This window comes from Mesoplodon mirus (genome assembly GCF_964341445.2).
Source record: "Mesoplodon mirus genome assembly, chromosome: 19".
NCBI classification, from domain to species: domain Eukaryota; kingdom Metazoa; phylum Chordata; class Mammalia; order Artiodactyla; family Ziphiidae; genus Mesoplodon; species Mesoplodon mirus.
The window spans coordinates 50,872,975-50,984,377 of NC_138995.1; the positions used below are offsets into that span (position 1 = coordinate 50,872,975).

Sequence of the window (111,403 nt, forward strand, 5' to 3'; positions counted from 1 at the left end):
AAACTACAAAACATTGCTGAACAAAATAAAAGACATTATTAAATGGAAGGATGTTCCATTTTCATCAATTGGAAAATGTAATAGTGTTGTATTACTCTACGAGGTCTGCCTAGTACCACAGACTGGATGGCTTAAACAACAGAAATTTATTTCTCACAGTTCTGGAGGCTGGGTATTCAAGATTAAGCTGTTTGCAGATTTGACGTCTCCTGAGGCCTCTCTCCTTGACCTGCAGATGGCCTTTTCTCTGTACATGCACATTCCTGGTATTTCTTCCTCTTCTTAAAGAACAAAATTCGTAATGGATTAGGGGCCCACTCTTATGGCATCATTTAACCTTAATTGGCTCCTTAAAGGCCCTATCTCCAAATATAGTCCCATTGTGGGTTAGGGCTTCAACATAGGAATTTGGGGACACAATTCAGTCCATAACAACTAGTAAGATGGCAGTAATCCTCGAAGCAACTTACAGATTCAGTGCAATCCCTATCAAACTTCTAATACTTTTTTTTTCAGATTGGAAAAGCTGATCCTCCAATTTATATGAAATTTCAAGGGTCCCCAAATAGTCAAAACAACACTGAAAAAGGAAATCAAAATTGGAAGACTCACACTTTCCAATTTCGAAAACTACTTCAAAGCTAGAGTAATCAAAACAATGTGGTACTTACATAAGGTCAGACATATAGATCAATGGGATAGAGTTGAGTCTAGAAATAAACCCAAATGTCCATAGCTGATTGATTTTTGGCAAGGGTGCCAAGAAAATTCAATGGAGTACAAATAGTTTCTTTAAGAAATCTGCTGGGACTACTGGTTAACTACATGCACAAGAATCAAGGTGAACTCCTGCCTCACTCCATTTACAAAAATTAACTTGAAATTGAACAATGACCTAAACTTAAGAGTTCAATTATCAGATTCTTAGAAGGAACATAGGGGTAGATCTTAATGATCTTGAATTTGACAACTGATTTTTAGATTTGACATAAAAAACACAGGAAGCAAAAGAAAAGATAAATTGAAATTCACAAAAACTATAAACTTTTTCTACAAAAAGACCTTATCAAGAAAGTGAAAAGACAACATATAGAAGAAAATGTTTGTAAATCATGTACCTGTTGGCCATTTGTATCTTCTCTTGAAGAGACAGAAATCCTAACACAACTCTGCTTGCTTGTGGTCTATTTCAATTAAATGTGTGTGTGCATGTACACACACTACCACTCTATTAGACTGTCAGATTTTTCTTGGAATTCCATATGTTCTTTTCATACTCTAGATTAGACCTAAAACTGATTCCTACCATATCCCCGACTGCCTCAATTCCTGTTTCTCTGCATACTCGATGGGTTAGACCAGCAAAAATCACAAGGCTGATTTCAATGGTCAGTTTGGATATGTGCCTTAGTATCCCTAATAATGGTGAGACCTTTATGAGCAAGGGACACCTTCGATGGTGCACATGGTTCATGAGAAAATAGCTAGAACTGATAGGGATCTTCATTACTTGGTCTCATCCTGTTCAACAGTTTTTCAACTGTGGTTCCAGGAAGGAAGCTCTAGTTAGATCCCACAGTATTTATCAAGACTCTTCCTGCTGGTAGGAGCAAAGCTCCATCTAAATTACCTTCTCAATTAGGTTATTTGAAACTCAAGTCACTTCAAGGAAAAGAATAGTGGAATTTTCTCTGTAAAGGTGACAATTACTCTAGTAATAGGCCAGTCTCTTGTCTCTTAAATATTACCTCTGCATCTTTTTTTGTTGCCTTTTGTATTTTGGCCTTTGTTGATCACTTCACTTTTTCCAGTATTCACCTTTAAAATCCCATTCCAAAAGTTAACTGGCCATTTATCCCAGAGAAAAATGGAAAACATCCTAAGATTAGGAAAAAGGCAAGGATGTCTTCTCTCACCAGCGTATCTGGAAGGCCCAGCCAGTGAAATAAGACCAGAAAAGTAAATAGAAGGCATACAGATTGGAAAGAACAGCAGCAACAACAACAAAATTGTCTCTATTTTCAGATGACGTTGTTTTCTATATAAAGAATGAAAAGGAATCTACAAAACAAAAATATCCCTCTCCTGCCAATGAAACAGTTAAGTTTCTATCTAACAATATATGTACAGGAGCTGAAAACCAGAAGACACTGATGAAAAAAATCAAAGACCTAAATAAGTGAAGAGACATATTGTGCTCATGGATTGGAAGTCTCAACACAGTAAAAATTTCAATTTTCTCCCATGTAATATAAAGGTGTACTACAATTCTTATCAAAATCTAAGCAGCATTTTTGAAAAAAAAGGTGGATCTAAAGTTATAATGAAAAGCAAAGGAATTAGGATAAAGCAGTTTTGAAAAAGAAGGATAAAGGGAGAAGAATCACTATTTAGCTACAGTAATCAAGACAGTGTGGTGTTGGTAGGATGACAGATTACATAAATCAATGGAACAGAAAAGAGTTCAGAAATAGACTCACATGAGTAGGCCACCTGATCTTTTACAAAAGTGCAAAACAATTGAACAGACAAAGGATAATCTTTTTCAACAAATAGTGTTGGAACAGTTAGACATCATAGGCAAAAAAAAAGAACCTTGACCTAAATCCTATACCTTATACAAATTAACTTAAAATATATCATAGACTAGGTAATATCCACATTAAACTTAAAAATTTTTGTGCATCCAAAAAACCAATATTTTAATAATGAAAATATTTTACAAATGGTTTATATACAGAATATAACACTAAAAATAAAAAATTAATTACCCATTAGGGCCACACCCAGTGGCCGTGAGGTAAGTTTGCCTCTGCTTCACCAAAAGGGTAGTATCAAGCAGGATGAACTTCCATGGTGGCCCAAAAGCACTGAGGTTGAACTAGGTGGTTCCAAGCAGTGCTGCTCAATAATCAGCTTCTCACCCTCCTCAGTGTTATCAGGGCCCAATGGTGAGCTGAACTTTCATCCCCACTTAACAAACTCTAGCAACAAAGATGGTGCTAGCCAACACCCTTTCCCCACTTTCATCTTCCCCAACTGTTCTAGCTGGGCTGAATGGAGAGCTTAACTTCCACCCCCATCCACTGAAAATGAGGCGGGTGGTCGTGTTCCACTTTTGCTGGGGTGGAGTCTGTGGGGCCTAGTAGGGTGCTGAACACCTACCCCAACCTGGACTTCTAAGCTACACCTAAATAGAGTAACTGCCTGCATAAAGGAAGGATCTAGAGTCTAACAACACAACACCCAAAATGTCCAGAATAGAACTGAAAATCATTAATTGTATCAAAAAACAGGAAAATCTCAAACTGAATGAAAAAAAAGACAAATCAAGAGACATCAACACCAAGATAATTTAATCTGACAAGAAATTTAAAACAGCAATCATAGAAATGCTTCAATGAACAAATTATGTACACATTTGAAACAAATAAAAAAATAGAAAATCTTAGTAAAGAAAGGGAGAATATAAAAAACAAAATGGAATTTTTTTGGGGGGGGCTCTGTTGGGTCTTTGTTGCTGCATGTGGGCTTTCTCTAGTTGCAGCGAGCAGGGGCTACTCTTCATTGTGGTGCGTAAGCTTCTCATTGTGGTGGCTTGTTGTGGTGCATGGGCTCTAGGGCACACAGGCTTCAGTAGTTGTGGTGCACATGGGCTCAGTGGGCTCTAGAGTGCAGGCTCAGTAGTTGTGGTGCACAGGCTTAGTTGCTCTGTGGCACGTGGGATCTTCCCAGACCAGGGATCGAACCTGTGTCCCCTGCATTGGCAGGTGGATTCTTAACCACTGCGCCACCAGGGAAGTCCCCAAATTGGAATAATTTTAACTGAAAAATACAGTAGCCAAAGTAAAAGACTCAATGGATGTGCTCAAGAACAGAATGGAGGGGAGAGAGGAAAGTATCAGTGAACTTACAGAACAAGAGAAATTACCCAATATGAACAACAGAGAGGGAAAATATGCTGAATCCTAGAAGGAAAGGGGAAAGTCAGGCTGAAAAGGCATTCAAAGAAATGGCAGAAAATTCCTCAATTTTGGCAATAAACATAAGCCTACAGATTCAAGAAACTGAGCAAACCCCAAACAGGATAAACCCAAAGAAATCCATGCCAAGACACATCATAATCAAAATTCAGAAAACTAAAAACGAGAAAAAAAATGAAAGCAGCATGAGTAATGATACATTACCTGCAGAAGAACAATGATTTAAATGACAGATTTCTGATCAGAAAACGGCCAGAAGGAAGTAGCACAGTTTTCAAGTGCTGAAAGAACTGTCAATCCAGAACTCTATACCAGCAAAAAATATTCTTCATGAATGAAGGTGAAATGAAGACATGCTCAGATGAAGGAAAACTAAGAATCTGTCAGGAGATCTAAGGAAGTTCTTCAAGCAGAAGAGAAATGAAGGAAATGTGGAATATCAGGAGTGAGGAAAGAACATAAAGTAAAAATATGGGTACATTTAATAGATTATCTTTCTCCCGTTGAGTTTCCAAAATTATGTTAGATGGTTGAATCAAAAATGGCTACATTATCTCATGTAGTTCTTAAGGTATATAGAGGAAATATTTAAGATAACTATGCAGTAAAGTGGGGTAAATTAAAGGAGCTCAGTTGAGATAAGGTTTTGAACTGGTTCAATGTTAACAAAAGTAGACTGTGATGAGTTACATATGTATAATGTAATACCTAGGGCAACTACTAAAATATTATACAAAGAAATGTACTTAAGAACTCTATAGATAAGTCAAAGTAGAATTCTAAAAAAATGCTCAAATAACCCACAGCAAGACATGAAAAGTGAAACAGAGGAACAAAAAAACAGAAAACAACAAATAAAGTGGCAGAGAATGTTCGTAGCAGATTTGTAATAACCTCAAATTGGAAACAACTCAAATGTCTTTCAATGGCTGAATGTTTAGAGAAACCATGGTATATCGATACTATAAAAAACTACTCAGAAATTACCCAAAAAAGAACAAATTATTGTACCTGCAACAAGTGGAATTGATCTCAGGAGAATTATGTTGAGTGAAAAAAGCCAATCTTAAAAGGTTATATAGTGATTACATTTATAGAGCGCTCCTATATGAAGAAATTATGGAGAATAGATTAGTGGTTGGAAGGGATTAGGAGTGGGGAACAGGGGGAGGAAAGAAGGATGCTTGTGACTACAGAGGGATAGAACAAGGGATCTTTGTGGTGTTTCAAGTTCTATATCTTGATTGTGGTGGTAGTTACACAAATTTACACTAGATAAAATGGTATAGAACTAGAGATACACATACAGAAGTGCATGTAAAATCAGTGAAATCTGATAAGGCCTGTGAATCACACTAGTGTCAAATGTGATATATAACTATAATTACATAAAACATTACCATTAGGGGAAAGCGGATATAGGGTACACAGAGTACTCTAGGTTATTATTTCTTCAACTTCTATAAATCTGTAATTATTTCTAAATAAAAACATTTTTTGAAAGTCCCAGTAGAAAAAACAGGCAAAATACGTGAATGGGCTATTCACAGAAAAGGAAATGAGTTCTATAAATATTTGAAAGGCCTGAATATAAAACAGCTGTGGTATAGGAAGAAGTGAACTTTCACATACACTGAGCTCTTACCTGACACATAAAAATCACCAGCATTTGAATTCCCATGTAAGGACCTAGAAACCAAAGAAAGATTTGTTGAAATACATTGAAACTGCTTCTGCTCTGATACAGGTAACTATCCTTGGCTTGATATTTTACATTAACATTTTACAGTATGCATGAATGGTCTTTCTCCCTCAGTTTGAACCAACCCAAATGCAGGTGATTTTTTTTTCCAAATGGAGAGTCAGTTACCCCAACAACTGAATATTGCTTTTGTTTCTTCACTGCTTTCAAATAGGGAAGAACTTGTGTTTAAAATAAAAATGAAAAATTTAAAAATTGGTCTCAAAGGCTACTGTATACTTCTGATGTGTGTATCCTAATTAACATTATGAGGAGAGGTTAAGCAAAATATTATCTTAATTCAGGTTTGGTTTGTGTATTATTAAAGATATTTTCTATAAATGTTAGTATCTGATCAAAAATAAGAATCCATTTTAAAATTGTTTCTACAGGTCCAGGTATTCTCTATCCATTTGATTTTTTAAAAAATAAATGTATTTATTTTTTTGGCTGTGTTGGGTCTTCATTGCTGCATGCGGGCTTTCTCTAGTTGTGAGCAGGGGCTACTTTTTGTTGCAGTGCACGGGCTTCTCATTGAGGTGGCTTCTCTTGTTGCGGAGCACAGGCTCTAGGTACATGGGCTTCAGTAGTTGTGGCGCACAGGCTTAGTTGCTCCATGGCATGTGGGATCTTCCCAGATCAGGGATCGAACCCATGTCCCCTGTATTGGCAGGCAGATTCTTAGCCACTGCACCACCAGGGAAGTCCCTATCCATTTGATTCTTATTTTAGAGAAACAATAAAGACAGGCAAGAGAGAATAAAAAAACAAAACCCACAACATAATTTTGACAACCAGATTTGTTACTACTGTCATATTTGCTTTCATTCTTTTATTAAAGAAATATTACAGATAAATATAACAAGTGCCTTCACTTCTTAAAAGGTAACCAATGTCATATATGTATCCATGATCAATACACAGTACTGTTCTTTGCATTGTTTTATTAAATTTATAGAAATGTTATACCATGTTTCATTGTACATTTTGCTTTTTTCTGTCAATATTATGTGATCTATCCATGTAATGATATATCAAATTTGTATCTTTAAATATTGTGTTCTATCATACAAATAATCACATTGTATCAATCTATTCCTCTACTAATGGAAATGTATGGTCTTTTCAATTTAGAGTAATACAAACCATAATGCAGTGAGCATAAAGAGATGCATGAACTACATGCATCTCTGTGCATCTCTGTGCATATATGTGGGTGCCTCTGAAGCCAATACACCAAAGTAGAATTGAATATTCCACATTTATGTGTTTTTAAAGAAATCCTGTTACTCTAAAGTAGTAACTATAGTCTATTTTTTCATTACATAGAGTTTTGCTTTTTATATTCTAGTCTTCAATCTGGGTTTTAGTTTTGTATATGGTATAAAGAACTAACATTTTTTGTTCATATGAATCTTCCATTTATTGAATAGGCCATCCTTTTTCCAATGATTTCAATAGCACTATAATACACAAAATTCCCATGTCTTTCCTCCAGTCTTCAATTTGTTTCCACTGATTTATTCACTCATAAAGAACACACTGTTTAAATGCTACAAGCTTTGAATAAATAGCAATGATATCTAGTAGTCTATCTTCTCTTTTTTCATGTTTGTTTCAGCTATTTGTGGCCCTTTATATTCCCATATAAAATATTGAATCAGTTCATGAAATTCTTAAAATATAACTAACTGGTAAAAACTTTGAGTGGAAGTACTTTAAACTTAGTGATTTGTGAGAAAATTTATGTATTTTTTTACCATGTCAAGTCTTTTCAGAAAATGTTATTTTCTCAAAATTTCAAGTGTGACCTTTTGTGACCTTCAAAATGTTTTATAACTTTATATATATGTGTCTTGTAATTCATTATTGGTTATTCTCAGATATTTTATATCAAGATATTTTCTAATTAACTATTCTAGTATGAGAGGTTATTTTAAGAGTTTTTTTCTCCAATCTTCTTTTTCTTGGTTAAGAGATTGGCTAGGAGCTCAAGTATCATGCTGACATGCTGAAGAAAATATCTTATTTCAGGTTTTAAAGAGAATGCTGGATAAATATTATCATTAGATAAGATGTCTGCTGAAGATTTTTGACGATCAGCTTTCTCATTATACAATTTGTCACCTTGGTAAGAACTGTGTCACAAATGTGACTTCTTCAAACGGCTTTCCCACATTCAAGTTTTCTACTCTAGATCCAATAGTGTAATGTGCAAGGAGGTGCTAATTCCTTCCGAAGGCTTTTCCATATTCACAAGATTCATAGAGTTTCTATTCCTAATGAGTATGAATTCTCTGGTGTCTAACAAGGTGTGACTTTTGGCTGAAAGCCTTACCACACTCATTACAATGATAAGGCTTCTCACCTGTATGTTTTCTCATATGAAGTGTAAGAGATGAGATTTGAGAAAAGGCTTTTCCACATTTACTACAGTCGAAGGGTTTCTCACCTGTATGACCTCGTATATGTATAGTAAGGGAGGAACTTTGGGAGAAGGCTTTTCCACATTTATTACATTCATAAGGTTTCTCACCTGTATGACCTCTCATATGTACAATAAGGGAAGTTCTTTGAGAGAAAGCTTTTCCACATTCATTACATACATAGGGTTTCTCACCTGTATGACTTCTTATATGTAAATTAAGCAGTGAGCACTGAGAGAAAGCTTTCCCACACTTATCACATTCATAAGGCTTTTCCCCTGTGTGACTTCTCAGATGAAGAGTAAGGGAAGCAATTTGAGAGAAGGCTTTGCCACATTCATTACAATCATAAGGTTTCTCTCCAGTGTGAACTTTCTGATGTGTAATAAAGTTTTGCTTTTGGCTGAAGGCTTTACCACATTCATTACATTCATAGGGTTTCTCTCCAGAATGAATTTTTTCATGAGCAATGAGATTTGATTTCTGGCTAAAGGCTTTGCCACATTCCTTACATATATATGGTTTTTCTCCAGTGTGAATTCTCTGGTGTCTAACAAGATTTGACATCTGAATGAAAGCTTTCCCACATTCATTACATTCATAAGGTTTCTCTCTAGTATGAATCTTCTGGTGTGTAATGAAGTTCTTTTTGTGGCTGAAGGCTTTTCTACATTCCTTACATTCATAAGGTTTCTCACCAGTATGACTCCTCATATGTACAGTAAGGGCTGAGCTTTGAGAGAAGGATTTTCCACATTCATTACATTCATAAGGTTTCTCACCTGTATGAATTCTCACATGTATAATAAGCATGGAAAACTGAGAGAAGGCTTTTCCACATTTATCACATTTATAAGGTTTCTCTCCTGTATGACTTCTCATATGAAGAGCAAGAGATGCTATTCGAGGGAAGGCTTTACCACATTCATTGCATGCATAAGGTTTCTCCCCAGTATGAACTTTCTGATGTGCAATGAGGCTTTGCTTCTGGCTGAATGCTTTTCCACACTCATTACATTCATAAGGTTTCTCTCCAGTATGAATTTTTTCATGATCAATGAGATTTGATTTCTGGCTGAAGGATTTCCCACACTCCTTACATGCATAGGGTTTCTCTCCAGTATGGATTCTCTGATGTCTAATGAGATTTGACATTTTAATGAAAGCTTTCCCACATTCATTACATTCATAAGACTGCTCCCTACTGTGGATTTTATGATGTTTAATGAGTTTTTCCTTTTGGCTGAAGGCTTTTCTACATTTTTTACATTCATAGGGTTTCTCTCCAGTATGAATTCTCAGGTGTCTGATGAGGTCCAAAGTTTGATCAAAACCTTTTCCACAATGATTACACTTAAAGGGGGTTACTACAAGATGGTATAAGCTATTGCCAAATGATTTCATAGGTTCGTTATATTCACAATGTCCTTTTCTTATGAGGATTCTCTCATTATTATAATAGTTGAAATTATTATGTTCTAAACACTTTCCAAATAAGTCGTATTTATAGAGATTGTGACTGGAAGGAAAAAAGTCTGAGTTTGGAGAAAATGCATTTGCAAATTTCTTATGACATTCATTCACTTTTTCTTCAGTCAGTTTTTTTGTGAATTTATCTTCAAGTTGTGTCAAAAGTCTGTCCTGGATTTTCTGATGCTCATCCATCCCCCATATTTCTCCTAAAACAAATTTCAAATAAATATCACTTGTAAATTTTTCCAATATTATATCAAAAAAAATTTTTTTAATATACTAGTATGGGATTGATTCTTAGCTTATAGCCTAGTGTCCTATTAAGCAAATTCCAGGTACATATATCTCCTATTTCCTAAGCTTTAGGAAATTCCAGGAAAGGAAATATGAGTAGAGACAGATATTTATGAATATGAATAGCTTTGACTGCTTTTAAATGGGATCTGAAAAAAAAAGGTAAACTGTTGGATAAATAAGAGGGAGAATTCAGAATGTACAAATAAAGTAAGAAGAAATAGTGATAGAGAAAAAGACAAAAACAGGAAGCTAAAAAATCATAAAAGTACTTTACAGGACTCCATTTAAATAAACTTTTATAAACTGTTTGACATAATTTTCTGGAAAATATAAATTACTAAAACTGACTCTATAAGATGTAGAAAACAAATACCAATTTCCACAAAATAAACAGAAAAATATGAAAAGAAATAACCCAAAACAAAATAAATAGAAAAGGCCCAGAGATATTATCATGGGAATTTAAACAAACATCTAAGGGATAGCTGTCATGCTGTACAAAATATTATGAAAGAAAAAAGAATTCCCATTTTTTTGTGTGTGAGACAAACATAGTATTAACACCAACACCTGATAAAGATGACAACCAAAAAAGCAAACTATACACCAATTTCATTTTTGAATATCAATGCAAAAACTCTACATATCAAAATGACCCAGAAGAAAAAAAATGGGACCCAAAAGCACATTAAATACAAGACATATATATGTTGTTTTTTTCCAGGAATATAAGTATGTTTCAATATTAGAAAATCTATTACTATAAGTAAATACATTAATAGGTCAAAAGTGAAAAATCAAGTAATCGTCCCAAAGATATTAAAAAGATGATAAAATTCAACACCTATTTTCCATAAAAATCACTTTATAAAATGGGAACAGACAGACACTTATTTAACTTGAGAAAAAGCACAGTACAACTTAAACCCTGGCACTGTTCTTAATGGGAAAAATCCCAAAGCATTCACATTAAAGTCAGGAATAAGAAAAAGATAAGTACTATCACAACTATTATTACAGTACAGGGCAGTGTATTAAATAAGAGAAAGAAATGAGGTATAAAAACTTGGAAAGGAAAGGTAAAGTTAACATTATTTGTCAATACTAAAATTGTTAACTTGCAAAATCAATTCACCTGAAAAATTATAAAATGTAAAAAATTAAATTCACTATATATAGTAAATTAATATTCAGTTTCAGTAACCTTCATATATATGAACAACTATTTAGAAAATATAACAAAAGACTACACTTACAATGACAACAAAAATGAAAAATCTGGGAATAAATTTAATAAGAAATGTCTAAAAATTATAAGAAAACTTTAAAATGCACACACAGATTTGAACAAATGAAAGTGTTAGAGGTTGAATTGTGTGTTCCCCCTTTAAAAATATGTTTAAGCCCTAACCCCCAGTACCTCAGAACGTGAAGTTATTTGAAAATAAGGCCATTGCAGATGTAGTTAGTTAAGATGAGGTCATACTGGAGTAAGGTAAGCCCCTAATCTAATATGACTGGTGTTCTTATGAAAAGAATGCCACATGAAGAGACAGAACCCAGGGAGAACACTATGTGAAGATAAAGACACAAATTGGAGTTATGCTGCCACAAGCCAAAGAATGTCTGGGGATACCAGAAGCTGAAAGACACAAGGAATCTTCTCTTGTAGGTTTCAGAAGGAACATTGCCCTACTTACACCTTGATTGTGTATTTCTAGACTCTACTTCATTATGGCAGTTCTAGGAAACTAAGACAAAAGGTATATCACATTCCTGAAAAGAATATTCGATAGAAAAAATGGTAATTATTTGCAAGTTAACCTATCAACTTAAAGTGGCTTCAATAAAAATGTTTGAAAATGCAAGTAAATAATAGCTCAAGGGAAAATGATACTAGGGGTTGCCAGCAGAGAGGAAGACATGGGTAAGAGAAGAAAAATTACTTTTCAATATATATCTTATTATACTTTTAAAAATTTGTACTACAAGTATGTATTATATATTTTAAAAAGTGAATAAATAAAATTGTTCTGAACAATACAGTAATTAATAAAATGAGAACAAACAATAGGAAGGTAAAAATTGGATAAAAGAATCAGAATAGGGACTTCCCTGGTGGTCCAATGGGTAAGACTCCGCGCTCCCAATGCTGGGGGCCTGGGTTCGATCCCTGGTTGGGGAACTAGATCCTGCATGCATGTCACAATTAAGAGTCTGCATGTCACAACTAAGAAGTCCGTATGCTGCAACTAAGAGTCCATGTGCTGCAACGAAGATCCTGCATGCCGCAACTAAGACCCAGCGCAGCCAAAGTAAATAAATAAATAAATATTTTTAAAAAGAAGAATCGGAATATAAAACTGGAAGAGCCTGTGTAGCATGACTGAAAGGGAAAACAAAGAATGGAAAATTATGCTTAAATATGGCCTCATAAATACATGAATTTATCTCTGATCCTACACAAAACCACACTAAAATGAGATAAGGAAAGAAAAAGATATAAACTAACAAAGACAAAGACCACTCTTCCACCCTAGAGAAGATGGGAGATTACTCTCTTGAGAAATATAAGCAGAAAGGCTCTAGAGTCAAGGACACCAGGCAGAGAAATTCAGAGATAAGGAAGTGGCTCAAACGTAGAATAAATGAAAGTCTACATACCCAAAGGTGAGACATTCAGTCCCCAGTGGCTGCTTAGCTCTAAGATAGGAAAATGGAGATTTTTCTCCCTCTCTGCCAGACTGAGAATAAAGTAAAGGAAAAATTCTTGTGAAACTATAATGCAGGTAAAGTTAGAGATGTGGTTGCAGATTATAAATGTAGAAAAGAAGGCAGAATACTAAGCTTAAGCTATTGAGTCCCCTCAGTTCAGGGAAACAGAAAAGCTCAATTAAGCAACAGGTGTTGAGGGAGAAGGTAAGATCAGGTCTTTAAGTTACCATCCAAGCAGAAGTGTAAAAGAGTTCCAAGGGCAAGATCAAAATATCAAATGTGACAGAAAAGACTCCATGTTTTAAGATGGTGGAATGAAAAAGTATCTGATCTCTTTTCCTCTATACAAACAGGAATGAAAAGTCATTGATTCTTCAATGATTCTAGGTGGTGGCTGTAACCCCAATTATAATAAATGAGTTAGCATTGACAAATACAGTGAAGGGTGGAATAGGGAAAAAGGATTCTAAGAGAAGACAGCTCTTCATGCTGATCTTGGGCACGGCAAGCAGCTGACATTGTCAAAATGGATATCACACCTTGAAGAGCAGAATTAATTAACCCATGATTACAACGTGGAAATTTGGGAGTAGAGACTGATTACAGGAGACTTGACATCCCAAGGTATGTCAAGGAAGCCAGGACTGAATGAGGAAACACTGTGAAATACTGTCTTTTTAGGAAGCAGTCTGTTAGGGTGAGAGTGTAAGATTCAGAGTTATGAGAAGACTTGCAGCTGCAGTTCCTTTTTGGATGAGAAGAAATAAAACCTAAATATATTCACACAACCATGTAGAATAAAAGGCTTTAGTATGAAGAACAGATGCATTCCTATACATCAAGAGTTGGCAAACTTTTTCTTAAAGGTCAGATAGTAAATATTTTAGGCTTCGTGGGTCATATAGTCTTTGACACAACTATTCAACTTTGCCTCTGCAATGTGAAAGTATTAATAGTCAAGATGTAAATGAGTCATTGTGGCTATATTCCAGTAAAAGTTTATTTACAGAAACAAGTGGCTGGCCTACAGGTCATAGTTTGCAGATTCCTGCTCTAGATCAGAGAACTTTCCTTCCTTCCCTAACAATATCCTTCTTTAAAAATCAGGTCAAGGAGGAACTATCCTCACTCATAAATGAGAAGGTACTGGAATCAGATCTCTAGAAAAGTATAAGAGAAAAAAGAAAAGAAAAATGAGATAAAGAAAGCAGACAAAAAATTCAAGCTAAAACAACTGACACATAGTAAATGAAAATCTTGATTAAATGTATTGCCATGAATGAAAAACCTTAATGAAAATACCAACTATAAATGAGCTCAAAATAGAAATATAAATTCATGAGGAAGAAACAATGAGAAAACAAAAAGGGCTAAAAAAAATTAACTAGCAGAACCAAGAAAGAAAGAAAAGAGAAAAATAAAAACATCCAAAATAATGAACACCATGCAAGTGGGGGGGAAAAAGAGAGACAGATAGGCTACATAAAGACTTTTAGGGACTCCCCTGGTGGTCTAGTGGTTAAGACTTCGCCTTCCAGTGCAGGGGGTGTGGGTTTGATCCCTGTTCAGGGAGCTAAGATCCCTCATGCCTCAGGGCCAAAAAACCAAAAAACATAAAACAGAAGCAATACTGTAACAAATTCAATAAAGACTTTAAAAATGGTCATCAAAAAAAAACTTTAGGGCTTCCCTGGTGGCGCAGTGGCTGAGAATCTGCCTGCCAATGCAAGGTACATGGGTTCGAGCCCTGGTCTGGGAAGATCCCACATGCCGTGGAGCAACTAGGCCCGTGAGCCACAACTACTGAGCCTGCGCGTCTGGAGCCTGTGCTCCGCAACAAGAGAGGCCGCGACAGTGAGAGGCCTGCGCACCGTGATGAAGAGTGGCCCCCGCTCGCCGCAACTAGAGAAAGCCCTCGCACAGAAACAAAGACCCAACACAGCCAAAAATAAAAATAAATAAATAATTAATTAAGACCACATATTAAAAAATAAATAAATAATAAAATCTTTAAAAAAAAAACTTAAAAAAAATTTAAAGACTTTAAGTATTGAAATTACAGTAGGGTAACCTCATATTGCAAAATAAGATAGTGGATAAAGCAGAAATTCTGAAGCATCACTGGGCTTATAGGAAGTAGCATAAATCTCCAAGAACACTGCAATCCTCTCCAACAACCATGCCTGAGCACCACACACACAAAAAGTGAACAAAATAAAAACAAGTATTAGCCAAAACCAGAGAGAGAGCAGACCTGAAAGCAACCTGCAAGACAGATCTGTTTTGAGTACCTATGCAAAGCCTTGTTAACTAAAGTATAAGGCTCTTGGGCCATCAATAAAGAAGAGAAGCTCAACTAAGATTCCTACAAAAAGCCAGGACCTTCAAAGAATGTTCAACTGATCCTCACTTGGTAACGTCTCTTGGCACCCACCAGAAGCACATGCAAATCATCTTCAGAGGAAAGCAACCCCAATTTAGGACAACAGAATTAGCACAAATTAAGATTTTAAAAATTTAAATTTAGAATCAGCAATCATCAAGTATGTGAAGAACCAAAATACACTGAGTCCTCAAAAACAAGATATTTAAACCTGAGAACTTAAAATACTGGAACTGTCAGATACCGAATACAAAAGAGCTATGTACAGTATTTTTAAAGAAGCAAACGATAAAAACACAAAGCTGAAGAAACCACAGAAATTACTAGGAAGAATCAGGAAGATGTGGGAAGAGAAAAACACAGCAAAAACAAAAAACAAAAAGAAGAGGAATTTAAAAAAATACAAAATACTACTACTAAAATTTTTTTTCAAAGGTGGATGAGTTAAAAAGATGAATAAACATGATTGAAGAGAGAATTAGCAAACTGGAAGATATATCTGAAGTAATTACTGAGAAGGCGACACAGAGATACAAAGGAAGAAAATAGCAAAGGAAATTTAAAAATATGGAGAAAAAAAAGGTCTAGCATCTATCTAATATGAGTCTCAGTGGTAGAGTGTTAAGGCAATGAATGAGAGCCAATATTTGATGATGCTAGCTGAGAATGTTGCAATATTTACCGAAGACATAAATAAGAAGACAACACTATGAATAATTTTATACAAACAGATTTGAAAACACAGATGAAACAAATTGTTAAATATAACAGATGGCCCTGGAACATCAATATATGGTAACCTTCTTAAAATACAGAGGAAATTTAAATATTTATGACAATTACTTTGTTCAACTCTGTGAAAATTAATTTGAAAACCAGGATTAAAATGGATATCTTTCTGGAAAATTACAGCCTATTATCAAAAACTATTGCCAAGAGAGACAAAAACATCTATATAGAACAGTTATAAAAGGAACAATAGAGAAAAGCTGTCAAAGAAACTTCCCTCAAAAATCTGCAAGGTCCAAATAGTTCAACAGGTAAGATAAATAAAAATTTTACGGGAGTTTTATGCCAATGCTATATAAATGTTCTAGAACGTGAAGAAAAGCTTCTAAATTTTATTTATGAAACCAGTGTAACATTGACTTCAAAGCTTGACAGAGTTAGGATATTTAAATTCATAGCAAAAATGTAAGTATGATTCATTATTAAGAAATATGTAAATAATATTCACCCATACACACAAAAGGAAAAAGAATCATATGATAAATCTCCTGTAAGAAGAGGTTGTTATTTTAACTATGTGAACTTTAATGGTGGCAAAAAGTACTTTAAAGAGCAATGAGTGACCGGAAAAAAATACTAGAAAAACAAGAGAAACAGCTAATCACCTTAATATGTTAAGAATTCATATAAATTAAGAACTCAACAGAAAAAAGGGGACATAAAACACAAACTTCATAAAAAAGAAATATAGATAGATTTTAAACATATGATAAGATGCTTGCCTTCATTTATTTTTTTATTTTTTATTTTTTTTAAATGTACTTGGGATTTTTAGAGACCATTATTATTATTATTATTATTATTATTAATTATTTATTTATTATTTATTTTTGGCTGTGTTCGGTCTTCGTTTCTGTGCGAGGGCCTTCTCTAGTTGCGGCGAGCGGGGGCCACTCTTCATCACGATGCGCGGGCCTCTCACTATCGCGCCCTCTCGCTGCGGAGCACAGGCTCCAGATGCGCAGGCTCAGTAGCTGTGGCTCACGGGCCCAGTTGCTCCGCGGCATGTGGGATCCTCCCAGACCAGGGCCCGGACCCGTGTCCCCTGCATTGGCAGGCAGACTCTCAACCACTGCGCCACCAGGGAAGCCCCTTGCCTTCATTTATAATAAAGGAAATGCAAATTCAAACTATAGTAAGTTATTTTTCACTTATCAAACTGGCAAAGATTTAAGGAATGCTAATAGACTAAGTTGCAGAAATTGTCAGTAGAAGTATAAATTGTTATCTCCTTGAAGAGCAAAAAAAGACATCACAATATCTTTCAAATTAAAAATATATGTATGTATATGTATATATGTGTATGCATTATACATATGTATACACATGTATCACAAACACACAAGCACATGCATATATACATGACAAATGTAGCAGAAAATGGGAGATAACAGAAAAGCAGCACTGACTTTAAAACTTTTATTGAAGTAAAAGGATTGTAGCCATTACTGAAGTATGAGAGCAAAAGCTAAATTACAGTGGGAACTGTGACTACAGGTACAAAATATGATGCTAAAGCATTTACAATGGAAGGAAAAAGAGAAAATAGTAAAGGACTCTAAATGTCAACAAGTGTATTTAAACAACTTCAATTCTGTAAATATCTGAACATAAAAGGAAAGAAGCCTATGTAAAATGGTGGGCAGAAAGACTAAAATGATTACCAAAGCAAAGTTGGGAATGAATTAGGAAATGTTGCTGTCTAGCACACAGGTAAGAAAGCTAACTGGTCTTTTAGGTTCTGAGGAAAGAAGTTAAGAATATTATCTAGAAATGACATCTTACATATATAAAAATTTCACACCAATTGTCACTACAAAGTTCTATGGCCTTAAAAAAATAACTTTGAAGAACATTTCAGATGGATCAAAAACTTACAGATTAACAATTAAAGGGCCCTGGCCCCTCCTCACCTGTATGGCTCCTTCCCACTAACCTGGACAATGTCTCTTTGACACTTCTTCCTCCACCACCCATGGTTCTTCTTGCTCCAACTTGAAAATCACATCAGGTTTGGTGAATGGACATCCTGTCAAAGGGAAGTGACATAAGATTTGGGCATAAATACTAGGAACAATCATTCAAGAACTGAGGCTGGCCCAGGGAAACCAGGCTTTCTGAAGGACAAGAAAACTATGTTTTCTAGGGATACTGCCCCTTGAAACATAACCAAGGATGACATTTTGCTTTGAAAGCTGCAGCATGCACATGAATGTGAGCAAAGGCACCTAAAGGCCAAACTCAGGCTAACATTTAAAGCTTCCACACATTTCAGAAACACTGGGGGAAAAAAAGGTAATTTACTCCCAGAGTTTGAGTTATATAGGAAACTACTCTTACCCACAGTGATTAAGTTGTTATAGTTTTCTAGCATCACATTCCGGTACAGGTTCCTTTGAGCAGGATCCAACTGCTGCCACTCTTCCTCAGTGAAGTCAATAGCCACATCTTTGAATGTCACTGTTTCCTGTAACAACATATTCCCACTCAATCTGGAGTCATCCATCTTAGATGTAGTGGACAAAACATATTGAAACTTGTTCTGATAGTACACAAAGATAAGAGATTATAAAATAAATTTTACCTGTTTTTGTTATTGTCTGAAAGAAAAATATCATTTTAGCAACATCCTGTCAGTTTATGTTCATTCATTGACTTAGCAAGCACACATCTTTAATAACTACTGTGAGTTAAAGAGATCGTGGGTACTAATTTATACTGAGTGTAAAAACTGGGGGAATACAAAACTTTACTCACGTTCATTGGTCTGGGAACTCACTAGATCCCTGTGATCCGTTGGTACATGAAAAAATGAAAATAGGATTTGGATGGAAGCAGAAATGGGGAGAGAATGACTTTGAAGTATAGTAGGAACATCCAAACAGAGATATTCATTGATTTAGCAGTTGCACATATTGTTCATGAGATCAGAAGAAATCTAAATCGAAAATGAGGATTTATTGTTCATAAGCCTATAACAGGTGTCTGCAGCCACGAAAACTGGATATATTTTTGTTCAGAGTTCACATATACTGAAAAAAGAGTGCCACAAATAGAATCTTACAAACACCAACAGATATAGAAAAAAGATTAGTTAATGAAGTTTTTTTTAAATGGTCTGAACTTGAATTACAACCAGAACTGTGAGAAAACAGTACCAAGAAAGATTAAAGTGTCAGAAATGAGGGACTGGTAACAAATTTCTTCAAAGAAGTGTGATTTGAACATAGAAATCAAATGCACTTTTTCTAGTTAAAAACCAAAATGCCCCGAAAATATAAACATAAGAAAAAAATCTTCAACAGCACTGGAACAAAGGTAGCTGTCCATATTTCCTATACTTTGAGGAATTTCTATGAGAGATGGGGTAAGATAAAAGGAAACCACCAGGAGCTAACTCATAAAAAATGTTTCTGATAATTTATTTCTAGGTCCTAAAAGGACCCCATGACCATGAACATCCACTAAAGTTGAGAGTATGCTGTGGGAATAATGGAAACTCCTCTTTTGGAGCCCTTTTCTGCTGAAGATCAAGGACTTGTAAACAATCAGGCTTAAGAAACCAAAAGCAATCATGGCAAAATAAGACATCCCTCTGCAGTGGCCCCATGGCAAAAACAGTAATTTGGCATCCATCCATGGACAAAAGTGCCTTTGTGGGAACTGTGGGGTCCAGCACCATACCCTAAGGGACTCAGAAGGAGTCTTGCCTACCCACATGTTAAGTTATAAGCATAGAGACCTCAGTCCTGGCTATAGACCCTGAGAGGCATGTGAACTGACTCTAGCCTCTCTTGGCCATGGTCCAGGAGCCCCCAGAAAATGACTGTCTTAGATAAGCACCCAGTAGAAGACAGAGCTTTTGTGAAAGTACACGTCTCCAGCCAAGAAGTTCCAGTACATCAGTGGAGCAAAAAATACAAGTTTGGACTCATCAGAGAGGGTAAGAGGAGCAGTTTGACTTTACCTACTTCACCCCTCCACCAAGGCAACACAGCTTAGGGCCAAGAGAAATCTTGGCCCATGATTTCATTCATGAAGGAAATAAGAATGTGTGAGTACCCTGCTTTCCCAGCTATGTGGGGTGGTGCCAAAGAGTGTCATTTTTCTCTCATCACATCCAAAGTACTGAACTGTGAGCTGTGTCACTGAAAAGTCTGAGAGAGCATCAGATAACATTGTCAGAGGACGTTACAGAGAAGCGGATCTTACTAACTGTGCTAAGGACACCATCAAGAAGAGAAAAAGAGAGGAGTCAAATAAATAAAATAAAAACTGAAAGAGGAGACATTATGACTGATATCACAGATACAATGACCATGAGAGACTGCTATGAACAATTATATGGTAACAAAGTGGATAACCTAGAAGAAACATAGAAACATACAACCTACCAAGACTGAATCATGAAGAAATAAAAAATCAGAACAGACCAATAATGAATAAGGAGTTGAATCAGTAATCAAAATCTCAATAGAGAAAACCCTCCCCTCCCACCAAAAAAAGAAAAGCTGAGGACTAGATGGCTTCCCTGGTGAATTCTACCAATTATTTAAAGATGAACAGATGCCAGTCTTTCTCATACTTTCCAAAAAATAGAACTGGAGGGAACACTCCCAAACTCATTTTACAAGGCCAACATTACCCTGATACCAAAGGCAGATAAGGACACTACAAGAAAAACTATAGGCAAATATCTCTAATGAATATAGATGCAGAATTTTTCAACAAAATACAGGCATACTAAATTCAACAGCATGTTAAAAGGATCATACACCACAATCAAGAAGGATTCATTCCTGGGATGCAAGGATAGTTCAACATATGCAAATCAATACATGTGATACATCACTTTAATAGAATGAAAGACAAAAATTATATGATCATTTCAATAGATGCAGAAAAAGCACTTGACAAAATACAACATCCTTTTGTGATAAAAACTCTCAACAAACTGAGTATAGAAGGAACATACCTTAGCATAAACAAGGACATATATGATAAGCCAACAACAATATCATATCCAATGGTAAAAGGTTGAAAGCTTTTCATTTAAGATCAGAACAAGACAAAGGTACCCACTCTCACCAGACTTATTCATTATAATATGGGTAATCCTAACCAGAGCAATCAGGCAAGGAAAAAAAATACATCCAAATAGGAAAGAAAGAAGAAAACTGTCTTCTTTTTTTTTGCAGATGATATGATCTTATATATAGAAAATCCTAAAATCACCACCAAAAAAACTGTTAAGAACTGGGGCTTCCCTGGTGGTGCAGTGGTTGAGAGTCCGCCTGCCGATGCAGGGGACATGGATTCGTGCCCCGGTCCGGGAGGATCCCACATGCCACAGAGCAGCTGGGCCCGTGAGCCATGGCCACTGGGCCTACGCGTCCGGAGCCTGTGCTCCGCAGTGGGAGAGGCCACAACAGTGAGAGGCCTGCGTACTGAAAAAAAAAAAACTGTAAGAACTAATCAACGAATTCAGTAAAGTTGCAGGACACAAAATTAACAGACAGAAATCAGCTGTATTTGTATACACTAACAACAAAATATCTGAAAAAGAAATAAAACAATCCCATTCACAATAGTATCAAAAACAACAAAAACACTTAGTAATAAATTTAACCAAGGAGGAGAAAGCTCTAGACACTGAAAAATATAAGATTTTGATGAAGGAAACTGAAGAGGACACAAATAAATGGAAAGATATCCCATGTTCATGGATCACAAGAATTAATATTGTTAAAATGTCCATACTACCCAAAGCCATCAATAGACTCAATGCAATCACTATCAAAATTCCCAGACTTTTTTCACAGAAACAGGAAAAAGGGATCTTTTTATGGAAAAACCCGAATGAACTTTTTGGCCAATCCAATACAGTTTGTATGGAGCCACAGAAGACCCCAAATGGCCAGAGCAATCTTGTGAAAGAACAAAGCTGGAAGCATCACATTTCCTGATTTCAAACTATAGGACAAAGCTATAGTAATCAAAATAGTGTGGTATCTGCATAAAAATAGACACATGGACCCATGTATAAGAAATGAGAGTCTAGAAATAACCCCCTTGTATCAGTCAACTAATACTTGACAAGGGAGTCAAGAATATTCAATATGGGGAAAGGATAGTCTCTTCAATAAATGGTGTTGGGAAAACTGGATAATCACATGCAGAATAATAAAACTGGACACATCTTACACCACTAAAATTAACTCAAAATGGTTAAAGATTTAAAATTAGACCTGAAACAGTAAAACTCTTAGAAGAAATCATAAGGATAAAGCTCTCGATATTGGTCTTGGCAATAATTTTTTAAATATGACATGAAAAACATGAGCAATATAAGCAAAAATCAATAAGTGAGGCTACATCAAACTAAAAAGCTTCTGCACAGCAAAAGGAACAATCAACAAAATAAAAAGGTGATCTATGGAACAGAAGAAAATATTTGCAAATCATATATTTGATAAGGGGTTAACATCCAAAATAAAGAACTCATACAACTCAATAGCAAAAAAACCCAACTTGAGTAAAATTGGGCAGAGGAACTGAATAGACATTTTTCCAAAGAAGATATACAATTGGCCAACGGGTACATGAAAAAATGCTTGACATCACTAATCACCACGGAAATTCAAATCAACACCACAATGAGGTGTCACCTCACACCTGTTATAATGGCTATCATCAAAAAGACAAGAGATCAAATGTGTTGGAAAGGATGTGGAGAAAAGGGAACCCTTGTTCACTGTTGATGGGAATGTAAATTGATACAGCCACCATGGAAAACAGCACAGTACAGAAGTTCCTTAAAAAACTTAAAAATAGAATTACCATATAATCCAATAATCCCATTTCCAGGTATATGTCCAAAGGAAATGAGAACAGGAGTTTGAAGACATATATACACTCCCATGTTCACTGCAACATTATTAACAGTAACCAAAATATGGAAACAATCTAAGTGTCTGTCTTCAGATGAATGTATACAGAAGATGTGATATATACGTATACAATGGACTATTATTCTGCCATGAGAAAGATGGAATCCTGCAATTTGAAACTCCATAGATAGACCTTTAGGGCATTATTCTAAGTGAAGTAAGTCAGACGAAGAAAGACAATTACTCTATGATATCCCTTATATGTAGAATCTTGAAAATTCGAAATTATAGAAATAGAGAACAGAATGGTGCTTGCCCAGGGCTAGGAGGTGGGGGTGATGGGAAGATGCTGGTCAACAGGTATAAACTTCCATTTATAAGATGAATAATTTCTGGGAATCTAATGTACAGCATGGTGACTATGGTTAACAATGCAGTATTATATACTGGAAACTTGCTAGAGAGTAGATCTTAAATGTTCTCGCCCTAAAAAAGAAATAATTATGTGAGGTGATGGAGGTTTTAACCAACTACTGTGATAATAATTTTGCAGTATATAAGTGTATCAATTCAACACGTTGTACACCTTAAACACAATGTTACATGTCAATTATATCTCAATAAAGCTAGAAAAGAAAATTCTTGAAGAAATGTAAAAAGAAAAAAAGAAACCAAAGGCAAAGTGTCAGGGTAAAAAAACACTGAAAGGACTTCCCTAGTGGGACAGTGGTTAAGAATCTGCTTGCCAATGCAGGGGACATGGGTTTGAGCCCTGGTCTGGGAAGATTCCACATGTCACGGAGCAACTAAGCCCGTGTGCCACAACTACTGAGCCTGCACTCTAGAGCCCACGAGCCACAACTACTGAAGCCCGTGCACCTAGAGCCCATGCTCTGCAACAAGAGAGGCCACAACAATGAGAAGCCTGCACACCACAATGAAGAGTAGCCCCCACTCGCCACAACTAGAGAAAGCACAGCAACGAAGACCCAATGCAGCCAAAAATAAATATATAAATAAATTTATTTTTAAAAAAACACTGAAATGCACGGGATAGTTGGGACTTCCCCTTAAGTGGGATGAAGACCAAAATAAGCTCAGAAAAAGTACCTGGTGAGGAATTACAGCTGAGGAGAAAACATAATGCAGAAAGCTAGTCCTACTATAATGGTTTCATTAATCACATGAAAGGGTAAGAGCACATAAGATGAATTCTTGCTGAGAGTGCCTCAGCCTCAGATTTCTCCTCAGGGAGTTGTATTTTCCTAAGTTGGATCAATAAAATAATTAATAAATTACAAAACCAACACCACAGATTTTGCAAGAAAATTGTAATTGCTCAAGAGTGACAGAATCCAAAAAGAAATCATTAAAATAAACTTGATGGAAATACTTTTTTAAAAATTTAGTAAATATGAAGCATAATCTTAATATGAGAAATCTAGAACTTATATACGTAAATCCCCATAATTAAAATTTGATATTTTAAGTATAAATACTGAGTTAGGCAAATAAGTTTAATGAAGAAAAATAAATTTAAAAAACATACAAAATTAGGAATAAATACTGAAACAAACTGAACTTCAGTGAAATTAATAATTTAAAAAGAAACATGAAACCAAGACTGATCTCAAAATGAAAAAAAGAAAAGAAAAGAAAAGAAAAGAAATCCAGAACAGTTGATACTGTAGCACAGACTTTTACTCTTCTATCCCAATATTTATTTCCCCCCATTTCCAAATTTTTGGCTGGGCATATGGCCTCCTGTGCCATTATCATTCTTATTATCATTCTTCATCTCCTTTGAAGCTAGGTATTTTTATATAAGGTTCTGGACAATAAGATGAAAGGAGTATTATGTGCAACTACTGGTAAGTGAGCTTAAAGGGAAGAGGTATACATTTTCTTCCCAGCTTCCTCCTTCCTATAGACTGTTAAGTAACTATGATGGCTAGGGCAAATATAGTCATTTGGGATAATGAGGTAGAAGCCAAGTATTAGAGGATAATGAGGTAGACAAATGAAATAGAGGAATCCTGGTTCTCTCTGCCTTAGAGATACAGGACCAGCCCTGATTTGTTGGTACCTGAATTCCTACAGAGACTAATAAAATTCTGTCCTGTTTAAGCAACTGTTGTGTAAGATTTCTGTTACAGTCAATAATACTAGGTAAATCTATTAAGACAGATAAATGCTTATGGTAGAAAGAGAACATTTCAAAATGCTATCTTTGTGGCAGCCATAGAAATATGCTCCCAGATCCCCTTCAAGAGAACCAGCTGTGAGATGAATAATTGGTGAACAACCTCCAGTCACTCTATCTTTAGTTCTACTACTGTGTTCATGATGAGACCATGCTATTCTCAAGCCACCACTGGCTATTTTTCCAGCCAAAGGCTAAGCACAGTGAGGGTATTAGGGACTGGACCATTCTACCTGACATGGGACTCCTCTAATGGGAAAATTTTGGTCAGCAACTCCCCACTGGCCTGGATGAGACTTTCTCACAGCTGCATGAAGGTCTGAGATGGCAAAATAAAGAATCAGCAAGCTTAAAGATCAAGAGATCAATAGAAACTATACAATCTGAAGATGAGGGGAAAAAAAGAGTGAAGAAAAATGAACACAGACTAGGAGAAATTTGAGACAGAAATAAGTATATCCACATACACATAATATGAGTACCAGAAGGAGAGGAAAGACAGAAGACTACTCAAAGAAATACTGGCTGAAAACTTCCTAAATTTGATTTTTAAAAAACACTAATATACATATCCAAGACACTCAATGAACCCTAAGCAGGATAAACACAAAGAGATACAAACACATCATACTCAAAATGCTGAAAGTAACAATACAGAGAAAACCTTAAAAGCTGCAAGAGGAAAATAATCCTTTATCTACAAGGCAGCCACAATAAAATTGACACCTGACTTCTCATTAGAAACAATGAAGGTCAAGGCAATGGGACAGCAATATTTCAAGTGCTGAAAGAAAAAACACTATCAGTGAATAACCCTATAACTAGCAAAGTTACCTTCAAAAATTATTATACTAAGTGAAAGAAGCCAGACACAAAAGTCACATATTTTAGCATTCTATTTATATAAAATATCTGGAATAGATAAATACAGAGACTGAAGGCAGAGTGGTGGTTGCCAGGGGCTGGGGGAGAGGGGAAGGGGGTAGTAAATGCTTAATGGGTATGAGGTTTTATTTTGGGGTCATGAAAATGTTTTGTAACTAGATAGAGAGGGTGGCTGTACAACATTGTGAAGGTACTAAATACCACTGAATTGTTCGCTTCAAAATTATTAATTTTATGTAAATTTCACCTAAAAAAAGATGAAATATATTCCCAGAGAATTCATTGCTAGCAGACTGGCCTAACAAGAAATAATAAAGGGAAAAAAAAGAAATAATAAAGGAAGTTCCTGAGACTGAAGGGAAGTGACAACAATCATTAATTCAAATCCTCATGAAAAAATGAAGAGTTCAAGTAAAGCACTAAGCAGAATACAGAACAAACAGCAGGCTTGTCAATTTAATTTTATTGTCCTAGGCACTCTGTTCTATGTTTCTGGAGATGTGAACGTTTGCAGATGAAACTTAATATGGCAACAAAGAACAAAATGATGTGATATTCTTGCACTACGGGTTAACTTTTTTGCTTCTGGATGGATGTGCTTTGTCATCAGAAATATCTTCAGACCTTCCATGGCCTTATTTATACTGCCTTGGGCCTCTCACTGGCACTCATAGATTCCAAACGTGTAACCAGTATACTAGTTTTGAAACGTTTTTTAATGTATGTTTCCTTATTCTTCATAACCTTTCTCCATTTTAGTTTTACTGAAAAAAGAAAGACAGAGGGGAAGATGACTGGGGGAAACCCTTTCCTCTCCCTTGGAGGCCTGGGATAGAGAAGAAAGGCCATGGAGGTAGGCAGTTAAATGTGTGCTCAGAACTTCCCACACTCCAGGGCATTAAGGTGAAGTAAGAAATGTAGTGAATTAAGAGGGCAAAGTGTCACTGTCAAATTTGGGGAACTTTAAGTAGCCTTTGTGTCCCATGTAGCATATATCCTGAGTAGAGAGTGATAGGACCCTTGCAGAAGGCAAGATGACCCCACATGGAAGCCAGGGATTCTTTGGAGGTTATGACAGAGACTCAGAGTCTATGGAGACAACAAGATCCAAGGGAGGAAAGTTGAAAGGAGGGGGCCCTTGGACCATGACTGAGCTGAAAAACATACCACAAATTCATCAGCTACAGAATGCCCAGAAAAAGAAGCCAGCTAAACTAGATTCAGTGGATACCAGTCAGCACACACCCATGGAGAATCACAGAGGACCCTCTTCCTCCCAAAGCTATGAAGATTTTCTTCTATATCTCAGATACCACCTTAAGACAGGACAGGGGTTTAGAAGGGAATCTGAATAACCGAATAATTATTCAAAGAAACAGACTAAGTTTTGAATCAGACTGCATCAAAACTAGCTTTTCTTTTCATGCTACTGATCAGAACTCATAAGAGATATGCGAACAAATTTTTAAAATAAAGAAACTATATTTTTAACATACATATCAGTGTAGTATGAGTAATTCTGTGACTCATACATATGAAGTCATTGAATAAAGTTAAGGGACAAAGAAATATGGACTATATGTTGATGTGAGGAGGTAAATGGCTTTCAGACAAGGTTCAAATTCTCTAAAGAATTTACAGTCACAAAATTTACTTTAATAGAACAGTATTGGCCTTGGGCAAAATTCATCTTCATAGTTTAAGACATCTTGTCCAAAAACAGCATTCACTGAGGATGTGTGATAGGTACAGAACTCCTGCTAAATAAAACAGGCTTGCCAGGAACTTATATCTTGGCTTCACCTTACCTTCTAACACCAGACTCAAGAAAATCTGCTTTCAATAAAGTTCTGGTATCTGTTGGTATACCTTAGTATAAATTAAATTAATGTATTAAATATCCAGGAAAAAAATATTCAAGTGGCTCCCCCAACCAGGTTACAGGATTAGTTTAACATTCAAAAACTGATGACTTTAAAGGAGGAGGATCGAGATGGTGGAGTAGGAGGACATGGAGCTCACCTCCCGCCATAAACACATCAAAAATATATCTACACACGGAACAATTCTCACAGAAAACCAACAGGAAGCTGACAGAAGGACTCCTATACCTAACCAAAGCTGCAAGAAAGATCTCCACAAAACTGGGTAGGATAGGGGGAAAAAAGGCACCAGGTTGGGACCTGCACCCCTGGGAGGGATCTATAAGGAAGACAAGGTCCACACAGGCAGACCCTCGCCCTGGGGAATGATCAGGTTGACTCACAATCTGGGCTTCCCAGTTCTGGGGTCTTACATGGAGGAGACAAGCCCCCTTGCCTAATGGGATCTGCTGAGACAGAAAGAAGGGCTAGAGAAACCTAGATCCTATTCATGAGGTATGCTAGAGAAGCCTAGACCCTACTCATGAGGTGTGTGCATATGCTGGCTTGCTAACAATCAGGATGGAGAAAAGGTTACACCGGCAGCAGCCACCTCACTGCACTTCCTAATCCTAAACAGTAAATGCCCCAGCCCTGCTCCCTCCACACCATAGCCTGGTTTGAGATCAGGGCAAAGATTTGTTTAGCTCCACAGAGACAGACAGGGGGCACCAGGGGTGTAATCTGGATGGAGCCATGGAGCCACTGTCAGCGTGCACACGGGAGGGTGGGTCTAGCCAGGGGAGACACTGTCAGCACGCACATCAGGCAGCAGGTCTAGCTGGGCAGACATTGTCAGCACATCGTGTAGTGCCACACGAATGCATAGTGGCTAAGCGCTGAATCTCGGGCAGGTAGGTCCTGGGAGAGGGCTTGATCTAGCTATGCAGAGACAGCCCAGATGGCCTGGGGTGTGATCTGGAGGGAGGCACAGAGTTTCACTGTCAGCTTGCGCACAGTGGTAGTGGCAGCTCTAGCAGTGGAGACTTTTGTCAATGTGTGCACAGGGGCAGCAGAACCAGCTACCACAGACAATGTCAGTGTGTGCACTGGGCAGTGCCACAAGAATGCATAATGGCTAAGTGCTGAATATTGGGCAGACAGGCCCTGGGCAGGAGTGCACAGCAGTTTGTTTCCCAGCGAGAGTGCTCCAGCCCCACCCATTCAACACAACAGCTTAGCACCAGACCTGGGGCAGAAAGATCCTGGGAGAAGTCTGCCACAGAGGCAGCCCAGGTCTCAATTCCTGCCCACCTCAATTCCTGCAGCGACAACACCCCGACACCCAGCTCCAGTCTACTCCACACCACAGCCTTGCACTAGATCTGGGAGGAACAAAACAGAGAAAAGGATGCACCTTGGGCTGCTTCTGAGCAGAACTCTGGACACCTACACACGTGGCACATAGGTTTGCTATGAGCACATGGGCCTCACTTGCTTCAGCATTCACCTTCTTTGGGGTAGGCACACATTGAAGGGCAACAGAGCCTGAGAAACCTGACCTCAGGACTTCTACTCCAACACTTGGGAAGCAGACCCTGCCCCCAACAGGGTGGTGACAGCCATGGAACAAAGAAGAGACCCCACCTCCCATCTAGCACAGGCTCTGGACACCACAAGACCAACTATCAAGGGAATAACAGCCATCACACTCTGAAGAAAAACGTGGCTGGCATCCACACCAAAACCAGCCCTCACACCAAAAATGTTGGACACACACAGTCTATATAGGGACACTCCCACGTAAAAACACCCCTTCAAGAACACAGTAGATAACTGTTTCTCCTAAATTCACAGAAGCAGAGAAAGTTAAGTTAAATGAAAGAGCAGAGAAATTACTCCTAAAAAAAGAACAAGAGAAATCCTCTGAAAGAACAAATAATGAAGCAGACCTCACCAGTCTACTGGACCCCAAATCCCCAAAAAAGGGGTAATAAAAATGCTAAAGGAATTAAGAAAGATTATCAATAAAAATGAAGATCACTGTAACAAGGAGCTAGAAACTATGAAGGTGAACCAATCAAAATTAGACAATTCAATTGCCAGGATAAAAACCAATCTAGAGGCAATGAATAGCAAACTAAATGACACAGAAGAGCGAATAAGTGATCTGGAAGATAGAATAATGGAAATCACCCAATCAGAAAAGCAGACAGAAAGACAAATTTAAAAAAAAAGAAAGAAACATGCAAGATCTATGGGATAATATAAAATGTGCCAAGCTATGCATAATAGGGGTTCCAGAAGGAGAGGAGAAAGAAAAGGGGATCGAAAATGTATTTGAAGAAATCATGGCTGAAAAATTCTCAAACCTAACGATGGAAACAGATATCCAGGTACAGGAAGCACAGAGAGTCCCAAACAAGATGAACCCAATCAGACTCATGCCAAAATATATCATAACTAAAATGAGAAGAGTTAAAGAGAGGATTCTAAACGTAGCAACAGAAAAACAGTCAGTTAGAGGGAACCCCCATAGGCTATCAGCTGATTTCTCTATAGAAACTTTTCAGACCAGAAGGGAGTGACATGACATATTCAAAGTCCTGAAAGGAAAAAACCAGCAACCTAGGATACTCTAGAGCAAGATTATCATTTAGAATAGGAGGAGAGATAAAGAATTTCTCAGACAAGCAGGGCTTCCCTAGTGGCTCAGTGGTTAAGAATCCATCTGCCAGTGCAGGGAACACGGGTTCAAGTCCTAGTCCAGGAAGATCCCACGTGCCATGGAGCAACTAAGGCTATGCACCACAACTACTGAGCCTGCGTTCTCGAGCATGAAAGCCACAACTACTGAGCCCACGTGCTGCAACTACTGAAGCCCACACGCCTAGAGCCTGTGCTCCACAACAAGAGAAGCCACCGCAATGAGACGCCTGCACACCACAACGAAGAGTAGCCCCCACTCGCCACAACTAGAGAAAACCCACACACAGCAATGAAGACCCAACACAGCCAAAAATAAAATAAATTAAATAAATTTTTAAAAAAGAATTTCTCAGACAAGCAAAAATTATAGAATTCAGCAATACTAAACCTACCCTAAAAGAAATATTGAAGGTTCTTCTCTAAATAGACAAGAAACAAGAATCTATAGGAAAGGGAAAATCACAATAAGAAAGCTAAATATATAACAAGATTGAAGACCACTTATGCCAGTACATAGATTAAAAACAATCAAAACAAAATTTAAAGTAACATAACTACAATTAATAGCAAAAGGGTAAAACATAAATATGTAAAATAGGACATCAAAATCACAAAATGTGGGGGAGGTGTGAACTTGTATGACTATCAGTTTAACACAAGTAGAGATAGTTATGGGCCAACAAACTTGAACTCCACAGTCACCATAAATCAAAAACATATAACAGATTCACAAAAAAACAAAGATAGGAACTCAAGCATAAAACAAAAGAAAACCATCAAATCACAAAGGAAAAAAAAACAAAAAGAAGAAATGAACAAAGAACTGGAAAAACAACTGGAAAACAAGGTTTAAAATGGCAAAAAGTATATACCTATCAATAATTACTTTTAATATCAATAGAATAAATGCTCCAATCAAAAGACACAGGGTGGCAGATTGGATAAAAAAGAAAGAGCTACCATATGATCCAGCAATCCCACTCCTGGATATATATCCAGGAAAAATGAAAACTCTAATTTGAAAAGATACATGCACCCCAATATTCATGGCAGCACTATTTACAATAGCCAAGACATGGAAATAACCCAAGTGCCCATCAAGAGACGAGTGGCTTAAGAAGATGTGGTACATATACACAATGGAATGTTAGTAGCCATAAAGTGAATGAAATACTGCCATTTGCAGCAACATGAATGGACCTAGAGAATATTATACTTAGTAAAGTAAGTCAAAGACAAATATTATGATATCACTTATATATGGACTCTAAAAAATAATATAAATGAATCTATATACAAAATAGAAACAGACTCACAGACATAGAAAACAAACTTATGGTTACCAAAGGGGAGGGGGAGGGACAAATTAGGAGTATGAGATTAACTGATACAAAGTTCTATACAAAAAACAGACAGACAACAAGGATTTACTCTATGGCACAGGATATTATATTCAATATCTTGTATTTATATTTCAACATCTATAATTGAAAATAATCTGAATATATATATTTATAACTGAATCTCTTGGGCTGTACACCTGAAACTAACACAATACTGTAAATCAACTATACTTCGATTTTAAAACTTGATCACTTTAATTGACCAAATTAACAGAAAAAAAGGAGAAATATTATTTGATCAAGATCACACATACAGGCTTCCCTGGTGGCACAGTGGTTAGGAATCTGCCTGCCGATGCAGGGGATACGGGTTCGAGCCCTGGTCCAGGAAGATCCCACATGCTGCAGGGCAACCAACCCCATGGGCCACAGCTGCTGAGCCTGCGCTCTGGAGCCCGCGAGCCACAACTACTGAAGCCTGCACGCCTACAGCCTGTGCTCCGTAACAAGAGAAGCCACCGCAATGAGAAGCCCATGCACCAAAACAAAGAGCAAAAGCAGCCAAAATAAATAGATAAAATAAATTTATTTTTTAGAAAAGATCACATATACAAGAAAATTGTATGACAAAAGTCAATACCAATTCATGATAGACCCCCTTAGCAGGCTAGGAATAAAAGGAAATTTCCTTCATCTGTAAGAGTATTTACAAAATACAAAGAGTATTTACAAAAATACAAAAATTTCATGGAATATCGTACTTACTGGTACTTACTGGTGAATCACTGAAAGTATACCCTTAAGACTGAGAATGAAACAAAGATGACTGCCACCACATCTATTCAGCATTATACTGAACATTTAGCAATTGAAATAAGGCAAGAGAAAAGGGGGGGCATGAGAATTCAAAATGATGAAAAGTGTCTATTTGCAGATGATACATTTGTAAACATAATTCAGTTCAATTTGAAATAAAAACCTAAGCAGTTTTAATTGTGGAAATTGACTAATTCTAAAATTTCTAAGGAAATATAAATCACTACAAATAGCTACAGCAATGTTAAAGAAAAACAAAGATGGAGGATTTGTTTTCATTATCAAATACCAAGATTTATAATAATAAAGACATGGTAATTAAGATAGAATGCTATTGACATAAGGAAAAATAAAACAGTGGAAGAGGATGTAAAGTCAGAAATACATATATTAACATGAATATGTCTTGAAAACAATATGGAGTGAAAAAAGTGAGTTGCAGAACTGTCAGTCCATTATGTTCCCTATTATTTATTTATTTATTTATTTGCATGGGCCTCTCACTGTTGTGGCCTCTCCCATTGCAGAGCACAGGCTCTGGACACACAGGCTCAGTGGCCATGGCTCACGGGCCCAGCTGCTCCGCGGCATGTGGGATCTTCCCGGACCGGGGCACGAACCCGTGTCCCCTGCATCAGCAGGTGGACTCTCAATGACTGTGCCACCAGGGAAGCCCATTCCCTATTATTTAAAAATCTAAAACAGAGAGCAACATTATAAAATATTCATACATACAAATCAGTGTGGGAAAAACATAAAACCATGGACTCTTTTTTTTTTTTTTTGCGGTACATGGGCCTCTCACTGTTGTGGCCTCTCCCGTTGTGGAGCACAGGCTCCAGACACGCAGGCTCAGCGGCCATGGCTCATGGGCCCAGACGCTCCGCTGGCATGTGGGATGTTCCCGGACCGGGGCACGAACCCGTGTCCCCTGCATCAGCAGGCGGACTCTCAACCACTGTGCCACCAGGGAAGCCCTATGGACTCTTGATATACATAACATTCATGAAAGTGACTGACTCTGGGGACAGAGTATCTGTAATATTCTAATTATTTTATTGAAAAAAATCTCAAAGCAAAAATGACAAAATAATAAATATGCTAATTCCAGGTACTGGGTATATCGCTGTTTATTCTATTTCTCCCTCTCTTCCTAGATTTTAAAATAATAATTTTTAAAAAAAGATGAGAGAAGACAGAGAGAGATGGAAGCAAAAGCAGCTCTGTATTAGTTCAATTTTCTGTGTTCTCACTGACTTCAAGTTTATTCTCATCAATTCCTTCTTCTATTTTCTCACATTGTTTCTAATTTCTAGAACTATATTTTGTTCATTTTGCTTATATTTATTAACATATCATTATTATTCAGCCTGCAGGTTTTCTTCTGTACGTTAATTTTTAGATGTTCTGTAACATAAATTTTTATGTCTTTCTTGATCTAAGTTGCTTATGCTAGTTTTTAAATTTCCATGTGGAAATGTTTTCTTTTTGAATTTTTATTATTAACTTCCTATGTAATTGCATTCTGGAACATGTACAGTTTGTACTTTTGAAATTTATTGAGCTTTATTCAGGCCTAATATACGGTCAGTTTTTTAGTTTTTCCATATCAAAAAAAGGATATTTATTGTTTCCAGGCTATAAGCTATGATAATCAATTAGCTCTATCAAATTATTATTGGTAGTTATGTTCATTTTGTTGTCTGCTTTATGTGTCTATCATGAGCTAAGACAGACCAATAAAAGTTTCCTATTGATATGTTTCTTCTAATTTTTCACAGTATTCCTTATAGTAAATTTTCTGCAGTTTATTTGGTACAGAAGTAGTCCTAACTATTTATCTTTATTACCTAACGCACTTATCAGCATTTTAAAGCATCATTCTTTTTGTTTTTTTAAAGCTTACAGTCTTGGATAAATGGATAAAGAAGATATGGTACATATATACAATGGAATACTACTCAGCCATAAAAAAAGAATGAAATAATGCCATTTGCAGCAACATGGATGCAACTAGAGATTATCATACTAAGTGTAGTCAGAAAGAGAAAGACAAATACCATATGATATCACTTATATGTAGAATCTAAAATATGGCACAAATGAACTTATCTACAAAACAGAAACAGACTCACAGACACAGAGAACAGACTTGTGGTTGCCAAGGGGGAGGAGGGGAGGGAGAGGGGTGGGCTGGGAGTTTGGGGTTAGCAGATGCAAACTATTACGCTTAGAATAGATAAGCAACAAGGTCTACTATATAGCACAGGGAACTATATCTAATCTCCTGGGATAAACCATAATGGAAAAGAATATTAAAAAAACAATGTATATATGTGTATAACCGAATCACTTTTCTATATAGCAGAGATTAGCACAACATTGTAAATCAACTAAGATAAAAAAATAAAGCTCACTGTCTTGAATTTTATAGTACCTGATATTAACAAATAGCCTTTTTTCTTTCTTTTAAACTGCATTGATATGGCTTTACTTAAACAATGTTTAAAATTTCTCTGGGTCAAAAGCTTCCCATCTATAAAATGAAAATGTTGGAACAAATATTCTCTTAAATTCTCTTTTAAGAGTTAATCATTCTCAATAGAAAAGGGGACAGCTAGGAAAATGATGAGATTCTTTCATGAATCCTGGATTTTTTGACAGACTGTAAAAATATAGTCTTTTCTAACAGGAAATTTTGCTTTTCTAATTATCATATGTTTATTTACTACCTAGAATCCAGTTAGTAGTTTGCCATTGGTAGTTCACTATTTCAGGTAACACTGTGAGGAGATATAATATACAGCAATTTTTGCTATTAACTTTCTTATCTTGATTAATGGCAACACTAACACCTTTTCTGAAAAATGGAATTGTAGCATAAGTTTTGATTCCTACCTCTTCTTCAACACCTAGGTACAATGTGTCAACAAGTTCATTTGACTCAGTCTCACCAATACCTCCTAAATCTCAACTCTTCTATTTCCCCTATATGTTAAAGTAGTGGAACAGGAGAATTAAACAATTGAAATTTTTTTTTCTGATAGCTCAGAGACTATTTGAGGGTCTCATAGTAGTTGAGGTTTTCATTATGAATATTAATTGTCACTGAAGAGAATGAGAAAATAAGTCTTATTTGAGCCCTGGAGTTATGTTTTTTTATTCAATAAGTTACCGACTTACTAGATGTGCCCAGCACTGGTTTAGAGCCTAAGGATATAGCTGTAAGACAGACATAAGTTCTGGTCCTCCTGGAACTTACATACTAGTTGAGGGAAACAAATGAAAACATAAACATGTAAATAGGTAAGATAGAATAAGATAGTGTAATGGTTGATCTTATGTGTCAACCTGACCGGGTCGCAGGTTGCCCAGACATTTGGCTGAACATTACTCTGGGTGTGTCTGTGAGGGTATTTCTACATGAGATTAACATTTGGGTCAGTAAAGTGAGTAAAGCAAATCGTCCTCCCTAATAAGGGTAGGCGTCATCCAATCAATCGAAGACCTGAATAGAACTGAGTAAGAGGGAGCTGTTTGAGTTGGGACTTTAGTCTTTTCTGGTAGCTTTACTAGCATGTTCAAAGTTCCCCAGGGATGAACTTTGTCTGTTCCAAGTGTGGAAAAAGCTAGTATCACTGAAAGACAGTGAATGAGGGAGGGTGTAGCAAAAGATAATGGTAAAGACATAGGAAGAAGGCATATCATGAAGGGTTTTGTAAAGGACAATAAGAAACCTGGATTTTATTCCAAGTGTAATGCGAAGCCATTAGATGATTTTAAACAGAGAAGTTAACACCTCAGGTTTTTAAATTATCACTTCAGTTGTCCTCTGGAGAATGGACTACAGATGGTTAAGAATGTATGCAGGGAGATTAACAGGCAGTTACTGAAGTACTTCCAGGTAAGAGATGATACGGCCTGGGTTACAAGAGTCATGGAAATGTTGACAAGTAATCAGATTTGAGATATGATGAAAAACTGGACTAATCTGATGGTTATTTTAGAAAATCATTTTATTTGCATTTCATTAATCATGAGTGAGGCTGAGGTCATACAGGACTGTGGTTAAGTTTACAGGCTTCACAGTTACACCACCTGGGACTAAATCCTGATTCTACTACATCCTTTACCTATGACCTTGAGCAAATTTCTTAATCTTTCTATGCTTGTTTCTTAACTCCTGAAAAAAAATGAAGATTCTTTATGAAGTCTATATGAGGTAATCGATGTAAAACTTTAATTAACAATAGAGATTAGTTTTTATTTACAATTTTTATCGGGCATTTGTTCTTACTTTTTCAATTGTGGATTTCTTTTTCATGTTCTATATGCAGTTTTCTATTGGATTTTAATTTAGTTTGTAAATATGTATTTTTTTTTTTGCGGTACGCGGGCCTCTCACTGCTGTGGCCTCTCCCGTTGCAGAGCACAGGCTCCAGAAGCACAGGCTCAGCGGCCATGGCTCACGGGCCCAGCCGCTCCGCGGCATGCTGGATCTTCCCGGACCGGGGCACGAACCCACGTCCCCTGCATCGGCAGGCGGACTCTCAACCACTGCGCCACCAGGGAAGCCCTGTAAATATGTATTTAAATACCAGATTGGGTCTGCCATATGTATTACTAAGATTGTTGTCAAGTTTTGCCAATTTACTTTATGATGATTGTATCAATAGGAGAATATAATTTTTATGTACTAAGATTTAGTTGAGCTTCTTTTTTTACTGCCCATGAGTTTGATATTATGCCAAAAAAACAGCTAGTGACTGTAGAAAATACACTCAAGATGGTTGTCTTGCAGTAATCAGAACTCTCATACACTGTTAAGAGTACAGTTTTGGACAATCACTTTGGAAAACTGTTTGGCAGTATCAATAAAAGGTAATCTTAAACATCACTTATGACTCAGAAATTCTACTTTGGTAGAAAGAAATATGTACATATGTGCAACAAAAACCTACAAGAAAATTCATAGGAACAATATTTTAATTGTTCCCAAATAAGAACTACCTAAATGCCTATCAGTAATAGAATGGATAAATAAAATTATGGTTTATTCACATTAATTAAATAATATACAGTAGTAAGGTTAAGTAAACTACTTACATGCAATGATTCAACATGAATCTGACAAACAAAATATTAAGCAAAAGAAGTCAGATACAAAGTATATAGGTTACATAAAGTTTAAAAATAGGCATAAATAATCTATAGTGATATAATCTGAACAGTGGTTGCCCCTGGGGTGAGGGTAATAACTGGGAAAGGTGCAGGAGTCTAATGGGTGTTAGTGTAATATTCCATTTCTTGATCCAGTGCTTATGCTGGTTAAACATGTATTCACTTTGAAAATTAATTGAGGAAAAAACTAGAGATACAGAGAAGCTGCTAGATAGGGGCACCTGGTCAAAGAAAGGTATATCTCAGTATAGCAAAGCTTTGAGCTAAGGGTGAAAAGGCAGTAAAGTGAGATTTGTTCAGTAGCTAAGAGTGCAGGATAAATCTGAAAGAGAAAGATTCCAAAGGAAGTCTGAAGAAAACGGATGAAGTTCTGAGGAAAAGGAAATGTCCTTGAAGAGGAGACAGACATTACTTATTCTAAGAGTAAAATGAAGAAGAAATAAGGAACCATGGATTCAATTCATTAAAACCACAAACATTCACAAAAACCACATATACCAGGCATTGTTCTAGGGGCTAGAGATACAGCAGTAAACCAAATAAAGCATACTCTTTGTTCACATTCTAGTGGACTAAAATTATAAGAATTTACCATAAATGATTACTTCAGACTGCGGCTGAATCTCAGCAAACACACATGGAAAAAGATAATTATACAGCGTCATTTGAAAGACACATCCCATCCATTTCTTCAGATATTCTAGTTTTTTTAAACATAAGGTATGAAAGCATAGAATAATGTGGTTAAATGCATTAATCTTAAGTGTACAAACTGAGACATTTTAATACATTTATGTATTTGTGTACCTACCACTCAGGTCAAAATACAGAGCATTTTCAGTATACTAGAAGATTCCCTCATGTCCCTTCCCAGTACCCCTTCAGGGGTAACCACTATTTTCTATCACTGAGATTAGTTTTCTAACTTCATATATATGGAATCACATAGAATGTATTCTTATTTCTGACTTCTCTTATGACACATGTTTATGAGATTATCTATGTTGTTATAAGTAGCAGTAATCTGCTTTGGGGAGTGTGTGTGTGTGTGTGTGTGTGTGTGTGTGTGTGTGTGTGTGTGTGTGTGTGTGTGTGTGTGTGTGTGTGTGTGTGTGTGTGTGTGTGTGTGTGTGTGTGTGTAGTGTCCAATGCATGAAACACTATAATTTATTCCATTTTCTGTTGATGTTGATTTGCATTCTTTCCAATGCTGGGCTATTTTGACATATATTCTTTGCCTTATCCTCGATCAAAACAGACCATCAGTGGGGAGTTCCCTGGTAGTCTAGTGGTTAGGATTTGGCACTTTCACTGCCGTGGCCTGGATTTAACCCCTGGTTGGGGAACTGAGATTCTGCAAGCCGTGTGGCATGGCAAAGACTTTAAAATTATTAAAAAAAAAAAAAAGACCACTACAAAAACTGGGTTTACCAACTATGGGAAGTCTCGCTACAATGTATTCATTGACCTAGGTGCCAATGAAAACTTACTTCTGCTAATAAATGTTCATTTTTATCCTTATGGACAATGCAAATTATGTAATGAATTTCTGCCCTTGTTTACCTATTATAATGAAATTCAAAATTGAAGCCCAACTTTAATCTCTCTGAATGAAAGCATTTCTGCATAATCATATTTTAACTCTTTCCTGGTCTTAATCTTCCAACTCTGTTTCCTCTGAAAATATGTTTTATCTGTATAGGATTTTCCAATTTAGCGTATGGATTACTGCAATTCCCTTAAACTGCACTGTAAAATAAGGCAGGGAACAAATATACTACTTAAAATTTACCTGCAACTCAGTCATTTCCTTTTCTTTCTGGGAGTGGACTGGGCCTGAGAAGGCAGAGCTGGAGAAGAGAATAAAAGCCATTAAACAAGGTTTGTTTTGCAGTTTCAGAAATCTGCACCCACAAGGTAGATTAAAGGTCACTCTATAGCAAAATGATACTTGGAGCCATCAGAAAGGCCAAGAATATACATTCCCCAGGTATAAAGATGACTACTACATCACGTGGAGCTTATGCATATGGTGAACAGGAATAGAAGTACATATGTAGGAGATGCCCCATGAATTTATCAATAGATCAGAGAATAAACAGTTCACGTGGAGCAGAAAGATATATAGCTTCATGAAAGCACGTCACCAAGAAAATTATGAAACTGACAACACACCTAAGGTATTTTAATGAATTGAGACTTTTAAAAAGAAATATTTTAAGTACAAACTAAATGGGAATTTAACTAAAATGGTGACGATTTTATATTTTGAGAAAAGAGTCAGGAGAAGTTTATGTGTGTGAGTGATGCGTATCAGAGGTACTGGTGGTGGTAAGAACGTTTAATTCTTATTTTCTATAGTATAAAAAATCTAAATCTGAAAAGTGTCAAATAATAGCAGGATAAACATATGATTTGGAAAAACGAAGTAAACAAAAGAAGGCACAGTTAAGAGTTGAAAGTGATTCTTTCTGGGGACAGGAATTAGAGATGGGGAGAAAAAAGGAACAGGGTATAGTTTTTCTTATTCTTATTACAAGTCTAGTAGCACTATTTGATTTTTTAAAAAACAATTAACATACTATTTCGCCCAAATACAAACTGAATCATAAAACAGTGTACTATGTACGATTAATAATATTATGTATTATGTAATATTCATAATATAATGTACATGCTTATAAGCATGGGGTAAATAATGCATGATTATATGTATAATGTAGCATGTACTATCAACAGGTTAATGCAGGGGTCCCCAACCTCCCGGCAGTCTGCGGCCTGTTAGGAACCGGGCCGCACAGCAGGAGGTGAGTAGCGCGAGAGCATGGCACTCCCCATCGCTGGCATTACCGCCTGAACCATCGCTCGCTGGCATTACGGCCTGAATCATGCCCCCCGCCACAGTGGAAAACCTGTCTTCCAGGAAGCTGGTTCCTGGTGCCAAAAAGGTTGTGGACCTCTGGGTTAACATACACGCTTATAAGCATGGGGTAATTAATTAATGCACGGTTATACATATAATGTATTATATGTGGCATTGGTCCCCAACCTTTCTGGCACCAAAGACCGGTTCTGTGGAAGAAAATTTTTCCACGGATGGTGGCGGGGGGGATGGTTCAGGCGGTAATGCGAGCAGTGGGGAGTGGCAGATGAAGCTTTGCTTGCTTGCCCGCCGCTCACCTCCTGCTGTGCGGCCCGGTTCCTAACAGGCCAAAGACCAGTACCAGTCTGCAGCCCGGGGGTTGGGGACCCCTGATGTATTATATAATATATATGCAATTCCAGGACACCGAAATCAAACAACTCTCATATCAACACAACGAGGTCTATATTACGGACAATGCTCAGAAATTTGTGGATCAAATCATAGTTTTATACCCATTTTAGTACCACTAAAATACTTTGAAAAATGATCTGCATCAATATTATAAATTCATTAAGAAGCTAAACAGCACTAACCTTTTAAGTTAAAGACTGGGAGTTAGGGGGACTTCCCTGGTGGCACAGTGGTTAAGAATCCGCCTGCCAATGAAGGGCACATGGGTTCGATCCCAGGTCTGGGAAGATCCCACATGCTGCGGAGCAACTAAGCCCCTGCGCCACAACTACGCAAGCCTGCGCACCTAGAGCCCATGCTCCTCAACAAGAGAAGCCACCGCAATGAGAAGCCCGTGCACCACAACAAAAAGTAGTCCCCACTTGCCTCAACTAGAGAAAGCCTCGAGCAACAACAAAGACCCAATGCAGCCAATAAATAAATAAATAGAAATACCTTAAGAAAAAAAAAAAAGACTGGGAGTTAAAACTCCCCTTAATGATATGCTACAACTGGATATAGCAACACGATTTATTATTCTATCAATAATTCTACTCCTATTTATTATATTCCAACTAAAAATTTCAAAATATATTATTCAAACCCAGAGGATGTCTACCAAAATACAAAAACAACCTACCCCTTGAGAAACAAAATGAACGAAAATCTATTTGCCTCTTTCATTATCCCAACAATAATAGGACTTCCTATCATTATCTTAATTATCATATTCCCGAGCATTTTACTCCCAACACCTAATCAACTAATCAATAATCGTATAATTTCTATTCAACAATGACTAGTTCAGCTAACACTGAAACAAATAATAGTTATTCACAATCACAAAGGACAAACCTGAGCACTAATACTAATATCACTCATCTTATTTATTGGATCAACAAATCTATTAGGGGGCTTCCCTGGTGGCGCAGTGGTTGAGAGTCCATCTGCCGATGCAGGGGACATGGGTTCGTGCCCCTGTCCGGGAAGATCCCACATGCCACGGAGCAGCTGGGCCCGTGAGCCGTGGCCACTGAGCCTGCGCGTCCGGAGCCTGTGCTCCGCAACGGGAGAGGCCACAACAGTGAGAGGCCCGCGTACCGCAAAAGAAAACAAACAAACAAACAAACAAATCTATTAGGACTATTACCACATTCATTTACACCTACTACACAACTCAATAAATCTAGGAACAGCAATTCCCCTACGGGCAGGAACTGTAATTACAGGCTTTTGTCATAAAACAAAAGCATCCTTAGCTCATTTTCTACCACAAGGAGCACCAGTTCCTACTCTTATTCCTGTACTAGTAATTATCGAAACTATTAGTTTATTCATTCTTAACCAATAGCTTTAGCCGTACAATTAACAGCTAACATCACAGCAGCACATCTATTATTCATTTAATTAGAGGAGTGACTCTAGCACTGCTGAATATTAGCACCACCACAGCCCTCATTACATTTATTATCCTTGTATTACTTACTATCCTCGAAATCGCCATTGCCATCATTCAAGCTTATGCGCTTACCTTACTAGTAAGTCTTTATCTACATGACAATACACAATGACCCACCAAACCTATGCATATCACATAGTAAATCCCAGTCCCTGACCCCTTATAGGAGCTCTCTCCGCCCTTCTAATAATAACATCAGGCCTAATTACATGATTTCACTTCAATTCAACGTTATTATCACTAGGCCTTAACAACGTATTAATGATGATGAGACATCATCCGAGAAAGCATTTCCCAAGGCCATTATACATTAGTTGTTCAAAAAGGACTTCGATATGGAATAATCTTATTATTTCAGAAGTGCCCTTTTTCACTGGCTTTTTCTGAGCCTTCTATCACTCAAGCCTTATCCCTACACCTGAACTAGGTGGATGCTGACCACCAACAGGCATCCGTCCCCTAAATCCATTAGAAGTAACACTTCTTAATACCTCTGTATTAAGGGTATCCATTACCTGAGCCCACCACAGCCTCATAGAAGGAAACTGCAAACACATACTCTAAGCTCTTATTAAAATTGCCCTAGGCTTTCATTTTACAAGTCTACAGGCCTTAGAATACTACGAAACATCCTTTACAATTTCAAGTGGATCAACTTTCTTCATAGCTACAGGATTCCACAGACTACATGTAATTATGGCTCTACTTTCCTTATCATTTGCTTCTTACATCAATTAAAATATCACTTCTCATCTAACCATCATTTTGGCTTCGAAGCTGCTGCCTGAGATTGACATTCTGTAGATGTAGTATGACTATTCCTTTACATATTCATTTATTGATGGGGATCTTATTCTTTTAGTATTAAACAGTACAGTTGACTTCCAATCAGTTTCAGTATAATCCAAAAAAGAATAATAGATCTAATACTGACATTAATTACAAACACAGCACTAGCCTCCCTGGTTGTATTCTTTGCATTCTGACTTCCCCAATTAAATATTTACACAGAAAAAACCAAGTTCTTATGAATGTGGGTTTGACCCTATAGGACCAACACATGTACCATTTTCCATAAAACTTTTCTGAGTAGCCATTACATTCCTCCTTTTTGACTTAGAAATTGCTCTCCTTTACCCTTACCCTGAGCATCTCAGACAAATAATCTAAAAACAACACTCATTATAGCTTTATTCCTAATTTTATTACAAGCAACACCTAGCCTAACCAGAAAGGACTAGAATAAACTGAATATGGTAGTTAGTTTAAACTAAAATAAATTATTTTGACTTGTTAGGTTATGATTAAGTTCATTATCAAGTGCCTTTAGTATATATAAATATTATTAGAGCATTCACAGTATCTCTTATAGGATAATTAATATATCGATCTCACCTAATGTCTTCACTAGTACGCCTAGAAGGCATAATACTATCACTATTCATTATAGCAACCCTGATCATTCTAAATACACATTCTACCCTAGCCAGCATAATGCCAATTGTTCTGCTAGTATTCACAGCTTTCAAAGCCACACTCAGACTGTCCTTACGAATAATAGTATCAAACATATACGGCACTGATTACGTACAAAATCTTAATCTCCTCCAATGTTGAAAATTATTATTCCTACAATTATACTAACACCACTAACATGACTATCAAAGAACAGCATAGGGCCTCCCTGGTGGCGCAGTGGTTGAGGGTCCGCCTGCCGATGCAGGGGATACGGGTTCGTGCCCCGGTCTGGGAGGATCCCATATGCCGCGGAGCGGCTGGGCCCGTGAGCCATGGCCGCTGGGCCTGCGCATCCGGAGCCTGTGCTCCGCAACGGGAGAGGCCACAACAGTGAGAGGCCCGCATACCGCAAAAAGAAAAAAAAAAAAAAAAAAAAAAAAAGAACAGCATAATCTGAATTAATACCACAGTCCACAGCTTATTAATTAGTCTCATGAGTCTTTCCTTCTTAATCAATTTAATGACAATAGCCTCAACTTTTCACTAATTTTTTTCCAACTCCTTACCAGCACCATTATTAATTTTAATATGATTCTTCCCGTTAATACTAATGGCCAGCCAAGTTCACCTATTTAAACAATCATTAACTCAAAAAATTATATATTGCTATGTTAATTATATAACAAATATTCCTAATTATAACACTCACTGCCATAGAATGAATCTTATTTTCTATTTTATTTGAAGCAACACTAGTCCCGACACTTATCACTACCCAGTGGGGTAATCAAACTGAACGACTCAGTGCAGGAGTTTATTTCTTATTTTATACACTAGTAAGGTCGCTTCCACTCTTAGTAGCACCAGTACATAGTCAAAATATCACAGGCTCACTAAATTTTCTGATACCTCAATATTGAACACAAGCAGTATCTATCTCTTTATCCAACATTCTCATACGACTAGCCTGTATAATAGGCTTTATAGTAAAATACCCCTTACAGCCTTCACCTTTGATTACCTAAAGCATATGTAGAAGCCCCCATTGCAGGATCCATAGTCCTTGCAGCCGTACTACTAAAACTCGGAGGCTATGGTATATTATGAATTACAACAATACTAAACCCATTAACAGATTTCATAGCATACCCTTTTCTCATATTCTCCTTATGAGGCATAATCATAATGAGTTCAATTTGTTTACACCAAACAGACTTAAAGTCACTTATCACATATTATTCTGTCAGTCACTTAGCACTTGTTTTTGTAGCCATTCTTATCCAAACACCTTGAAGTTATATAGGAGCCACTGCTCTAATAATTGCCCATGGCCTCACATCATTCATCTCATTCTGCCTCACAAATTCAAATTACTAACAAATTCACAGCCAAATGATAATTCTAGCCAGAGGTCTAAAGACATTCCTCCCATTAATAGCAACGTGATGATTACTGGCAAGTCTAACAAACCTAGCTCTACCCCCAACTATTAAGCTAACTGGAGCGAACTGGAGAACTATTTGTAGTAGTATCATCCTTCTCATGATCAAATGTCACCGTTATCCTGATAGGAATTACTATAGTAATTAGTGCCTTATACTCTCTATATATGTTAATCATAGCACAACAAGGCAAATATACAAACCCTATCAATAATATTAAGCCATCATCCATACGAGAAAATGCTCTCATAACTCTTCACATTTTACCTCTCTTACTCCTATCGTTAAGTCCCAAAATCATTTTATGGCCCTTGTACTGTAAGTATAGTTTTAAAAAACACTAGATTGTGAATCTAGTAACGGAAGACTAAACCTTCTTGTTTACCAAAGAAGTATGCAAGAACTGCTAATTCATGCCTCCATATCTAATAGTACGGCTTTTTCAACTTTTAAAGTATAGTATTGATCCATTGGTCTTAGGAACCAAAAAGTTGGTGCAACTCAAAACAGAAGTAATAAACTTATTTACCTCTTTCACACTAGTTACACTATTTATACTAAAGATACCAATCATAATAACAAACACCAACATCTACAAAAGTAACATATATCGATCCTATGTAAAAACCACTATTTCATATGCTTTTATCACCAGCTTAATTCCAACAATAATATTTATTCACACAGGACAAGAAAGAATTACCTCAAGCTGACATTGAATTACTATCCAAACCCTTAAATTATCACTTAGCTTCAAACAGACTTTCTCAATAATATCTGTGCCAGTAGCATTATCTGTCACATGATCTATTATAGAATTTTCAATCTGATATATGCACTCAGATCCTAACATCAATCGATTCTTTAAATACTCCTTTTTCTTATCACAATACTAACTCTTATCACTGCTAACAATGTTTTCCAGCTTTTCATTGGATCAGAAGGAGTTGGAATTATATCTTTTCTACTTATCGGGTGACAACATGGATGAGCAGAGGCAAATACAGCCGCTCTCCAACCAGTTTTATATAATTGCATTGGAGATATTGGATTTATTATTATCAGTAGCATGATTCCTATTTAACTTAAATGCATGAGACCTACAATAAATATTTATACTTAACCTACATCACCCAAACCTGTCTCTAACAGGTGCACTACAATTACTGATTTTCCAATAATGAACTTGAAGTTCATCTTGCCTTCCCAAGATGAATCCATTTGGTCACAATATATTATCTTTTTATATACTGCTAAATTCAATTTTTCAATTCAATGTTGAGGATTTTTGTTTCTAAATCTGTGAAAAATATTGGTCTGTAGTTTTCTTTTCTTGTAATGTTTGTCTGGTTTTGGTATCAGGGTAAACCTGTTTCATACAACAAGTTGGAAAGTGTTCCTCATCCTCTATTTTCTGGAAGAGTTTATACAGAATTGTTATAATTTCTTCCTTAGATGTTTGCTATTTCACCTGTGAAATTACTTGGGCATAGAGTTTCCTTTTTAGAAAGTGTTTTTTTTTATTGAGGTATAATTGACATAGGTATACAGACACAATGATTTGATATTTGTATACATTGCAAAATGATTACCACAATAAGTCTAGCTAATACTCATCACCTTACATAGTTACAAAATATTTTTCTTGTGATGAGAACTTTTAAGATCTACTCTCAGCAACTTTCAAATATACAATACAGACTATTTTTAACTATAGTTGGCCTGCTGTACATTATATGCCCATGATTTATTTTATAACTGGAAGTTTGCACATTTTGACCCCCTTCACTCATTTCACCCCTCTTCCCTCTCCACCTCCCCGCTCCCCTCCCCTCTGGCAACCACCAATCTGTTCCCTATAGCTATAAGCTTGGATTTTTTTGTGTGTGGGGTGGGTTTGTCTTTTTAGATACCACATAAGAGAGATCACATGATATTTGTCTTTCTCTGACTTATTCCACTCAGCATAATGCCCTCAAGGTACATCCATGTTTTCACAAATAGTAAGATTTCCTCTTTTTTATGGCTGGATAATATTCCATTTATTTATATATCACAATTTCTTTATCCATTCATCCATCGATGGACACATAGGTTGCTTCCATGTACTGGCTATTGTAAATAATGTTGCAATGACTGTGGGAATGCATAAATCTTTTCACATTAGTGTTTTCTCTTCCTTTGGATAAATAACCCAGAAGTGGAATTGCTGGGTCATATGGTAGTTCTAGTTTTAATTTTCTGAGAAACCTCCATACTGTTTTCTATAGTGGCTATACCAGTTTCCATTCCCACCAACAGTGCACAACACAACACATCCAAACCAAAACTTATTTCTTATCTTTTTTTAAAAAATTGGTTCCTCCACTCTTCTTTAAAAATTCATTTATTTATTATTTTTGACTGTGTCAGGTCTTAGTTGTGGCACATAGGATCGTTCATTGCGGTGCACGGGCTCTTCATTGTGGCACGCGGGCTTCTCTCTAGTTGTGGCATGCAGGATTTCTCTCTAGTTGTGGCACGCAGGTTTTCTCTCTCTAGTTGTGGTGCATGGACTCCAGAGCATGTGGGCTCTGTAGTTTGCAGTATGTGGGCTCTCTAGTTGAGGCACGTGGGCTCAGTAGTTGTGGCACACGGGCTTAGTTGCCCCATGGCATGTGGGATCTTAGTTCCCCAACCAGGGATTGAACCCGCATCCCCTGCATTGGAGGGCAGATTCTTTACCACTGGACCACTAGGGAAGTCCCTTATTTCTTATCTTTTTGACAATAGCCATTCTAACAGGTATGAGGTTATATGTCATTGTGGTTTTGATTTGCATTTCCCTGATGATTAGTGATGTTGAGCATCTTTTCATGTCCCTGTTGGCCTATTGTATGTCTTTGGGAAAATGTTTGCCTATTTTTTAATTAGACTGTTTCTTTGCTATTGAGTTATGTGAGCTCTTTATATATTGTGAATATTAAATCCTTATCATATCAATCATATATCTATGATTTGCAAATATTTTCTCCCATTCAGTAGGTTACCTTTTAATTTTTTGTTGGTTTCCCTTGCTGTGCAAAAGCTTTTTAGTTTGATATAGTCCCACTGGTTTATTTTTGCTTTTGTTGCTTTTGCTTGTGGTGACATAGAAGGTTTTTAACCACAAATTCAACTTCATTATTAGATATACAGCTATTCAGGTTATTTCTTATTGAGTGAATTTTGGTAGTTTGTGTCTTTCAAATAATTTGTCCATTCAAATAAGTTAGTAAATTAACAGGCATAGAGCTGTGTGTCCTTTATTATCCCTTCAAGATCTGTGGGGTGTGATGCCCCATCTTTAATTCCTAATATTGGCAATTTGTGTCTTGTCTCTTTTTTTTTCCCATAACCAGTCTGTCTAGAGGTTTAACAATTTTATTGATCTTTACTAAGGACCAGTTTTTGGTTCACTGATTTCCTGGATTGTTTTGTTTTGAATTTTGTTAAATTCTGCTGTAGTCTTTAATATCCCTTTCATTTTATTTGCCTTGAGCTTAATTTGCTTCTCTTTTCCCTCTAGTTTCTTAAAGTGGAAGTTAGTAAAGATGAGCACTCTTTTTCTTAATTATATATAGCATTTAGTGCTATGAATTTCCCTCTAAGTACTGATTTAGCTGAATCCAACAGACTGTGATATGCTGTATTTTCATTCAAAGTATTTTAAAATTTCCAGTGAGATTTCCTCTTTGACCCTTGGGCTATTTCAAAGTGTTCTGTTTAATTTCCAAGTATTTGAAGATTAGCCAGTTATCATTCTGTTCTTGATTTATACTTTTATTCTGCTGTGGTCTGATAACATACTTTAAATGACTTCTACTGCTTTGAAATTATTGAAGTTTGTTTTATGGCCCAGAATATGATCTATCTTGGTGAATGTCCATGTGCACTTGAGGAAGGCATGTATTCTGCTGTTGCTGGCTGGAGTATTCTATAAATATCATTAACATTTGAACACTGAAAAACTGACATTGAACACTTGAATGTTGATTCATAAAGGTTTCTCAGGCCTTCTATAACCTTACTGACTTTCTGCGTCCTTTTTCATTGATTAGTGAGAAGACCCCCAACTATAATTATGCATTTGTCAATTTCTCCTTTCAGTTCTATTAGTTGTTGCCTCATATACTTTGAAGCTCTGTTGTTAGCTGCATAAACATTTAGGAATTGTTATGTCTTCTTAGAGAACTGACACTTCATCCCTGATATTATTCCTTGTTATGAAGTCTACTTCTCTAATACTAAAATTGCTACTCCATCTTTCTTTTGGTATTTCTGTGATATATATTTCTCCATTATTTACTTTTAATGTATCTATCTTTATATTTTAAATGGGTTTTTTGTAAACAGCCTTTAGAGGATCTTTTATCCAATGTGAGAAACTCCATCTTCTAACTGGTGTGTTTAGATAATAACATTTAAAATAACTACTGATAGGGCCTCCCTGGTGGCGCAGTGGTTGAGAGTCCGCCTGCCGATGCAGGGGATGCGGGTTCGTTCCCCGGTCTGGGAGGATCCCATATGCCGCGGAGCGGCTGGGCCCGTGAGCCATGGCCGCTGGGCCTGCGCGTCCGGAGCCTGTGCTCCGCAACGGGAAAGGCCACAACAGTGAGAGGCCCGCATACGGAAAAAAAAAAAAAAAAAAAAAAAACTACTGATATAGTTGGATTAAGATCTACCATCTTCTAAGCTATTTTCTACTTGCTCCATTTGTTCTGTTTCTTCACACACACACACCCCTTTTCTGCCTTGGCTTGGCTTAATCAAGCACTATTTATTATTCCATTTTATCTCTTCTATTGAATTATTATTTATACTTTAAAAAAATGTTAGTGGTTTCCCTAGGTTTTACAATATATATTTCTTATTAATCTGCATCTACCTTCAGAAAAGGCAGGCTTTATTGCAAGGCAAGCAAAGAAAGGTTTTTAAAGATAGGGTGAGTAAGAGGGGTGGGGGTGTATGATCAGCTTGTGCACCTTCTTCTGATTCATTGGTGGTGAGGTAATCAGGAGTCAATATCATCAATCTGGTTCCAACCCACCTGGGGTCAACTCGCTCATGGTCAAGCAGCAATTAACTTTTTCCACCTGATGGGGGTTTCATTATCTGCAAAACAACTCAAGGATGGCTCAGAATATTAACTATAGACCTTAAGGAGGAACTAAAGATCTCTGACTTTGTTTAATGGCTAAGCTATTATTTTTCAAATTGCTTGACTGTTTCCCTTTGTTTTTGCATTTTCTCACTTCTCTGATTAAATGTGCTCTTTGGAACACCCCCCCCAAAACATCTGCATCTACCTTCCAATAATATGACACTGCTTCACTTGTAGTATAAAGACCACAACAACATATTCCAAATTCCTCCCATCCTTTGTGCTATATTCATCATATATTTCACTTTTACCTATGCCATAAACATACAATATTTACTTTAGATGATCACGTATCTTTTAGAGCAATTACGTATAAGAAAGGAAATGAATTTTATTTGTATTTCATTGATTCCAGTTCCAATGCTCTTCATTTCTTTGTGCAAATCCAAGTTTGATTGATATCATATTCCTTCTGCATCTCCTGTAGAGAAGGTCTATTGGCAGTTTTTAAATTTTATTTATTTATTTATTTACTTACTTACTTATTTATTTATGGCCGTGTTGGGTCTCATTGCTGCACACGGGCTTTCTCTAGTTGCAGCGAGCAGGGGCTACTCTTCATTGTGGTGCTTGGACTTCTCATTGCAGTGGCTTCCCTTGTTGCAGAGCACAGGCTCTGGGCATGCAGGCTTCAGTAGTTGTGGCACGTGAGCTCAGTAGTTGTGGCTCGCGGGCTCTAGAGTGCAGGCTCAGTAGTTGTGGTGCACGGGTTTAGTTGCTCCGCAGCATGTGGGATTTTCCAGACCAGGGCTCAAACCCGTGTCCCCTGCATTGACAGGTGGATTCTTAACTACTGTATCACCAGGGAAGCCTGCAATGAGTTTTTGATTGTCTGAAAAGTATTTTATTTATTTATTTTTTAGTTTTGGCCACATTGGATCTTCATTGCTGCGTGTGGGCTTTCTCTTGTTGCAGTACACAGGCTTCTTTCTCATTGCGGTGGCTTCTCTTATTGAGGAGCACAGCCTCTAGGTGCATGGGCTTCAGTAGTTGTGGCTCATGGGCTCAGTAGTTGTGGCTAGTGGGCTTCAGTAGTTGTGGCTCGCAGGCTCTAGAGTGCAGGCTCAGTAGTTGTGGCACATGGGCTTAGTTACCCTGCATGGGCTTAGTTGCTCCGCGGCACGTGGGATCTTCCTGGACCAGGGACTGAACCCATGTCCCCTGCATTGGCAGGTGGATTCTTAACCACTGCGCCACGAGGGGAGTCCCTGAAAAAGTATTTATTTTTCATTTTTGAAGCATATTTTTGAGTGGTATAGAATCCTGTATTGATAGCTTTTCTCTTTCAGTACTTAAAAAATTTGTCTCCATTGTCTTCTTGCTTGCATGACATCTAATGAGAAGTCTATTGTATGTGATTCTTATCCTTGTCCCTCAGTACGTAAAGTTTATATTTTCTTGAAGTTGCCTTCAAGATTTTCTTCCTTATCTTTCTTTTTCAGCAGTTTAAATATGATAATGCCCAGGGACATTCTTGGTGGTCCAGTGGTTAAGACTTTGTGCTCCCAATGCAGGAGGCCCAGGTTCGATCCCTGGTCAGGGAACTAGATCCCACCTACCACAACTAACAGCCTGCATGCCACAACTAAAAGGTCCTGCATGCCGCAACTAAAGATCCTGCATGCTGCAATGAAGATCCCACATGTGGCAATGAAGATCCTGCACGCCACAACTAAGACTGGAGCAGCCAAATAAATAAATAAGTATATTTTTTAAAAATATGATATGCCCAAAAGTGTTTTTTGTTTTTGTTTTATTTGTATTTATCCTGCTTGGTGGTCTCTGAGTTTACTGGTTTGGTGTCATTAACTTTGAAAAAGTCTCAGCCATTATTTCTTCAAATATTTCTTCTTCATTCTCTCTCTTAACTGAGATTCCAATTAAGCATATATGAAACTTTTTATACTGTCCCATACCTCTTGGATGCTGTATTCTGGCTTTTTTCACCCACTCTTTTTCTCACTGTGTTTCAGTATAGGTAATTTCTATTACTCTAAATTGAATTTCATAGATTCTTTCTCCAGCTGTGTCCAATCTACTAATGAGTCTATCATAAACATTATTCACCTCTGCTGTGATTCTGATTTCTAGCATTTCTATTCAACTTTTTCTTATAGTTTCCAGCTCTATGCTGAAATTACCCATGTGATCCATTATATATTAGTCATAGTTATTCTAAATTCGTATTGGGTTGTTCCAATATCTACGTCATATCTGAGTCTGGTTCTGATGATTGCTTTGGCTCTTTGAAGTGTTATTTCTTGCCTTTTCACATACCTTATAATTTTTGGAAAGCTGGACACCTTGGGTAGTACAGCAAATATAAAGTTAAGTATTTCTTATGCTTACAGATTAGCATGCCTTTCCTTCTGCTAGGTTTTTAACACAGGGGATTGAGTCAGCAGATGGGTGAGGTTTAGGTTTTTCATTGCTGTGTTTACCTTCCTTGTACCACAGGCTTCAAGTTCCTCTAAAGATACCTGTGTTTAAGGTATGGGTTGGTTTGCCAGGCATGTTTACTCAATATACGTTTCTCCCTTGGCAATGAGTATTCCATCTGTGCTGTTCCCCACAGAGAATCTCATTATTTTTATTTGATGTTTATTATCCTCATGGGGGGTTGGGCAGTAGGGGTTGGTAGAGGAAAGCAGTGTCTTATATTCTCACTAAGCCTAAGTCTTAGGCAGGCCCCATGTCTCTGGGTCTTGGTTATGTATGTGGCTTTCATGAATGCTCTTGCCTCTCCTCCAGCTGTGTGCTAGGTCTAGCACATATTCCTTCCCCACTCCCAGAGGTAGTGCTTTTTTTTTCAGTTCACTTTCTTAAACTGCTATAAGTTTCCACCTGTGCCCTAAGGTAACAGTTTTTGTTGCTTTTTATTATACAAACTAAAGTTTTTATTCTGCATCAAAGATGGTCTGTGCTGTTGTTCCCTTTCCCAAAGCAGCACCATAACGAAAGATATCACAGGGTTCTCCTCCATCTTCACAGTGAGCATCTGGTGGGATTCCTGGAGGAAAAGCCTAACAGAGATTGAAAACTCCCAAATTTGCAACTCCCTCAGTGGCTTTATACTCTTGCTGGCCCACATTCAACCTTTGACAAGTTGTTGAAAAAATTTAACTGTATCTTCTTACTGGCTTATATGGTGTCCGGCAGTATCCACCCCATGTGAGTGAAGGCTCAAGTCCTGTTTCTCCCAGAAGGCATCTGTTTTTCCTCAGATTTCAGGTTACTTGGTTGCCCTGTGACCTCAGTTCTTTGATGAGTTAAAAAAAAAGTTGTTAATCTGCAGTTCGTCCAGTTTTTTCCTTGTTTTAAGGGTGGAGGCAGAGCTCTTTCCATCTATGTCCCTGAGCAGAAACCCAAAGTCCCTCCATTACAATAAACTTTTAAGAATTGCTCCACTTGGAAGGCACACAGCAAAAGTCCCTCAGCTTATTCTGGCATGGGGCCCCAAAATACCTCCCACATGAAGTTAGGATTAAGCTGGTATCTTAATGTTAAGTAAATTCACTATGTTGGAGTTGCTGCGGCGAAGTGTTACAGGCAAAGCAGTAGCAATTGGCAAGGCGTCAGGGAAAAAAGAATAAATTTGGAGGAATTCAAAGTGGACTGACTGGAGAAATACTTTAAAAACAAATTCTCATGTTAGATGTTCTATTCATACCAAATGTTATTTTTCTTGTCCCTTTGTAAAGAACTTACTTGAGGTATATCCATTTGTTCAGTTTCTGAACTACTATGCATACTTCCCTCCTGAAATGAGCTTGGATACAGTTAAAAAACATTAACAACTTGGGCATCTGTATCATCATCATCGTCATTATCATCATCTCTGCCTGCTTGAATCCAAATTTTGCCAAAAACTCTAAAATCATTGACAGCCCCACCCCTGGCTGCATTTCCCAAAGCATCCCAAAGCAATTCTCTAGATAGTTTGAGCTAACTTACATACTGGGGAAATGGCTCCATCGTGGATGAGTATTTTCTTTCTACCACCACCCCAAATTTTCCCTAGTCCTCTCTTTCCCTAGTCTTCCCATGTGTCCCTGGATTCCAAGTCCTAACATCCACTTGGCAACATATGTTTAAATCACATGGGAAGGGGGCACAAGTTATGGTTATGTGCCTTTTAAAAGAAACACAGTGCACTCACTCCCTTAAAAGCTACTGCATATCGGGCCTCCCTGGTGGCGCAGTGGTTGGGAGTCCGCCTGCCGATGCAGGGGATACGGGTTCGTGCCCCGGTCTGGGAGGATCCCATATGCCGCGGAGCGGCTGGGCCCGTGAGCCATGGCCGCTGAGCCTGCGCGTCCGGAGCCTGCGCGTCCGGAGCCTGTGCTCCACAACGGGAGAGGCCACAGCAGTGAGAGGCCCGCATACCGCAAAAAGAAAAAAAAAAAAAAAAAAAAAAAAAAAAGCTACTGCATATCATTTCCCCCTACATAGAAACCATTCCCTGATTGCTGATCAGCTGCATCTTTCACTTGACCGATGCCTTCTTGTCCTTAAGTCAAATTAAGAACTACTTTATCCAGGGAATTCCCTGGCGGTCCAGTGGTTAGGACTTGGCACCCTCACTGCTGTGGGCCCAGGTTCGACCCCTGGTTGGGGAACTAAGATCCTGCAAGCCACGCAGCATGGTAAAAAACAAAAAACAAACAAACAAACAAAAAAACTACTTTATCCCTTGATCAGGATATCCCTCTATTGGATATATCTTACTCCTACATCCCATGAGCTTGCTCAACATTGGCATTTATCATTCTGCCATAGCATTTGTTGATTTGTCTCTCTCTCTAGGACTGTGAATCACTTATGGCAGGGACTACTTATATGGCTTCTTCATGGCCTAGCACAATAATTTACATTTCAAAGGGCACAGTAAAAGTTTGTGCAGTGCATTTAAAATAACTATGACTAATATGTTCAGGGCTCTAATGAACAAATTAGGAAAATAGATAATGTAAGGGGAGAAATAGACACTATAAGAAAGAATCAAAAAGAATGCTAGCAATCAAAAATATACCAACAGAGGTGACCTAAATGGGAAGGAAATCCAAAAAAGAGGGATTATATGTATACATATAGCTGATTCACTCTGCTGTACAGCAGAAACTAACACAACATTGTAAAGCAACTATACTCCAATAAAAATTAATTTAAAAAATACACTAACAGAAATGAAGGCATTCAAGAAGAGGTAAAATTGTCATTGTATGTAGATGACATTATACTCTATATAGAAAACCCTAAAGACTCCACACAAAAAACTATTAGAACTTATAAATGAATTCAGCAAGGTAGCAGGATACAAGAGTAATATACAGAAATGTGTTGCATTTCTCTACACTAACAAAGAAATATCAGAAAGGGAAAGTAAAAAAACAAAATCCCATTTAAAATCACATCCAAAAAACAAACCACCTAGTAATGAACCTAACCAAGGAGGTAAAAGATTTATATGCTGAGAACTATAAAACATTGATAAAGGAAACTGAAAACGATTCAAGGAAATGGAAAGATATCCCATGTTCTTGGATTGGAAGAATTAACATAGTTTAAATGGCCATAGTACCCAAAGCAATCTACAGATTTAATGTGATCCCTATCAAATTACCCATGACATTTTTCACAGAAATAGAACAAATAATCCTAAAATTTACATGGAACCAAAAAAAACCAGAATTGCCAAACCAATCCTGAGGAAAAAGAACAAAGTAGAAGGCATAACCCTCCCAGACTTCAGACAATATTACAAAGCTACAGTAATCAAAACAGCATGGTACTGGCACAAAAACAGACATATAAATCAATGGAACAGAATAGAGAGCCCAGAAATAAAACCACACACCTACAGTCAATTAATCTTTGACAAAGGAGGCAAGAGTATACAATGAAGACAAGACAGTCTCTTCAGCAAGTGGTGCGGGGAAAGGTGGACAGCCACATGTAAATCAATGAAGCTAGAACACTCACACCACGTACAAAAATAAACTCAAAATGGCTTAAAGATTTAAATATGACATGACACCATAAAACTCCTAGAATAGAACATAGGCAAAACATTCTCTGACATAAATCACAGCAATGTTTTCTTAGGTCAGTCTCCCAAGGCAATAGAAATAAAAGCATTAGGGCTTCCCTGGTGGCGCAGTGGTTGAGAGTCCGCCTGCCAGTGCAGGGGCTGCATGTTCGTGCCCCGGTCTGGGAGGATCCCACGTGCCACGGAGCGGCTGGGCCCGTGAGCCATGGCCGCTGGGCCTGCATGTCCGGAGCCTGTGTTCTGCGGCGGGAGAGGCCACGACGGTGAGAGGCCCGCGTACCGCAAAAAAAAAAAAAAAAAAAGAAACAAAAGCAATAAATCACAGCAATGTTTTCTTAGGTCAGCCTCCCAAGGTAATAGAAATAAAAGCTAAAATAAACAAGTGGGACCTAATCAAACTTATAAGCTTTTGCATAGCAAAGGAAACTATCAACAAAATAAAAAGCCCACAGACTGGGAGAAAATATTTGCAAACAAAGCAACTGACAAGGGGTTAATCTCCAAAATATACAAACATCTCATGCAGCTCTTTGTCAAAAAAACAAACAACCTAATCAAAGAATGGGCAGAAGATCTAAATAGACATTTCTCCAGAGAAGACATACAGATGGCCAAAAAGCACATGAAAAGATGCTCAACATCACTAATTATTAGAGAAATGCAAACCAAAACCACAATGAGGTATCACCTCACACCAGTTAGATTGGCCACCATCAAAAAGTCTACAAGTAATAAATGCTGGAGAGGGTATGGAGAAAAGGGAACCCTCCTACACTGTTGGTGGGAATGTAAACTGGTACAGCCACTATGGAGAACAGTATGGAGGTTCCTTAAAAAACTAAAAATAGAACGACCATATGACCCAGCAATCCCACTACTAGGCATATACCCTGAGAAAACCATAATTCAAAAACAGACATGTACCACAATGTTCACTGCAGCACTATTCACAATCTCCAGGACATGGAAGCAACCTAAGTGTCCATCAACAGATGAATGGATAAAGAAGATGTGGCACATATATACAATGGAATATTATTCAGCCATAAAAAGAAAGGAAATTGAGTTATTTGTAGTGAGGTGGATGGGCCTAGAGTCTATCATACAGAGTGAAGTAAGTCAGAAAGACAAAAGCAAATACTGTATGCTAACACATATATATGGAATCTAAAAAAAAAATGGTTCTGAAGAACCTAGGGACAGGACAGGAATAAAGATGCAGATGTAGAGAATGCACTTGAGGATGTGGGAAGGGGGAAGGGCAAACTGGGATGAAGTGAGAGAGTGGCATGGACATATATACACTACCAAATGTAAAATAGCTAGCTAATGGGAAGCAGCCGCATAGCACAGGGAGTCAGCTTGGTGCTTTGTGACCACCTAGAGGGGTTGGATAGGGAGGGTGGGAGGGAGATGCAAGAGGGAGGAGATATGGGGATATATGTATATGTATAGCTGATTCACTTTGTTATAAAGCAGAAACTAACACACCATTGTAAAGCAATTATACTCCAATAAAGATGTCAAAAAAAAGAACTCAGGGCTTCCCTGGTGGTGCAGTGGTTGAGAGTCTGCCTGCCGATGCAGGGGACACGGGTTCATGCCCCAGTCCGGGAGGATCCCACATGCCGCAGAGCAGCTAGGCCCGTGAGCCATGGCCACTGGGCCTACGTGTCCGGAGCCTGTGCTCCGCAGCGAGAGAGGCCACAGCGGTGAGAGGCCCGCGTACTGCAAAAAAAAAAAAAAAAACAGAAAAAAAAGAACTCAACCATGTAAAAAAAAAAAAACCTAAAAGTAGAGTTACCATATTATCCAGTAATCCCACTTATGGGCATATATCCAGAAAAGACAAAACTCTAATTCAAAAAGATACATGCACCCCATTGTTCATAGTGGCACACTATTTACAATACCCAAGACATGGAAGCAAACTAAATGTCCATCGGCAGATGAATGGATAAAGAAGATGTGGTGTACATATATATAATATATATATACACAATGGAATATTATTCAGTCATAAAAAAGAATGAAATAATGCCATTTGCAAAAACATGGATGGACCTAAAGACTATCACACTAAGTGAAGTCAGACAAAGACAAATATTATATATCACTAACATGTGGAATCTAAAAATTATACAAATCAATCTATATACGAAACAGAAAATAGACTCACAGACATAGAAAACAAACTTATGGTTACTAAAGGGGAGAGGAAGCAAGGGAGGAATAAATTGAGAGTATGCATATAAAATAAACAACAAGGATTTACTGCATAGCACAGGGGACTATATTCAATATCTTGTAATAAACTATAACGTAAAGTATCAAAAAAAGAATATATGTATAACCAAAACACTCTGCTGTACACTTGAAACTAACATAATATGGTAAATCAACTATACCTCAACAACAATAAATAAATAAAAGTCCAAAATTTTCCAAAAAATATTTATATGGGAAAAAAAGAAGAGGAAGCAAGACTGTCTGAAGAAATATCTGATTTTAGGGCTGGAGCAGGAAAACTACAAGATGAGCCTAGAACATCTTGTGCCAGAAATTAAGGAAGTGCTCAAAAACTGATAGGACCGTGTTAAAAAGATGAAGAAACTGGCTCAAAGAGGTTCCCATTGGCCAAATTAGGGGCAATTTGAGCATGAAAACAGATATTTACAGTAATAAATTATAACCTACTGAATAAAATAGAATACATGAGCTCAACGTGATATAAATCAGTAGGGAGAAAGGAAAGCTCTTCCTTTGCACTATAATGCCAACCAATAAATGTAAAAGGAATAATATAAACATAAAACCACTTAACAACTGGAGAGTGGTTCAGACTGAAGTTGTCAGTGGAGGCTAAGAATGGGTAAAGTTTCGATGAAGAACAGGATTTTAGCACCATACTGGAACATTTTCCAACAGTTACAAAGAAAAATAGAACTTTACAGTGAAGATATCAACATGACTAGATGATCAAGGTTAACATCACCAGTGATGGGACAGAATGACATTAATGAGAAAATCAAAGTTTGTCAGGAATACATGCCTGAGTCTAGGCATGAAGAAACATCCAGTGGAATCAAGTTGAGTGCCAGACTACAGAATATAAGGCCTGTATTCTTTTAAACTCTCGAGGACATGATAGACAGAATGACTGAGGAACTGTTCCAGGTTGGAGGAAGCCAAAGAGACATGACAACCAAATGCAATGTATGAAGGAATCCTGTACCTGAAAACTAAAAAAGACATTTTGAGGGGACTTCCCTGGTGGCACAGTGGTTAAGACCCCACGTTCCCAATGAGGGGACCCAGGTTCAATCCCTAGTCAGGGAACTAGATCCCACATGCATGCTGCAACTAAGAGTTCACATGCTACAACTAAGGAGCCCATGTGCCGCAACTAAGGAGACAGCGAGCCACAACTAAGGAGCCTGCCAGCTGCAACTAAAGAGCCCACCAGCCACAACAAGAGCCGACACAACCAAATAAAAATAAATATATATATATATATATTTTAAAGTATGAAGAAAAAGACATTTTTGGGACAATTGGCAAAATTGAAATTTGAACAGGTTCTCTAAATGGCAATCTTGTATCAATTGTTGATTTCCTGACTTATTGGGAGGTCCTTGTTTAGGGAAATACACACTGGAGTATTTAGGGGATGAAGGATCAGGTCTGAAGCTTGTAGTCAAATGGTTCAGAAAAAGACTCATTGTGTGTGTGTCTCTCTGTGTGTGTGTGAGTGTGTGAAAGAAAGACAGAGAGAGATATTAAAAGTTGGTGGGCTTCCCTGGTGGTGCAGTGGTTGAGAGTCCACCTGCCAATGCAGGGGACATGGGTTCGTGCCCCGGTCCGGGAAGATCCCCCATGCTGCGGAGTGGCTGGGCCCGTGAGCCATGGCCACTGAGCCTGTGCGTACGGAGCCTGTGCTCCACAATGGGAGAAAGTTGGTGAATCTGGATGAAGGCAGTAAGGGAGTTTCTTTGTACTGTACTTGCAAATTTTCTGTGAGTTTGAAATTGCTCTGAGATCATCTTTTTAAAATTAAAATTGCTTAGTGCTGATGGAACTCTAAAAAAAAAATGCCTTCAATGGACTCATCAGTAGACTCAACATGACTGAGGAAAAAATCAGTGAACTTGAAGACAGGTCAACAGAAACTTCCCAATGCTCACTTCAGCAGCATATATACTAAAATTGGAATGATATAGAGACGAATAGCATGGCCTCTGCACAAGGATGACATGCAAATTTGTGAAGCATTTGGTATTTTTTAAAATGATGGGGGGCAGGGATAGAAATGTAGAGCTTTAGAATGCATTCAAACTTTGATTATTATCAACTTAAATTAGACCATTATAAATATAAGTGCGCTTATGTCAGTCTCATGGTAACCATCAACCAAAAATCTGCAGTAGATAACAAAATATAGTGAGAAATGAATCTAAGCATACCAATAAAGAAAGTCATCAAACCACAAAGAAAGAGAGCAAAAGAAGAAAGGAACAGAGGAACTACAAAACAGCTAAAAACCAATTAACAAAATGGCAATAAATACATACCTATCAATAATTACTTTATTTTTTTTTTTTTCGCGGTATGCGGGCCTCTCACTGTTGTGGCCTCTCCCGTTGCGGAGCACAGGCTCCGGATGCGCAGGCCCAGCGGCCATGGCTCACGGGCCCAGCCGCTCCGCGGCATATGGGATCCTCCCAGACCGGGGCACGAACCCGTATCCCCTGCATTGGCAGGCGGACTCTCAACCACTGCGCCACCAGGGAGGCCCAATAATTACTTTAAATGTAAATGGATTAAATTCTCTGATCAAAAGACACAGAATGGATGAATAGATAAAAAAAAAATAAGCCCCATCAATATGCTACCTATGAGAGATTCACTTCAGTTGTAAGAACACACACAGACTGAAGGGTCCATCTTTTTCCATGATGATATTCCATGCAAATGGAAACCAAAAGAAAGTTGGGATAGCTATACTTATATCAGACAAAACAGACTTTAAAACAAAGACTGCCATAAGACACAAAGAAGGGCATTACATAACGACAAAGGGGTCAATCCAACAAGAGGATAAACATTTGTAAATATATATGCACACAACATAAGAGCACCTAAATATATGAAGCAAATATTAACAGGTCTAAAGGGAGAAATAGGGAGCAATACAATAAGACAATGGATAAATCGTTCTGACAGAAAATCAATAAGGAGACATTGGCCTTAAATAACACATTAGACCAGATAGACTAAATAGATATATACAGAAATTCCATCCAAAAGCACCTGAATACACCTTCTTCTCAGGTGCACATGGAACATTCTCTAGGATATGATAGGCCACAAAACAAGTCTTGACAAACTTAAGAAGACTGAAATAATATCCAGCATCTTTCCCAACCACACGGTATGAAACGAAATCAATTACCAGAAGAAAACTGGAAAATTCAGAAACACATAGAGACTAAACAACATGCTACTGAATAACCAATGGGAACAAAGAAATCAAAAGCAAAATCAAAAATGTCTTGAGACAAATGAAAATGGAAGTACAGTACACCAGAACTTAAGGGATGCAACAAAAACAGTTCTAAGAAGGAAGTTCATAGCAACAAATGCCTATTTCAAAAAACAAGAAAAATGTCAAATAAACAATCTAACTTTAAACCTCGAGGAAGTAGAAAAGAAGAATAAAAGAAGCCCAAACTTAGTAGAAGGAAGGAAGTAACAAGAATCAGGGCAGAAAAAAATGAAATAGACACTAAAAAGACAAGAGAAAAGATCAATGAAACCAAGAACTGATTCTGTGACAAGATAAACAAAATGGACAAACCTTTAGCTAGACTTGCCAAGTAAAAAGAGAGAGGACTCAAAATCAGAAACAAAAGAGATGTTACAACTGATACCACAGAAATACAATACAAAAGCTAAGAGACTATTACAAACAATTATATGCCCCAAAATTGGACAACCTAGAAGAAATGGATAAATTCCTAGAAACATACAACCATCCAAGACTGAATTATGAAGAAACAAAAAATCTGAACAGACCGATTACTAGTAAGGAGGTTGAATCAGTAATTTAAAACCTCCCAGCAAACAAAAATCCCGAACCAGATGGCTGTACTGGTGAATTCTACCAAACATTCAAAGAAAAATTAATACCAATCCTTCTAAAAATCTCCCAAAAAATAGAAGAGGAGAAAACACTTCCAAACTCATTTCACAAGGCCAGCATTACCCTGATACCAAAACCAGACAAGTACACCACAAGAAAAGACAATCACAGGCCAATATTCCGGATGAACACAGATGAAAAATCCTCAACAAAATATTAGCAAACATGAACTCAACATACATTAAGAATCAAACATCTTGGGGCTTCCCTGGTGGCGCAGTGGTTAAGAATCTGCCTGCCAGTGCAGGGGACACGGGTTCAATCCCTGGTCTGGAAAGATCCCACATGCCACGGAGCAACTAAGCCCATGCACCACAACTACTGAGCCTGCACCCTAGAGCCCACAAGCCACAACTACGGAAGCCCACATGCCTAGAGTCCACACCCCGCAACAGGAGAAGCCACTGCAATGAGAAGCCTGCGCACCACAATGAAGAGTAGCCTCCACTCGCCACAACTAGAGAAAGCCCGTGTGCAACAATGAAGACCCAACGCAGCCAAAAGTAAAACAAATAAATTTATTTTAAAAAAAGAATCAAACACCTCAATAAAGTGGGATATATTCTAGGGATGCAAGGATGGTTCAATAACCACAAATCAACAAATGTGATATACCACATTACCAAAATGAATGATAAAAATCCATATGATCATCTCAATAGATGAAGGAAAAGTATTTGACAAGATTCAACATCCAGTTTTGATAAAAACTCTCAACAAAGTGGGTATAGAGGAAACGTACCTCACATAATAAATGATATATATGACAAGCTCAGAGCTAACACCATAGTTAATGGTGTGAAGCTAAGAGCTTTTCCTCTAAGACCAGGAACAAGACAGGATGCCCATTCTCGCTATTTTTGTTCAACATAGTACTGGAAGTCCTAGCCAGAGCAATTAGGCAAGAAAAAGAAATAAAAGGCATCCAAATGGAAAGGAAGAAGTGAAACTTCCATTATTTGCAGATGACATGATATTATACACACAAAACCCTGAAGATTGCCAAATAACTGTTAGAACTTATAAATGAATTCAGTAATGTTACAGGATACAAAATTAATATACAGAAATTGCTGCATTTCTATGCACTAATAATGAACTATCAGAAAGAAAAGTTAAGAAAACAATTCCATTCACAATTGCATCAAAAAGAATAAAATACCTAGGAATAAGCTCAACCAAGCAGGCGAAGGACTATACATTGAAAACTATAGGACACTGATGAAAGAAATTGAAAAAGACACAAATAAATGGAAAGAAATTTCGTGTTCATGGATTGGAAGAATTGATATTGCTAAAATGTTCATACTACCCAAAGCAATGTATAGATTCAATGCAATTTCTATCAAAATTCCAATGGAATTTTTCATAGAAATAGAACAAACAATCCTAAAATTTGTATGGACCCACAAAAGACCCCAAATTGCCAAAGCAATCTTGAGAAGGAATAAGAAACCTGGAGGCATCATGCTCCCTGTTTGCAAACAATACAAGACTTCTCTTTGTTTTGTGTGTTTGTTTTGTATATACCTTAAAATACTTTGTTTTGTATATTTGACTTTCCAACCATGTAAATGTCTTACATGATTATAAAACAAAATTAAAACAAATGTTAAAACAAAAGCTAAAATAATTAATTAATTAAATTAAATTAAATTAAAACAACAACCAAAATAAACCCATAAGCTATACCTAAAAATCAAAAGCAGAATGAAACAAATGAACCTACTCATATGTTACATTTGTGGCTTAACCGCACACAGAGAAATTAGTTCTAGTTACTTTGAAGCACAATAATTGGGTTATATGTTCCTAGAGAGACAACCCCAAAGCAAATAGATCTATAAAGAAATATTAAATTATTTGCAGTAGGAATATTTTAAGTACTAATAATATTGCTCTGAACTATCTTATTTATATATACATATACACATCTACAGATGGATGGATTAATAAATAAAAGACACAAAAATGAAACCAAAGTAGAAACTCTATAATTCTAAATTTTTTTGATTGCAAATAGCAGTATGAACTCATGGGGTCTACTCTGTTAAGAGTATATTTCCAGCTACAACGTTAATAAACATTGAAAACATATCACGTGAAAGAAGTCAGTCACAAAAGACCACATATTGTACAATTTCATTTATATGAAATGTCTGAATAGACAAATTCATCGAGGCATAAATCAGATTAGTGGTTCATTAGACTGGGAGGAAGGAGGAGAATATGAGATTGACTGCTAATGGGTACGATAATTCTTTCAGGGAGGATAAAAATGATCTAAAATTACACGACGGTGATGGGTGCACAACCCTGTGGATTTTTTAAAAAAACATTCCATTGTACACTTTAAAGGGTAAAATGTATGGTATGTGAATCAAGCTACTAAAAAAACTAAAAGAATATATTTCCTAGCTCTGCCCACCAAAACAAAAAGCCTAGAAACAATGACCATGTCAGTAGCAATAAGCACCATAACTGGGGTTTTCTCCCAACCATTCTAGCTAGTCCCTTTCAGTCTTTTTTGCTGGTTCCTCCTCATTTTCCAGACTTTCTCATGTTGAAGTGACCCAGAGATAAGTCCTTTACTTCTATCATTTTCCATCTACCCTACCCTCTAAGTGATCTCCTTAAATATCACCTATATGCTGATAATCCCCAAACGTATGTCTCCAACCTAGGTCTCAGATCTTTCTTTTGAACTTCAGACTTGTATATCCCACTGCCAACTTAATATTTCCACCTGAATGTCCAATGGGTATCTCATACTTCAGATACAATATTCCAAACAGAAATCTCACTATCTCTCTATGCCCCAGGTTCTTCCTACCTTCTTTCCCTTCTCAGTTAATGATAACTCCATTCTTCAAGTTGCTCAGATTAAAAAATATTGTGTCACCTTGTCACACTTACACTCCACATCAGTTCTATCAGCAAATTATGTCAGCTTTACCTTTAAATTATCCAGTACACGACTACTTCTCACCATCTTTACTACTCTGGTCCAGGTCACCAACAGCTTTTCCCTAGATTAATGCAATAGTTTCCTAATTGGTCTCTCTGCTTCTGCCCTTGTCCCTGCCCTCTTCCCCTATTCTTCTTCTCATAATTCTCTCATCAGAGCAACCAAGGCAATCCTCTTAAATCGTAAGCAGATACTATCACTTGCATGTTCAAAACTCTCCAATAGCTTCCCATCTCATTCACAGTAAAAAGCCAAGATCCTTAACAGGGCCCATAAGGCTCAATCTGATCTGCCCTCCTTCCCTGCAATTACCTTTCTTCTCTCATCTCTCACTACTCTCCCTCTCATTTGCTCTATTTCAGCCACACCAGCCTCTGTGTAACAGGCATATTCCCACCTCAGGGCTTTTCTAACTGTTGTTCGTTCCCTCTTCCCTTAATTATGTGCATAAGTAGCACCTTTATTTCCTTCATATCTTTATTATTACATTTTCAGGATGCATTCTTAACTACCCCATCTAAAACTCCAAGTCTCATCCCTGATTCTATATATCCTCCTGCTTTACTTCTTCTCTTAGAATGTTTCACTATTTAATGTATGTTATATTTAACTTACTTACCTCATTTATTATCTGGTCCACGACAATGTAAGTACCATGATAGCAGAGAGTTTGTCTCCTTTGTTCAGTGTTATATCCCAAGCATCTATAATTATTCCTGTCACACGCAGCATTCAATAAATGGTGAGTGGATGAATGAATGAATCCTCAGTACCTGAAGAACCTGGAAAAGAAATTTGGAAATAGAACACTGCTTCAGAAAAATACCTTAGAAAACACATAATTCACACACAAAAAGATGTTTAAATGGTTGACTTCAGTAGTAATCAAATAACTGCAAATTAAAGAAATTATTTTACATCTATGAGGTTAACAAAGATTACTAATACTAACGATAACCACTGTTATCAAGGGTGTATGAATATAGGCAATCTTATACTATGCCAATAATACTGTAGATTATTGAAACCTTACAAGAGAATAACTGGATAGAATTAGGGAGTCTTTAATAAGCACATATATCTCAACCTATCAGTTCCACTTCTAAGAGCCTGCCCCCCACCAAAAAAAAATTAAGAAAGTGCATCATAACATGCCAAATAGTTGCTGATAAACCCATTCTTTATAATGGCAAGAAGTTAAAAGAACCAAATTACCCATCAACAGGTGTAAATGCATTAAAATGTATACCATAAAAAAACTTTAAAATGATGACATAGATGTGTAATTGTTTAAATGGAAAAATATTAACTGCACATTGTTAAATGGCATAGGTAGATTACAGAACTGTATGTATAGCGTGATTCCAATTTTATAATATACGAATGCATATGTATGTATTCACAGAGGGAGGGATGAAAAGATGGGAAATAAATTTTGATAGTGGCTGGTAGAAGTATAAATGATTTTTGCTTTCTTGGAGTTTTTCTTTATTTTGTGATTTGGGGCGGGGAGTGAGGGGCAAGGAGCATTGTTACTAAGCACACAAAACAACGTGGCCAATACACAGAAATAAAATTTTAAATAAATACTGAAACAACGTGTTGGGGCTATATGGGCTATTGATATCTCATAGAAAAACGTATTTACGATTACCATCTCCAAAGAAGTGAAGCACTGGTACAAACAGTCTCACAAATCTACACACACAAACGGACTCTGCCTTTTATCGTGGTCTGCAGCCACGTTCATAGTGAGACAGAAAAGGAAAAGCACATCCACAAAATCCGCCTGCACACACGACTCCACGGCCACATCAGTCACAGACAAATGCCTGGCAAATAAAGTCCTATCAAGCCACACGCTCACAGTCCTTCACATGTCACTCCCACGGCCTCAGGGAACCACCCGCACGGGCAAAGCCCTGCCCGGCGTCCTCCTCCAACGACACAGGCACCGGGTGGTCCGCAGGCCCCTACTCCACCCAGCACAAAGAGTCCCGGACTCTGAGCTCGCGGCTTCCCGAGGACTCACCACCGAGCCCGCAGACACAGGCCCCAATTCCGCACCTCAGCGCCGCCCAAGTGGCACAGCCGGTGCAGCCCGAGTTAGGTAATCCATTAAGGTCAGTGCCGGCTGTAGCCGAAGGCAGCACAAGCCTCGGTCCGTTAGACGCAGGATAACTCTTCCCAGAGCCCCTCGCGGCTCGCCGGGGCGGGACTGGCCCTCCAGTTGACGAGTAGCGGGAATAACCAACCGCTGTGTTGAGGGGCTCTCAGATCTGCCGAGTGGCCTCAGCTGAGAGTTTTGCGGCAGCTGCCTCCAGTGAGTGCGGCCCTCGGAGCCTGGGAGTGCCACTTGGTGCTGAGAAGAATCTGAAAAGGTCCGCAGTTTTCCTGCCCCGGACTACATTTCCCAGAGGCCTTCTCGGCCCAAATCTATTTTCTGCGAAAAGTCGCCTCCTCCTTACAGTTGTCTGGATCTTTGGGTTCTAGGCGTTATGGTACCTGGTCCGTGAAGGAAGCACCGCTGAGTCGGTTTCATTCCGTCTGGTCCCGGCTCCACCTGGGACTGGACTTCAGTGGGGTGAAAGTGGGGCAAGGTCTGGGCACCGTGAAGAGACGAGATGGGCCAGCCTGAGCCTCAAGCTCCTGGAGGCAGTCAGAAAAGGGAGGAGTAAAAAAAAAAAAAAAAAAAAAAAAGGAAAAGGGAGGAGCACCGTTGCGTGATCGGGTGTGGGAGATTTCAGCGGTGGAATTTGTGGTAGGGAGTCTACAGGGTCGAGGGACTCTGAGGTCCAGTGACTTTAGGGTCGTTCTAGTTTGCGACCATTCGTGTGACCATGGTCGCGTCGTCTGTTCTAGTGACCTCTTGATTCTGACTCTGCAGTTTTTCAGAGACAATGTGTTGTGTCCGTTCTTTGTGTTTCTGCTTTTCTGACGGGCACCTGTTACAATATTGAAATTTACACGGTTAAGTCAATACACGAGTCACCAAAATTTTAAATGGAAAAAAATTATAGAGGTTCGTGATTGTGTATTACTGGAAACACCCACGCTTTTTTTTTTTTTTAAATTTACACTGTGTTACTCCACATTCCGTGTGTGTTATATGGACAGAAGTGATACAGGTAATCTAGAAAGATGTTGTTAAAGAAGGCAAAGACACTGAGCCATCAAATGAAAGGTCATGTCAATAATTCAAAGTAGCCTCGACATCAGGAGTGAAAAGTGTAAGTTGAAAAGTACACAAGTAACCAGGTGTAAAAACCTAAGAATCCAGCAACCCGGACTATATGTCACTCTTGCCCTAAAGACCTGATTTCTTTTTTCAACATTTCATGAGTTCCGCTCTGATTTAAGAATTTAAAAACAATTGACACGGCTTCCCTGATGGCGCAGTGGTTGAGAGTCCGCCTGTCGATGCAGGGGACACGGGTTCGTGCCCCGGTCCAGGAAGATCCCACATGCCGTGGAGCGGCTGGGCCCGTGAGCCATGGCCGCTGAGCCTGCGTGTCCGGAGCCTGTGCTCCGCAATGGGAGAGGCCACAACAGTGAGAGGCCCGCGTACCGCAAAAAACAAAGAAACAAACAAAAAAACAATTGACAATGAAAGTTGAAGACTCACTGCAGTAATTTTGCAGTAGAGACCAAAATGGAGAAACTTTCCAAGGAAACACTACTGTATGCTTTTGTGCAATAGTATGTTGGCAAAGAGAACAGAATACAGTAGACTACAGCATGCTAAATATCAGGAACTTGTAGTCGTTGGAGGTATCAGAGAGGGTTCTGGCTCATAAGCTTACCGTGAAGCTACACAAAGCCTAAAGAACTATGTTATCTCTAGGAAGCAGAATAAGACAGTCTTCCTTTCACAGCCTTCCTTTCACTAGATGATAATGGGCACTGTTTCCAAAAAGTGTGAATTTCTTTCTGGGAAGGGAAAAGAGGCTCCCAAACACTGCAGAGAGAGAACATGTCCTCTAAATAAGTTTTGCTTATTTGTCTCATGTGTCTTTACCAACAGTACACTTTTCTGTCAACTGTAAGAATTATCTTTTGCTAATTATTTTGTTAAAAGATGAGAAGAAAACACAGTTGGTTCTATGTCCATTCAGCTTCCTGATTTCATTTTTTATACTTGTAGATTTGTCTATTTCTCCTTTTATTTCTGTTAAACTTTGCTTTATATATTTTAAAGCTCTCTTGTTGGATGATACATATTTAGAGTTGTAATAGCTTCCTGTTGGATTGATCCAATAGGAAATTATGGAATCTACCCTTTATAATATCACTTTTTGTCTTAGTTTTGATATTACTGTAGCTTCACCATACTTCTTTTGGCTAGTGCATTATCTTTTTCTACCCTTTTGCTTTTAACCGTTCTGTTTTATTTTAAAGTATGCTTCATTAAACAATATTATTTTAAAAATAAATAATGACAATCTTACTCTGTGACATATTTAGTGAATTTACATTTAATGTAGTTGGATTTTGGTCTACTACATTAGAATTTGTTTTCTTTTCGGCCTAGCTTTTTAAAAATTTTTAACGTTTTATTTTGAAGTAATTCTTGATTCTCATGCAGTTGTAAGAAATAATTCAGGGAAATCCCATATACCCATTATCCAGTTTCCCCCAGTGGTAACATCTTGCAATACTATACACTGTATCACAACCTTGACATTGATACTTTCAAGATATTTCCATCATCACAAGAATACTTCATGTTGTCCTTTTACAGCCATACTCACTTCCCTCCTTCTCTTAACCCCCTCCTTAAGACCTGGCAACCCTAATCTGTTCTCCATTTCTATAATTTTACCCCTTTAAGAATGTTATGTAAATGGAATTATAAAGTATGTAATTGGACTATTGACTTTTTCACTCAGCATAATTCCCTGGAGATTCATGTGTTTTTACATCTGTAAGTAATTCATTCCTTTTTATTGCTGAGTAGAAGTCCATGTGGATATGCCACAGTTTGTTTTGCCATTCATTCATTGAAGGACATATGGGTTGTTTCCAACTTTTGGCTGTTATAACTAAAGCTGCTATATACATTCATGTACAATTTTTTCGTGTGTGTGAAAACAAATTTTCATTTCAAACACCAAGGAGAGTTTTAGAAGGAATTTGTCCATTTATTTATTTTTTTAATCTATCTGGAATTTTCACTGAGATTGTATTGAGTATATAGATCAATTGGGGAGAACTGACATCTTTAAAATGGTGACTCTCATAACCGTTAAGACACAATATAAGCACAATATATATCTTCTTTAAGTCCTCTAAGCAATATTTTATATTTTTTAATGTACAGATAATGAAATATTTTGTCAGATTTACCCCTAGGTATTACAGAGTTTTTGATGCATTGTAAATGGTATTTTAAAAAATTCAGTTTCCAATTGTTCATTGCTGGTATATAAGAAATACAATTGATTTCTGTATCTTGTAGCCTGATACCTTGCTTAAGTCACTTAATATTTCTACTAGAGTTTGGAGGTTCCACTGGATTTTCTACATAGATGATCATGTCATCTGTGAAAAAAGACAGTGACATCTATTCCTACTGCAATCGGCAGATATAGTATGGACCCACCCACCCACCCAAAATATGGTTGGGATGTTGAGACTGATGATGCCACACACACCAAGAGGGTATGAAAAGTTTTATTACTCACACAATGAAGCTTTCTAGGAAAAGCAAAGCAGGGGTCCCAAGAAAGTCTGCAAATTGTTTGCAAAAGCAAGGAAAGGAAATTGGAGTGGAGAGTTTATGGCAGAGGCTTGTGTAGTTTAAATCTCCCGCTAGTGTCAAAAAAGAGAGGAGCTGAGCTTGCCCAGATTGGGGGCACAAGAGAAATACGGAGTGAAGCCCAAAGCTGTAAGCAGCTTCTTCTGCTGCTCCTGGTGCTGCTTGTGTGCATGTTTGGTGTGGATCTGGTGAAACAGCAGCTGAGGAGACTCCGGAGATCACCATGGCTGACAAAAAGACCAAGGAAGGACTGAGAACAATGATCATATTAATTTGAAGGTGGCAGGGCAGGCTGGTTCTGTGGTGCACTTTAAGATTAAGAGGCATACGCCACTTAGTAAACTAATGAAAGTCTATTGTGAATGACACGGTTTGTCAATGAGGCAGATCAGATTCCGATTTGACGGGCAGCCTATCAATGAAACAGACTCACCTACACAGCTGGAAATGGAGGATGAAGATACAAATGATGTGTTCCGGCAACAGACAGGAGGTGTCTACTAAAAAAGGAACCTGCTACTTTACTCCAGAATTCTGTTCTACAGACCAAAAGGACATTCTCAATTAGAAAAATGCAATTTGATTCCACCACATCCTAACTACTACAGTCCGTTTTTCTCTAGTCTTTCATTTTCCTCTTCCCCATTCCTTTATTGTACGTAAAGTAACTGGTGTATGCAGAAGCATATTGCTTTCTTAAAAAATAAATTATGGCCAATGGTATGTTTTGATTGACATCAAATGAAAATGGGATGGGGGAAAATACTAGTTCTGTGAAAATGTCGCCTTTCCATTAGTGGTATGCTTGGTCACCTCTTATCTTTTTTTTTTTTTTTTTGCGGTACGCGGGCCTCTCTCACCGTTGTGGCCTCTCCCGTTGCGGAGCACAGGCTCCGGACGCGCAGGCTCAGCGGCCATGGCTCACGGGCCCAGCCGCTCCGCGGCATATGGGACCCTCCCGGACCAGGGCACGAACCCGTATCCCCTGCATCGGCAGGCGGACTCTCAACCACTGCGCCACCAGGGAGGCCCCACCTCTTATCTTTTTATGCCAGTAAGTTATTTTGCTCTCGCTGTTAACAACAAAAAAAGGAATATAAAAAATCCTTGCAGGGCTTCCCTGGTGGTGCAGTGGTTGAGAGTCTGCCTGCCGATGCAGGGGACATGGGTTCGTGCCCTGGTCCAGGAAGAGCCCACACGCCGCGGAGCGGCTGGGCCCGTGAGCCATGGCCGCTGAGCCTGTGCGTCCGGAGCCTGTGCTCCGCAACAGGAGAGGCCACAACAGTGAGAGGCCCGCGTACCGGAAAAAAAGAGAAATCCTTGCATACCTTGTTCAGCTGGAGAATTTTAATGTTTTTCACTTCTCATTGTTAAACCAAGGACAATTTTATGACTTTTTTCTATGTAGATGTCACAAGTAAGGTAGTCTCTTTAAGTAGGGATAAATTACTCTAAAAGAACTAAATCTTAAAATAGTATAAATAAACTTATTTCCAAAACAGAAATAGAGTCACAGATGTAGAAAACAAACTTATGATCACCAAGGGGGAAGGGGGAGGTAGGATAAATTGGGAGATTGGGATTGGCATGAACACACTACTATATATAAAATAGATCACTAATGAGGAGCTACTGTATAGCACAAGGAACTCTACTCAGTACTCTGTAATGACCTATATGGGGAAAGAGTCTAAAAAGGAGTGGATATATGTACAACTGATTCACTTTGCTGTACAGCAGAAACTAATACAACATCGTAACTCAACTATACTCCAATTAAAAATTAATTTTAAAAAAAGAAAGAAATCCTAGACTGTTTTCCCTTCAAGACAAGCACTTGTTGTTTAAATAAACTTCTTGGTTTGGTTTTCTTTTTTAAAGCTATGAGCAGGCAAACATCAAAAAATGAAATTAGGCTCTTCATCACACTATCAAATCTGTTTGCTGTTTATTTCTTTTTCTTTCCTGGTTTCTCTGGCTAAAACCTTCTATACAAGATTGAACAGAAGTGGAGACAGTGAATATCTTTGCCAATATCTTACTTCGAAGGAAAGTATTCAGTTTTGTACTATTAAGTGAAATGGTAGCTGGAGATTTTTTGTAGATGGCCTTCACTGAGTTGAAGATTTTTTCTTTTTCTGCTAAGTGTGTTTATCAAGAATGGATGTTGGATTTTGTCAAATGCTCTTTCTGCATCTGAGATGGCAATACGTATTTTCTTTCTCTTTTAATTTGTTAATATGTTGAATTACACTGGAGTTCAAATCTTAAACCAATCTTATATTCTTGGGATAAACACCACTTGGCCATTGTTGCATTTTTTTATATTGTTGATTCAATTTGCTAAAATTTTATTAAGAAGTTTTTGCAAATTGGTTCATGAGGGATATTAATCTGTAGGTTTTGTGGGGGCGGGGGAGGTGGGGTAATTTTGTCTAGTTAACTCATAGAATGAATTGGGAAGAATTTCCTTCTTTTCAGTATTCTGGAAGGGTTTGTATAAAATTGTTATTATTTATTCTTTAAATGCTTAAGAGAATTTTAAATGTTTAATAAAAATTAAAATCAGGGCTTCCCTGGTGGCGCAGTGGTTGAGAGTCTGCCTGCCAATGCAGGGGACATGGGTTCGTGCCCCGGTCTGGGAAGATCCCACATGCCGAGGAGCGGCTGGGCCTGTGAGCCACGGCCTCTGAGCCTGCGTGTCTGGAGCCCGTGCTCTGCAACAGGAGAGGCCACAACAGTGAGAGGCCCGCATACCGCAAAAAAAATAATAAAAATAAAAATAAAATAAAATTAAATTAAATTAAATAGAAAGTTTCGTAGAATTTACCAGTGAAGCCATCTGGACTTGGCTTTTTTTGTAGGAAGGTTTTTTAAAAAAAGATTTATTTATTATTTATTTATTTTATTTATTTATGGCTGGGCTGGGTCTCAGTTGCAGCACGCGGGCTCTTCGTTGTGGTGCACGGGCTTCTCTCTAGTTGTGGAGTGGGGGTTTTCTCTGTAGTTGTGGCACGCAGGTTCCAGGGTGCGTGGGCTCCGTAGTTTGCGGCCTGTGGGCTCTAGTTGAGGTGCGCGAGCTCGGTAGTTTTGGCACACGGGCTTAGTTGCCCTGCGACATGTGGGATCTTAGTTCCCTGACCAGGGATCGAACCCGCATCCCCTGCATTGTAAGGCAGTTTCTTTACCACTGGACCACCAGGGAAGTCCCTGTAGGAAGGTTTTTAATTCCAAATTCAATTTATTTTATAGATATAGGGCTATTCAGGTTAATTATTTATTCTTTAGTAAGGTTTGATAGTTTGTGTCTGTCAAGAAATCTTTCTATTTCACCTAAGTTGTTTAATATATTGGATTCAAGTTTCTATGCTGTACTTTGTCGTCTTTTTAACATTTGTAGACTCTGTAGTGATGTCACTTCTCTCATTCCTGATATATCTCCATTTCTTTCCTGACCAGTCTTGCTACAGTTTTATCATTTTTATTAATCTCAAATAACTAACTTTTGATTCCATTGATTTTTCTTTTTCTGTTTTCTATTTCATTGATTTCTATTCTGATATTTATTATTTCCTTTGTTTTGCTTACATTGTGTTTAATTTGCTCTTCTTTTTCTGGTTTCTTAAAGTGGAAGATGAAGTCATTGATTTGAGACCTTTGTTTTTTGTTAATATAGACATCTAGTTTCTAGAAATTTCCCCTTGAACACAGTTTCAGTGGCATCTCATAATTGCTATGTAATATGTTTTCATTTTCTTTCAGTTCAACATACTTTCTAACTTCCTTTTTGATTTCTTTTTTAATCCATGTGTTATTTAGACATGTGTACGTTTCCAATACAATATTCAATAATTATCCAGATATCTTTTACTGATTTCTAATTTAATTCCATTGTGGAAAGAGGCTTGTTTTGTGGCCCAGAATATGTTTTATTTTTGTAAATGTTCCATGTGCACTTGAAAAACATTAGTATTTTTTGCTGTTGTTGGTTGTAGTGCTCTGCAAATATCAATTAGTTCAAATGACTGTTTTTCAAATCTTCTATGTTTTAACTGATTTTCTGTCTACTTGTTCTAGCAATTACTGAGAGTATTACTGGACTCTCTGACTTGTAATAGTGGATTTATCTCTTTCTCCTTCCAGTTTTATCAGTTTTTGTTTCATGTATTTTGATGCTATTATTAGGTGCATGAACATTTACAATTGTTATTTTCTATTGATGAACTGACCACTTTATTATTATGAAATGATCTTCTTTATCTCTGTAATATTTTTTGCTCTGAAACCTACTTTGTAGATATTTATATCCACTCCAGCTTTCTTTTTCTTTTTTTAAAAAAAAAAATTTTTTTTTTTTTGCAGTACTCAGGCCTCTCACTGTTGTGGCCTCTCCCGTTGCAGAGCACAGGCTCCGGACACGCAGGCTCAGCGGCCATGGCTCATGGGCCCAGCTGCTCCGCGGCATGTGGGATCTTCCCAGACCGGGGCACGAACCCGTGTCCCCTGCATCGGCAGGCGGACTCTCAACCGCTGCACCACCAGGGAAGCCCATCACATTTTTATATTATTGTAAAATACAAAACATAAAATTTGCCATTTTAACAATTTTTAAGTGTACAATTCAGTGGCATTAAGTAGATTCAAAATGTTGTGCAATCATCGCCACTATTTCCAAAACTCTTCATCAACCCAAACAGAAACTTTGTAACCACTAAGCAATAATTCCCAATTCCTCCCTCCCTGCAGTAACCTCTAATCTATTTTCTTTCTCTATGAATTTCCCTAATCCAAATATTTCATATAAGCAGAATTATACAATATTTGTCCTTTTGCATATGAGTTATTTCACTTTGCATAAATTTTTCAAGCTTCATCCATGTATGTGTCAGAACTTTATTCCTTCTTATGGCTGATTAATATTCCATTGTATGTGTATAGTACACTTTGTTTATCCATTCATGTTTTTTCCACCTTTTGTCTATTTTGAATAATGCTTCAATAAACACTGGAATACAAGTATCTGTTCAAGTCCCTGCTTTCAGTTCCTTTGGATATATACCTAGGAGCATAACTGCTGGGTCACATGGTAACTCTATGCTAAACTTTTTGGGGAATTGCCAAGCTATACCATTTTATATTTTCATCATCATTGTACAAGGGTTACAAGTTCTGCACATCCTCACTAACGTGTTATTTTCAGTTATTTTGAAAATACCCATCCTAGTAGGTATAAACTGGTATCTCATAGCTTTATTTGCATTTCCCTAATTACTAATGATGTTTAGTCTTTTTATGTGTTTATTGGCCATTTATATATCTTCTTTGCAGAAATATATATTCAAGTCTTTGCTCACTTTTTGAATTGGGTTGTCCTTTTGTTGAACTTTAGGAGTTCTTTATATATTCTGGGTATTAAACCCTTATCGGACATATGGTTTACAAGTATTTTCACCATTCTGTGGGATGTCTTTTCACCTTCTTGATGATGTCATTTGATGCACAAAAGTTTTTGATTTTGATGAAGTCCAATTTATCTATTTTTTCTTCGGCTGCTTGTGCTCTAGGTGTCATATCTAAGAACCCACTGCCAAATCCAAGGTCATTCCAGCTTTCTTTACACAGCATTAGCATGGTATATCTTTTTCCATCCTTGTACTTTTAACCTATTGGTATAGTTATATTTAAAGTGAATTTCTCATAGGCAGCATATGGTTGAGTTGTGCTTTTTTATCCGATCTGATACTCAGTCCCTCTTAATTGGGATGTTCAGATCATTTATGTTTAATCTGATTATTGATATAAACCTTCTATCTTTCAATTTGTTTCCCACCTGTAATTTGTTCCCTCCTCCTCTTTCTGACTTCTTTTGGATTAACTGAGTAATTTTTATGACTCCATTTTATCTCCCTTGTTGGATAATTAGCAACAACTCTTTGTTTTGTTAGTTAAGTGGTTGCTTTCGGGCTTAGCGTGTACATCTTTCACTTAACACAGTGTCCATTCAAGTGATATTATATTACTTCCCATAGAATATTGGAACCTTTACATTAGTTTATTTCCACGCATTTCTCTTCTCCTGGCATTTGTGCTATTGTTGTCATACAATTTGCTTCTATATTTGTTAACATATATATTAATAATATAGATACCCTTAACTACATTGTTTTTATTCTTGCTTAAACAGTAATTTGTATTTTGGCAATAGTTAAATAATAAGAAAATAGTATTATGTGTTAACCCTGTAGTTACCATCTCTGGTGCTCTCCACTCCTTTGTGTAGATCCAGATATCTATTTGTTATCCAAATACACATATAATAGGTCTCTTGAATTTCCCCTTCCACTGACTAATATTTTATTCACATTTTTAAAAGCTTATTTTCTCTGTGTCTATCCCAGCACTTCAAATAGCATCTGGCACACACTAATAGGTGCTTTCTAATCGGATACCACAGGGCAGAATTCTTCACACAAACCTACATTCATTAGTATAATCCTCATGGTCTGCCATACACACTATCATACCACAGTCCTACTCCACTCTCCACCAGTCAGTCACTTTCTATCATAGCACATTCTCACAGTTAACATCACAAATGTCACACACAATAACACAATCACACACATGGTCACAGAAATGCACCATGCTCAGTCCAGCACACAGCGTTTTGCATAGTTACTCTCACAGAAACACACACACAATGACAGAATCAAAGGGTGGTGCACTAACTCACAAAATCAGTCAGGTGACAGAAACTTAAACAAATAAAAACTTAAAATGTAACCATTGTTGTTCTAAGGGGGTATAGAGTCAGGTTAAGGAGCCGTGAAGTGTCGGGGGAGAAGTGTAATCAGGGAAGCCCTCTTGGAGATGTGACATTTGTATCTGAACGTAGGGAACTTTGAAGATACCCGACATAGCAGCCATTTTAGGAAGAGGGGACACAGTCACATGCACCGTCACTAAATCACAAACACAGGAACCATATGCAAAGGATGACACTCTCTACCCTGACGCCTCCCCTCCTGCCTTCAAGGTAAACTATTCTCTGAGAAAGAACGCCCTAGGGAAGGCGGGACTGGGTGGAAGCATAATGCACCTGCGCACTCCACTCCCAACTGCCCACCACACACCACACACTTTTTTCAGGTTCCCCAGCTCAAAGAGAGGGACTCACTCTTCACGCACTTTGTGTAGACGCGAGCGCACTAGCGCGCGCCCACACGCCACCCAGCCCCCTGCGACTAGCCCAAGGCTTGTAATTCTCTGCTGCGTTGCTTAGGGAGGTGAACCGAAACCCTGTGCCTGCGCACTTCAATCCCACACCGTCTAGTGTGATGCTCGGCCAGTCTCAGTGGCAGACCCAGGCTCGGAGCTGAGAGGAATCGTCGGGACTGTCAGGCTCCTTCTGCAAGGCCAGGGAGAGGTCGGCGTGGCAAGAGCCGGGGCAGAGGGGGCTTTGTTACGAACCCGCAGAGGAGCTGAGCTCTGGCAGTTGAACTCCCGGGTGCCGAGCGTTTTTCTGGTCAGGACTACATTTCCCAGTGGCCCCCGCGAGCACTGGGCCCGCTGCCCCTTTGTGTCCTCCGGAGGCCAGGTCGCTTCTTTCCGGGCCCGCGGAGGCTGGGTTCCCTCAGATTCAGGGTGGGAGGTGGGCCCGAGAGGAGGTTACCCGAGTTTTCCGGGCTTGGACCTGGTCTTCCGGCACTTCAGTTCTGCAGGTAGGAAGTGGGTTTAGGAGCGGCCTGTGGGTCACCCTGACGTCGGTCCCCGGGCCTTCTGTGTGACTCTTCGTGTGAGACGGGGTTGAGACCTTACGGTGCGTGAGCCTGTCACCCGATGTGCCTGTACACATCGTATCTGTGTGACTGTGGGTGCGAGTGAGTCGATGGTTGGTGCCACAGAGGGCGAGACTGTGAGCGGGGGCGGGAGGGTACTCTCTGTCTCCCGTTGTTCCTGTATCCTCGGCCTCTTTGTGACTGGAGTGTGAGATCACCGGTTGTGATACCCTAGTATTTGAGGCTGAGGGCTATGGGAGAGGGTGACGGTGTGAAACTGCCCGTACCCGTGGCCTCTGTGATCTGCGTAAGATGGAGGTTGGCGCTGTAGTTTTTAAGAATCTGTGAGTGTGTGTATGTTGTGTTTGTTTTTTTTTGGGGGGGGGGGCGCTGAGTGAGACTCTGTGCCACCAGTATCTATTAAAGCTAACCAGGTGATGCCAGTGTGCCACCAAGTTTCAGAACCACTGATCTACTGGAGAGGAGAAGGAAAGTGGAGTCAGGAAGACCTTTATTTGATCTCGGTGCTGTTTTTTATTAGCTGTGTGTTTTTATGCAAATGATTACATTACTTGGAGTTTTTATTTGTAAAATCTAGAAAATCTCTTGTTAAAATAATAAATTAGGAAGTGATTTAGGCACAGGTTAAATTGCATGCAAAAAGATTCCTAGGTCTCCATTCTGCCTTCTCTCTATTGGAGGGAAGGGTGCAACAGAGGAAAGAGAAGCAGAAAAATTCTAGGCTAGTGATTCTGGATGCTGCAAGGAAAGCCTAGTTTCTCATGTTCTCTTACCCATCTCACTCATCTAAGGACACTGCCATTTCCCAAGAGAAGAGTCAAGGGGAGGAAAGAATGGCTGTTGGACTTCTTAAAGCCATGTACCAGGTGAGCTGGTGTTTTCTCTTTCCTGAAATATTTTCCTGCTTTTCAAAACAAGCAGACATTAATTTTCCTTCTGCTGAAACTTTTCTGGGTGACCAATCATGTCACTTCTTAAAACCCTCCAATGGATTCCCACCTGATTCTGGATAAATGTTGAAGTCCCTGCCTTGGCCTGCAAGGCCCTACATAAACTGGTCCCTGGCTAACCCTCTGACCTCATCTAATTTTTCCCACTCTGTATTTCACTCACTTGGTTCCAGCCACACTAGCTTCCTTGTAGTGATTTGAGTACATTCTTAACTCACGGCCTTGCACTTACTGTTCCCTCTGCCTAGAATGCTGTTCCCCCAGATACAGACCAACTTCTTCATTCTGGTCTCTGTCCGAATGTTCATTCATTCAACAAATTTTTGCTAAGCATCTATTAACTAAGAGGGCTTAATCCTAGTCTTCTTTTCTGCTCTATCTACACTCACTCCTTTGTTGATCTCACTCTGTTTCACGGCTTTAAATGCCATCTATATGCCAACAACTATCAAATTGTATACAGCCCAGAAATCCAGACTCATATATCCAGCTACCTACTCAGCATCTTCATTTGGTTGTGGAATGGATACCTCAAATTTAGATGTCTCAAACTGAGTGAAATGAGCCATTGGAAGTTTGGGAGCATAGGAGTGGCATGATCTGATTCCCATTTAATAGGATCACTCTGGCTGCTATTGAAAATAAACTGAATGGGACAAGGATAGAAACAGGAAAATCAATTAGAAAACTCTTATATACTTCCCCATCTAAGATGTTCAAGCTAAAAGTCTTCCATTAGGAAATTCTGTTTCTCCTGCCTTCAAAATATATCCAAAATCTGACCACTTATTACTACCACCAGTTTCCATTCTGGTGGAACCAGAATGGAAACCAACATCTCTCACCTGGATTATTGCTATGCGCTTCTAACTTGTCCCTCTACTTCCACCCTAACTGTCTTTAGTCTATGCCCAACAGAGCAGCCAAAGTGATCCTGTTACGTATGTCATATTATGTCATTCCTCTTCATATCAGGGAGAGAAACAATGGAAAGTATAGACAACTCTTTAAAACAGTTTAGCTGTAAGGGAAGAAGAGAAATGAGCAGTAACTGAAGGAGAAACTGTAGTCAACAAGGTTTTTTAAAGATGGGTATGTGTCTGTGGGCTGATGTTAAAGATTCAATAGAAAGGGAAATTGAAGATGAAGAGGAGAGAGGAGGGAATTGCTGGAACACCGTGCTTGCGTAGCTGAGAGCAGCTGAGGTCTAGGATACAAGTGGAGGGGTTTGGCCTTTGCTAGGAAAGTGGGCTGTTCATTTATAGTAATAGGATCAAGTTAGAGTTTATGGGCCAGATGCAAGTAGATGTGTAGATGTTGTGGGAATTTGTGGAAATTCTCTTAAAAAGGGGTTTTGTTTTTTCAGTGAGACAAAGCAAGATCCTTAGCTGAAAGTAAGGATGGGGGAGGAGGTATTGAAGATTGAGGAGAGAGAAGAAAGTATCAAATGGTCATTTAGGAGGGTGGGGGAAATGAATGGACTAGAGAAATGTATCATGTAGGTAGGTAGAAATGTATCATTTTGGCCCCCTGGAATTTAGTGATCATGAATTTAAAGTGAGACCAATTAGCATGATTTCTCTAGCAAAGTTCAGCTGTGCAGCTTCCAGAAACAGAGTATGCTGAGTGATGGCTGTGGTTTAACCAGGTGAGTATAGTTAAGTGAGAGGGAGCCGGGCAGTTGAGGGTATATGCGTGGGGGTGATTATAACAAATGGTTGTTCTAGGAAGTGAGGGTATGTGGGGGTGAAGAACAGTGAAAACGTGGTGAGATCAATGATTTGTAGGTTCTAGTGTGGTCGAAGAATTATCCTAATTGGGGTACCAGAGGGAAAAAACTGGAATATAGGAGGTGGAAGTGAGAGTGGGAGAGTTGAGATTATGGAGGGTTTTGTACTTATTGGTAACAACAAGGTCTAGGGCATGATCATGAAGTAAGCGACTGTAGAAGTGTGGAAGACAGGCTTATTGGAGAAGATGGGGTCAGAGAACTGAGAGGCCAGGCTGTTGGGAGGGTTATTTATATGGATATTGAAATGACCAAAGCTTATGTTTAATGGCAGTACCATTGGAGAGAGTAACAGTGAGCCAGATGCTGAAGTGTTCAAGTAATGACAGAGAATTTGTATCTACCAGGAATTGGTAGATAATGGAAACAAGAAGTGACAGTGACATAGCCTGATTTCATGAGGTTGAAAACTAGGTATATTTTAGGAAAGAGGGTGGGGCAATGGTATGGAAACAAGTGTAAGGAGCAAAGAGGTCACCTACCTCACCTCCACATGCTGTGTACAAGGGATGTGAGAAATAAGACAGTCACCACATGACAGGGCTTCAGGGAAAGTTGTCTTCTCCATTGGGAATCATGTTTCTGTAAGGCAAAAACGTTAAGGGAACTGTTCACTTTCTTTAGACTGGTTTGATTATAATTATGAATGGATTTTGAAACCCAGTATTTGGAGTTCAAATATTTTAAGAGGTTCTTTGTTAGAGGTCAAATATTTTAAGGTTAGAGTTTAAGCTCCTTATGTTGACATTGTAATTATTTTCATTGACTGTATAAATTAAAGACTCAGTGAAAAAATGTGTATGTTGTATATAAAAAATTTATACATTTATTATACATATTTATGTAAGCTAAGGAAAACATTTTTGGAAGCATGTATACCACATGAAACAAACTTAACAGGAGCATTTCTGCAGTATATGAAGGATGTTATTGCTAGGGCAGAGAGGGAGAAGTTCACAAACTACTTCATATAATTAAATAAGAAGAAAAGTTACTGTGTGTTGAAAAAACACTTTAAGAATTTTTATTTTGTAGAGACCGTTTTTTAAACTATGACAAAATTGTATCAAATGCCCAATTAAAAATCTTGCTTTGACAGAGTCACCTCTTCTAATTTTGTAAGAAAAGAAAACAATTTACGAGTGTGTATGTGTGTGTGTGTGTATCCATCCCCACACACAAACACATAATGTACGTTAGTTTCCATCAGGTGGTCACATTATAGAAACCTGGAATCCAGCTGAATCATAGCATACCTCCAAGTTTTCAAGAACTTTGCTCAGTCCCTATAAGCAAAAACAGTATTATGGGGCTTCCCTGGTGGCGCAGTGGTTGAGAGTCCGCCTGCCGATGCTGGGGGCGCGGGTTCGTGCCCCGGTCCGGGAAGATCCCACATGCCACGGAGCGGCTGGGCCTGTGAGCCATGGCCGCTGAGCCTGCACGTCTGGAGCCTGTGCTCTGCAACGGGAGAGGCCACAACAGTGAGAGGCCCGCGTACTGCAAAAAAAAAAAAAAACCCAAAAAACAACAACAAAAAAAACAGTATTATGAGTGGAACACTCATTTCTTTACACAAAATTTTTTTTTTTTTTTTTTTTTTTTTTGCGGTACACGGGCCTCTCATCGCTGTGGCCTCTCCCGCTGCAGAGCACAGGCTCCGGACGCGCAGGCCCAGCAGCCATGGCTCACGGGCCCAGCCGCTGCGCGGCACGTGGGACCTTCCTGGACCGGGGCACGACCCCGCGTCCCCTGCATCGGCAGGCGGACTCCCAACCACTGCGCCACCAGGGAAGCCCTCTTTACACAAAATTTTAAGTACACTCTATAAAAGTATTTGAATTTTAATGGAATTGATAATTTGTTTTGCTTGATCTAGAACAGTTTTCAGAGATACAGCAAGCACTTTATGGTCTCATTTTTGACCCTCTTATAGCTTCTTGAACTTTGCAAAGCATTCATTCATTAATTCAGTTTATTCAGCAAATATTTGAATGCCTCATGTGTGCCAGATACTGTTCTATAACTGGGATATAGCAGTGACCAAAACAAAAACATACTCTGCCCTCATGGACTTTACATTTTAATGGAGGTGGGGAGCAGACAATAAATAACAAAATAATTAAGTACCATGGAGAAAAATAAGGAGGGTTAGGGGAATAGGCAACTGGGGTAAGAGCATTGCTTTTTTTATATACAGAATGACCTGAGAAGTACAAAAGCCCTGAGGGGGAACATTCTTGACATATTTGAGAATGTAATATATGGGAGAGCCCTGTGTGCCTGGGGCAGAATGAATGAGGTAAGTATGGGAAGAGATGAGGTTGTTTCATTTCATTTATTTATTTCATTTCAGGAGTTGGTGACCTTCAGAGATGTGGCTGTAGACTTCTCCCAAGAGGAGTGGAATTGTCTGAATTCTTCTCAGAGGCATCTGTACAGTAATGTGATGTTGGAGAACTACAGGATCTTGGTATCACTGGGTAAGAATATCTTCTTGTAAAATTGAGCTTATACTAATAAGGGGCACTTTGCTACCACCATTGTTGTGAATTTTTGGATAGCTTCTGTAGTGCTTGGCCGAAAGTCTGCTGCCTGTGCCAAAGTAACGGGTTAATATTTGTGGAGTGAACAGGTCTATTATTAATCTGTGTTGGAAGCTTCAGCTTCCCTGTCCTTTGAATACATGTCCTTATCACAGTTTTCTCTGGCTTACTGCAAGCTCCCTCTTCCCTGATGTTCAAAGAATTGGATGTGAGTTCTGGGATATCTACAGCATGACCAAATTCTGTTTCTTATATGCAGGACTTTGCTTTTCTAAACCAAGTGTGATATTATTGTTGGAACAAGGGAAGGAGCCCTGGATGGTAAAGAGAGAGCTGACAAAAAACTTGTGCTCAGGTGAGTGAAGAGGAATAGACAGGCAAAAACCTTTGCAGGTGACAGCCCAGCTTGACTCAAAGGTATCACACCTCTTCACTCTTCTTCGTTGTTGGCATGTTCCTCTCAAATGTCCTAGGTTTTAGTAGAAACTTGAGTCCATTTAGTGTGTTCTCCCAAAGTTGATATTCTAAACTGTCTCTCCTTTCACATTTTGCCCCCTCTTATCTATTCTCTGAGTCCCCTTCCTTCCCAGTCTCATAAACCTCTTCCAGTCTTTAAAAAATCTTTTCCTAATCTGAAGAACTTTTGAACTTTTGATGAACTACAAACAGCTGTAACTGAAGTAACAAGTTCAAATCCTGACACTTACATGCAGTGGAACTTTGGGCAAGTTACTTAACCTCTCTGTGCCTTTGTTTTGTCATCTATAATATGGGATAATATTTTTAAGGTGCTTTTAACAGTTCCTATCTCATATTATGAGCTCAAAAGCTGTTAGCTGCTAGTATTATAATAGTAGTTTATCTCTAAATGCCTCATTTTTCTCTTAATGGTCAGTTCATTCATTCCTTTAATCAACATTTATTGAATCTGTACTTTAAACAGAGTACTTGCAAGATGCTAGGGTAGTATACATTTATGTAAATAATCAAATAGTTGATAGGCTTGTAGCAGAGATAAAATATGGCTGAAAATGGCACACATGAAAAGAAAGCTGACATGAAGGAAGCTCAGAGAGAGGTGAGAGAGGAGTCTGCTTAGTTGGGAAGATGGTCTTTAACAAAAACACAGGTCAGGGACTTCACTGATGGTCCAGTGGTTAAGACTCGGACTTCCCTGACGGTCCAGTGGTTAAGACTCCTCGCTTCCACTGCAGGGGGTGTGGGTTCGATCCCTGGTCAGGGAACTAAGATCCTGCATGCGGTGTGGTGTGGCCAAAAAAAAAAAAAGGTCAGAAGCTAGAAAACATTTGAGGGAGAAGAGATTAAGAGGCTAGATTTGTGGTATAGGAAGGATTTTCAGATAGGCATAGGAAGCATTAAGGTGAAATGAAGGACTTAAAGTTCAGAAGAAAATTATAAACATCTCTGTCAACACTACTCCCCAACTCATCCCCACCCCTTCCACTACCTCTCCCCTATCTTTTATATGTTCATGTTCAGTTTTCTAAGGAAAAACTTTGATATAGGGCCTCCCTGGTGGCGCAGTGGTTGAGAGTCCGCCTGCCGATGCAGGGGATGTGGGTTCGTGCCCCGGTCTGGGAGGATCCCATATGCCGCGGAGCGGCTGAGCCCGTGAGCCATGGCCGCTGGGCCTGCGCGTCCGGAGCCTGTGCTCCGCAACGGGAGAAGCCACAACAGTGAGAGGCCCGCATACCGCAAAAAGAAAAAAAAAAAAACAAAAAAAAAACAAAAAACTTTGATATGGAACTGTAGTATCAAAGAATACATGGCTAAATTTTATTTATTAATTATTATTATTAAATAAATCATACACACATAAATATATTAGACTAAATATGTACTTTAGGTAATAATATAACAAAAAATGTACCTGCTTCTTAACTTAGGATATAGAAGATTGTCAATGCCATTTTAGGCCCTCAAGGGCCCCTGCCTAGTGATATATCACTCCCTACTCTTGGACCACCTCTACCACTCACTAGGGTAACCATTATCCTACAATTTTGTTTATCATTTCTTGACTTTTCTTTATTGTTGGTGCCATATAGCCCTAAACAAAATACTTATATTTCCATATTTTCAATTTTTTATATATGGAAATATATTGGAAATATAGTGTACAGATAATTCTGACTTTTTTCAACTCAAAATTATATTCCTAAGATTCATCCATGTTGATCTTAGTGACTATTTTTCATTGAATTTTTTTTTCCTGTTGAAATGTAATGTATTCCACTGTGAAAAATCACAATTTATCCATTGAAGGGCATTTGAGTTGTTTCAGTTTTATGTTATTATTAATGTTACTGCTATGAACCTTATTATACATGACTGATGGTACACATATGCTGGAGTTCATGTAGAGAATATAGCCAGGAATTTACTGCATAATGCTATTTTACTTTACAGATTACTTGTACTAATTTACATTTCTAACAGCTAACAGCTGTGTGTAAGAGTATTCATTGCTCCACATTCAGAATTGACAAATTTTAAAATTTTTTGCAAATTTGACGGGTATGAAATATTATCTCCTTATACTTGTCATCTGAATTTCCTTGACTACTAAAAAAATTTAGCATCTTTTTATATATATAAATGGCCATTTTGATTTCCTCTTCCGTGAAGTGCCTGCTCAAGTCTTTTGTTCAGTTTTGGGAATATATATATTTTTTATGAAATATAGTTGATTTACAATATCACATAGTTTCAGGTGTACAACATAGTGATTTGATATTTTTATAGACTATACTCTATTTAAAGTTATTATAAAATATTGGCTATATTCCCTGTGCTATACAATATATCCTTGTTGCTTATTTATTTATTTATTTTTTGCTGTGCCATGTGGCTTGTGGGATCTTAGTTCCCTGACCAGGGATCGAACCCAGGCCCACTGCAGTGAAAGCGCCAAGTCTTAGCCACTGGGCCACCAGGGAATTTCCACTTATTTATTTTATACATAGTAGTTTGTACCTCTTAACCCCCTACCACTATACTGCCCCTCCCCCATACCTTCTTTGTACTGGTAACCATTAGTTCATTCTCTGTATCTGTGAGTCTGTTTCTGTTTTGTTATGTTCATTTGTTTGTTTTATTTTTTAGATTCCACATATAAGTGATAATATACAGTATTTGTCTTTCTCTGTATGACTTATCACTAAACCTAATACCCTCCAGGTCCATCCATGTTGTTGCAAATGGCAAAATTTCATTCTTTTTTATGACTGAGTAGTATTCCATTATATATATTCACATACATACATATATATATAGGTGTATATGTCACATCTTTATCCATTCGTCTGTTAATGGACACTTAGATTGCTTCCATATCTTGGCTGTTGTAAATAATGCTGCTATGAACATTGGGGTGCATGTATCTTTTTGAACTAGTGTTTTTGTTTTCTTTGGATATGTACCCAGGAGTGGAATTGCTGGATCATATGGTAGTTCTATTCTTAGTTTTCTGAGGAACCTCTGTACTGTTTTCCATAGTGGCTGTACCAATTTACATTCCCACCAACAGTGCAAGAGGGTTCCCTTTTCTTCACATTTGTTATTTGTGGTCTTTTTAATGATAGCTATTGTGAAATGTATGAGATGATATCTCGTAGTTTTGATTTGTGTAGCTTATGTTTTTGATTTTGATATTTTGTTTTAAGAAACCTTTCTATATTCTGAAGTCATATGGGTGTTCTCAAATTGTCTTCTAAAGATTTTCCTTTTACATTTAGGGCCATAATCCAATTGAAATTGATTTTTGAGACTGAAGTATTTAATTTCTAAAACCAAATGTCCCAGACATTTACTGAAGAAATGAGCTCTCTTTGCTTATTGTTCTGAATGTTACCTCTTAATATATCAGGTTATAGTATATTTATGGGTCTGATTCTGAGCTCTGTTCCATTCCATTGAGCTCTGTTTTCTTACACCAGTACCACACTATCTTAAATATTTTAATGTAATACTTCAATATCTGTTAGGGTAAGTCCCTATACCTTGTTTATGTTCTTCAGAATTTCTTGTTTGCTCTTTGGCCATCTAAAGTTTAGGTCAATTTCCACTAGAAAACAACAAAAAGCTATTGGCTTTTGGTCCAAATTTTATTCTATATATCAATTTTGGAATTTTTTTTATTTGTGAATATAGTTTATCTCTCTATTTACTTAGGTCTTTAAATTTCCTTCAAATGTGTTTTATAATTTTCACCATAAAGGCCATGCACATCTTCTATTAGATTAATTCCTAGGCATTTTAGTTTTGTTCCTGTGTTAAATGTTGTCTATGTTTTCAATTTGTTGCTCATACATAGAAATAAAGTTAACTTCTGTACTTTGACCTTATATCCAGCAACGTTGCCAAGCTCTCCCATTAATACTAGTAATTTTTAGATTTCCTTGGCTTTTTCCGTGGGTGGACATGTCTGTGAATAATGGCAGTTCCTTTATTTTAATTCTTATACCCTTAATTTCTTTTGTCTGTTACCCTGTCTTAGATCACCAATATGGTATGAACCAAAGTAGTGATAGCAGGCATTTTTATCAACTTCTGGTCTCAATGAAAGTGCTTTAATATTTTGTAATTAATAATTCTGATGTTTAAATGTTTCTGGTAGATACCCTTTCATTACTGTTTGCTAGAGTTTTGATTGTATAAAGCTTTTGAGTTTTAATGTTTTTCTGTAACTGTAGATGATTAGATGATTTTTACTTTTTCATCTGTTTATGTAGTGAATTACGTATGACATTTTTAATGTTGAACCAATCTTGTATTCCTGAGACAAACCCATCTTCATCTTTTCCATTCATAGCTAAGTTTTTTTGCATCTATGTTTGTCAGTGAGGTTGGCCTTCAGTTTTTCCCTTCATGTACTCTTCTTGTCAGATTTTGGAATCAGGGTTGTCCTAGTTTCATAAAGTCTATTGGTGAGTATTCCTCTTTTTCTTCCTTAGAAGAATTTGGGTAAAATTTTAAAAATTTGTCTTTTGAATGTTTGGTAGAACTTTGTTCATCTTGGCCTGGAATTTTTTGTGTGTGAAAAGAATTTAAACTAATAATTCAATTTCTGTTATAAGATTTTGTGTTTTTATTCTTCTTATAGTCATGGAGTTATGGTTTTTTTTCTAAAAATTTATAATTCTCATGTAAGTTTTCAAATTTATTAGATAAAGTTATTCATTATTTTCTCTTATCTGAAGTTGGTAGTATATGTAAGTATGACCTCTTTTTCCTTCTAAAAGGGGAGAAACAAATCTTTCAACTTATTAATGTTTTCAGACATTTTTTACTTCACTGATCCTAATTTATCTTTTTTTTTTTTTTTTTTTTGCGGTACGCGGGCCTCCCACTGTTGTGACCTCTCCCGTTGTGGAGCACAGCCTCCAGACGTGCAGGCTCAGCAGCCATGGCTCGCGGCATGTGGGATCTTCCCGGACCAGGGCATGAACCCGTGTCCCCTGCATCGGCAGACGGACTCTCAGCCACTGTGCCACCAGGGAAGCCCCCTAATTTATTAAATTAAAAAAATTTTTTTTCATGTATTTCTCCTCTACTATTTTATTTCTCCTATATTTTTTATGCTATTTTCTCTCTCTTTTTTGCTGGCTTTTAAACTTAGATAATTCAGTGTTTTTGAGGCTTTCTCTTTTCTATTATAAGCATTTAAGACTATATTAGGAATATAGTTCACATATTTTGATATGTAGTGTTTTTGTTATCATTGTATATCTTAACATTTTCTAATTTCCATTGATTTTTTCTTGACTATGAATTATTTGGAAGCTTTAAGTTGCAAATTGAAGGTTTTTGTTTGATTTAACTACATTGTGATTGGAAGATATGGTCTAGTTAACATGCATTCTTTGAAATACTTTGAAACCTCTTTTACGTCTTAGAGGTTAATTTTGGTAAATATACTGTGTGTTCTGGAGAATGTCTGTTTGCTGCTTGTGGAGTACAGCATTTGATATATGTTCATTGGATTAAGCTCATTAATTTTGCTGGTCAATTCTTCTGTGTCTTTATTGATTTAAAAAAAATCTCTTTGAGCAGTATTTTGAAAGTATTTTATAAGGTGATATGTTTGGGGGATTATCTTTCTGGTAATCCCAGAAGGATTATCTTTCTGGTGAATTCTTATATTATTGTTACTCTTTAAATCTAGTGATGATTCTTCCCTTAACTATTTAGCTTAATATTAATATAACTATATTAGTCTTCTTTTGTTAATATTTCCTTAGTTTAGTTTTTCCCACCCCTTTACTCTCTTACTTTCTGTGGTTTTTTTGTGAACAGTATATAGCTAAACATTTTTTTTGTCCAGTCTGATAATCTAATTGTGTTCTTGTTGAGTTTTAGGAGTTTTTTATGTACTCTGGATATTAACCCCTTTTCAGATACATGATTTGTAAATATTTTCTCCCATTCTGTCTGTGGGTTGCCTTTTCACTCTGTTGATTATGTCCTTTGATGCACAGAAGTCTTTAATTTTCATGAACTCTAATTTGTCTACTTTTTTCTTGCCTGTGCTTTTGGTATCATAACCAAGAAATCATTGCCAAATAAAATGTCATGAAGATTTTTCCCTATGTTTCCTTCTAAGATTATTTTAGTTTTAAGTTTTAGGTTTAAGTCTTTGATCCATTTGTGGTTAATTTTTGTATATGGTGTAACAACTTCTTTGTTTTGCATGTGGATATTTAATTTTTCCAGCACCATTTATTGAAAAGCCTGTCCTTTCTCCGTGGAATGGTCTTGGCATGCTTGTGAAAAGTCATTTGACCATATATGTGAGGGTTTATTTCTGAGCTCTCTGTTTTCTATTCCATCGGTATATATATCTATCTTTATGTCACACCACACTGTTTTGAGTACTGTAGCTTTGTAATAAGTTTTGAAACCAGGAAGTGTGAGACCTCCGACTTTCTTCTTCCTTTTCAAGATTCTTTTGACTATTCAGGGTCCATTGAGATTACATATGAATTTTTGGATCAGTTTTTCTATTTCTGGAAAAAGCATTGGGATTTTGATAGGTATTGCATTGAATCTCTAGATAGTTTTGCGTAGTTTGGACATCTTAACTTCTAATTAACTTCTGGATATTAACCCCTTCTAATTAAATTCTAATTAACTTCTAATCCATGAACACAGAATGTCTCCATTTATTTATATCTTTAATTTCTTTCAGTAATGTTTTGTAATTTTCATTGTAGAAGTCTTTCACATTCTTGATTAGTTCCTAAATATTTTATTCTTTATTGATGCTATTGTAAATGGAGTTGTTTTCTTAATTTTCAGATTGTTCATTGTTAGTGTATAGAAATGCAACTGATTTGTGTGTGTTGACTTTGTATTCTGCTACTGTGCTGAATTTGTTTGTTAGTTATAACAGGTGTTTGTTTTTCTTTTGTGGAGTGTTTAGGATTTCTACATGTAAGATCATGTTGTCTACAAACAGAAACAATTTTATTTCTTCCTTTCTAATTTGGATGTTTTTTATTTGTTTTTCTTGCCTAATTGCTCTGGCTAGAGTCATTTCTGACTTTAGTTGAATTGCTCTTTTTTCTTAGTCAGTCTTATTAAAGGTTCATCAGTTTTGTTGATCATACTGAAAAAACAACTCTTGGTTTAAGTTGATTCTTTCTATTGCTTTTTAAATTCTCTATCTGGTTTATCTCTGCTTGAATCTTTATTATCTTCTTTCTTCTAGATTTGGTTTAGTTTACTCTTTTTCTAGTTTGTTAATATTGTTGATTTGAGATCTTTCTTCTTTTGTGATGTAAACCTTCACAGCTATAAATTTCCCTCGTAGCACTGCTTCTGATGCATCCCATAAATTTTGGTATGTCATATTTTTATTTTCATTGTCTTAAGATATTTTTAAACTCTTCTGTGATTTCTTCTTTGACCCATTGGTTGTTTAAGTGTGTGTTGTTTAATTTCCACACATGTGTGGATTTTCCAATTTTTATTTTGCTATTGATTTCTAGTTTCATTCCATTATGATTAAAAAAGATAGTTAATTTGATTTAAATCTTTTGAAATTTATTAAGACTTGTTTTATGGCTAACATATAGTCTATCCTGGATTCATGTTTATTTTCTTGATGAATGTTAGGATTTAAAAAAATTTTTTTTTTTAATTCATGGTGTTTTTGTTTTTGTTTTTTGGCCATGCCACACAGCTTGTGGGACCTTAGTTCCCCACCCAGGGATTGAACCCGGGCCCAACGCAGTGAAAGTGCCGAGTCCTAACCACTGGACTGTGAGGGAATTCCTTAAAAAAAAAAAAAAAATCTTGCAGTGAGTTTGCCAAACTGCAAAATCTGAGAGGATAGCATTCCACAAGATTGTGCTTATTTCAAACACCAGCTGCAAGTTAGGGGATCCTCAGGGCCACCCTCATTTCTGATCCGCTGGCTACATGTTTGGGAGTGCCTACAGTCACCCTCAGGTTTAGTAATTCACTAGAATGACTCACAGATCTCAGGGCAAGAGCTATATTATCATTACAGCTTTACTGTAACAAAGACTACAAATCAGAACTAGCCAAAAGGAGAGACACCAAGGGTGAGGGCTGGGAGAGTTGCAAATGTGAAGTTTCTGTTGTCCTAAGGGCCCACCAGGCATCTCAATATTCAAAAGAATATTACCAACCAGGGAAGCTCTTGCAAGCTTCAGTGTCCAGAGTTTGTTTTGTTTTGTTTCATTATGTAGGCATGATTGAGTGAATCATTACCCAATATGACTCAATCTCCAGCCTTCCTTCCTTTCCCAAAAGTCAGACTGATATCATGGTGGCTCAAAGCTCCAACCCTTTAATCATACGGTTCGTCTTTCCAGCATGGTTAGCCTCCAACCTGAGTCATCTATCTCATTAGCAAAAACTATCTAGGGGCTCATCATGAGTCACCTTACTAGTATTAACTATCAGGTGTAGTCCAAGGGGCTCACCATGAATAACAAAGACACTCCTTCCAGGAGTTTAGATGGCTTTCCCTCCTGGGAAATAGGGACAAAGGCCTGCCAAATTCTTTATTGCACAGTTCTTTTAAGAAATCACAATAGGCTCTGTCTGTAATTGAATGGACATAATAGGTAAATTTAGTCAGACTTTGTGGCTTTACATTGTTTCCTCATATACAAAAGCAAAGTGTGCATGTTCTCCCTTTATTCAAATTTTTTGGGGTGGTCCATCATTAGAATTGTAAAGCTTTTGTTCTTTTCTTATAAAGTTTATTTCTAGGGTTTTTTCCCTCTTCACTGTTGTTGTTGTCAATGTTAAAGATATCTTCTGAGATTAATTATTTTCTTTATGCTTTCTTCTATTGCTTTTTAAAATTGATTCTAAAATTGCAAAATAATATTCTTATTTGAAAAAAGAAGTATAAATAGTACAGTAATTTCCCACATAGTTTTTATATTCTATTCTATGTTCTATTATTTATCTAATTATTCATATGTGGTGTTTTGCAAGTCCCAATGTATACTTTGTATATAAAGAAAGATAATTCTTATTAATGGTTACTATTACTAGCTGTCTTTTTTTTGGGGGGGGGCCGCACCACACGGCTTGAGGGATCTTAGTTCCCTGACCAGGGATTGAACCTGTGCCCTCGGCAGTTAAAGCATAGAGCCTTTAACCACTGGACTGCCAGGGAATCCCCTTTGTGACATTTTTTAATAATATATTCCAAACTGTGTATGTTATTGTGAAAGTGTATTTTATACTTCTTCAGTATAAATCATTGAATAAGTTGATTTTTATTATAACCTTTAATATCATGTGGTATTAATGTTCTCAGCCCTGATTTTTTCTTGCTTACATTTGTCCTGCTTAATCTCTTTGGGTTTCTTCTCTTTTCCTGAATATCTTAATGTTGGAGTGCTCCAGGGTTCACTCCTTGCTCCTTTCTCTTCTATCTACACTCATTCTCTTAGTAATTTAGTCTCTTTAAATACCATCTATATGCTGGTAACTCCCAATTTAAAAATCTCTAGTCCAGACTTCTATCTTTTTTTTTCTGAATTATAGTTGATTTACAGTATTATATTAGTTTCAGGTGTACAGTATAGTGATTAAAAAATTTTATAGAGGAGCTTCCCTGGTGGTGCAGTGGTTAAGAATCCGCCTGCCAATGCAGGGAACACGGGTTTGAGCCCTGGTCCGGGAAGATCCCACATGCTACAGAGCAACTAAACCCATGCACCACTACTACTGAGCCTGCGCTCTAGAGCCCGTGAGCCACAACTCTTGAGCCCGTGTGCCACAACTACTGAAGCCCACGTGCCTAGAGCCCACGTTCTGCAACAAGAGAAGCCACTGCAATGAGAAGCCCACACGCTACAACGAAGAGTAGCCCCCACTCACAACTAGAGAAAGCCCACGTGCAGCAACAAAGACCCAACACAGCCAAAAATAAATAAATAAATACATAAAATTTTAAAAATATTTTATACATTATACTCCATTTATATAATTATAAAATATTGGCTCTATTCCCTGTGCTGTACAATATATCCTTGTAGCTTATTTATTTTATACATAGTAGTTTGTACCTCTAAATCCTCTACCCCTATCTTGCCTCTCCCTGCTTCCCCCTCCTCACTGATAACTACTAGTTTGTTCTGTGTATCTATTTCTGTTTTGTTATATTCATTTGTTTGTTCTATTTTTTAGATTCCTCGTGTAAGTGATAACATACAGTATTTGTCTTTCTCTGTCTGACTTATCACTAAGCATAATACCCTCCAGGTCCATCCATGTTGTTGCAAATGGCGAAATTTCATTCTTTTTTATGACTGAGTAGTATTCTGTTGTATCAGTATATATATACCACACCTTTATCTATTCATCTGTTGATGGATACTTGGGTTGCTTCCATATCTTGGCTATTGTAAATAATGCTGCTCTGAACATTGGGGTGCATATATCTTTTTTATTAGTGTTTTCATTTTCTTTGGATACATAACCAGGAGTGGTATTGCTGGATCATATGGTAGTTCTGTTTTTAGTTTTCTGAGGAACCTCTGTACTGTTTTCCACAGTGGCTGCACCAATTTACATTCCCACCAACAGTGTAGGAGGGTTCACTTTTTTCCACATCCTCACCAACATTTGTTATTTGTGGTCTTTTTGATGATAGCCATTCTGACAGGTGTGAGGTGATATCTCACTGTGGTTTGATTTGCATTTCTCTGATGGTTAGTGATGTTGAACATCTTTTCATGTGCCTGTTGGCCATCTGTATGTCTTCTTTGGAAAAGAAGTTCTTCTGCACATTTTTTAATCGAGTTGTTTGTTTTTTTGATATTGAGTTGTATGAGCTATTTATATATTTTGGATATCAACCCCATATCCTAGACCTCTACCTTAAACTTAGTCCCATGTGTCCATCTGCCTTCTCAACATTTCCATTTCAAAGTCTAAAAGACATATAAAGTTTATGATGTTTAAATCTGAACTCTGGATCTTCTATACCTCACTACCTAAGCTTGCTGTACCCATAGCCTTTCCCATCAATGTTGATGGCTATTCCATCCTTCCATTGTTCAGACCATAAACTTTGAAGACATGCTTGTCTCATCTCTTTCTGTTACATTCCATATCCAATCTGTCAGTATATCCTCCTGGCTTTTCCTATAAAATATACCTAGAATCTGACCACCTCTGTATACCTCCACTGGTATCTCTCTGGTCTGAATCATTATCATTTCTCACACTGATTGCTACAATAGTAGGGCCCCTTCCTTCTCCCCTTGCTCTCCACCTTCCAGTATTTTCATTAAATCATAACTAGATATCACTTCTGTACTCATACCACTTCAGTGGCTCTCTATCTCACTCAGAGTAAAACCAGATTTCTTAGGTGGCCTATAAAGCTTTAATAATCTGATTATCCTTTACCCCCTGACTTCACCTCCTACTACTCAGTCCTCTCCAGCCACACTGGCCTTCTTGCTATTCCTCAAACAATCCAAACATGCTTCTACTTTTAGGCTGTTTCTTCTGCCAGGATGTTCTTTCTTTATATATCTAAGTAACTAACTTTTTCACTTCCTTCAAATCTTTGCCTTAATTTTTTGTTTGTTTGTTTTTGGCTGAGTTGGGTCTTTGTTGCTGCATGCGGGCTTTCTCTAGTTGTGGCGAGTTGGGGGTACTCTTTGTTGCAGTGCATGGGCTACTCATTGCGGTGGTTTCTCTTGTTGTGGAGCACGGGCTCTAGGCGTGCAGGCTTCGGTAGTTGTGGCATGTGGGCTCAGTAGTTGTGACACATGGGCTTAGTTGCTCTGCGGCATGTGGGATTTTCCTGGACCAGGGATCGAACCCATGTCCCCTGCATTGGCAGGCAGATTCTTAACCACTGTGCCACCAGGGAAGTCCTGCTTTAAGGTTAACTTATTAATGATTCCTACCTTTGACTTCACCAACACTCCTGATCTCTCTTACCCTGCTTTTCTTTTTGTGTAGCACTTAGTACCTTCTAACATACAATAAAATTTACTTATTTAGCATTTATTTTCTGTCTCCCCCAAGAACCTAAGATCCATGAAGGTAAGGATCTTCATTTACTCCAATATGAAAGCATATAGAACAGTACCTGGTACAAGGTTCAATGAATGTTCTTGAAAGAAGTAACTATAAAAATGGAGATTATTTCAGTTCCTGTATTTTTCATACATGCATGAAATTATAACTGAGTCCAGTCACCTACATAAGTCCTTCTTGACTTGAGATTTACCTTATTGATTTTCTTATAATTCTAATCATTCCTCCTCAAGTTTCTCTATGATCTATTTTCAGTTTCTGTTCTTACATACTTCGGAACTACTTTCATAAATGTACCTTCTGGTACATAACAGAGTAGACATTTTTTTTCTTATTATTTTTCAGACTGGGAATCTGTGTGTGAGACTGAAGAGTTAACCCCAAAGCAGGACATTTATGAAGTGCGATCATCTCAGAAAGTTATAGAAACACTTACAAGCTGTGGCCTTGAGTACTCCAGTTTGAAAGAAGAATGGAAATGTGAGGGCCACTTTGAGAGGCAACCAGTGAATCAGAAGGCATGTTTCAAGGCAAAGACAATCACTCACGAAGAAGCCCCTGTTGATGAAAGAGGACAAGAATATAACAAAACTTGGGGAAGTTTCCATCCCAGCACACTTCATACACAACAGATAATCCCCAAAGAGGAGAAAGTACATAAACATAACACACATAAAAGCTTTAAAAAAAAATTAATGGCTATTAAGCCCAGGAGTATCTATACAGAGAAGAAACTTTTGAAATGTAGTGACTGTGGAAAAGTCTTCAGTCAGAGCTCATCCCTTACTCTTCATCAAAGAATTCATACTGGAGAGAAACCCTATAAATGTATAGAATGTGGGAAAGCCTTCAGCCAGAGATCAAATCTTGTTCAACATCAGAGGATTCATACTGGAGAGAAACCCTATGAATGCAAGGAATGTAGGAAAGCCTTCAGTCAGAATGCACACCTAGTTCAACATCTGAGAGTTCATACTGGAGAAAAACCTTATGAATGCAAAGTGTGTAGGAAAGCCTTCAGCCAGTTTGCTTACCTTGCTCAACATCAGCGAGTTCATACTGGAGAGAAACCCTACGAATGTATTGAATGTGGGAAAGCATTTAGCAATAGATCATCTATTGCTCAACACCAGAGAGTTCATACTGGTGAGAAACCTTATGAATGTAATGTCTGTGGGAAAGCATTTAGCCTTCGTGCATACCTTACTGTACATCAGAGAATACATACTGGAGAGAGACCCTATGAATGTAAGGAATGTGGGAAGGCTTTCAGCCAGAATTCACACCTTGCTCAACATCAGAGAATTCATACTGGAGAAAAACCTTATAAGTGTCAGCAATGTAGGAAAGCATTCAGCCAGATTGCCTACCTTGCTCAACATCAGAGAGTTCATACTGGAGAGAAACCCTATGAATGTATTAAATGTGGGAAGGCTTTTAGCAATGATTCATCCCTTACTCAACATCAGAGAGTTCATACTGGAGAGAAGCCTTACGAATGTAATGTTTGTGGAAAGGCTTTTAGTTACTGTGGGTCCCTTGCCCAACATCAGAGAATCCATACTGGAGAGAGACCCTATGAATGTAAGGAATGCAAGAAAACCTTCAGGCAGCATGCACACCTTGCTCATCATCAGAGAATCCATCTTGGGGAGTCACTGTCACCACCCAATCCAGTCAATCACCAAGTCCTGTAGACTATCTCAAAAATACTTCTGGAATTTATACTCTTTTCTCCATCTCTAATGTTGTCATCCTAGTCTAAGATTCATCTCACCTGGATCACTCTATAGCTTTCTAACAGGTCTTCCTATATCAACTTTTGGTCCCCTTAAATTCATTTCCCACCATGCACCCAAACTGATCTTTTTCAAGTGTAAGAATACACACATCACTGCCTCTAGTTAAAAGTTTTTTTGGCTTGCTATTGTTCTTAAGCTAGCATCCACAGTCTTTAAAACTGTCTATGAGGAGCTTCATTATTTGGTTCTTAGACACCTTTCAGCCTTATTTTATTCCAGTCTCTCTGGTCACTAGGCACTTCCCAGGACTAAGAGCTTAGATTCTGGAAATTCATAGCTCTACCACTACTGTAGCATTGTGTGATTCTGAGTAACTTGCTTGACTTATCTAAACCTCAGGGTTTTCTTTAATTCTTAAAATAGGGATAATAAAGGATACTGTATTGTAGAAACGTGAGTGTTAAATGAAATAGTGTCTATTGTAGATTGGTACATATTAAGTAAGAAATTTGCATGCAGAGTACTTAACATAGTGCATCAAATATAGCAGATATTCAATTTAATAATAATAGCTAACATGCATTGAGTGCCTACTCCGCACCAGGCACTGTTCTACATACTCAGCATATATTAACTCATTTAATCCTTACAGCTAAAACAAGATTCCTTAGTGGACAAAGCAGAACATCATGGGAAGCAGCAGGTCAGAACTGGGGAAACCTAAAAACTTTAGCATATATGTTGGAGTGTTTGTTTGTACTCTAGGTGAGTAATTGATATAGACAAAAGTAGTAGAACTATAACACAACCAGTTTTAGGAGGTTTCTAAAGAAACAATTGGATAAACTAATTAAAGAAAATGAAGATTCACTGAGAAAAATGCAGAAGTTATATTTAGATCAAGAAAAGAACAGAGAGTATTGCAGTTAACTCCAAAAACCCAATAAACAGAAATTTATACTGTAGCATAAAAAGACATCAGTCCTAGGTAATTGTATGGGTGAATCTAGGTGATTTCAAAAGCATTTAAACTGTTTCATACCATAGAAAAAGTATAAAGTTAATAAATTTTTATCAAGTGATTATAAAATTGAAACCAAAAGGGGACTGAGGGAAGAAAACTACAGTCAAATGTAGTTTGACTACATTTATATATATACACACATGCATAAATATACTTTGATTCAGTGAATTTTGAGTAACTACTGTTTGCCACACACTGATTTAGACATGAGGAGATAACATGATCAATACAAAGACCATGTCCTCATGGAGTTAAGACAATAGATTTTCTAGGCCCAGAAAACTGAAGAACAATAAAATAAATAGGGTATTATATAGCCTAGGCTGAAGAGACTCAAAATAACAAAGTTATCAGTTACTCCTAATTTACATCTTCACTGCAGTTCCAACCAAAATTCCTCAATGGGCCTTTTTGCCCTTTAATTTCACAGCTTTGTTTTGAAATTCATCTATGAAGTGTGAATTCTAAAGAACAAGAAAATTATCGAATCTAATCTATTTGTAGAAATTTTGCATATGATAAAGTTGCTTTATACCAGTAGAGAAAGGATGGATTTGGGAGTAGTAAAATAATTGATAATGTATATCACGGCAGTAAGGGAAAAAAATAAAACCACAATGAACTATTTCAAAATCATCACATTAAAAAAAGCATCACAGTACTTATTACTGGGAAGATGTGGAGCAATGGGAATATTCATACAGTGCAGTTGAAAATAGTTTTTTAAAAAGAATAATTTATCAATATCTAGTAAAGTTGAAGATGTGGATACTCTTTGACCCAGCAATTCCACACTTAAACCTCTACAGAGCCTCTCCTTATGTGTTCAGGGAGATGTACATGAAGACCCACTTCAGTGTTGTTTGTGAAAATGAAAAGTTTAGGGTAAGCAAAACAATCATGAGGGTTTAAATAAGTTAGAATTGAAATTAATGAACTAGAGATACTTTTATCAATATGGATACATCTCAGAAACAATATTGAAATTGAACTAGAGGATATTTTGTATGATATGGTTCCACTTATTTATATAAAGTTTGAAAACATGCAAATCAACACTATGTATATTTTTCATGGCTAAATACCATATGAAAATAGTGTAATAACATTTATGGAAATAATCATCAAATTGTGATGACCTCTGGGGAGGGAGAAAAATGAGATTGAGGAAAGGATGGAAAGGGAGGTATCTTTTACTCATTAATTTCTTTAAAAAATAACTGGCCAGTTCTAAATTGATAAAGCTGGTTGTGGGTTTTTATTCTCTGTATCTTTCTATATGTTTAAACTATTTCATAATTAAAAAAACATTTAAGTAAGGTTTGCTTTTGTCAGTTATTCCTTCACTATACCTCAGGCATGCGATATTCACCATTCATCCAATCCATAGTCACCATTTTCTTCAGAAACAAGCTCATATACAATTGCCTTCCAGATGCAATCACTGTTAACAATTTGGTGACTATCCTTCCAGGCATCAGAGTTTTGAGAATGACTGTATTTTTATGCTGAGAGTTTTATAGCCTACTTACTACATTTTTTCCCCATCATTCCTTTTTTCCCCCAGCTTTATTGCAGTAGGATTGACAAATTAAAATTATATATATTTAAGGTGTACAACATAATGTTTTTGTATATTTATACACTGTGAAATGATAACCACAATCAAGCTAATTAACATATCCATCACCTCACATAGTTACGATTTGTGTGTACTACATTTTATCATCAATATGATTAACAATCACTCGCTATTTCCCCCCAACCACTCCAGGCCCTGGCAACCTCTAATATGCTTTTTGCTTCTATGAATTTGACTATCCTGGACATAAATGGAATTATACAATATGTTGTGCTTTATGACTTACTTCTTTCCATTAGCATAATGTTTTCAAAATCCATGTTGTAGCATGTATCAGTACTTCATTCTCCTTTTAAAAAAATAGACTTTATGTTTTAGAGAAGTTTTAGGTTCACATCAAAATTGAGTGAAAGGTACAGAGATTTTTTTCATATGACCCCCACCCCCACACACGCTTAGCTTCCCCCATTATCAACATTCCCCACTAGAGTGGTACATTTGTTATAGGTGATGAACCTACATTGGCATATTATCACCCAAAGTCCAGAGTTTACATTAGAGTTTACTCTTGGTATTGTTTATTGTATGTGTTTGGATAACGTTATGATGACACAAATCCACCATTATAATATACAGAGTAGTTTCACTGCCCTGAAATTCCCTGTGTTCCATTTATTTATCCCTGCCCACTAACCACTGGCAACAATAAGTATTTTGTTGTGTCCTTCGTTTTGCCTTTTCCAGAATGTATATAGTTGATATCATACTGTATGTAGCCTTTTCAGACTGAGTGCTTTCACTTAGTAATATGAATTTAAATTTCTTTCATGTCTTTGCATAACTTGATAACTAATTTCTTCTTAGCACTGAATAATATTCCATTGGGAGGATGTACCACAGTTTGTTTATTCATTCACCTGCCAAAAGACATCTTTGTTTCTTCCAAGCTTTGGCAATTATGAATAAAGCTGCTCTAAACATCTATGTGCAGGTTTTTGTGTGTATATAAGTTTTCAAATCCTTTGGGTAAATACCAAGGAACCCAATTACTGAATCATATGGTAAGAACTTCATTCCCTTTTATTGCCCCAAATATTCCACTTTATGGTTTTGCCACATTTTATTTATCCATTCATCAGTGGGTGGACGTTTGGATTGTTTCCACATTTTGACTATTATGAATATTGCTGCTCTGAACATTGTGTACAAGTTTTGTGTGGACATATATTTTTATTTCTTTTGGATATATAACTAGGAGTGGAATTCCTAGATCATATGGTAACTCTTTTTTAAATTAATTAATGTATTTATTTATTCATTTTTGGCCATGCTGAGTGGCATGCAGGATCTTAGTTCCTCGACCAGGGATCAAACCAGTGCCCCCTGCAGTAGAAGCGTGGAGTCTTAACCACTGGTCCGCCAGGGAAGTCCCACAGATCATATGGTAATTCTACGTCTGACTTTTTGAGGAACTACCAAAATGTTTTCCAGTTACCACATCATTCTCAATGCCAATGTATGAGGGTTCCAATTTCCCCACATCTAAACCAACACTTATTATTGTTCATCATTTAGATTATAACCATCCTGGTGGGTGTGAAGTGGTACTTATTACCTATGGTTTTGAGTTGCCTTTTCTTAATGTTGTTGAGCATCCTTTCATGTTTATTTGCCATTTGTATATCTTTGGAGAAATGTCTATTCAAATCCTTTTCAAATTTTTAAATTGGTGTCTTAGTTCAGGATGCTATAACAGAATACCATAAATTGGGTTACTTAAACAACAAACATTTATTTCTCATAGCTCTGGAAGCTAGAAGTCAAAGATTAAGGCACTGGCAGATCTGATGTCTGGTACGGACAGTCTTCCTGGTTTGCAGATGGGCACCTTCTCATTATATCTTCACACAGCCAAGAGAAAACTCATCTCTTTGTTTCTTTTTTTTTGACAGCACTAATGCCATTCATGAGAACTACACCCTCATGACCTAATTACCTCCCAAAGCCTGCACCTTCCAGTTGTGGGTTAGGATTTCAACATATGTATCTGGTGGGGTGGGGGACACACTCAGTCCATAACGGTGGGGTTCTTTTCATTGTTGAACTGTAAGAGTGCTTCATATATTCTAAATACAAATTCTGCTATGGTCTGAATGTTGGTGTGTCCCCCACCCAACCAAAATTCAAATGTCAAAACCTAATGACAAATGTAATGGTATTTAGAGGTGGGGCCTTTGGAAGATGATTATGTCATGAGGGCAGAGTCCTCACAAATGGGATTAGTGCCCTTATAAAAGAGCCCAGAGAGCTCACTTGCCCCTTCTGCTATGTGAGGACACAGTGAAAAGACATCCATCTAAGAACCAGAAAGTGGACCCTCACCAGGCATGGAATCTGCCAGCACCTTGATCTTGTACTTTCCAGCCTCAAGAACTATAAGAAATACATTTCTGTTGTGTAAAAGCCACTCAGCTATGGAATTCCTTATAGCAAAAGGACTCAGACAAGTTACTTATCAGATATGTTATTTATAAACATATTCTCCCATTTTGTAGGTGTCTTTTTACTTTCTTGGTGGCGCCCTTTGAAGCAAAACAGTTTTTAATTTTGAAGAATTCCAATTTGTCTATTTTTTCTACTATTGTTATACTTTTGGTATCATATCAAAGAAACCATTAATCTAAGGTCACAAAGATTTACACCTATGTTTTGTTCTAAGAGATTTATAGTTTTAACTCAGACATATTTCTGCATCAATTGATATGATTATTCAGATTTTCCTCTTCATTCTATTAATGTAGCACATTACATTGGTTTTCATATATTGAAACACCCTCACAGGACTGGGATAAATTCCACTTGGCCACGGTGTATAACTAGCATATTATCGCTAGTATTGTGTTGAGGATATTTGCATCTATATTCATAAGGGATACTGGCTTTTAGGAGTTTTCTTTTGTTTTGTTCTTGGCTTTGATATCAAGCTATTGTTGACCTTATAGGATGAGTTTGGAAGTTTTCCCTTAAATTGAATTTTCAGTTTTTGGGAAGACTTTAAGAAGTGTTGGTGTTCATTATTCTAGAATTCGCTAGTGAAGCCACCTGGTCCTGAGCTTATCTTTGTTGGGAGGTTTATGATTATTTATTTAATAGCCTTTTTTGTTGTAAGTCTGTTAAGATCTTCTATTTCTTCTTGAGCTGGTTTTTGTATTTGTGTATTTCTAGGAGTTTACCCATTTCATCAAGGTTATCCCTTTGGTTGGCCAACAACTGTTTGTATTATTCTCTTATAATCCTTTTTTTTTTTTTTTTTTTGCAGTATGTGGACCTCTCACTGTTATGGCCTCTCCCATTATGGAGCACAGGCTCCAGACACACAGGCTCAGTGGCCCTGGCTCATGGGCCTAGCCACTCCGCAGCATGTGGGATCTTCCCAGACCGGGGCACGAACCCGTGTCCCCTGCATTGGCAGGCGGACTCTCAACCACTGTGCCACCAGGGAAGCCCTATAATCCATTTCATTTATGTAAAATCGATAGTAACATCCCTACTTTCACTTCTGAAAATGATTTAGTGATCTAATTCTTCTCTCTCTTTATACTCATAGACAAAGGTTTATCAGTTTTGCTGTTATTTTCAAAGAACCAACTTCTGGGTTTGTTGATTATTTTTACATAGAATTCTCTATTTAGTTTATCTCTGCTCTAATATTTAGTGTTTCTGTTCTTCTGATAGCTTTGGGTTTAGCTTGTTCTTTTTCTAGTTCCACATGGTGTAAAGTTAGGTTATTATTTATTTATTTATTTATTTATTTATTTTTGGCTGCAGTTGGGTCTTTGTTGCTGTGCGTGGGCTCTCTGCGGCAAGCAGGGGCTACTCTGTTGCAGTGCACGGGCTTCTCATTGTGGTGGCCTCTCATTGCAGTGGCTTCTCTTGTTGTGGAGCACAGGCTCTTGGTACGCGGGCTTCAGTAGTTGTGGCACATGGACTCAGTAGTTGTGGCTCGCGGGCTCTAGAGCGCAGGCTCAGTAGTTGTGGTGCATGGGCTTAGTTGCTCCGCAGCATGTGGGATCTTCCCAGACCAGGGCTCGAACCCGTGTCTCCTGCATTGGCAGGTGGATTCCTAACTACTGTGTCACCAGAGAAGTCCCTAAAGTTAGGTTATTGAGTTGAGTTTTTCTTCTTTTTTTAATGTAAATATTTATAGCTGTAACTTCCCCTGTGATTTGGATGCATCCCATAAGTCTTTGTATCTTGTGTTTTTATTTCAACTCGTCTCAAGATATTTTCTAATTTCCCTTGTGATTTCGTCTCTGATACATTGGTTAAGAGTGTGTTTAATTTCCACATTTTTTTTGGATTTCCCACTTGCCTACTGCTACTGTTATTTCTAGTTTCATTCCATTGTGATTGGTAAATATACCTGGTATATTTTCAGTCTTTTAAATTTTACTAAGACTTGTTTTGTGGCTTACTATATATCTATCCTGGAGAATGTTCCATGTGCACTTGAGAAATAATGAGTTTTATGCTGTTATTGGGTATGTACTGTCTATGTCTGTTAGTTTAAAGTGTTGTTCAAGTTCTCTATTTCCTTACTGATCTTCTTTCTCATTGTTTTGTTCATTACTGAAAGTGGAGTATTGAAGTCTCCAACTACTATTGTGTAAAAATTTCTACCTTCAATAATGTCAATTTTTGCTTCATATCATTTGCAGCTCTGTTTGTGGGAGCATATTATGAACAGAATGTTTGACCCCTAAATTCAAATGTTGAAGTCCTAACCTCTAATGTGACAGTATTTGGAGATGGGGCCTTTGGGAGGAAATTAGGGTCAGATGAGGTCATGATGCTGGATACCTCATGATGGAATTACTGCTTTTATAAGAAGAGACACCAGAGAGGTTGGTCACTGTATTTCTCTGTGCTTGGACAAAGAACTGACCATGCTGACACCCTGATCTCCGAATTTCTACCCTCAGAACTATAAGAAAATTAATTTCTGTTTCTTAAGTCACCCAATTTATGGAATTTTGTTATGGCACCCCAGGCTGACTAAGACAGTGCATATATGTTTATAATTGTTATATTTACTTGATAGATTGAATCTTTAAGCAATATCTCTGCTAGATTGAATCTTTAATCAATATCTCTGCCTGACCTCAGAGATAATGGGACAGAAACTTTAGCGACCATACACAACATGGAATACACACTTTCCAAAAAGAGTTTCTAGAAGTCACTAAACAAATGGATGGCTGCAGTCCTCAACAAAAAAATCAGCAATCCCTGAGGAGAAGAATCTGATTTCCACAGTTACAATGTTATTTTATTCAAAATGTCCACATCTCAACAAAACATTACAAGGCATATAAAGACAAAGGAAAAGTATGTCCCATTCATATGTTAAAAAAGAATTTGACAGGAACTATCACTGAGGAAACCCAGACATTGGATTTACTAGTCAAATACATTAAGCCAACTATCTCAGATATATTCAGTGAGCTAAAGAAAACCATGGACAAAAAAAAAACTGAAGGAAAAATTTAAAATATATGAACAAAAATGAATGTCAGTCAAAAGACAGAAATTATAAAAAGGAACTAAAAAGAAATTCTGAAACTGAAAAGTACAATAACTGAAATGAAAAATTCACTAGAGGAGTTCAATGGCAGATCTGAGGGAGGCAGGAAACTTAGTGAACTTGAAGATAAGGCAATTAAAATGATCTAGTCTGAAGAGCACAAAGAAAAAAGAGTGAAGAAAAATGAAGAAAGCCTGCGAGACCTGTGTGACTACATCAACCATACCAATATATGTATAATAGGAGCCCAGAAGGAGAGAGAAAAGAACAGGAAAAATATTTGAAGAAATGACTGCCAAAATCTCCCCAAACATGATGAAGAAATGAAATATATACATCCAAGACTCTCAATAAGCTGCAAGCAGGATAAGCTCAAAGGGGTCCACACTGAGACATGTAATATTTAAATTACTGACAAGCAAAGAAAAGACAGAACATTGAAAGCAGCAAGAGGTAATCAATTTGTCACATACCAGGGAGCTTCAATAAGATTAACAGCTCATTTCTTATCAGAAACCGTGAAAGACAGTGAGATGGTATAGTTAACATCCTGAAAGAGAAAAACAAAAACAAAATGTTGACAGTTGTTCTATAGCTAGCAAAATTATCTTTCAAGAATGAAGAAGAGGGGACTTCCCTGGTAGTCCAGTGGCTAAGACTCTGTGCTCCCAATGCAGGGGGCCTGGGTTCGATCTATGGTCAAGGAACTACATACCACATGCTGCAACTAAGAGCCACATGCTGCAACGATGATCCTGCGTACCATAGCTAAGACCCAGAGTAATGAAATAAATAAATACATATTTTAAAAAAGAATGAAGAAATTAAGATATTCCCAGATAAAAACTGAAGGAGTTTACTAGTAGACCTTCTGCTGTGACTTTGTTAAATTAACATTTGGGGTTACTTAAGAGCCCCAGGGTGTTGGATGGTGAACTGCAGTTGACAAAAAGGTCACAAAGGAATTGAAATAGAGAAGTTTATTACTCACAGGTCCTGGAGGAGGTGCTCAGCACACCTCAAGGGGCCATGCAGGGAAGTCAAGGGTGCAGGCAGAGAGCACAGCAGGATGTAGGGCACATGCCTTTATTAGGGTCTGTGGGTAGAGTATTTTGGGGCTCCCATGCTAAGGCCAGATTGGTTGATTCAAACCAAAAAGAATGGGGTTTCAGTAAGCTTTGTAGAGGTCTTATCAAAGGAGAACACAAGGGGAAGGCCCTAGGAGGCCGGGGAGTCTGTTTATTACAAAGGCCATTGGGGGGGTCCTATCAGGAACTTACATTTACTTGTGACTCTCTGGGTAGTTACTTATGGTATGTGCTTGGTGGGGGAGCTAGTGTTAATTCAAGGCCCTTGCAGGTCATTTGACTACACAAAATGGATGCCAAGGCAGCAATGTTATGAAATAGGTTAGCTAAACTCTCAAGACCTTCCTTATAAGAAATGCTTTAGTCTAAAATGAAAGGACAGTAGATAGTAACTTGAAGCCATAAATACATAGGAAAATATAAAAACCAGTATTATTGTACTTGGTTGGAACTCCTCTTTTTTCTCTATGACTTAAAAGCAAAGCATAAAAAAGAATAAATTTATGTTAATGGATACACAATGTACAAAGGTATAACCTGTGACAATAATATAAAGAGGGGGAAAAGAGCTGTACAGGAGCAGACTGTATACTAGTGAGGCTAAGTTGGTATTATTCAAACTATGTTATAAAATTTAAGATGTTAATTGTAATCCCCAAGGCCAACACTAAGAAAGTAACTAAAAATATACAGAAAAGGAAAAAAGAGAATCAGTCATATACTACTAAAAATTTAACTAAATACAAAGCAGATGCACACTGCACATTACGGAGGGGGGAAGGCGGCCCAAATGGACAGAGAGAGAGAGAATTTTTTGTTTAAAATTTCTTCTCCTGCCTTAAAATATAAATTTTATTTCATCAAATACATTCTTTTTTTTCTTTTTCTTTTTCTTTTGGCTGTGCCACGTGGCTGGTGGGATCTTAGTTCCCCGACCAGGGATCGAACCCAGACCCACATCAATGAAAGCACTGAGTCCTAACCACTGGACTGCCAGGGAGCTCCCATCAAATACATTCTTAAATATGTTTTTATTATAAATTCTTATTTATCAATGGAAATTGCTTTTATATCTTTAATTCTAGAGATATATATATATTAAAATTTCAAAGAATTAGCAAAGTTTTAAGAAATATCTCTCCACACACCATTAACATGTATCATTTTTTTTTAATGGGAGATATTTTTTAAAAAAATATTTATTTATTTATTTTGGCTGCGCCGGGTCTTAGTTGCGGCACGCAGGGTTGCAGATTTCTTAGTTGTGGCTGGCATGTGGGATCTAGTTCCGTGACCAGGGATCGAACCCAGGCCCCCTGAACTGGGAGCACAGAGTCTTACCCACTGGACCACCGAGGAAGTCCCAACTTGTATATTTTTTAAAAATGTATTTACTTGGATTGAGTAAAACAGTATTGGCTACATTTTTTTTGGTACCAAATATTTTGACCAGCAGTATGGAAAGAGAGATAAAAGATATGAATTAGTTCTAAAGCATATCATAGTTTAGTTGGTGAGGCCAGAAGAGTGTAAAATGTAAAAATATAAAATAGTGAAACTAGGGAATTCCCTGGTGGTCCAGTGGTTACGACTCCATGCTTCCACTGCAGGGGGCCTGGGTTCGATCCCTGGTCAGGGAACTAAGATCCTGCATGCCTCGCAGTGAGGCCAAAAATAAACAGATACATAAAATAAAATAGTGAAACTAGTTAGAAGTGTAAAGCAAATATTCTCAAAATTCTAGCGTAATCATAGGTTTTTATTAGTTTCTCCATTTGGGAGGAGAGGGTAGTGACATTACACTTCTCAAAAACTAAAAAGAAATGCAAAGATGGGACAGCATTTTAAAAAAACTCAAGAGGTAGTGTGGACCAAGGATTTTGTATCCAGCCAAGTTTTCCTTCCAATACAAGGCCACAGTTTTCCATATGTGTGCATTCCCTTAGTCCTTCTGGAGGAATCTATGAGAGGGCAAGCTTCATCCAATCAGGAGTTTACTGGGAGGGCTTCCCTTGTGGCACAGTGGTTAAGCATCCCCCTGCTAATGCAGAGGACATGGGTTGGAGCCCTGGTCAGGGAAGATACCACATGCCATGGAGCAACTAAGCCAGTGCGCCACAACTACTGAGCCTGTGCTCTAGAGCGCACGAGCCACAACTACTGAAGCCCCAGCACCTAGAGCCCAAGCTCTGCAGCAAGAGAAGCCACTGCAATGAGATGCATGCGCACTGCAACAAAGAGTAGCTCCAGCTCGCTGCAACTAGAGAAAGCCCGCGTGCAGCAGCAAAGACCCAATGCAGCCAAAAATAATAAATAAATAAATAAATTTATGTTAAAAAAAGTTTATTGGGAAAACTTCAGTAAAATGACTGAAAGTCAGCATTTAATATACTTATTATATATTATTACATATTATACATATCCAATGGTTTACCCAATTTTCCTCAAAATAACATCTTGCAAAATTATAAGGCAATATCACAATCAGGATATTGACATTGATATAATCTGATGATCTTATTTAGATTTTCCCAGTTTTACTTGTACTCACTTGTGTATCTACATGTCTGTGTGTTTAGTTCTATACAATTTTGTCACATGTAGGTTTATGTATCCACCAATTTGTCAAAATATAGAACAGTTCATCACAAGAATCCATAGCATTGTCCTTTTATAACCACCCACATCCCTCCTGTTCTTTCATTCCCCCGTCCTTAATCCCTGGCACCCACTAATCTTTTCTACATCATATAATTTTAGCATTTCAAGTATGTTATATAAATGGAATCATATATTATGTTACCTATTGAGATTGTTTTTTTTCTTTCCAATCAGCATAATTCCCTGGAGATTCATCCAAGTTGCTGTGTGTGTCAATAGTTCATTCTTTGTTTTAAAGTTTTAATTGCTGATTATTATTCCATGGTGTGGATGTACCATGTTTTTTTTAACCAGTCACTTGCTAAAGGACATCTGAATTGTTTTCAGTTTTTGGCTATTTCAAACAAAGCTGATATGAATATTTGTGGACTTTCAATTTTACAGTTCAATACATTTTTTATTTACCTTGAAATTTCCTCTTTGACCCATGAATTATTTAAGTGTGTGGATTAATTTCCAAGTGTTTTATGTTTTCTTATTGTTTTCTGTTTTTATTGATTCTAGTTTGATTCCATTATGGTCAGAGAACATATCTATATGA

At 37.6% G+C, this 111,403-nt stretch overlaps 2 protein-coding genes across 7 annotated transcripts; one reads left to right on the forward strand and one right to left on the reverse strand.

Moving 5' to 3' along the window:
• Positions 1–6,551: 6,551 nt before the first annotated feature.
• On the reverse strand, positions 6,552–68,590 carry ZNF569 (zinc finger protein 569). 6 transcript variants are annotated; one of them, XM_082607049.1, is made up of 6 exons: positions 68,278–68,590; positions 66,392–66,554; positions 39,489–39,546; positions 18,148–18,274; positions 17,744–17,836; positions 6,552–9,829 (listed from the first exon to the last, which is right to left on the reverse strand). In XM_082607049.1, exons 2-6 carry the CDS (start codon positions 66,394–66,396, stop codon positions 8,004–8,006), a joined length of 2,109 nt encoding a protein of 702 aa, XP_082463175.1. In that variant the 5' UTR covers positions 66,397–66,554; positions 68,278–68,590; the 3' UTR covers positions 6,552–8,003. The 6 variants fall into 6 exon arrangements, with proteins under 6 accessions (XP_082463175.1, XP_082463174.1, XP_082463173.1 ...); XM_082607048.1 differs by having other exon boundaries at positions 67,840–68,590; XM_082607047.1 differs by having other exon boundaries at positions 67,805–68,590.
• Positions 68,591–71,908: 3,318 nt separating this feature from the next.
• On the forward strand, positions 71,909–102,441 carry ZNF570 (zinc finger protein 570; the record flags this gene model as incomplete). The annotated part of the gene is made up of 7 exons (XM_082606663.1): positions 71,909–72,023; positions 78,680–78,784; positions 79,061–79,251; positions 80,121–80,195; positions 84,422–84,548; positions 84,871–84,966; positions 97,527–102,441. The coding sequence occupies 7 exons, from the start codon at positions 71,909–71,911 to the stop codon at positions 98,876–98,878; spliced, it is 2,061 nt and encodes a 686-aa protein (XP_082462789.1). The 3' UTR covers positions 98,879–102,441.
• Between the last annotated feature and the right edge of the window lie 8,962 nt (positions 102,442–111,403).

Coding starts and splice junctions, on each gene's coding strand:
- ZNF569 (XM_082607049.1), bottom strand. Junction 17,837..18,147: donor TAACAACTTAATCACTGTGG/GTAAGAGTAGTT, acceptor TCCCTTTGACAG/GATGTCCATTCACCAAACCT. Junction 9,830..17,743: donor GTCAAAGAGACATTGTCCAG/GTTAGTGGGAAG, acceptor AATTTGTTTTAG/GAGAAATATGGGGGATGGAT.